We start from the raw sequence: 144,179 nt of genomic DNA, 5'->3' as shown, positions 1-144,179 counted from the left end.
ATAAACTCAGAATGTTTTTCAGGGGCCGAATAAAGAACATCATCCATGGTCATGTAGAAGTCAAGACGTGATACCACTCCCACACTGAGGGGGGAACCTTAGAGCACCAGCGAACTGGAAGCACTGCCCTAGAAGCATTGTTGATATGCCTAAGAAGCAATTTATTATATGTAGAAACAGGGATAGACGTATGAGAAAGCAACCAAAAATGCGTTACAGTTAGACAGGTGTAAAGCAGGTGTCCTAAGGTGAGCTCAGGGAGGACAGAAACCTCCCGTTGAGTAGAAGGGCAATCCCACCAAATATGTATCATTGTACCCATTTCCTTGAGACATCTCCTGCAGAGAGGGGGCACTGTGGGAAAGCATCTATGGAGGATGACAGGACAGCGGTACCAAGTAATCACTATAAATAATTTAATCCTTTGATGATTTGTTCAATAGCTTTTAGCTGACAATTATGCATAGCCTGTAATAAGTAGCTTCTCCTTCACAACTCCTACCCCTGTCCCTAACATACACCTTCACTCACACACTACATCAATATTACTGCTAAAGCTTATGTTTACCCTTTACAGTATAGCTTAAATACAGGGCCATTAAGACAGTCGCTGGGCCTGGGTACTGAAGCTAAATCCCAGAGGCGTGGTCATGCTCTCTCCAGAAAAAAATGATGGTATATATGAGTGGCATTGCACACTTTACATTTAACATTCTATTGGTGGTGTACATGAGTTTTCCTTTTTTATGGTCAGTTATACAGTTTCCTCAGACTGAGAAGTTTTTCCTTTACCTTGAAACATTTAAAATTATATTAGGAATTGGTTGCAGGACCTTTTGTAGAAGGCTCACTTAAGTTAGTACTTCTTTTTAGCACACAAATAGAGCCAACGCTCTTTTATTAGTGTTGCTCCCTAAGGCAAACAGAAGAAAATCCCTTTCTGATCTGTCCTCAAAATGATGTTCTGCTTTCTCTGACACTGGTACTGCAGTACTAGGCTTGTATTACTAAGCTTTGAGGTTGCATATGGAAATGTCCCAGAGGCAGGAGGTAGTTCTCAATATTATTAACTGCAGGCTCATCTCATGCCTGGTGATTTACAACAGTACAGTCCTTCCATAAAAGTTCCTTGTGACACTTGCTGGTTATATAGATTTATTTAAGCTGCATTGAGTGTGGAAACTGCAGTATGTTACTACAATATGAATAGCTGTGCTGTGATACCTTTTCAGCACTTGAGCCTCCAGCAATCCACACCTCTCCTGGCTGAGGTAATCAAGATGGGTAGCATTTGTATGTCAGAGCTCTTTTCCACCTCCCTCTGAATTTGTGAAAACATCAAACATAACATGCCTACCTTACTTACAAAAGTTATACATATTAATCTTATTTATAATTAATAAATACAGCAGTTCTCTATAAATATTTATACTACTTTGCCTTGTCTGCCTGATAACTTTTACACATCACCCTCAAGATGGTGTTACATTAATGGTAAATGTAAATAGAAGCCTTAGGCCCTCATTCAGAGCCGCTCGTTAGCGGCAGTACGCTCGTTCCGAGCGATGTTTGCACATCTGCGCATGCGTACGGTTTTTAGTACGCATGCGCGAACCAGTCAGTGCGGCCGAAAATCGTTGGTACGCAATATAGCGAGGGCCTGCTATTTTGAGTGACAGAATGAGGCGTATGTGAGTGGTAACAGGGGAAGGAGCTTGAAAATGGGGAGTGGAGATCCGAACGCAGGCGTGCTTAAAGGTCAAAACGGGCGTTTTATGGGTGTGTATATTTAAAACAGCAGCGTCATTGACCACGTCACTGGGTTATTTTATAGCCAGAACTGCTCGCAAATTTGTGGTAGCAAACACCAACCACAAGAATAGCGAGCAGTTCATACGCTGGGCGATGTACTCGATTAATCTAATAAATAGCGGACATGACGTATGGTGCGAGCGGCCAGGGGGCGTTTTTAACAAATAAACGAGCGTATGTTTTGCACGCTCGTTCAGACTTAGAGGTGTGAACAGACTGCAATGTGCGTACGGATCATTTGAATAGCCACCCCTTGTTTTTAAACGAACGACCACAAATAGCGAACGGCTCTGAATCAGGCCCTTAGTTCATACATGCACATAAGAGACATATGAAGGTCAAACTTAAATATCATCATATATTTGATGCCAAGTTATCCAGCAAAGGGTCTGTCACACATTTACACCTTTGCCTAATGTCAACTTTGGGGCCACAAATGTAGTAAAATCAAATTGTGGACAAATGAGAATAAACCAGATCCAACTTAACTCCAAACGCATGCACTACCTTAAAGCTATTGCCATAGTCACTCACACATGATAATTTTACTAAATATACAGTACTTAAGAGCCATTGAATGTGAATGAATAGGGTGAATGAAGTGTTAGGGATTGGGTTTAAGGGTAAGGATAGTGTTCTAATTGGGTTATGGGGAAATGTATCTAAGCAGAACTAACACAGATCAATTTTATTTGGGTATTTATAAAGAAAGGCATACTGTAGAAACTACTGTAGATTGAAGGGGAGTGAAGAGTTTTATGAAAGTATTGCTAATTCACCATCTTTATAATGGGAGTAGTTAACAGTGGTTAAATATTAATGTTTCAGAAATTACAAAGTGTTACTGTAGAGACAATTTATAATTACCAGTGCTACTCACTAATATATATATATATATATATATATATATAATTATTCTAATCTTACTACATCTGCCTTGAGAAAGCATAGTGAAACGCATGTCAGCATTTGAAAGCATAGCAAAACGCATGTCAGCATTTGCTAGATGTGTTGTTGAGAACCTAATAATACTTGTACTGTAATTAAGGAATGTCTATGTGTTTGTGCTAAATAGATGTAATAAAAAGACAGTAAGCAGACTCAACAAACACTATGGGGATTCAGTACATGTAGCGACTATTAAGACCTGCGGTATATAGATCTGCGGAGTTAATTACATTTCAGTTATTAGAAATGACAGCAATTTAAACTTATGATACAGCGCGGATCTAGTATATTTTCTTTGCATGTGGACACTGGACACTAAGCTTTGACCCACATTGTCTGATAGGATATATTATTCACCAGATTCCCATAACAACCAGGTGGTGGCGTATTGTAACAAATTGTATACTGGTTGCTAATAACAATTGAGCACCGGAGTTGGATAAATTAATTGCACATCAATTAATAACTGCCCGAGAAGATATGCTATTTGCCGGCTACCTGTAACAAGTGCCGGCATCTAATAAGCTAATAATAATCGAGCACCAGAGTTGGATAACTTAATGGCACATGAACAAATAACTGTATTCATATAATCTATAGAAATCAATTGTGTCATCCATTTATATATAAAAAAAAAAATACCAAACTACAGGCAATTGGCCAAACAACTGTGTACTGAGTGTGGAACATATTTTCATATTAACAACTGAAAACAAAAGTATATGCTAACAATGAGAAAATAACTATATGCTTATATTCATATATTAATCCAGCTATTAAAAGCTGGATTAATTAATAGCTGGATGAGAGTAGTTTTCAAATGTGGATGCAAAAGCTAATGGAATAGTGGAATAGCACCACAAGTAAGTAATAAAACTATTTGGAAGAAAAACTGTTTTGCTGCTAAATGTAACAAATATAAGGGATTCAGAAGAAATAGAGGCCCTGATTCAGAGCCGGACGCTCTGACCAGAGCGCTCGCTCTGAATCAGGGCCCACCTCCATTAATATGGAGCGTCCTCCTGGACGCTCGTATAGCTGTGGGTCACCACCCACAGCATATGCGAGCATGCAGGATGATGGTCTTGACCATCGCGACCATCGAAACTGCGAGCAAAAGCCTGCGGTTTGGTTTTTCAACCGCAAGGCCAGGAGTGATTTTGGCTCTATCAGAGCCAAAATCACTCCCACTGACATCACTAGTGATGTCAGTGGGGCCGGCTTCAGACGGTAGGCATTCCCTTGGGAACGCCTCCGTCTGGCAGGCATGCCCCTGGCACGCCCACCAAAGGGGGCGTGCTGTCAGTCACCATCGACAGCACGCCGCCTTTGATGAGACACTACGAGCGAAGGAAAGTCCTTCGCTTGTCGGGTCTCGTGCATGCGCACGACGGAGCTCCCTCCGTCCTGCGCATGCGCAGTGGGGACCATCGACCCACTAGCGAGCGGACAGCCGCTCGCGAGTGGGTCTGAATGAGGGCCAGAGTTCTAACCAGAATCAGTTACAGTATACTGTACTTATTAGAATATGTATTCCCTTGATAATTATCAGAAGTATTAATATGTTTAACTAAACAGATTTATGTGTTTTCTTTGTGGTTAGAGATCTGGTCTGGTCTACTTGCTACTGATTGCAATGTTGCAATATAGTGATACATAGATAACTTGCTGTCTTACAAATGTAACAACTTATAACTGGGATAATACATAGATAAGTCACCCATTTGTTTTATTATTCCCTTTTGTTAACTTAACTTAAACCTAAACCTAGAAATAAACACACTGACACATGTATATGGAATTCAAAGAGGTCACAGCCAGAATTTATTGATCAAATTGAAATTTTAGAATAGGTGGCAAGAAGAAAGCAATGCTCCAAGGCCACAGCCCGGTGGATATCAATACAAATAAAAAGGGGGCGGATCCCCGCCCTGCACAGACTGACCTGGGGCAGTACCATCCTTCCCTAATTGGCACAGCATTGGTCCCTCCCTTGGAACAATGACCATGTAACCCCTTTAGGCGGTGACAAACTGGCCGCTCTCAAAGGAAGAATGCTACTACAGGCACTCCTGCGCTAATAATAGGCCGCCGATGAGCACTGCTTCCCGCCAGGCTGCACCTCTACCTGTTGGAAGCAAACACAGACAAATGCACAATCCAACAACAGAAAAATGTACACAAACCATCTTACACGGGTGGGTGGGGTTGAAATAAACTGGAAAGAGGAAGATGGCTCCCCTCACCAGGCTATTTATATGGGACCTCTAAGCACTCCCATAAATCCTACCATAGGCTTATACTCCTCAAGTGACGAATACTAACCACATCCCCCTCCAGCTTTTAACCCTTAACTTACCTAACAAAATTACATATCAAACAGGGTGCTTATCTATCCTCAAACTTATTCAAGTATTCGGATGCATTAAGTCACCCATTTCTTTTATTATTCCCTTTTGTTAACTTAACTTAAACCTAAACCTAGAAATAAACACACTGACACATGTATATGGAATTCAAGGAGGTCACAACCAGAATTTATTGATCAAATTGAAATTTTAGAATAGGTGGCAAGAAGAAAGCAGTGCTCCAAGGCCACAGCCCGGTGGATATCAATACAAATAAAAAGGGGGCGGATCCCCACCCTGCACAGACTGACCTGGGGCAGTACCATCCTTCCCTAATTGGCACAGCATTGGTCCCTCCCTTGGAACAATGACCATGCCCCCCTTTAGGCGGTGACAAACTGGCCTCTCTCAAAGGAAGAATGCTACCACAGGCACTCCTGCGCTAATAATAGGCCGCCCATGAGCACTGCTTCCCGCCAAAGCCCAGTTCGCAGTACCAGGCCCGCCACCAAAACTGTGACCTTCTTAATGAAATTGAAAACTGCAGAGGTCATCGGTCAACCGCTCTAGCCGCGCGCTCGTGAGATGTACCCCGTCGGGCCTATGAAAGCTCTATGCCCCGTGACATAAACTTGGGTATTGTATGATGCGTCCACCAAACGTTAAATGACAAGCGTGCAATGGCCATATCTGTTCAATACCCACGAACGTGACCAAATCATTGCCTCCCAAGTCTGGCCCCAAACTTCTCCTCTGCTGCCCATGGGGCATCTAGCAGGCACTTACAGTGCATTTCTCGTAATCCTAAGCAATGCAACTTACGCACTCACAACCAAAATTGGGCAAATAACTCCAAAGGGTGCTGGCTAGCCCAGTAAATATAGGAATTTTCCCACACCTGACGGTTAGCACTCCCGGACAACCACGCATGGGCCCCCACCCGACTTCCGCTTTCAGATTCCTCTCAGAAACCACGGATATTCCTGTGTCAAAGATAAATGCAAACCCACGCCAAAAAACCCCAAAATTAATCAATGACGGTGCTTTTCTGAACACCTCTGCGCTGCTGCTTCAATATTCTCCTTGACCCTGTGTGGCAGACCAAGCCGCACACCTTGGCTGGATGAATGCTCCCGCAGAGCATGCAGATATGACTGTATCCACAGCCTGCCCCATATGACCCTGCGTGTTATTACATGCATAGCACTACCAGCTGCTGATGCCCACAGATCTGGGCAGGCCTGAAAGGGCTGCTTCCGACCAACCAAGGATTCCGCAGGCAAGCTAGGCAGTTGGTCGAGCAAGCCAAACCTCAACATCCTTGAAACCTAATTGAAAACACTGCCTGTCCTTCCTGTTGACGCCGCAAAAAACATAACATACCCGAAGGCCCCTGCCATTACTCCTGCTGACTGCTGAACTAAACCTACGTGCGTCAGCCGTAATCACAAACATATCCACAAATTTACTCTTCCCTAACCGCACCCTACTTTAAAACTTTAAACCTTTAAGGATAGCCGTATTCGCTCAGTGAACCGTAACCCGCGCTTCATCCGGTACCTCAATTGCTGACACTGTGTTAAATCTCTAAGGGCACCCCTGCTTCCCATTAAATTTGCACTAAGTAATGCATAAGCTTGCGCGGATTTACAAATGAACTGGAAGAATAAGTAGTGGAAGGGGAATGTGTGCTGCGCAAATGGGTTAACACCATGCTCACCTGATCCTGACGTGGAAGGCCCAGCCACTGGCTCCTTTGTGTTCGCCAACAGTCCCTCGCTGCACGGTGCGCCCACCATGACTTGATTCGACATCAGCACCATCTGTCCACAGGACTTCGACAATGGGCCTAGACGCTCAAAAAACTGTGACCTGGGGGCTCGAAAAAATATCCGGTGAAACCCACGCAACAAAGTCCCTCCGAAGAAGAAAGAGCAGGAGATGCTGTAGCCAGTGGGGGTATGGGATCAGGTTTTGGGGGGGAGGGGTGTGAGGGGGTGGTGGAAACATGTATGGGTTCAGGAAAACAGCTGTAGTGGCATGCGGCTGGATGGGCATAGCTATTGCGCCTTGTAGTGAGGCGCCAATCCCTGGGAAAAAAAGGGGGGGGCACGTTAGCAGTGGAGGGGGTGAACTGGAGGAGAGTGGGGGGCAGTGGCTGGCAGTACAGAAGCGGGGCAGATGATAAGGGGCTGAAAAATGCATTGGGCTTATGTGCAGCATCCCTTTGGCAGGGAAATAAGGGGGGGGCAGCCCGGCGGTGCGTCATTGTAGGCTTGAATGGGGCAGGATTATTGTGCTGTGCACCAGCCACCCCTAAATGCAAGGGGAAGCGGGGAAAGTTGGTGGGTGGCGCGCTAGGGGACACCGCACCAAGGGGGGTCTCTGGTGCTGGCAGAGGAGGGGGGGCTGTGCAGGGAGGTTCCCCCCTGTTCTTAAGTAGTGGGGGCATGGGGGGATCAGAAGGGTGCAGCAGAGTACCATGCGGCGCCTGGCTGCACAAGATGGCCGCCGCGACCCTGTGGGTGGAGCTAGCCACCGGTGCAGGGAGCGGGATGGCCGCGCTTAGCGTGAGGGGAGATGGGGAGTGGGGGCCATCTAGCTAACATTGCTGCCGCCTAAGAGCAGGCGGCCGTGGCGGAAGGGGCGGTCGATGTGGGGGGGACGGCAATCAAGAGCCGGCAGCGGGAGTGCAGGCAGGTGGAGCCTTGCGCCTTAGCGGACCGGTCCTCGCCTGGCTGGGGAAGCAGCCACGGAGGTGAGAGGCCTGGCAGCCGCCGGCAGGGGCGGGGGGGACACAGGGCCTGTGTATCTGTAAATGGCAGGGAGGGAGGGCACTGACAGGTAACAGGGACTATATGGAAACACAAGCAGGGGAAGGGGGAGGAAAAGTATGGAACATGTGCAGAAAGGAAAGGACAGGGGGGAAATTAGAAAAAGGAAAGTAGTAAAAGATAAAATTAACATGAGACAGAGAGGGTAGTAGACCAGGGGAAATAAATTGGGTGTGAAATGTGAAAGAAGAAGAGAAAGACAGACATATAAAATACAATACATATGCCACTTAGCCAGCCTGGTTGAAATAAACTGGAAAGAGGAAGATGGCTCCCCTCACCAGGCTATTTATATGGGACCTCTAAGCCCTCCCATAAATCCTACCATAGGCTTATACTCCTCAAGTGACGAATACTAACCACATCCCCCTCCAGCTTTTAACCCTTAACTTACCTAACAAAATTACATATCAAACAGGGTGCTTATCTATCCTCAAACTTATTCAAGTATACGGATGCATTAGTCTTTCGTAAAAAAAAAAAAGTCAATTGAAAAGGTATTGTCAAAACACATCTAGCCTTGTTTTTAATCATCTGTTTTTAATCACCTGCAGTATTTCCTATTTACAGAGACTTTCTGTATATTAACTTTTACATTTTACTACATGCCATTCTTTTAATATTTTGCTTATTGTTTTATCAAAATCTACATAGAAACAAAATCTGACAAATAAAAATGAATGTATATTATATGTGTTAGGCCTTTATATGTACGAGCTAGATTGTTTATTATTTCACATGGTGAAAAAAATCTATGTATATGTTAACATACATTTTTGTGGAGAGTTGGATTGAAACCTGTTTAACAATCTTTCTTCTCTTTAGTTTAGATAAGAACATGGAAATATAAGTCAACCCCAACTCATAGAGGAATCAGTATGATATAGCGCTGAAAGGCCGGCGGTTCAAATCCCGACAGCGGAAGCCCGGCAGTGAAGATCCAAACAGGTACGTATCTTTTCTATTTACTAACCCTAACCTCGCCCCCAAGTGCCTAACCCTAACCCCCCTCTAAGTGCCTAAATCTAACCCCCTTCCCCACAGCCTAACCCTGTTTCCCAGGGGGGTGCTTAACCCTAACCTTCCCCCTGGGATGCCAAACCCTAACCCCCCCTTGCCCTAGCCTAACCCTAACCTCCCGGGGGGTGCCTAACCCTATGCCCCCCTGGGAGCTCCTAACCTAACCCTCCCCCCCATGGCCGTCCGCGCCTGGCTTACCTTCGATCGGTAAGCCGGGTGTCGGGCTCCTGGTGTAGGTCTAATGACAGGCGTCAGGATTTCGATTCCGGTCATTACACACTTGCTGGGATTAGAAAATCGAGATGCCAATGGTCGGTTTTTAGAGAAAGACAGACATATAAAATACAATACTCCAGCAAGCCCCAGCCAACAGTGACATTCCTTTCCCTAACCTTACCATTTATAGTTTAGTCTGAAATCTTTGTATCATTAAGGATTAGCTTCAATACACTCACATTTCCATGTCACAACAGTTGACCCATCCTTTCTCCCTAAGTTCAGCCGTATTTCCTTTCTTCACTCTCATAAAACTGAATTGTTATTCTAGAGGTGAAAAGCATTTGCTCTTAATAGTTTCTGCAATAGCTACAAATAGTACTTTGAACTCTTGGAATTAGGAGGAACCCCCTATAATGGGCCTCTTTCTCTGCAAGTTTTCCTTTGTATTCCGTATGGACTGGGTGGAGGCCTCTCTACATATAGAATTTTGTACCAAGGATGTCTTTTGCAGTCTAGGAAAGTCATATAGACTACCTGCCCCTACACTTCACCAGCAAATCCACACTTGTTTCAGGAGCACCAATCCTCTCCACATCATCTCTATCCCTGTCTGAGTCGCGTCCACTTAACTCCTTCACTGTCCAATAAATCCACACCCAGGAACCCACCCACCCTATTTTTATTATATGTGTTTTTATGGAAACTATTTTGACTACTCTTTCCATTGTGATAGGATCACTGGTAAAGTGGTCTGTGGCAGGTACATTTGTCCCAGATTCCTGTCTTATGTGTTTTAAATCCCCAGGTGAAAGTCTGCAGTGTAGCAGGCTTGAGTCTCGGCTTTTTGAAAAGCCGGTTTGGGATCTGGGGGTTGTGGGTGAGAGGAGAGGGAGGGCTCCACCCATGGCCACTCCAGGTTTTGGTTCTCGCAGCCTGGTAACAGGCTTGTTAGGGTTTCCACCTGAGAGTGGCCAATATAAGCCTAGTTTGTTTAGGGCTGAGTGTCTAACCTGGGAGAGCAGGCAGGGAGTTTGCTCAGAGACACTTGGAAACCTAACTCTGAGTGTTGTGCTGTGCTTTTGTTGCTGGTGAAGGCATTAGGCCCTGCCAGGTTCTGGTAGTGAGGGAACCACCTGTGAAGTTAGTGCCCCGACAGGGCTAGGAGTTATGTTTTGTTTCCTTTATGTTATTTCTGACATTGCACAATAAAGACTTGTGCCAAACAGCTTGTACTCGAATCTAGTCTGGCGTACTGTTTCCCAGCTGCTGTGTGTGTAAGGAAGGAGTCCTCTACCCAGGAGAGGGACCCCCTAACCTGACTGTGTCACACCATGATACCAATTCCTCTCATGTCCTACCGTTGTAATTCCTACACCGTTCACCTGATTTGGATGTAATTACCCTCAAATTAAATCTGAAAGTCTGCAGTTAAAGCACATCTTGTGTGTTTCATTTCAAAGCCATTGTGGTGGTGAATAGAGGCCAAAATCTGAAAATTCTGTCAATGTCCCAATATTTATGGACCTGACTGTATATATATATATCAGTAAATCAGGCTTCCGTGGCTGCCCAGAAAAACAGGTACTTTGCGTGTGAATCGAATCTGCCCCAGAGCTGTGCAGTCATTGAAGACTGTCCTTTCCCCAGTAAAACTTCCCCCAAAAAATCGGGCGCCGGTCTCCCGGTGTCAGGGAAATGAGGGCGTCTACATCTAGAAGCACGGCATTTCACCCTTGCCGGGATATGAGAGTCGGGAAGCCTGCTGCCGGTATTTAGGCAGTCGGCTTCCCGAATGCTTCCCATCCTTAAAACCTGGATTGTTAGTGTGCCTTGAGGGCCGTGGCTGGGAGCCCCCGATCTATTGCCACCGTCTACATATAACAGTGTGCAGCTCAGCTACTATCTGCTGTTACCAGGGTGCACTCATAGCTTCATCTCCATCTGCAGAGTGCAAATATCCCTAGTGCAGTGATTCCCAACCTTGGTCCTTGGTCCTCATGGCACACTAACAGTCCTGGTTTTAGTGATATCCATGCTTGAGTGCAGATGGTTAGATCAAAATAACTGAGGTACTAATAAGTCACCTGTGGTCAAATATTGCTATTCTTAAAACCTGCACTATTAGTGTGCCTTGAGGACCGTGGATGGAATCCCCTGTCCTAGTGGGTACAATATTGATTTTTCTACACCTCCATGTCACTGACACATCACCTGTAGCAAGCACTACCTGTATTCCTGTGTATAAGGCTTCAGTTAGTGTTGCCATATTGTAGGGTAGCATACCAGCCCTTCAGCCTAGTATTTAGCTATGCTTATTCCAGTTCAGTTTATCCTGAAGGATTGTGAAAGAGTCTCATACACCCCTTACTTCACTTACTCCAGCACTATATATATATAGATATATATATATATATATATATAGATATATATGTGCCAAAAGTCATGTGATAGGTGCCTAATATCACATAGGACCCCCTGCAGTAACTCGAAACAGCATTCAGGCATGGAATGTTTCTGTTCTATAAACCAGATGTAACAATATGATCTCTGTTTATTTTATCTACTGGCTTGAGTGCTGGTACAGTATATTGGAAAGTCTGACAGAGCATAACCTCTAGTTGGCTCTTTTATCACTTAGAAAAGGTGATACAATATTTATTAGCTTCCATGACAGAAGTACTATATTAATTATCCTAATTTATATCTGGAGAGTTAAAATTGCCCTAGAGCATAACCATATTTTTATTTACTGCGCTTTCAATTTGTAACAATACTTATAATTTAGTATAACCCTTTATGCTAGGTGGCATATAACAAAACCCATACTTTACTAGTATCTTTACTATGTACTAATAGGGACTATTGTAGTTCTCATCTTTCTTTTGCTTGTTTCAGTTATTTCCAGCTATAGCACTGTAAAGGATTGTTCTATATGGATTTCAATGCCCTTATCTATGTTTGCCACATTTCATATTTTAGCAAATATAAGGAACAAAACAGACAATCTAAAGGTATAGTGTGCCATTCAAAATTGTGGGTGATTCATAAGCAATAATCAACAAATTACGTGTCTGAAACTTTTATGTTTGTATATTTTAAAGGATGTCACTATTATTACTATTTACATCCCTGAACTCAATATGAATTCAGCTTACAACACCGCATACAGTAGAAAATGTTTTAGTCAGTAGCAGAGGAAAATCAAAGACTGCTATAGACTTATATTATTGTGTATTAAAAGATATAGATAGTGCATTGATCTCCTAGTATAACTAAGTATTTTTTATTTTATTTTTCTTATTTTTAAACTTATAATACTTTACAAGTAATATCCAATGTGGAAATTAAAATGTCATGCTTACTTTGCTTAGAAAAGTAACTGAATTTTGTTTGGCTTCCTCAAAAGGCAAGCCTTAAGTATTTGTGTTAAAATGCAAATCTCTGACTGTTAGCGCAGATGGTTCTCATATATCTCCGGCTTTGAACTTTAATTGGCGCTAGATGAATAAGGCGCTTTTGTTTCCTCTCTTTTACTTCAAGATTTATGCTTAGCCGTTATAACTCATTTATCTTTATAAGCTTCAAGACAGTTTTGTTTATTTTATTTTTTTTAAGTCAGAATGGATTTCCATGCTTGTTGTAACTTCAGAAAAAGTTGTAGGATGGCTATTTGCATACATTTAGCAAGTGAGACTTGTTTCAGAGAACTGGAGAAAAACACTACTAATGTGGTATTTACGCTAAGCGGATTTTTCTTTGTGGACTTGGAAATTAGAAATAACATAGCACATTTATCAATATTATTATTACTAAAATAATTAATTTAGTATCACAGAAAGGTATGAAAGAGAAATTGGAGCAGTTTTCATAAAAACCTTCTCCAAGCCCTCAATATCAATTATTTTTTGTAGTAAGCAGATCACATTTCTCATACTTGTAATGGGAAATATGAGCTGTTCAAATTTGCTAAAGTAAAATGTAAAATAATACTGGGAGACAGCCCTGCAATAATAATGCTATCTGAAGATGGCTTTATGCAGGCTTCTCTGTTGTTTCACCTACTCTAGCTCAGCCAGGTAAAGCAGAGCCTTGAGACGGCTTCTGTGATCAGCCATGTGTGTCTGATAGACCACAGGTTGATCACAGGGAAAATAAATAGTTAAATTAGAAAATAAATTAAATAAAACTTACCTGCACCCAGGGATCGGTGATCAATATCTCCTTCTGTGTGATCTGGTCAGCTGATCTATTCGACCACAGCTGAGATGCCGGTCAGAACTTTCACAGCATCTCAGCTTGCTACTGCACAGATCAGCTGACTGGGTCACACACAAGAAGACACCGATCACCGATCCTACTGCAGGTAATTTTTATTTATTTTAAAATGGGAGCAGGTAGGGCGATCCAGGAGGAGAGGACAGGGAGGGGTGCGTGCGGCGGAGGAGTAGCCAGCGGCGCATGTGCAAGCACAGTCTCAGGGAATTTTGTGTGAAAAATACCCTGAGAAGTGCTTGGAGGGGATTTGCAAGGACAGAGCTTTCTTGCAAGCTCTGTACATGCATGTGATATTTGATACATTCTTGGTATGTATTTAAATATCATATTGCAAATTTGGACAAATTTATCACATTCCATCTGCATCTGAGATGCAGATTGTGATATATATGCCCCAAAATCTGCCAAACTAACTCAGGCAGTGCTTCAGGTGTCCTGCAGTAGATATTGTATAGTGACTTCATTGTTAAAGTCCTACTAACTAACTATGGGCCTGATTCAGACCCACTCGCGAGCGGCTGTACGCTCGCAAGTGGGTCGATGGTCTGCACTGAGCATGCGCACGACGGAGGGAGCTCCGTCGTGCGCATGCGCCAGACACGACGAGCGAAGGACTTTCCTTCGCTCGTTGTGTCCGATCAAAGGGGGCGTGCTGTCAATGTTGATTGACAGCACGCCCCCTTTGGTGGGCGTGCCTCCCTGACGGGGGCGTTCCCACGGGAACGCCTCCCGTCAGAAGCCGGCCCACTGACATCACTAGTGATGTCAGTGGGAGTGATTTTGGCTCTGATAGAGCCAAAATCACTCCGGAGCTTGCGGTTGAAAACCTCAACCGCAGGCTCCGGCTCGCAATTTCGATGGTCGCGATGGTCACGACCATCGCGGCCATCAAAATGCACGCTCGTATAGCCTGTGGGTGGTGACCCACAGCTATACGAGCGTCCAGGAGGACGCTCCATGAAAAAGGAGCCCGGCCCTCATGCAGAGCGTGCGCTCTGCTCAGAGCGTACGGCTCTGAATGAGGGCCTATGGCCATTAGCACCACATGGAAAAATGTTGGGTCAGTGTCCAACCCATATCAAGGTACATAATACAGTATTTGGGTGCTGATCCTTTTCTACATTTTGCTTATTTTTAAATTGATTGATTGAACAAAAAAAAAACATATTGGACTGGTTTGGGTGCAAAGTAAATTAATGGGGGAAATTTATATCTTGGCAAAACCATGTTGCACTGCAAATGTGTTGTCCTAGCTGAACTCTCATTTGAATTGTAAAAATAAAGCTGTCCAGCATTTATTGGCCACATACAAAAGCAGTCAGTATTTGTTCTGCGTGCAAAGAAATAAAATAAATGTATTTGCAGTGCAACATGGCTTATCCAGGTACAAGGTTGCTCCATTTTTTGCTGTGTTCCCAACTCAGAATTAAACTGATCACACTAGCAGATTGAATTTTGGATGAACATAAAGTGATGTTTTGTTGAAAAATAAGGATTTAAGGAAAGGGCTGTGTAATTATTTTCATTCTTGACATTTAGTTTTATTGTGAAATACACAAAACTGGGAGGTTCTGTGTGGCTGGTTTTATGACCTTTGATTGGTAGGCTTACTGAATACCCAGTAAGGTAATACTTCAGTTTTTTTCTCATCCGGAGAGTGGAAAATAGTTTTTAAGATCTACTATTACCTTGTAAATGTCTGGACACAGTATCCTATCTGTCTTTTTTATAATAAACTAATTTTTATAAATTTGAACTTTGGTGGACATCAACTTTACTCTTTTAAAACGGGGGATAGATACACTCATGAAAAGAAACCTTGATGTCAAAGTATTGTCTTCCTTATATGTGAGTATGGTATGCACATGTATAAAGATACCTTGATATATTTGATCACATCGATCGCAGAGTGAGTGGGGTACGCCCCCTATTACTTCCTTCTACAAACATCTCTACTTTACTCGCGGGGTTTAAAAGGCATGCACAGAGGAGAATTCTTCCTTGAAGGACCTATCATTCACACTCGGCTAACGAGTTCTGGACTTTTTTTCTGACCTACGATTCACTACCCACCATACATATATAAACATTGTCGTTTTTTTCTGTTTTGTCTTTTTCTCCTTTATGATTCTAATTATGGAGGGACTTTGAGGTGACATCCGAGGACTGGAGAACAAGAACTACAACCATTGCGGATGTTCCTAGTGGTAATTTTTCAGTATTAAACCTCTTGTTGAAGTGTTTTATTTATAGTACTTAGCACTCCTCTCTCGATCCCATTTTTGTGTATTTCATTCAGATAATTGAGTGTTGGGTGACACTCAGGGATCTGTTCAAGGAAGCTGCTGATCAGTTTGCGCAGTGGTGTTTTATGATTTTCTATGTACTGTGTTTACATTTAGTTTTATTGTGTCAGCACAATCTGCCAGTGCTTTATAATTGGTAACAGACACAGTAAAGAGGAAAGAGGGCACTGCTTGCAATCCTGCTTGCAGTAGTATTAAAGGAGAATACATGTACAATAAGCTTTTAGTGAATTTTGTAAAGGTATGATAATAATGTAGAATATTTTATGAAATTATGAAGGTGATATGAGAATTTTATAAGCTTGCTTAAGGAAGAAAGTTTTCAGGTGCAGTGTTGTTAATGGATTAATGTTAGTAAAAAAAAAGAAATTTTACCTTGGATAAAGTATAGACAACCAGGTTAAGGGTGAACAATATCTTTTTTCTATCAATTTCAAATTTCACAAATTTGGTACAAGACTGGTAAACTATTGACCAATTTTTTGTGAGGTACCCAATCATCAGTGCTAGTGCATCCACTGCATACTGGTGAGGGTTTACTGACTGGATCTAGCTGCCAAATCACTGACATAATGAAAGATTTCTATGCTACACTTTATTCAGAGGATCTTAGTACTAATTCTCCTAATGATATGTATTCTACCATGCATAACACACCTCCCCTCCCATGAATATTGGAAGATCTAGCTGAAATGCTCATTAAACCAATCACATTTGAGGAAGTTGTCAGGGTAGTGCAACAGCTAAAGCTGTCTAAGGCTCGCGGACATGATGGACTGTCTACCGAATTTTACAAGATACTCATATCGTATTAGTTAAACCTTAGTCTCATTTTACAATGATATTGTAACAACCAAGACGATGTCACTTCATTTCAACTCAACAATTAGTAAACTTATCCCTAAGCCGGGTAGAGTTCTGGAATATCTGGGATCTTATCGACCAATCTTGTTGTTTAATGTAGACTATAATATCTTAACAAAGATCTACACAGATAGACTGAAAGTCATCTTACCGCGAGTTAGACACACTAATTAAACTGGTTTTATCTTAGGACGGCATTTGGTAGTCAATGTTCAGAGGGTTCTGGCCACTATTCAACAGATGCATTAATTTAACTGCCCCATGCCTAGAATAATAGTTTCATTTGATGCTGAGAAGTATTTTGATCTTGTGAAATCGATCCACCTTTTCAGTACACTCCAAACTTCCATCTTCATTTATAGACATTTTAAAGACACTCTATACAAAGCCCCTTTCACAAATTTCTTGCAATGGATATATCTCATCACCCTTCTTAATATGCCAAGGGATGAGACAAGGATGCCCACTGTCCCCCCTACTGTTCGTTTTGGCAATAGAATCCTTGGCAGTTGCACTGCATGCCTCTCCACTGGTAGAGGAGATCTTGAAAATTGCTCTTTTTGCAGATGACATGCTGCTTTATATTATAACTCCCTTATCAATTCTACAACTCTTTCATATTACCAATATCTCCCTTAAATATCTTGGTATACACATAGCCTCAGACTTAACTCAACTCTATTCTGCCAACTGTTTTTCTTAAGATTTTTTATTCTATGCAAATGTTGTCTATTAGTCTAACCAGAAAAGACATTAAATACATTACTTACTGCTTATCCCATTACATCTGGCAAAGTAAAAGACAGCATGTAGCAATAGTCAAGATGAAGACCCCGTGATGTAAAGGAGGCTAAGGGCTCCCAGATTAATCTTCTTATTCTCTTTCGATTTTCTTCCATTATGTCAGTGACTGGTGCAGGTGATTAGTTTTTATATAGATTATAACTTAGATATGGGCTTGCTGGCCACATACTCTCCTAGTGCTTTATTACACACTAGTGCATGATTACGCACTAAACCTGACAATATCCATTTAGCTATATTAGATAACATTATTTTTAAAGATACCTATCATTCTTGGATTTCTGTAAATTGGAGGTTACATGGTAATCCTCTGTATTCCTCATCTAGGGCCTGATTCAGAGTTGGGAATAGAGAGAGATATCTCACTCAACTGATCATCTTGGTGAAACCATATTGCACTGCAGGTGGGGCCGATTTAAAATGTGCAGAGAGATTTAGATTTTGGAGGGATGTGTTCAAACTGACATCTAAATTGTAGAGTAATAATAAAGCTATGCAGTATTTGTGGGCTATATGTAAAAGCAGCCAGTATCTACCCTACATGCAAAAATGTATTTACACCCCTTGCATTGCAACATGGTTTGTCCAGGTACACAGTTAAGTGTTATCTCTCTCTCTATTCCCAACTCTGAATCAGGCCCATATTCCCCTGTGGGGAAACCTGGCCTTTCCATAGCAGCTATTTTCACCGGAAAGAGAAAGGTTTGTCGATTTCCTCTAAAGTATTTGACCCAGGTGAACAACTGTTGTCTTTTGACAGACCGCAACAGTTATATCAGTTACAGAGACAACATTTTTATATGTATCTCCAAACCAGACACTACATATCCTCCCTCCATACGTCTTCAAGTGAAAAGACAGCTTCTAACTCATTGCATTCACTCTTGAGATTGATTTCTACAATCCCTTATAGGATTAAAATGCTTTATATGCATCTAAAAGATAACCATTTAACTACTCTCTGGCTTCCTTACTTTATACATGGAAAACTGATATTTCTTCCTTAACCATACTACCTGATCTTTGCATCCATTTTGATTCCTCTCTTGAGTATTGGCAATCAGCTTACATACAACATGTGAATCAGTTTGTAAGATTCATAGGGCTTACATCTCTCCAGCTCAGAGAAGGCACATGGTTAGAATCTGGTGCTTTTCCAAAATCTCATATGGCCAATCCTACATTTTTTACATTGTATGTGGGGACGTAGAAAAGTGAAAAAATGTTGTTGTAAAATAGTTTAGTTTGTTAATACTATTTTTCCCATCATAGAACACCCAACCCATTAGCCTGTATTTGTGGTAATTATTACTTATTACTAGCTCAAAGAAAGTCATACTTATACATTGGACCAGTAAATCCTCTCCATCACTCTCTGAAGGCAAACAAAATATGTTACAACAACTTTACTATGATCGGCATTCAACCATGCCCGATATTAATAAAGGAGTGGAAAAAAAACCTTTATCAACACTTTGGAGACATCATCTCGGGAGCACATAGTTAAGCTTTTCAAGAATACTGATTGGTAGTTATGTATTTTGTCTTCTACATAATTGGCTAAAATGAATGTCTCTTTATGTTCCTCTGCGTGCCTGTTGCACCTTCATATTTATGCTAACCATATATCGTACCTTTTTACTGGCCTGGAATGAGCTAGTTATTTGTTGCTCTCTACGATCCCTTCCCTTTCCATACCTCTTGTGTCATTAACCTTGTGTTACCCCCTTCTGTTGTGTTTTTTTTCTTTTTCTTTGCTTTTTCTGGTTACTACCACTTTTTAATACTTAAAATACAATGTCTAACAGTTTTTTTCCTGTACATGTGTAGTACTACTATGCTTTAACAAGAGACAGAATGATGTTTTCTTTCACTGTCCTAGATCTTGCAATAAGAATATGTTCTCGAAGTAAAGGGACAACACAACTATGAACAATTTAGGCAGGATATATACAACTGGGAGTTATTTACACAGATGAGATACTGATATCCAAGGAGTTTATTAATTTTCTTACAGAAATTGTATAAATAAAGAAGAGTAGTGGGTCTTGGACCGAGCCTTATGGTACTTCAACTGAGAAAAGAAATGAACAGGAAGCATAAAGACAGTGATCCAGATAGAGATACACTGAACTATTGGTTATATATAAGATGAGAACCAGGGTAGAACAGTACCCCTGAGATCTAAGTAATGTAGCATTTGAATGAGAAGTAAGTGGTCAAAAGTATCAAATTCAGCATAGTGGCCCTCAAGAATTAGAAGCCATGTAGCAATGAAGAAGAAATTAACCACTACAGCCAGTGCAATGAAAGTCTAACTGAAGAGAGTCCATTAAGTTGTGAGAGGAAAGTAAATTAGTGTATGCTCACATCTCAAGAGGTTTGGAGAGGCATGGAGATTGAGAGACTGGATGGTAATCTAGGAGATTAAGTTTGTGTAAGAATGTGTTTTTTTTTTCAGAATAGGAGTAAATAAAGCATGCTTGAATAATGTAAAAAAATAGAACAGTGGAGATAAATAGAGATTAGAGATGTAGTTAAGACTTGGAAGAGCACAGGAGACTGTGATCATCTACATTTGGAGGAGATAGGGTCAAGTGGACAGTTAGTAGAGTGGGAATAGAAATGAGAATATATACTTAGGGGTATATTTACTAAAGTGTGGGCTGTAGAAGTAGAGATGTTGCTCATAGCAATCAATCAGATTCTCGTTATTATCTTCAAGAAGGTGCTGGATACATGTTAAGTAGAATCTGATTGGTTGCTATGGGTAACATCTCCACATCTATAAATGCGCACTTTAGTAAATATAACCCTAATTCTTAATTTGTGGGATAAAAGGCTGTTGCTTGGGAAGAGGACACCATATCACATTGGATCATGTACTTCGAGTTGAAAGGAAGGTCTTGGAAAATGATAAAAAAAACATACAGGTCATGCACTGCTTGGAATAAATATATCACTATTTAATAGATGGTATAGAGTAGAAAAATATATACGATACTAAAATAAAATATACATATAAATAAATGTAATATATACTCAAAGTTATCGATATCATCAAATATAGAATAACCCTTTTAAAACATGTAATAAATAAAGTGTCATGACATAATTGAAGTAGGTATATAAACCAAGAATTCAAGGTTTTAGATTGTAGCACTTAAACGATGTATCTCCTTAGATGGAATAAACAGTATCTTTTAATCAAGCCAGTCATATGTCTTCTGTGAGAGAAAACAAAAAGATCTATTTACATAAGGTAGGAGACTCAGGGCCTGATTCAGAGCTGAACGCTCTGACCAGAGCACTCGCTCTGAATCAGGGCCCTCCTCTTTGAAAATGGAGCATCCTCTTGGATGCTCTCATAGCTGTGGGTGACCACCCACAGCATATGCGAGTGTCCATGATGATGGTCGCGATGGTCTTGACCATCGGGCTTGCGACGGAGACCCTGCGGTAGGGTCTTGCTGCCGCAAGCCCTGGAGTGATTTTGGCTCTATCAGAGCCAAAATCACTCCCACTGACATCACTAGTGATGTCAGTGGGGCCGGCTCCAGACGGTAGGCATTCCCATGGGAACGCCTCCGTCTGGCAGGCACGCCCCCGGCACGCCCACCAAAAGGGGCGTGCTGTCAATCAACATCGACAGCACGCCCCCTTTGGTGCGAGACCCGGAGCGACAGCTTGGCTGTCGCAGTCCGGGTCTCGTGCATGCGCACGACGGAGCTCCCTCCGTCGTGCGCATGCACAGTGGGGGAACATCGACCCTTTTGCGAGCGTCCTTTGCTCACGAACGGGTCTGAATGACCCACTCAGTTAGTGCAATGAGTAATCCCGTTGTTGAATAGCACCTGCTTGTGTAAATCACTCACAGTTTTGTGGACAGGTCCTGGGGTCCCCGTATTTGTCGTTAATCACCTGCACTGGCTAGGGCCAGAGAAAATCCTCGCCAAACAGATGGCGTGTGCACACGATGAAAGTCCAAATAGGTATGCACAGGTGGATGTCTAGTCCGTCCGAGCATCCTCGGAATTGTGCGGGGACCGGGGTTCCACTTGCGGCTGTGTCAAAATGTATAATGTTTTAAAAGGGTTTTTCTATATTTGATGATATCGATATCTTTGAGTATATATTCAATTTATTTATAAGTATGTATATTTTCTTTTATTTTAGTATCATATATATAGTGTTATATTTATTCCAAGCAGCGCAAGACCTGCATGTTTTTTCTGGTTTATCTTGATATGGAACCCTCACAGTAGGTTCCTTTTGGGCTTGCAGCACTAGGAATATGTATTTTTGTGTATGCATATTTATTTATCTGGACTTTGTTGACAGTGCTCTGTTTTAAATAATTGTTGTTCTTGGAACATGATGGTGGACAAATTGGCTAGTGTGGTGGGGTTGAGAACATATTTAAAAGTACAAAAAAATGTATTTAGGTTTCAAAGTTGTTATAGTTGTTTGGTATTAACAAGCGCACTTCAGTAGGATTGGTAGGTATCAATATATATGAGGAAGTGAACAATTTCAACAAATTCAGTAAGGTTTAAAGGCCTTGCAAGTTGTTAAAATGTAATATAACAGAGACTTCTGCATGTATGTCATGACTTAGGGCCTGATTCAGACCCACTCACGATTGCACAGCACTCACAAGCGGGTCGATGTTCCCCCACTGCACATGCGTGAGCCCCAGCAAGCGACGGCAGCTCCGTTGCTCCAGGGCTCACTACAAGACGGGGCGGCTGTCGATGTTGATTGACAGCTCACCCCATTTTGTAGGTGGGGATGGGGGGTGGCTGCACAAACGCAGGTGTTCCCTTAGGAACGCCTGCCATTTGTGGGCAGCCCTACTGACATCACTCATGATGTCAATAGTTGACTTCCTGCTCTATTAGAGCAGGAAGTACACTCAGGCTTGCGGGAGCCAAGACCCTCATGCAGGGTCTCAACGCAAGCTCGATGGTCGCGATAATCGCGACCATTGCCAGGCTGCTTGCACTAGCTTTACGAGCGGCCTGGAGGCAGAAACAAAAAAAAAATGCCCTGATTCAGAGCGAGTTCTCGCAAAAAGCGAGCGCCTCTGAATCAGGCCCTTAGTCTAGTTAAAATGCTAAAAGATTAAATGGTAGAGCTGAAATTACAGGTGATCAGATAATGGTCTCAGAGAAGCAAAGGCATGAAAAACAAAATCAAGACTGTGGTCATCATAATGAGCAGGAGAGAGGGTTCACTGTTAGTCAATGTGAAGTCAGAGAATAAAAAATGAGGTAGCGATGCAGATAATCATTCAAGGAATTGTTGAAATGGTTTGAAAGGGCAACATGGAGATAATTTTTTTGTATGACATTTGGATTGTACGCACTCAGGAGTGCACTTAGTTGGGATTTTCAGTTGCAAGGACAGCCCCTCTTCCTTGGGATAGACGCAGTCAAGGATAGTTTCCTGGTGGCTGGAATAGCCACCTTACTATGTGTCATGTATCATCTTGATCCATTCATCATTTGTACTCTCTGTGCCCAGCCATGTCTCTCCCACGAACAGCATGTCACATGTGGGACAAACACAAGTGAGCTGGTGCATGCACTATGTATGACATGCTGTTAGAGAGGGAGAGATGGGTACAGAAGAATATGACAGTGCTGTATGTAAAAAGATAAGCATGGAGGTAAAGCTTAAATTGTTATTTGTCACTATTATTTTAATCAATTCTCTATTGATTTCTTTTAGATAAATTGTCCATACTATGCATGCATTTTATTAGGTACACTAATTTGACAGATGCACAGGTATATAAGCCCAAAATGTAATATTCCTCTAAAGAATTGGGCATTGCTATTTCATCTGCACAGAAGATGTATGAACATATCATCTATGTTTGCTACTACAGGAAAATGTTACATTTAGGTTCTGAAAGGGAACTGGGTATTAGAAGATTCCTTATATTTACTGGCTGTTTTTACGTCCGGGTCTAGGTATATTTCATTTAAACTAGAGATGTGCGCTGACCCCCATCTTTTGTTTTTGGATCTGGATCTCCCCTCATTTTGGTTCTGGATTGGTTTTGCCAAAACCTCACCTCCGTGTTTTTCTTTTTCGGTTTTGGTTTTGGATCTTGATTTTTTCTTTAAAAAATCGTAAAAAAACCCCAGCTAAAATCACATAAAATGAGCCCTTTTTGTTCCTACATTGTTATTAACCTCAAAAACATTTATTTCCACTAATTTCAAGTCAGTATTGACCACCTCACAGCTCACAATTTTGATTTTTTTTATCAAGTTAAGGGCCAAAAGGTTGCATCCAGCTAGCTGGCTCAAAACTGAGTGTTAAATAGAGTTGAGGACTGTGCAAAGATGATGGTTGGGGTACCCCTTGAGGTTTGAAGAGATGATAGTTGCTAGTTGGCGCAGCCACTGGTTGAAGCAAGGGGAGTTGATACTTGATAATTGGTACAGCCCCTGGCTGAAGAATTGATAATTGGTGCAGCCACTGGCTGAAGAATTGATAGTTGATAGTTAATTGTTGATGCAGCCTCTGGGCTGAGTAGTAGTGGAATACAGAGCTATGAATATGAAGGAACCAGTCCTGCAACAGCCTTGAAGCCTGGAACTCTTGGCAAGTTGTGGCCATTTCAGCCTTGAGGGCTGGCGGGGAGTGACGGCAGGTGGCCTTTAGGCCGTGAAGCAGGATGTGGCCTTTGGGCCATGTAGCAGCCTTAAGGGCTGAGAACCCTTGGCTGAATGTCACTGTTGTGCGTCTTGTGCTGTCTGTTTGACACAACAAGCAACAATTGGTTCAGAATTTTCTTTAAAAAAATGAAAGGGAGATGCAGGAGATGCTGTCTGTGGCCATTACAATTTCTGGACATTCATAAAACCATAACATTAAAAATGTCAGGTAGCAATGCCCCAAACAGCACATGATAATAAAAAAGAGGTGCAAGATGGAAAAGTCCTTGGGCCCTCCAACCCACCTTTATGTTGTATATATGAAACAGGACAGTCACAGTTTAACAAACCAATCACTTCAGCAACAGGGACTGCCACTTGCGGCTGAAATTATTGGTTTGTTTAAACCCCCCACAACATTGGTGGCAATGATCCCATACACAAACTGGCTATGCAACATAGGTAAGATAAGATGTCATCATCATCTCCATCAGTGTGTGCATCCTCCTCTTCTTCACACAATATTAATTTGTCCCTGCTGGAATCCACCATTACAGACGCTTCTGTATTTTTTTTTACTTAATTGCTGGTAAAGGTCTTCCTTGTGGAATTTGTAATTAATTTTGATGAACACCATCTTTTCCACATTTTGGGGAAGTAACCTCCTATGATGATCGCTGACAAGGTTCCTGGCTGTGCTGAATACTCTTTCAGAGTACACACTGGAGGGTGGGCAACTTAAGTACAGCAAATCCAGTTTGTGTAAGGGACTCCAAATTGCCTCTTTTTCCTGCCAGTAGTGAAATTGACTGTCTGACATGCCTATTAGGATGCTATCCCTAAAATAGTCATCCACCATTCTCTGAATGGTGAACGTATCAGATGAAGTAACGGTAGACATGTTACTCAATGTAGGCAGTCAACCAGATGTCATTAGATTTTGCTGACTGATCTGCATCACCATCAGCAGTGGGTCTCTTATGAAAATGTAGTTTTTACCTGACAGCTGTAGAAACTGAAGGAGGAGATGCTGCCGTGTCACGTTGCGCTTGAGCTGATAATTTTTTGACCACCAACTCTTTTCAGATTTATGTCCGTTGGAAAGAAGACACACGGTATGACTTAAACCTAGGATCAAGTATGGTCGCCAAAATATAGTGATCTAATTTCAAGAGATTGATGACCCTTGGATCCTGTGGAAGCGAATGAAGGGCTTCATCTACAAGTCCCACATACTTAGCGGATTCACTCCATTTCAGCTCTTCCTTCAGTTTCTCCAACTGCTTTTGCAAAAGTCTGATTAGGGGAATGACCTGACTCAAGCTGGCAGTGTCTGAACTAACTTCACATGTGGCAAATTCAAAGGGTTTGAGAACCTTGGACAACACGGAAATTATTCTCCACTGTGGTTGACTAAGGTGCATTGCCACTTCTTTCCCTATGTCATAGGCTGTAGTGTAGTCTTGGATGGCCTTTTTCTGCTCCTCCATCTGCTGAAGCATATAGAGTGTAGAATTCCACCTAGTTACAACCTCTTGCAAAAGCTGATGGCAGGGCAAATTCAACAGTTGGTGGTGCAATCTTTGACACGCAGTTGCTGAATGTCGAAAATGTCCAGAAATCTTTTTGGGCCACTGAGAGCATCTCCTGCATGCTCCTGTCATTTTTAAAAAAATGTTGCAACACCAAATTCATTGATTGAGCAAAACATGGGATGTGTTTGAATTTGCCCACATGTAATGCTCACACAATATTGCTGGCATTGTCAGAAATCACAAATCCCAAAGTAGAGTCCAAGTGGGGTAAGCCATTTTGCAATGATTTCCCTGAGTTTATCTAAGAGGTTCTCAGCGGTATGCCTCTTACTGAAACCAGTGATATACAGAGTAGCCTGACTCTGAATGAGCTGGCATGTGTTAGCTGCTGATGCTGCTGTTTGCACTGTTGGAGGCAATACACCTACCCAGTGGGCTGTCACAGTCATGTAATCTTTAGTTTACCCTGTCCCACTTGTCCACATATCTGTGGTTAAGTGGACAGTGGGCACAATGGCATTTCGGAGGACATTAATTAGGATTTTTTTTAATGTCCTTGTACACATTGGGAATTGCTATTCTAGAGAAGTGGAATCTAGAAGGGACATGGTAGCGGGAACACATGACCTCTATTATGTATTTAAAACCCACTGCCTTCATGGTGGATTCTGGATGCATATCTAATACCAGCATAGCTATTATGGTGTCAGTAATCCGCTGGGCAACTGGGTGTTTTGCCAAATCAAAGGATTGTGTGACAGTCAATTGTTTGGTTGAACTTCTTGAACTACTAAAAGTAGTCTTCTTCCTTGTCCCATTCTGGGATGAAGATCAACTCAAAGCAACAGCAGCAGCAGGCATTGCACTCAAGGATCCTTCTGAGGAATAATGGATATGAGAGGAGTCAGTCCTTATTATTTTGGATGCAGGACTACTACCGATCACGAATGAGGATGTTGATGATGACGCAGGTGTTGGTGGTGGATATTGCAAGCTCTTGGATTCAGATAGAAGGGAGCAGCTTGGTGACACTGGACTGATTGTTGTTTGTTTTTTTTGTTCCCAAAGTTTCAATACCCTTTCCAATTTGATGAATGCGCTGCAAGTGACGTAATAGGGAAGAGGTTCCAAGATGGTTAAGGTCCTTACCTCTACTCACTGTTACATAGCAACAGTTACAAATGGCTTGGAAAAGGTTGTCTAGATTTTGGTGGAAATGATTCCACACATGAGATGTGGATTTTATGGTCCTTTGCCCAGGCATGCCAATCATGGGATTTTTTACACCATGGGCAACAACTGTTGCCTGATTGTGATTTATAGTTTTTGCACAAACATCCTCGGCATCAACATCCTCATCATCATCCTTGTTGTTGTTATTGCCAACTACGTTAATATCCTCGTCATCCTCCTCATGCAATTCCACAGAAGCATCCTTGATTTCTACATCAGCAAATTGTCTTGTGCTGCTCATCCCCACATTTGCAGAGGGCACACAAATGGTGGAATTACGATCCTCTTCAAGTACAGTATTAGAAAGTTCAGGCTCACACATGGCAACTGCGGACACACTTGGACTCTCCTCAGGGATCTGTTACTTTTCGGAGACAATTTAAATTTTTTTTGTACATCTTCTACAAGCAGAAGAGCTTAAGTCATCACAACTAGAACCATCAGTCATAAATAAAGGCCAAGGCCTTATCCTTTCCTTGCCACTTTGTGTAGTGAATGGCATATTGCCAATTTTTTGTTTCTCTAAGGCTGACTTAGCTTTAGATTTTTTTTGCTTTAACAGGGTACAAGTTGATTTTTTTTAGCCTGACCTTTTGGCCGGACTTAAGCCCTGGTACATCGGCCTTCATAGATTACATTTATGGCCTTGCATCATCATCATCATGACTGCTGCCGGCAGCTACAAGACTTGTATGTGGATCCTGCTCTCCGGTCATGTGACTGTCCTCCATACTCACTGCAGTATTACAGCAGTGTCACCAAGCGATTATAGCGCAGATAAGTTGAGGCTAATGCACACAACCACACACAGAAAAAAGTGTTGTTGTTTTTTTCAAACTGGGGATAAAGAGCACTCCTGAAAGAGGCAGCAGCCCCTTGACAGACAGCAGCACAGCACCCCTGCGCACCTACATTGCTGACAAGTGTGGTTAACAGGTATAGAAATGTTTTATTTTCATTTTTTTCCCACTGGGGGTGAAGAGTACCCCTGAAAGAGGCAGCAGCTCCTTGACAGACAGCAGTACAGCACCCCTGCGCACCTAATTTGCTGATAAGTGGCTAACACACAGAATTTTTTTTTTCACACTGGTGGTGAAGAGCACCCCTTTGGACAGAGCACCCACTGAACAACACAGCAGAAAAGCCAGCCCCTATGAACAACAGCCAGCCCCTATAGACTACAGCCAGTCAGCCCCTATATATGGACAACAGACAGCCAGTCCCTATGGATGGACAGGACAACCTCAGTCACAACAACAGCCAGCCAGCCCCAATATGGACACCAGCCAGCCCTTAAGCAACATAACTGTAGTCTGCCCCTAAGCACAGCAGCACAGCTCTCAGCTCCTCCCTCTTCACTCTCCACAACCGGAATGAAAAATGGCGGTGATCGCGGGACCTTTATAGAAACCAAAATCCGTGAGAAGTGGGATGATGATGTTTTGCCTAGTTTTCAATCCAAGTCAGGCAGGAAAATCTGAGTTGACTCGGATCCCCTAAGTTTGGGTGGGTTCGGTTCTCAGGGAACTGAACCTGCTCATCCCTAATAATTATACAGTATGGTTTTAGATCCCTGGTAATTTGTCTTAGTACCTCTAGCTGTGTTTTGTATGTCACCACAACTGGTATACACACTGTTTCTGCCTGTAATCCAGTAGCTGGGTTATGAGTGTGCCAATGACTGTCAAACTGGTTCTGTATGATCTACGGTCTATAGCCTCAGCTTACAAAGTAATTCTTAATGTAGGTAAATTGGTGATCTTTTTTCTTTATATTTACATTGGTGATAAATTAATTTTATGAGGTATAACAATTTATTTTGTGATTATACTAAGGTAGGGGTGTGAACTATGAATTTATTTGAGCAGTGAGTGTGTTAGACTAATCATTTTATAGAGAGTGGGCACTGTAATTTTATTGGTGGTATGGTTGTGGGACATACTGTATAGTAGGGTCATAATGGGGCCTACTAATGTGGTGGGGTGATAGGACAATTAACTTAAAGCTGCAGTGGTTATTATTGTTGTACTCAGGGCCTGATTCAGAGCCGGATGCTCTGACAGAGTGCTCACTCTGAATCAGGGCCAGTCTTCTGTTTTTTTAGCCACCCACAGCTATAGCGAGCGGCCAGGAAGATGGTCGCGATGGTCAAGACCATCGCGACCATCGGGATTGTGATGAGACCCTTGTGGTAGGGTCACATTGCCGCAAGCCATAGAGTGCTTTTGGCTCTAACAGACCTGAAAGCACTCCCACTGACATCACTTGTGATGTCAGTGGGGCCGGCCCCAGACGGTAGGTGTTCCCATGGGAATGCCTCCATCTGGGCAGCCACGCCCCCAGCCCACCCACCAAAGGGGCGTGCTGTCACTCAACATCGACAGTACACCCCCTTTGGTACGAGACCCGGAGCAACTGTTTGCCCATCGCTATCCGGGTCTCACGCATGCGCACTGGGCAACCATCGACCCGCTTGCGAGCGCATAGGGCTCGTGAGTGGTCTGAATCAGGTCCTCAGTCAGGTCTTTGTTCCAACTGTAAGGACTGTCATGTCCTGCCACATACTGCTCTGCTTGTGAAGGAGAAACAGTAGGGAACACAATTGTATGTCTACAGTATTTGGAGGGGCTAGGAATTGTTTGTAGAGAAGTGTAAAATAAGACCCACTCACCTTGCATGCTAGTCATTTCAATTCTGGTGCTATTGTTAGGAAACAATCTTGGCATATTGCTCTTTCTTCTGGCCCTTCCTTAATCAGATCACAGAATAAACCATATTATTTTCTTGCATGAGATCTGTGTCCCTATATCTGTTAACCTGGTGGAAAACCTTGCCTCTCTGCCTGCACAGGATACAGGAACAAAGTATTTCCAGTAGAGAACCATAGTACATCAAGGTGCCTCCACTCTGTATGCATTACACCTACTCCACCCCACAAGCCACTGGGTATCACAGGTGCCTATAGCAACCAATCATCTTCTAGCTATCATTTATTAAGTATATTCTATAAAATTATAGGTAGAAGGTGATTGGTTGCTGTGGGCAACTTCTCCACCAGTCCTCATTAGAAGGATTTATGCATCTCCTCCTTAAGGCCCCCATACATCAGCAATTGATTGCAGCAATCGTGCAGTTTGCAATCAATTGTGTATAAAAATCTTTCCCTTTTTCAATCGATTGCAGAATTATCACAATCTGCAATCGATTGAAACAGGGAAAGATTTCATACACAATCGATTGCTAATTGCACGATTGCTGCAATCAATTGCTGATGTATGGGGGCCTTGAGTTTAATATAGAGTAGGAAACATACCAAACCTTCAAAAGAGAACAAATGGAGAAGCTTCCCTTCCCATAGAAAACAATCAGATTTTGGGAAGCATTTACAGTATATATTATATTCTTTAAAATGATAGCTAGAATCCAATTGGTTTAGAAGGTTTGGGCTAAATCAGAATGATGAGTATGGGAAATGTAGATAATCTGCTGGATTTTGTGAGATATCACCAGTTGCTGAAGCAGAAGGATTAGGTAGAAAAGAGGATTGTAAAATAGTTTTAATAAATAATGAGAGATAGAGGACTGTGTTTATTACATGTCTTGCTATAGGTTCTTTGTATTTTTTATTATTATTTATTATTTCCTGTATAATGCCTGTCTGGCAGATTTAAAAGGTGTCCTACTATATTAAAACGTATAGGTCTTGAATAATTTGTGTCTGCAGGGTGGAATTACAATTTCATCTGAATTTCCATTGATATGCTGCATAGGCTGTAAGCAATATATACTGCAGTTGCTGGCATTGTGTGTAAAATAATAATTTGAATAAGCAAACATTTATTTTCAATGTAAGTTATTTCAGGTTCAAATTTTGCAAAATGTTAACAGCTGTGAAATAAAATAATTGATGACTGATTTTCCTGCTGAAAATGGAAGCAGATATTACAGTACATTATTATGTTGTTTGTGAAATGTGTTAATCTATTTTAACATCTAATGTTTATTATGAACTATGAGAAAATTGAAACAACATTTATTGTTGTCACCTCCAAATGTGAGCAGTAATACTATATAATTTGTTAAACTGATATATTGTAATAATAAAAACATAAACAAAACAGATACAATGACAAATTTGCAGTTCCTGATTTTTAAACTAATCTATATTCAGCTGTTTAGAATAATAAACAGTTTATCCACTGCTCATTTTAATGAATAATTATCTTGTTAACCCTTTACTGGTTTACTGTACCACACGGGAATGTGGAGAATGTATGCTGCAAGGTATGGCATTTTTTTTTTTTTAGCTGTCACTATTAACACATGCTCACTCAGTGTAACAAACAGCATTGAAGCTAATGGTGACTTGCCTTGGTGTACAAACAGAGAAAATTCAATCTTCTAATCTAGTTTTTTATATGATATGCTACATGTCAGTGATGTGCGGTGAGGTAAATGGCTGGGGAGGCACTGGCTAGTATCAGAGCCAGTTTTACAGATACATATATGAACCCGATGGTACATGTGAGCATTATACAAAGGTGCAACAGTATATAGTGCTGGAAGTTAGGTGTGTTTGATCAGGAATGTGTGGAAAAGGTAGACAGGGGAGGCAGTGCCTCACCTGTCATACACTGTTTACTCCAGAGTTTTCACTATAAAAATGATTACAATAATACAAAGAATATATTTATAATATTTTCTTTACATTTTTATTATCATTTTTATAGTCAAAACTCTGGAGTATACCCAAGTATGACAGGAAAGGCTCTGCCTCAGCTGATTGCACATCACTGCTGCATGGGCTGCAAACATTCCAGTGTTTGGAATCTCTTTTATTTTAACCCATTCCCCTGATCAAGAAGAAGCTTGGAAGACTGTGAAATGTAATTGTGTCTCTTTACAAAACTGCTGATTCTGAATGGATAACCTAATTTGCTGCTTAGAAACTTGAATACATCTTTAATAATGTACGTCATCTCTACTGCATTTTGCTTTTATGGGCCCAAATAATATATTTTTAGAGATTCGCGCGGACCTCCGAGTTTTGGTTTTGTCAAAGCCACCCTCAAGCATTTTGGTTCGGATTCATGTTTGGTTGTGGATTGTTTTAAAATTGATAAAAACAGTTAAAATCGTGTCATTTGGACGTGTTCCATGCACTACAAAACCAAGATTCGGAACATACAGCAGACCCGAGACGGGAATCGGACCCCTAAAGTGATCAGAGCTTGGACTCAATTCAACTCGGGAACCCTGAAGTTACAGTGTGTTTGTTTTTTAGGAAAACTGAACCGCACAACTATAATTTTTATACATATTGAAGTATAGAATTCAGTAATAAAAAAAAAAATATGTATATTATATATATATATACAGTATATATATATAAATTGTGACAAGAATCACATAGACCAGGTAAAACCCATCAGTAGCTTTATTGCTCACAACAGGCAGGTACACAGGATAAGGCAGTTTCACACGCAAAATGTTCCACAGTCTTACAAACAGCAATATTTTCTTCAGTGGACTCGCAGGTCCAGGATCCGTAACTATAAGCTGGGCGACTATCTCCCCGTCAGGCTCAGTTTCCCCAATGTCTCTGCAGTTCTTAAAACCAGCCTCACACAGGTGTCTGTAATTAGCTGCCTTCCAGATTCTGATTGAGGCAACACCTGAACTGGACATTAGACATTCCTAAAGGCCCCCATACATCAGAGATTGATTGCAGCAATCGTGCAATTTGCAATCGATTGTGTATTAAAATCTTTCCCTTTTCAATCGATTGCAGATTGCAGAATTGCCACAATCGATTGAAAAAGGGAAAGATTTTTATACACAATCAATTGCAAATTTCACGATTGCTGCAATCAATCTCTGATGTATGGGGACCTTAATGCCTTTGCTCTGCAAAAATGGGAGATCTGAATATTCCACATGTACCTCATGTGGAATTATGCTGACCCTGTCACACTCCTCCCCTTTAGCTTCAAACACCCTGGTGAAGCGAAAAAACTTTCAGGCGAGCTATCTGCCTCGCCCACATCTATTTGTGCCATCCGTCCGGGTACACAGCTCTCTACCATTTTCCGTTTGCCACCCTCTCCCTCTTCCTCCTCCTCCTCTAGCTTCACCATATGGTTGCTTGAAGGATCGGGCCCAACAAACCTTCTGGAAAGAGCATCAGCATTGAGGTGCTCTTTCCCCGGATAATGCTGCACCTCAAACTTAAATGGCTGCACAGATAAAAACCAGCGGATTACATGAGCATTCACTTCTTTGAACGTGTGCATCCACTGTAAAGGGGCATGATCTGTAACCAACAAAAATTCCCGCCCTAATGAATATTATTTTAACGAGTCTACTGCCCACTTACATGCCAAGCACTCTTGCCCCACAGTTGAGCACTTGCACTCCCTGGGCAGCAATTTCTGGCTAAGGTAGAGGATAGGTTTAACTTCCCCTTCTACCACTTGGGAAAGGACTGCCCACAATCCCATACCTGAGGCATCTGTCTGCAATATAAACTGCTTTTTAAAGTTAGGAGCCTGCAGAACAGGTTCCGCACACAAAGGTGTGCCTTAAATGCTGCCATGCATCTTCTGCTGCTCTAGACAAAACTATCTTGTCTGGGGACTGGTTTTTAAGACACTCTGTTAATGGTGCTACCCTAGTGGCAAAATCACAACTGAATATACGGTAGTAACCCACTAGGCCAAAAAATGTTCTGAGCTGGGATTTACATTTGGGTTTAGGCCATGTGAAGACCGCCTCCACCTTACTGGGCTGAGGATTTACCTGCCCTCTGCCTACAATATATCCCAAATATTTTGCCTCCACCATTCCAATGGCACACTTCTCAGGATTAGCAGTAAACCCATGTGCCCGTGAAGATTGCAACACTGCTTCTACTCTTGGTAGGTGTGACTCCCAGTCGGGGCTAAAGATGACTATGTCATCTAGGTATGCAGCTGCATATACCTTGTGAGGCCGCAGCAACCTGTTCATAGACCTCTGGAAGGTTGCCGGAGTCCCATGCAGACCAAACGGCAGCATTTTATACTGAAACAAACCATCTGGGATACAGAAGGCTGTTTTGGCCTTAGCATGCTCAGTTAAAGGAATCTGCCAATACAGTTTGTCAAATCTAGGGTGGTGAGATACTGGCTGTTTTCTAAATTCTCCACCAGCTCATCCACCCAGGCCATTGGATAAGAATCAAACTGTGGGTTGCTGTGGACTTTACTATATCTCCGCTCATGTTCCAGCTAAACTTCTGATGCCAGTTACCAGCCGCACTACAGAGCTTAGCATAGCCATTGATTAGTATTACTTTCTGCTCCATTGCTGTGGTTTCACCTTTTACTGCACTACTTACTTTCCCTGTTGCCTCTCACTCCTGTGGACATCGAATCCATCTTCGTTACAGTTGTCAACTGCACCATTACAGTTATCATCACCGCATCACGGGGCTCAACCCCGTTCCAGATTCTAGTCACACCGCAGGGCTAAACCCTGTTCCGGAACCACACCACTCCACATGGCTCAACCTTCATTGCATCGCAGGGCTCAACCCCGCTCTGGATACTAGTTACACCGCAGGGCTCAACCCTGTTCTGGAACCACACCGCTCCACAGGGCTCAACCTTCATTGCATCACAGGGCGCAACCCCGCTCCGGATTCTAGTTACACCACAGGGCTCAACTCTGCTCTGACCTCACCACATCACAGGGCTCAAACCTGCTTCAACCTCACAGCATCACAGGGCTCAACCCTGCTCCATCTTTCACTGCATCACAGTGCTCACTCTGCTCCAGATCTCCATCACTACAGGGTTCCACCAAGGTGAAGCTCCTCTATACCATCCTGAGGTGTTAGCCTCATACTGGACTCGGGGTTCCCTACCATATTAACTTTTCTGTGTTTAAGACTATATATGGGGGTTTTTCTCCTATATTCATTATTGCTTATGTGAACCTTAGTATTGTTGAGACTTTATGTGAGACATTGCTATTATATTTCTCCTGTGAATAAATTCTATTTACTTTAATTCTGTACTACCAAGATTTCATGAAAAGGTCATACCTAAAGCCACCCCAGTTTATTGTGCCTAGTAGGCCTGCCTCCTCCAAGGAGTCTCAAGTGTCAGCAGCTGTGACAGCTAGATCATTTTGTTTTTTCCCAAAATGTCAGAGAACACATCTTGGTGCCGTTCTACTAAATTCACTGCCTCCTTTTTCTGTCGGGGATTAAGGGTCACTTCAATGGGTACCTGGCATTTCGCGGTTTTCTTGGCAACCAAAGAGGGCTTACCAGACCTCTCTTTTCAGGGTATTAACAGGTTTACATGGTAGATTTGCACATGTTTCCACCTTTCTATCAACAGATCTAAAATCCCTCTAGGTTGCCTCCCATAGTGGAGTTCAAAGGAACTAAAAAACATAGAGGATTGGGGTACCTCTTGCACTAGGTTGCCTCCCATAGTGGAGTTCAAAGAAACTAATAAACATAGAGGATTGGGGTACCTCTTGCACTGCAAACATTAAATAGGGTAGGAGTAAGCCCAATCTCACTTTTCCTTTGTTTAAGGGTCTGGTTAAAGCATTCAACAAGCCCATCTGTTTGCAGGTGGTAAACTGAGGTAGTAATCCTATCCACCTTTAACAGTCGGCACATGTCTTTCATTAATTTAGAGACAAAAGGGGTACCTTGGTCCATTAAGACCTCCTTTGGTATTCCGAAGCTGGTATATAGCACAACAATTCCCGGACAATAGTGGTAGATTTCATGTTACATAGTGGGATGGCCTCTGGTTACCTTGTGGCATAATCTACCACCACTAATATGTATTAATGCCCACGAGCAGATTTTTCCACCGCCCCTATCAGATCCATACCAATTATCTCAAAAGGTATGGAAATGACAGGGAGGGGAACCATGGGTTCCTGAAACCCTGGCCATGGAGCTGTCTTCTGACAGACTGGACATTCCTGACAATACTTTTTACTGCTGCATGAATACCGAGCCAGAAGAATCTTAACTAAATACGCTGGAGAGTTTTCTCCTGCCCCAAATGGCCACCCCAAAAGGTGTGTATAAGCCGCCCTTAACACCAACTGCTCGTGTTTCTGGGGAACCAACAGTTGGTCTACTCTCTTGCCCTGCAAATAGGTTACACAATAAAACAAATCATTTTTCAATGCAAAGTATGGTACACCTTCTGCTGGTAAAGCCGTGATTACTCTACCTTTTATCACATTTTCAAATGCATTTATCAAGTTCCCATCATTCTATTGATCCTGGCCAAAGTTTTCCAAGGACACTTCCTTGCCAATGGGAACCCACTGTGTCTCAGTCTCACTCCCCTCTGGTTGCTCACTGGCCAAGGAGGGCATTACAACCACCAAACTTTGGGATACAGCAGAGCTTGGCTCCTGAGACACCTCTGATGTGGACCTTCTGCTGTCATCATGCCACGTAACAACCTCTCATAACAACGGAAAGTCCTGACCTAGAATCTATGGGTAGAATGGCCTGGTGGCTACTGTGGCTAGCACCTTCAGGGATCGCCCTTTGATCCCTATTGGGAAGTGCACTCAGGGGCATTCCTCTACATCCCCATGTACACATATAATCTTTACCTGGGGTAGCACCTGATCAGCCCCAGGTGGAACCAGGTTGACTGAGATGATGGTCAGTTCACTGCCAGTATACACTAAGGCCCACACCTCCCAACATTCCACTTGCACCATCAAACAAAACAAGGTGGTTTGCACCAGGGAAGTGCTTCCAGCAGCCATGCTGACCACTGGTTGAGTTGTTTTTCCAGCACTACAGTCCATTGGCTTGCCCTGCTTTGGGCAGTGCCAGCGCAAATGACCGGGCTCATCACAGTAAAAACACACAGCTGGAGGAGGGTTGTTAGCTTTAAAATCTGGGACCTGGGTTCTAGGCTTGGAAACTGGCTGGAATCCCTGTTTGGCATTGTTTAACTTCCCAAGAGTGAGGTACCATTTAATCACCACCGCTAACTCTTCAAACATTTGAAGATCAGCCTGTAGAACCCACTGTTGCACCAAACAATCTAGTACCCACACAGCTTGGTCCAAAGCCACCATCTCTACTATACACTGAGCAGAGTTCTTATCCAGCTGCAACCATGCCTTACTCAGCCTGTCTAATTTGGCCAGTTGGACCCTTGGAGCTTCAGATGGGTTTTGCCACCATTTCTGAAACTCATGAGCTTTGCTAGGTCCAGTCACTCCAACTCTGCTTAATATGACCTTTTTCAAGTGCAGATATGAGTTTGCCTCAGTCACGTTTAAGTCAACATATGCTCTCTGAGGTTCCCCTGTGAGACAGGGCGCAAGTCTGGCAGCCCACTCCTCCTCATGCCATTTTAAACTTGAGGATGTATGCTCAAACGTGCACAGAAAAGCTTCAAAGTCATCAAATGGAGTAAGCTTCTATAACACCTCTCGCTCCTGCCCACGTTTCCTCACTTCAGTTAACTCTGCATGTAATAGCTGAATTTCAGTTTTGTTACCCAGTAGCCAAAGCTTGGGTAACAAATTGATGAAACTGTTTGCTGATTGCCCTACAGCCAATCAGCAAACAGTTTCATCAATTCCTCCATATTACACTGCTTTATCCCTTTATGTACAAATTTAGCAGGCTTTATAAATTCTCTTTTGCAAGCCAGATCCAGCAATCTATAACAGCAGCTTTAAAACTGCACTTCATTCCCTGGGTGCTCAACCACATACATAGGAATTAAGTAGTTTTTATATTGTGCACAATTTGCATATACACAGACAAATTATCACTGTGAACAACTGCTGTTTTATGGCTGGCCCACCACACTCACCCACCCAGAAGCTAGTAAAGCAACTCACTCACCAAGCCGCTGCGCAGTGGGCAGTGTCTTGCAATGCATCTCACTGCCGCTGTGGGTCAATCTGGTCACTGTATCCGGGCTCTTACTGCGTAGTTATTTTCAGCAAGTCCCTGTTCGGGCACCAAATGTGAAACAAGAATCACATAGGCCGGGTAAAATCCATCAGTCGCTTTATTGCTCACCACAGGCAGGTACACAGGATAAGGCAGTTTCACAGACAAGATGTTGCACAGTCTTCCAAACAGCAATATTTCCTGCAGTGGACTCGCAGGTCCAGGATCCGTAACACTAGTCACTCCCGGGCCCATGTGATGCAATGAAGGTTGAGCCCTGTGGAGCGGTGTGGTTCCGGACTGATTATTAAAAATATTGTATAAAATTACCTTCAGGCTGTGTGTATAAGGTGTATATAACACATAAATGCATTCTGTGTATATATTTGGGTCCTATTCCCAAGATATTTCATTATGGTATTCCATTATCCAAATACCCCTGGTCCCAAGGATTTGGGATATGGGAGACTCAACCTGTACCACATTTACAGCACAATATAAAAAAAGGAACAGAGCTCTTACAGTCAGATGGAAAATCTGGGAGAGAGTGTGTAACAACCACAAAAACACCTTAACGCATTTCGTCACCTACACCCACTTCACTTGGCAGGACTTCGTCATATATATATTTATAAAGAATTAGTGAAATGCACGGCAAAATTTCACCACTGTTGAATTTAATATCTGAACAGGCCTTTGTTATTACTGTCAAAGATTTGAAAGGCATCACAGTGCCCAGAAAATGGGATAGATGTGTGAGGTGTTCTGGTAGCATATGGACCAAGAAGATAAAAAAGCGGTCAACCATAGTTGGTATTGCTTAAGGCGTTAAATTGATAACAATAATGTGTGACACTTATCTGCATTATGAAAGAAATGCGCTTTGGAGATAAATAGGACCGATGTCCGCTGGTGACTTTTAATGTGATAAGAGCATCCTCAGACCTCCTACTTCATCATTGAGGTACTGTAACTGCTTAGAGGTAATTGCCTTGTTCCATTCCTCTTTTCTCACTGTTGTGTTGTATTTTATTAAGACCAAAAACACAGGACAGAGAAGACAACATAGTGCAAATGATGGAGCATAAGCAAATGGTGGTCAGGGAGCTTTGCGTAATACGCTCACCTGACCTACTGAGTCAACATCACTTTGAACATTTCAGTCATTATTTACTGATGTCTGTCAGTAATGCATAAATTATAGCTGATGATATTCCCGAGTGTTTGAAACAAATAATTTACAGTATACTGACAATGCAGTCATAATGCTTAAAATTGTGAACTCTTATTTTATAAATGCTCTCATACAAAGATATTGAATAAATATTAGTATAGCACTTGAAAAATAGAGATGACCTTAACCCTGGTGGAAGGTTACTTTTTTTTGTTGGAAGTTAACCAATCAGCTTCTAACTTACTTTATGCAGGCCATGTTTGAAAATGGACAGGAGCTGATTAGTTGGTACTTTATCTCTCTCAATTTTTCTCTCTCTCCAAGCTTTGATAAATACCCTTAGAGAACAGTGAATGTTATCTCCTGAGACAAATAACATAAGCTATTTCATCCCCATATCTACTTTTCGCTATCATCTTGTAGTGGATTGAGATATGTTGTCTCTTCTTTAAAACCCCATTCAAAGCGTGTTACTTTTCTTTCTACCTTAAGAGATTTGCAAAAATAAGTGTACCACTTTTGAATAATAATTAAAAGAAGTCACTTAGGTGATATAGAGCTATAAAAAAAGTTTAAAAGCGAATGATAACTTGATAAACATAGGGGAAAAAAGGGTTAAAAATGCAAGTGCTCCCTCCAACTCTGCAGTGCCAGAGAGTGGGGAGAGCAAAGTAATTGTACAGTTAAAAATGGAGATACAAGGTAGACACAACACATTTGTATATAAAAATAGGAGGAACGAATGTGGCTCATAATTGGGATTGCGACAGTGACATAAGGTTTTGTACCAGTGTAAGAATTATTGGTGAGAAATAGTAAGCTTTAATAAAGAAATTAAAAAATAAATATGTGAAGGCTGGGTGTTAGGACCTGAGGGGGTCATTCAGACCCGCACGCGAGCGCAGGATGCTCGGCAAGCAGGTCGATTTTACCCCACTGCGCATGCGCGAGACCCGGATAGCGACGGGCTCTCCGTCGCTCCAGGTCTCGCACCAAAGGGGGCGTGTTGTTGATGTTGATTGACAGCACGCCCCCTTTGGTGGGCGTGCCGGGGGCGTGGCTGCCAGATGGAGGCGTTCCCATGGGAATGCCTACCATCTGAAGCAGGCCCCACTGACATCACTAGTGATGTCAGTAGGAGTGATTTTGGCTCTGATAGAGCCAAAATCACTCCAGGGCTTGCAGCAGTGAGACCCTACCGCAGGGTCTCCGTCGCAAGCCCGATGGTCGCGATGGTCTTGACCATCGCGACCATCATCATGGATGCTCGCATAAGCTGTGGGTGGTAACCCACAGCTATGCGAGCGTCCATAAGGCCGCTCCATTTTCATGTAGGAGGGCCCTGATTCAGAGCGAGCACTCTGGTCAGAGCATCTGGCTCTGAATCAGGCCCTGAGTTTGTTGTGGACCCAGGGTAGTAACAGGAGCAGAAACCTGAACAGACTTAAACTGAAAAGTGTTTTTTTTTAATGGATGAGCTTGAATACATGTACATGGATAATATAAAGTCTTGAATATAGATGGGGAGGTGATGACTAGAAACTGAAAAGAAGTATGAATGGGTAATGTACAGGTAGTGACAGAAATAACAAAAAGTATTTGTAATCCAAATGGATACTGTGAGGCTGCAGACAGGATATTAGGTTACTAATTGATACAGGTGAGATGACATCCAAAGATTTATGGAGTAGTTAAATAGGAGGAGCAGTTGGTTAACTGATTAGTACTGAGATGGCTCAGTGTAGAAACTGGATTAGCTACAGAGAGCTAGGTAAGTGGAGGCAGTGTAGATACACGGTTAACCTCCCACTCAGGTCTTTTGGCAGGGAGAGGGTTAATAGAAGGTGCAGGGTGGTTCCAGCAGGAGACTGGGAGCAGGCAGAGCGATGCAGGCTGCTTGGAAACTGGGATACCGCAAGAGCACAGGCAAGCATGGAACTGACAGGTCTCACGAGCACAGGAACTCTCTCACAACATGCGCTGTGAAACACGTTGCACTGGCAACTATGGGGAGCTCTGAACTCCCTTAAGTACTCAGTGCAGGATTGTGATTGGTCAGAGAGAGCATTTGACATGCCAGGATTAGAGCAACTAAGTCACATGGCCAGAAGCAAGATGGTGGTGCCCATACCAGAACGGAATGGAAACACCACCAGGCTTACCCCAGCCAGAATGACACAGTGCCTCCAGAACACCTCGCACAGCCAATGCCTGCCGCCGGACACCAGCCCCTCCGCCAGAAGGACCATGACACAGCGCCCTCACAGGCAATATCCATTGTCCCCTATGCTGAGAAACCTGGTCATTTCACTGGGGAAGGGTGCATGAGAAGGTGTTCTTTAGATGGGCAGCAGGATGGAGTTGTTTTGTATGTGGGAGTGAGAGCTGGCCATAGGCACATTTAAGAGGGAATGAAGAAAAGTATTTTGAGAATGATTGAAATGTATACAAGGGTAAGTAATTTCAGTTGTATTCTGAACAATATGTGGAACTGTTGTAGGGAACTGTTGGAAGGAAGTGGTGCAACAGATCTGGACTTGAGAAAGAAAGATCCGTCATGTCACTGCATTTAGGACAGATTGAAATGGGGTTAGATGGATCAAACGAACAGAACATTTTTTCAACAATATTTTTTAGGTACATGAAACAGATATTGAGAAAAACTGAATGAAAGAAGAAAAGTAGAGGACTGAAGCAAGGTGAGAAGAGATAAACTAGTTGGAGTGAAAAGTGTCAGGAGATTATTTTTTTTAGGAATGGTGATATGCATGTATGTTTAAAAGAGGATGGACATATAGCAGTGGAGAGACAGGTTAAAGAGCTAGAAGCTGACTCAAGTGGGGAAAGGGTGTGGCCAAAGTAAAGGAGAAAGGATCATGGGGCATCTTGTGGACAGGAGGAGTCAGATGAGTGCAGAGCCTTTGGACGGGATGCCGCCGGTTTTAAATCCCGACGTCGCAAGCCCGACACAGGATTTAGGCATTGGTATTTCGATGCCTATCTTAATCCCAACACCGGAATCTAGACAGACATCATTCCAAATGAGGTAAGCTGGAGCGTCTTAACTGTTAGGTTTAGGCAGCATAATGGGGTTAGCTTTTTTGGGGGGAGGTCAGGGTTAGACACCACTGAGGGATGTTAGGGGGGGAGACTTAGGCCTAGGCACTAACAGGGAGGGTTAGGGTGTGGTGTGGGAAGGGCTAGGGTTAGACAACAAGTAGGGAGGGTTTGGGAGAGAGTTAGCATACTTACCTCACCCCTGTTTGGATACCGACCATCGGGATGCTGCTGTCGGTATTTTGACAGGAGGCATCCTGACTGCCGGTATGTCGTACCCATTCCTGCAGAGCAGCACTCTGAAGACTACGGAAAGGTAAGTATAAACTAAATATGGGTGCAAGGTGTGCGGTGTGGACTCCCCTGGACTCGGGGGCCCGCACACCTGTTCTCATTATCAATATGCCCCTGAATCCCTGGTGGTTGCATGGCATTAATTTATGTATTCTCTCTGTGTCCACCCCCCTCTCTTTCCCTCTCTCCTCCTGATACTTTCTCATCACATCTCCCCCACCCTCCCTTTCCCACCAAAACTTTCTCCCCAAATCTTCTTCTCTTTCCCAATATCTCTATGACTGCCCACTCACTCTGTGCATCTCTGACACTGGTGGGAGGGGTCAGAGTTCGTATAACCTGTCTTTACATTCCATCGTGATGGCATAATTTTTATCAGCAATCAATTTTATTATAAAAATAATGTAAATGTAACAGATGTGTTCGCATTCCTTCTGTCTTTGTTTAAGCTTTATTTCTTAGTATATAAACTATTTGTGTTGATGATTCTCCTTAGCTATGCTTAAATGGGTTTGAATAAATAAGACTTGTCCTGATTTTTGTCACTGTATGTAGACTGAAAATTTACTTTTGCCTAGTAGCATAAAATCCAGATCATCCATGATGAGTACAAGTGTGCCCATTATATTTGGTACCCGATGTTAGACAGCATTACTAGTGGCAAATTGTGTCACAACTACTTAGTTCTTAATTAATTAAACACCAGATTTGCACCTTAGTTAAGCCTCAAGATTGGCTACTCAATAAAAGTGAATTGGGGAAAATGGTAGGCAATGGATTACATTTAAATAATTATAAATAAGTTATAAAAACAATGTGAGATCATCTTTCACTAGTTTTATGCAAACTTCAAGTTAAATAAAAAGAGTATGTATGTTTGGCTTTTGCATTACTATAATTGTCAGTATGCCTAAGGATATTATCCTATGTTTAGTTAGTCCCTCTAGCACTAGAATTTTACTGCTAAAAGGAAATGCAATGATGTTTTTTATTGCTTTTAGTAAAATGTTTTTATGTTTCATTTTATATTTATTTTATTATTGCTAGAAGCATAGGTTACAATATTTTGACGTGTTTGCTTGCAAACATTCTCCCTTAACCATATTAAGCATAATTTAAAGCTCTCCTGCAGGATACTGTAGAGTGTGAGCTTCCTAGCAGCCTCACTCTAGTACAGATAGATCTATTTTATTTTAGTAGTGCAGAAAAGTCCTTTTGCTCCAAGGCACATCTCCTCGATTAAAACTCAGACAACAGATAGACAGCCAAGAATGGGGCACGAGGAAGAGAAACCAGCAAGGAAATATAAACTTATGTCAGCCTGCTGGAAATAACTAAAAGGCCCCCAATTAGAAATCATTTGCTGCCCGGAGCACAGTACACATGATATTCTCTAATGACACAAGCTGTGCCGAAAATGCGTTGCTTCCCATATCATAAGTAATAGAACAGTGGATTTTATGCAATTTTCAGTATTTGACAGCATTTTACAATTTAACAGCACATGAGGAAAGCTACCACCAATTGCAATATGTATTTAGATTAAATGTAGAGATTTATTCTATGTATAAAATGACATGCACGGTTGGGTTTGGCTAGTAAACCCATCACAGAAAATGACAGCAACACAATGTAAAAAGTATTGTAAAAGTTTTACCATTTGGTAAATTTGTTCCAAAGGCTGAATAGGATAAGGCTGGTATAGCAAGGCGGCTTACAGCATTATGATTATGATTTTTCCATTGAATAGTGATATATAAAACCCTAGAAAGTTGATAGTTGATTTACTTCTATTCATCAATTTCAGAAAAAAATAGTTTTCGATTCTCAATTCAATTCAACGGTCAGAATCATAAGTTTCCTCAACCCAATTTTAAAATGATAGTGTTTTGTGGGATGGTCATGTATGTGCTTCCTTCCTCAAAGCAAGGTATGACCTAAGGTTGCACACATTGGGCCTGAATAAGAGATGGACGGAATTGCAGAGCCGTACACAAGCAGCTTTGCAATTCCATCCTATTAAAGTAAATGCAGAAGGAGGTATCAGACTGATGGTCACAATGGTTGCTCCTTTGGTCAGGCTGCGAGAGCAGCAGCTTCCTGCAGCCTTACCAGGTGCTGGTCATTTCAGAGGCCAGGAATCTGCGTCCACAAACGCACGTGCCTCCCAGAAAATTGGGTGCGACTACCCCCATTTACAAGAACAGTGGCCCGTCACGCCCCCGCTCCACCCTCCCAAACACAGCAGTATGTCAATCATGCTGCGCCTTGTGGGGGCCTGTGAGCATAATTGTAGGACCTGTTCTGCACGTGTAAAATGGGTCTTGCTCAGGTGCAGACCCCTAACTATTGGAAATGTACGTTCATCATCAGAGGCCCATTATCCACAACTTTATCTCATTAAATTAAAACAAAATCCTGTGTTTGCTACTGTATGCCATCAAAGGGGATTTGTCCTCAACAGATTGTGGATCTTAAATAGCTTCCTAAGTATTCAAGTCAACATATCTTAAAAATATAACAAATATGCTAAATGCAGAACTTTTAATGCGCAGTTTAATTCCTGAGGATGGCATTGCTGTAATCACCGGCCCCATCCCCTGCTGCATGACATCACATGGAGAGTGTGTGACCTGCACCGTGCACCGGGAGTGCTAGTTACTGCGCTGAGTGCACTTAGAGCTCTTGTAGGTTTGACTCAGGAAAGTGATAAATTATGAGGTTACACTTTATTGATTTATTTCCACATTTTTTTGGTCAACTGACTTTGCTTTCAGTTACAAATTCATCATTAGCATGGAATAATCGCCAGACAATACATGGAAATTATATAGGTATAAAAACATTTAAATGGCAAATTTTGATCATTATGAAAACTGCACAAGCTTACTATATGTCATTGTTTTGCAATCAGTACTATAAAGCAATGCAGATATGCTTCTATCATTTTCTGTCCTTAGTTTCAGAACTGGATGGTTCATCATCCTCTTTTTCACACATAAAGTATCATTTGGATGATTTTATAGGTGGGATTGAGAGGTGATCATCAGAGAAGAGGTGAAGTACAGCTCATAGGCAGATCTAAGATGGCATTCAGCAGAATATTTTGAGACAAGGTTTGAAATGCACATAAAGTTGAAGACTATTTTGGATTTGCAGATTCATTGATGCCTATGGTGGTGAAAGAACAACTGTACTGTACCTGGTGGTGGGGAAATAATTTTTAACTACTGTATAGCAGAAGCTTCATGCATGACCAATATTATAAGCTGCTATTGGTAATTGGAATTTGTGTGTGGCTGCTGGCATTGTATTATTGTTAAAATTATGCAATGAAGATTAACTCGTCATTGTAGAGATCATAAGACATTCTGCTGTCCGCTATGATCAGTCAGAAGAGACAGTTAAACTGACTGGGGCCAGCAGCTGAAATTAGATGGTATTCCAATAATAATATTAATAACAAGCACTAAAAACATTATAAAGGAGATGTATGAAGCCTTGGAGAGAGAAAAAGTGGAGTAGTTTACGAAACCACCCAACTGCCATTTCAAAGCCTTTGCTAGATAAATGGCAGTTAGAAGCTAATTTGTGCAACTTCTCCAGTTTATCACTCTCTACTGCTGGATGCATCTTCCCCATTTGTTAATTCTGTGAATGTACACTGGCTACAATCACAATTATGTTTTAGTGTATTTCTGTTTTGTGCTAGTTACTATTTTAAACATATTACACAAGTTGAGTGCACAATACATTGCTACAATTACTAATGACAAGAACAAATATCAGTGTATTTTGTGGCAGTGTCACATGTCTATACTCATAGTCACAGATAGAATCTGAGTATAGACTTGTGCCATTTCTAAATGCTTACTCTCATTAGTCTGATTCTCCTGTGGGTGTTCTTTGTTCTTCAAATCTTGGGCAAACCAAAACCATTTTTTTTTAAATTAATGAACCACTGTCAAATTTCAGAAATGAGTCTTATTATTGAAAAATTGGCTAATTATAATCACTAATATATACTGTATAAAGGGACCTTGCTAAATGGCCCTCATTCAGAGATGGTCGCAAGAAACGACTGCTCGTTCTGAATGAGGGCGGACGCTTCTTTTTTTTAAGTGCGGCATCCTGGTCGCTAGCTAAGCTGTGGGTTACCACCCAGAGCTTAGCGACCGACCAGGGTGATGGTCGCTTTGGTCAAGACCATCGCGATCATTGGGACTTGCGACGAGACCCTAAGGTTGGGTCTCAGCAGTCGCAAGCCCCAGGGAGCTTCCTGCTCTGATCGAGCAGGAAACTCCCCACTGACATCACTGCTGATGTCAGTGTGGCCACCCACAAAACGGCAAGCGTTCCATCAGGAACACCTCTGTTTGTGTAGCCACCCCCCGCTCCACCTACTAAACGGGCCGAGCTGTCGATCAACATCGACAGCCGGTACTTTTGTAGTGAGCTCCAGAGCGAGAGAGTTTCTCTCTCGCTCCGGGGCTTGCACACGCGCAGTGCGGCTGCTGCGCGTGTGCAGATCCAGAACATTGAGCTGGTTGCGAGCGCTCAGGCTTGCAACCGACTCTGAATGAGGTCCAAAATGCAGCTTTTTGCCCATATGCTGTGTTATGCATCTATACAATCATTTTGACCCTACCAATACACTTTATTTACAGCGATCATCATCAGATTGCAATTCCATCAGCTATATCTCTGGCGCAGCTTAGCACACCCTACGATTCCAAGCACACACCAATAACATGCCCTCAGTAAACTAAAAAATATATGAAAATGCCGCATTGCCAGCGGGATGCAGGTGAAAATGTAAAATGGCACTCGCAGTGTGTGAAAAGCATGCCAGGCTCTACACCGACTATGGTAAGCTTACACCTGCAACACGCCGGGAAGGAGTGGCTTACAAAAGAAGCTGCTTGGTAGATATAACCAAAAGACTCCTCTAGCACAAACACCCGAATCATCCTAGGGAAATTAAGGCTTTGTAATAAAGCCCTGCATACAGCACAGAAATATGTAAAACTGAGGGACTTGATTAATGTTTAAAAATAAACAAACTAAAGACATTGGGGTAAATTTACTAAAGTGAGAGTTTTTAGAAGTGATATTGACCATAGCAACCAATCAGATTCTACTTAACATTTAAATACTGTAGTACCTTCTAGAAGATAACAGCTAGAATATGGGTGGTTGCTATGGACAATATCTCCACTTCTAAAAACTCTCACTTTAGTAAATATACCCCATTGAATAACTTTTTTAAAAGACAGATCAAGTCAACAACATACTGTACGTTTTAGAAAAATTGTAGAATCAGTTTTTCATATCAGACCTTCCTGCATATCTACAACAATTCTGGTCTTGTATACCTGATGTATCATCCTCAAATGGCAAGGCCCATAGACTCCCTGATAGAAAAAATACCAAAAGCAATGAGGCTAACTGTAACACCCACTAAGAGTGTACTGTTCTATGTGTGTTGTGTTGGGGTGTTCCCTTACCGAGTAACACTATTTCTGGATCGCCTTAGATAGTCTTGAACTCATCCGGATGGTAAGTACTAGATACAGACAATAGGGTACTCTGACAAGTAGTATTTATTCAATATTATATATGTGGAAAAAGGCAAATTTCCATCAAAGAGCAATTTGGTACAATAGATAAAGCATCAACAATATACATTAGAGTACATTGCATACATGAAAATACAATAATAACACTATGTTCCCAGCTGAATTTGATTAATCTTGAACTCTTCTTTCTTCAAACTGCAAAGAAGGGGTTTAGGGCAAATATGCAATACATTAAATATCACTCACAATGCTCAAATTATACATGAAATACTCTTTCCCAGAATTTACTGCATGTTAGTATTTGTCCCGAGGGCTATCAATTCCCACAAAATCTGGCCAGTAACCATTGCATTGATGCACGTTTGAAGAGCAGAAGGCCTTAAGGCTCTGTCCCTCTACTATTTGCAGATAATTGCAGAAGCTACACTGGCACTTTCGCTGACACTTGAATGCTGCAAGCCTAGGCCTGAGAGTACATAAATAAATCCACCACAGATGACCTAATACTCCTTTGCCTTTTCCTGACTCTGTAATACCCTTGCTGTAGTGTAAACTGGGTTTTAGCAGAACAATATTTTATTTTAGTGCAGGTGATAAGATGCGATTTCTTCCTAGCACCCTGGCAAAGTGGGACTTTCTCTCTTTTACGTTATATATGAAATCTATTAACTTATCAGTAAAGCTGAATTTTCTTTACAGTAACTGCAGGAGGTATTAATATCGTTTTGCAGACTGGCTATCTTCACTGTACTGTCCTTGTCTCATGGCTCCGCTAGTTATTTTTTAACTTCTTCTCTCTATTTCTCGTAAAAAAGAGATCTTAGGATAAAAGTCTGATCCTGTAATTTATGTTGACAGGTGAACTGCATTAATTTGCCTCAGAATCAAGATAAATCACTAAGACTAGTCTATTCTCTATATATCAGAAACTAGCTGAGACAGGTATGGTGGCTTATTAATATCTCAGTCTGCTTTGCCTGTCAAGTGCAGTGCAGAGGTGTAATTAATAGTACAGCTGAACAGACCTGATCTGTGTGCAGCACCCTGGACAGCAGACTCTCTGCCTCCTAAGATTCTGGGCGGTCCCGCCAATGACACTGCTTCCTCCCGGCAGTTTCTTCACAGCTTTCTGGCTGCTCTGCACCCAGCTCTCCTTCAGGAGGCAATCACCTAACCAGCGACTGCGGCTCTCCTCACAGCCCCCAAAGCGCTCTCTAGTAAGTTCAGCCACTCCATCCCCTCGGACAACTCTCCCCCTTGTCACACTGCAGGGCAGGCCAGCCTGAGGATAAGCTCCACCCACTCCTCACTCCCCCGATCTGCCTCCTGTCAGCACTGATTACAGGAAGGCTGCATTGGGGGAGACTTCCACTCTACCCTCTGCCATCCCAGGACACAGGGCTCTCTGTTGGGATGCTGCCATGGCTCAACTGCCTATGCGGGCTCTGAGGTGAGTGCATACCAAGCATAGGAGTCCCCTCTACGCTTGCTGCCTCAGGCACACTACACCTACGTCATTTGCTAGGCCCCTTTATAACCCTCTCCCTCAGCTTAAGCGCGAACCAGCTGTACTCCCACCGGACTCACTCGCTGACTGCAGTCCAGTAATGATGTCCAGTACAATTCCCCCCTTGCATGAAATGGGACAGTCTGTGTCTTGAGGGCTACCTACAGCTGGACATTTGGTGGGGGCTGCCTTAGAAAGATCCACTGCCTGCCGATAGGGAGAAAGAGACCCTCAGGACAAAGCAAAGGCAGGCTTTGGCTATAATTATGGTGCACATTAACAACTGAATGTGTACATATAGGAATTGGCCAATAAACACTTTAGGGGTATCACATATCTTTCAAAGCTTTCAAACAAATATTAATAATAGCTCAGAGGTACCAAACGCCCTCATGGGAAAATGAGGACATTCCGTATGAATCTGTTGGCATCATTTTATGGTCTTCATGAACAGTGGTTGTGATCTTTAGTGGGTTTTGGAGGCATATATTGCAGGGTTACAAAATAGTAGTTTCTCATATCAAGTTTGGGTTTTCACAGGTGCTTGTAGAGGAGCGGTTTACTCTGGACTACAAAAAAAAAGTTTCCCTCCAGCACTGCAAAAAAAAAACAGCAGAAAGGCTTGAATATTACATAATAATAGAAATCCAGAGGTCTTTGTTGCATATATTTGCAAATATATGGTTAATCACCGGGCCACATCAAGGCTACTCTGCTGTATACCATTATCTCTAATACTGCATAATAAAAGCACCCACTCTGGGTCATAATTGCATACTGTTGTGTCACATGATAACAGCACATACATATATATATTTAAGCTGAGAGCTAACTCACCTAGAATATACCACAGAAACCTCCAATTAGCACTACAGGAATCAGCACACCCTACCAATGCTGGTCCCATCCATGCCTATCAGGCTAGACTCTAGGCTAGAAAAAAAGAAAAAAATGTTCTCTCCAGCACACGGCAAAAAATAAAAAAACAGCATAAAGTCTTGAATATGATATCAGTCAGACTCTTCTCACTGACTGTGTGAACTATATCAACAGTTTCTTTCTACACAAACTCATAACTGCTGTCACTCTCAATGTTGTTGATGTCTTCCATATGTTTGAGGCACAACTCACATAAAGTGTCTTTGGGTATTTTAGATTTCCACTCACACCAGCTGCTGGCAAATCCAGTGACACATAATTGTTCTGATTTTTTAACTCTGGCTTTTCTTTAAGTGGTGCTGTTTCTTGGAATATAACATCTTATTTCTTGACAAGCTTCCTTGTATTTGGATTCCATAGTCTATAACCTTTATTTTCTTGGCAATATCTAAGCATAATGCACTTTATGGACTTTGAATCTAGCTTGCGTCTTCTTTCTTTTGGTATGTGTACATAAGCAGTACTTCCAAAAGCTTTGAGATGCCTAGTACTTGGTTTTCATCCATACCACAGTTTAATTGGTGTCTTGTCTTCTAGGGAAACTGTAAGAGCATTATTTTTTATATAGACTGCTGTGGACACTGCATCCACCCAAAATTGCGTGTTTAGGCCTGAATCAGCATACATCTGGCTATCTCCATTAATGTGTGATTTGCATGCTCATTTACACCATTATGCTCTGGTGTGTACGCGACGTTCAATTGATACTCAAATCAATGCTTCCCTGAGAAGATTATTACATCTTTACATATTCACCAACATTGACAGAACTCAAGACTTTTAGTCTTTTTGATTTTAGTCTGTTGATTTGGTTGAAGTCCAGTTTGATTTTCCACTATTCTCTTGTAATCTGCAATTTTCCTTATCATCCTTTCTGTGATGAAATAAATGTATATCAGTGTGTCATTCTTGTAAAATCATCGATGAATGTTATGAATATCTGTATCTACTTACCAACTTAACTTCCATCAGACCAAAACACATCTGTATGCACCAACTGTAGGAGTGCCTCAACTCTGCTTGCTTATTCTGGAAATGGACAATGACTTTATTTCCTGTTGTACAGCTTTCACACATGGGCTTTTCTGTATTAGTCATGAATATTCATGTAGCCATCCCATTCAATAGTTTTGACATTGTCATATCCACGGTGACCTAATCTTCTATGCCAGAGTTCCATAGACTGTGAATTTGAAGTCATCATTGCATAATACTGTTGTGTGTCAAGGACATATAAAAGATGGCACCAGGTACCTGTTACTATCACAGTCCCTCTCCTGTTCTGCACAATGCACTTTCTTTTTTGCAAAATGGACTTCTTTCCTCTAGGACACTGATGGCTATGAGATTGTTTTCTTATATCTGATACATAAATACACCTTGGATTTCTATGACTTTTGTTCTAGTGCCTATTTTTAATTAGGCAGTGACTGACCTAACCTTGGTAGCTGGAAGCACTTAATTTCTAATTCCTTTAATTGTTATATGATCACACATTTTTAATGTAGTGAACCACTCTTCATTGCAGCTAAAATGTCTAGTAGCACCTGAGTCAATGTACCACCAATCTTTACTGTGACTGTCTGTGACACTCAAAGCTGACTCATCTTTGCCATTACACTTCTTAGTCTGCATAACATTTCCATTTTTCAATTTACATTCAGATGTTTTATGACATGTACAACATCCAAGAGAAAAAGATATTGCCTTTTTCTCCAATGCTCAATTTGAGTCAATGGTCAGACCATTCCCCACATCCTTCTCATGACCTTCCAGTGTAGCCCAAGCTCAAGCTCCATGGAGATAAATTGCAAGAATATCTATTAACCTTTCTTCCCTGATGCAACAAATGACAGAAGTGAAACAAGAATACTTTCTTATCTGTGTACCTGTCACACGCCACCCTGGAGACCCCAGAATCAGACCCCATCACTTACCTTTGTGGGCACTGACCCGCACTGTCTTCTGGCTCCTGCGCTGCACGCTGCTTCCTCCTCTCTCAGTGCGGTCTCTGCTATTGTCCTCTGGCGGGTCCCGCTGCTGTGCTCTTTCCACGCTGGCTCCTGCTTATCGCTGGTCCCTGCTGACTGCTTCCACGAATCACTGTCCTCTGGTCCATGGGTGTGGCCATCTTGGATTGCCCATGTGACTCCACTACCACCAATGAGGAGTCTTCTCCTTCTCTCTCAGCCTGTCAGCTCCCAGCATCCACTATAAAAGGATCTGCTATGCTAACACAAGTTTCCAGTGCAAATAGTTTTCTTAGTTCACTAAGTGAGCCTTCCCACTGTGCTTCAAAGGTATTTACGGCTAACCAGCCACTCCACGTAGCTTCCCAGCTACCAACATCTCCACACAGCTATCCTGCCGCTCCACGTAGCTCTCCAGCTACCAACATCTCCACACGGCTACCCAGCCGCTCAATGCAGCTTCCTAGCTACCAATGTCTCCACACGGTTACTCAGCCACTCCACTTAGCTTCCTAGCTACCAACGTCTCCAGACGGCTACCCAGCCACTCCACGTAGCTTCCCAGCTACCAACATCTCCAGAGGGCTACCCAGCAACTCCATGTAGCTTCCCAGTTACCAACATCTCCACATGGCTACCCAGCCTCTCCACGTAGCTTCTCAGTTACCAAGTAACTTTCCCACTATCTGCATCCCTATACGGCTCCGTAGCCAGACCTAGTTCCTACCGCATTACTTCAATTCCCTAAAAGCCTTCTGCACCCTCTCATGCGGAGAAACTTCATCAAGCCTAGTCTCCTCCAGCGAGTCCCTGTGCCGACTAATACTGATCCAAGGCCCAGCCCAGGAACACAGTCTCAAAATCCCATGATTGTGACAGTTTGCACTGGAACGATGGACTCGGCAAGTGGTCAAGGATCTGGGGTAGATTCCTCTCAGGATGTGCTATCTCATCTGGAAAGACAGGAGACCTCTCAGGTCCAGTTGATCCAATTAATTCAAGATATGTCGTCACGTCTGGACAACATTCAGTCCTTACTGGCTCATCCTGCTCCCATTGGCTCCCAAGCCGCCTCTCCTCCTGTGGTGTCACCTGCTCCTCTGGTACTACCTCCTGCTCATCTTCAGCTCTCTCCTCCAAGCAAGTTCGATGGCAACCCCAAATTATGCAGAGGGTTCTTAAACCAATGCGAAATCCAGTTTGAGCTACAATCCGCCAACTTTCCGACAGCCAGAACCAGAGTGGCATATATTAACTCTCTACTCTCTGGCCAAGCACTCGACTGGGCCTCGCTGCTTTGGGAGAAGTCGGATCCTCTGCTCTCCAACTATTCCAAATTAATTTCCACATTTGCAGGATTTTTGAGGAACCTGGGAGAACCACTTCCGCATCAGCTGATATTCTACGCCTCCGTCAGGGCAGCAAAACTGTCGGGCAATATGTCATCCAGTTCCGGACCCTTGCTTCGGAGCTCAACTGGAACAAGGATGCCCTCATCGCTGCCTTTTGGAGTGGTCTTTCAGAAAGACTCAAAGACGATCTCACTTCCCATGACTTCCCAACCAGTCTGGACGATTTAATCTCACTCTGCAATAAGGTGGATCTACGGCACGGAGAGCGTGCCTTGGAGAGAGGCAGACTTGATCATGGAAGGCCACATCCAGTTTCTCGATAACCTTCTCCTCCCGTGGGCGAAGAACCCATGCAGGTCAATCGCTCCCGCTTATCTACTGAGGAATGGTAGAAAAGGCAGAGAAAGAATCTATGTATGTATTGTGGATCTTCTCAACATTTAGTTAAATCCTGTCCCATCCATCCGGGAAATGCCTCCTCCTAACTTATGACAGAGAGGTTAAGTTAGGAGTTGCTATCGAGTCACATAGGAAGTCTGATTCCACCATCCAGGCTCATTCAAAGCTTCCTAGAGTTTCCAAAGCAGTATTAGCTTTCTGGATTCTGGAGCGGTAGAGAACTTTGTCACCACAGACTTTGTCCAGAAATATCAAATTCCCATTGAAACATTGCCTCAAGTCATCACTCTAACCGCCATTGATGGTAGCTGAATTACCAGTGGAACCATCACCCATCGTACAACACCACTTAAACTTACCATTGGGGTGCTCCATTCCAAACTATCCTTCCTAGTGATTCCCAAAACCTCTCATTCTTTAGTCCTCGGATTACCCTGGCTACAGAGACATTCACCACAAATTGATTGGACTACCATGCAAATAACCTCCTGGGGTTCTAATTGTTTCAAAGGCTGCCGTCAGCGGGTAGTACCTGTTTGATCTTCTGTCGTACAGGACTCTACAGACCTGCTCGAAGCCTATGTTGGTTTCTTGGACATCTTTAGCAAACAGAGCGCGGATCTATTACCTCCCCATCGTGATTGGGACTGTCCCATAGATCTGATTCCCGGGAAGAATCCTCCCAGAGGCCGAACCTATCCTCTATCTCTCCCTGAAACTCAAGCTATGTCAGAGTACATTAAGGAAAACTTAAATAAAGGCTTCATTCGTCCTTCCTCGTCTCCAGCCAGGGCTGGATTTTTCTTCATAAAAATGAAAGATGGTGGGCTATGCCCATGAATTGACTACCTGGGCCTTAATGAAATAACTATTAAGAATCACTACCCTCTTCCTCTCATAACAGAGTTATTCAATAGAGTCAAGGGAGCCACAGTTTTTACCAAGCTCGACCTAAGAGGAGCCTATAATTGAATTCGTATCCACCCAGGAGATGAATGGAAAATGGCCTTCAACAAAAGGGATGGGCACTATGAATACCTCATTAGGCCTCTGTAATGCTCCGGCCGTCTTCCAGTTTTTCATTAACAAAATCTTCCTGGATCTTTTATACAAGTGTGTGGTCGTTTACTTGGACGACATTTTGATTTTTTATCAAGACCTCCAAACTCATCAGGATCAGGTGAAAGAAGACTTTCTAAGGTTGCGGTCCAATCAACTTTTTTGCAAATTAGAGAAGTGCCTGTTTGAAGTCTCAAGTGTACCATTCCTGGGCTACATCATCTCTGGAACAGGACTTCAAATGGATTTTTCAAAACTACAAGCCATTCTTGATTGGTCTCTCCCTTCCTCCTTGAAAACCATATAAAGGTTCCTAGGATTCACCAATTATTATCGCAAGTTTGTGAAGGGTTTCTTGACACTGGTAGCCCCTATTACAACCCTCACCCACAAGGGAGCAGATCCAACTAAATGGTCCGTCGAAGCTACCTCTGCATTCCAAATTCTTAAGCAAGCCTTCATCTCTGCTCCCCTCTTAAAGCAACCGGATTCCACCCGGCCATTTATCCTGGAGGTGGATGCATCCTCCGAAGGTGTCGGTGCAGTGCTCTCCCAGCGATTTGAAGATGAAAAACTTCATCCCTGTGGTTTCTTTTCTCGGAAGTTTTTGCCAGCAGAAAAGAACTGCACTATTGGAGATCAAGAGTTGCTTGCCATAAAACTGGCCCTCGAAGAATAGCGATATCTTCTAGAAGGAGCTCAATACCCCATTACAGACCACAAGAATCTGCTTTATCTTAAATCTGCAATTTGCTTGAACCCTCATGAGCCCGGTGGGTGATGTTTTTCTCCAGATTTAACTTTAAACTCTCCTACCGTCCTGACTCACAAAACCTCAAAGCCGACGCACTCTCTCATTCCATGACGAGCAATCCTGATCTACCCTTGGAACAACCTCATCCAATCCTGGATCCAGCTTTCTTCGCTTCTATCAAGTCAGGAAAACTTTCGTCGCTCCAGAGCTCCACAAGAGGTTATTACAGTGGGCCCATGCTTCTCACTTCTCTGGTGACTTGGGTATGGATAAAACTCTTCAATTCATCCTGCGGTCCTATTGGTGGCCTTTGATGAAAGAGGACATCAGGTCTTATGTGTCATCATGCATCAAGTGTGCTCAACACAAAATACCCTGGCAGGCTCCACTCAGACAACTCCAACCTCTAGCAATTCCATTAAAGCAATAGACTCACCTATCTATGGACTTCATCTCTGATCTTCCTCCATCTCGGGGCCATAACACAATTTGGGTTATCGTGGATCGTTTTTCCAAAATGGCTCATTTTGTACCTCTTACTGGGCTTCCGTCTGCATCTCTACTTGCCCAGAACTTTTTAAAAGAGATCTTCAGGCTCCACGGCCTTCCTCAAGAGATCATCTCCATCAGGGGAGTACAGTTCGTAGCGATGTTCTGGAGGTCACTCTGCTCAGCTCTTCAAGTAAAAATCAAATTCTCTACCGCATATCATCCCCAGACCAATGTTCAGACCAAAAGGGTCAATCAAGACCTGGAACAGTTCCTGCGCACTTTTATCTGCTCCTCCCAGGATGACTGGATTGAACTTCTCCCTTGGGCCGAATTTGCTCACAATAACCATTATCACACGTCCACCAACTCAACTGCTTTTCTTACAGTTTTTGGTCATCATCCTCGGGTGCCAGATTTCTCTCTTCTTCCAACATTAGATGTACCTGCAGCCAAGATGTCTCTTCAACAATTCTGCAACATCTGGGTAAAGGTTCGTTCCTCTCTGACTAAAACCTCAGCCCGGTACAAGAAATTTGCTGAACGTAAAAGATGAGCGGTTCCAAGTCTTCAACTTGGAGATATTGTCTGGCTCTCTACCCGAAACCTAAGACTCAGAGTACCCTCAATGAAAATTGCCCCACGTTACATTGGTCCATTTCCAATTGTCAAAGTCTTGAATCCTGTGGCTTACAAGCTAAAGCTTCCTCCATTTCTTCGCATTCCAAGTTCATTCCATATTTCTCTTCTAAACCACTGGTCTTAATCAGATTTCAGAAGGTCCTTCCTAAAGCTTCTAGTGTTCAAACACAGCAAGGAGAGGAGTTCGAAGTTGACAGAATCCTAGATTCCCATTGTCGAAACAACCATCTTCAATACCTCATCGACTGGAAAAATGATGGTCCGGAAGAACGAATCTGGATAAATGCCTTCCCAGCTACCAACGTCTCCACACGGCTACCCAGCCGTTCCACGTAGCTTCCCAGCTACCAACATCTCCTGACGGCTACCCAGCCACTCCACATAGCTTCTCAGTTACCAACGTCTCCACACGGCTACCCATCTTCTCCAAGTAGCTTCCCAGTTACCAACATCTCCACGTGGCTACCCAGCCACTCCACGTAGCTTCTCAGCTACCAACGTCTCCACGCGGCTACCCAGCCACTCCACCTAGCTTCCCAGCTACCAACATCTCCACACAGCTACCCAGCTGCTCCACATAGCTTCCCAGCTACCAACATCTCCACACGGCTACCCAGCCGCTCCACGTAGCTTCTCAGTTACCAACGTCTCCACACGGCTACCCATCTTCTCCAAGTAGCTTCCCAGCTGCCAACTCCTACCCACAGCTATCCAGTCACTCCACGTAGCTTTCACGCTACCAACTCCTCTACTCGGCTATCCAGCCACTCCAAGTAACTTTCCCACTATCTGCATCCCTATACGGCTCCTTAGCCGCACCTAGTTCCTACCACATTACTTCAATTCCCTAACAGCCTTCTGCACCCTCTCATGCGGAGAAACTTCAACAAGCCTAGTCTCCTCCAGCGAGTCCCTGTGCCGACTAATACTGATCCAAGGCCCAGCCCGGGAACATAGTCTCAAAATCCCATGATTGTGACAGTACCTGAGTTCCATCATGTTATAAAGTACATATAGAGCTTAGATGCGCATCTCTTAACATTTTGCACTTAGCTCTAAACTCAAAAACTTCAATACATTACACTCTAAATCAAATACTTCTTTTCAAATCTCTTCCAAAAAGAAAATTGAAAACAGTGCACTTAATGACTAGAGCTATTTGCAAATCAGCACTTTAAACTAAAGTTTTATATGAAAGGTGATAAAGATGACAGATTATTCAGCAATAAAGTACTGTATGGCAGCGTAGGTGTGATTTAGATCCCTTAGGGAACAACATTTTTGATCCTGAGGAAATATCACATTATTATGCTGAGTAGTATGAAAAAAATGTATAAACTCAAAAATGATGGCAACACTTCTCAACATACCCTAGGCCTCATAATAAACTTCCTATCTCCATTCAATTGGATCAGATAGAAAATCCCTGAATGTCCCATGATCAAGTAAGAGACAATTTGGGCCAGAGATAAACTTGAACTTGAAAAAGTACAATTCAAATAGACTATATTAAACTGTATTATTATATCATTTTTAATGAAACCACTAAAATTTGTCTGATGACCATACATGCAAATGGCACACTTGATATATAGTGCTATTATGTGCCAAGTGTGCAAATGGCACACTTGGAATATAGCGCTATTATTCATCTGATGAAGAGGTATAAACCTAGAGAAACACTGCCATGGCTGTATCAGTAATGAAGAGGCTTTGGGGTACATTTACTAAAGTGAGAGTTTTTAGAAGTGGAGATGTTGCCCATAGCAACCAGTCAGATTATACTTAACATTTAACTAGCACCTTCTAGAACAGTGTTGGCTAACCTTGACACTCCAGCTGTTATGGAACTACATAACCCAGCATGCACTTCTACAGTTTTGCTATTAGGGCATGCTAAAACTGTGGCAGGGCATGCTGGGATATATAGTTCCACAACAGCTGGAGTGTCAAGGTTAGCCAACACTGTTCTAGAAGATAATATCTAGACTCTAATTGGTTGCTATGGGCAACATTTCCACTTAAAAAACTCTCACTTTAGTAAATTTACCCCTTTGCTTTAAATATTGTATCTGAGATATGTATATATACTTGATTTGTCCCTTTCTCTAATTCCTATGTAAATGAGTGTGTTTGTGTAAATGCAGCCATTCATTGATCTAGGTGTTGATGCCATCAAATTATTTATGTAGCCATGCCAGAATTCCATACAAATGCATAATATATAAAGTTACTTTGTGCAGGATAATTAATGACCTACTGTAGGAAAGCACCATAAAAGCATATGATATTAAAACTATATGTCTGCATGTTTCTTGATATAAAAATGTCTTATGTTTTGAAAATATAATAGTAAATATAGTCTCTATGCATATACTGCGCATACCACCACATGTTTCCCCAGTACATATACAGTACTTTGCTATACAGTTTGCTACAGTATATCCTGTTGACTATTGAAAATTATTTGTTTCAGACCAGAATGCAAATAGGTAGGGAGGACTATTTCAGATTCATATTTCTTTTGAATTGTACCAAATGGTAGAATTTCAGGGCTAGATTTTATATTTTCCCCTTTTGTTGATATTTATGAAATTATATAGTAACAATACAATCCTAAAAAATATAAAGCAATACAATAAGATGTACAATAAAATAAAACAATACAATACGATGTACAAAATCATAATGAACCAATAAGGGAGTATAAAAGTAGTAGTGAGACAATCATTAATTTGTTATTTTAATAAAGTTATCTACTTTACCAGAACTTTTAATAATTAGGAATGTATAAATCATAAAAATAAATAAAAAAAGCACAGTAACACTGGGCAGCTCATATCATTCATTCTTTAATATAGCAGCACAGCACCTACAGAGTAAATAATACATAAGGGGCATTGTTTGTAACAAAAAAATTGCAAATTGAAATAGTATGAATTTTTACTAGGATTTTTGAAAGCAGGATAAAAATTAACATTTATTACAAATTTGGCTATTATATTGCCATCTAAATGGTCTAAAACTTAAATGTATTATCATTTGCCATGGAGACTTAAGCCAACAAAATGTTTTTCTTTCTTTCTCTGCTTTATACATACTGAGGGCCTGATTCAGACTTGGAAATAGAGTGAGATATTTCTCTCAACTGTGAACCTGAACATACCATATTGCAATGCAAGGGGTGTAAATACATACATTTTTTTACATGTGGGGTAAATACTGGCTGCTTTTGCATGTAGCCCACAAATACTGCACAGCTTTATTACTACTCTACAATTTAGATGTCAGTTTGGAAACACTCCTCCCAAATGTAAATCTCTCTGCACATTTTAAATCTGCCCCACCTGCAGTGCAGCATGGTTTCACCAAGATGATCAGTTGAAAGAGATATCTCTCTCTATTCCCAAGTCTGAATCAGGCCCTGAGTTCAGAGTGCTGAAGGCAAAAGAGAGAACAGATCAAATTAATTTACAATGAGGAGGGTGATCCAGGGTTGCACTCAAATCAATTTTCCTACTGATATTGCAGTTTTTAGTACTGCCCATGCATTGTAGCCAAATGTAGGCTTCACAGTTACTTGCAGCTGAAAGGGCATATAGGATGTTGGCATGTAGGCTTAATTGTGTAACAGTATTTCAAGAAAGTGTAGTAGGCTTATGGGCTATGCAAAGATTTCAGAAGCATCTCTTGCAACAAGTATTGAGGGTGATAATGATGAAGGCTACAGGGCCATAACTAGGGCCATCTCACAGGGTGCAGGGCTCTGGGGTGCCACTGTCACTGCCCAATGGCTCTGCATGTGGTTTGCAGAGAGCCTTGAACAGTTCCCTGATACATTAACACTACTACAGAACCGCCCAGAGCAACTAAGGGACACTCTGGACAGACACCTTGCAGCCTGAAGAGCTGCCCAGTGCGTCCATAGGATCCTCCAGGCAGTGCTCTACTTCTTAGTGTCAGTGGCCCCGCCCCCCAGGGGTGACATCATGATGTCATGGGTTTAGGGGAACGTGGGAAAACACACGGTTCACTGGCTATTTGGACAAGTTATGGATGTGGCAGTATGGTTGCATAGATGCATACAATGCAGCATATGGGCACTCAGCTTACTTGTATGTAGCTCCACATCAATCAGCCCCAAAGTGAGAATATTTCAAGTTTTTGAATTATAGATTTAGGAGAATTTATGAATTGGGGGAATAAAAGTATTGGGAATTTTTAAGTTACAGTATGGTGATATTTACTACAGTTTTTCTTTAATTTTAAATTTCATATTTCAACATTGTATCTATAACACCAATAGGAGCATCACACCAAGCAATGTCGACACTTCTCAATAATATGTAAAAATAAATTGAGTTTTAGGTTGTCCAAGTACATTACCTTATGATTAAGAGGCATTGCCTTTAAAAGAATACACAATGACTATATTAAACACTTAATCATTTCAAAGTGAAATAAGACTTTAATAAAGCACGAATGCCTAGGCATTCAATTACTGTTTTCCTATTATTGGATCATAAATTAATTTCCTTAAAAGATTACATAAATCTTGTACATTTGTACTGAGGCTGAAAATAATTAAAATGTTTAACTTTTATTTTAGATGCATACATATTTCACCATCTCACTCACTTTATGCTGGCTACAGCATCTAAAAATAAAATGTCTTTAGAAGACGAACACTACCAGATAAAGCTACGTGAGCAGAGATCAGAGTGATAAAGATTTCAGAGTTATCCCTAGCAAGAAAAATCAGGTTTGAGTGACATGGGAGAGAAAAAAAATAAAGTATTCTAAGTGTACTTCACTTTTTAGAAATGACACAAAATCTGTAGGAACTAAAATAATTTTCTTACTTTAAGTTAACCCCCTTGTTGTAGAAGTGTCCAGCCCCTGTGCTGAGCCTAATTTGTCAACTTTTGGGCTGGTCCCTTTCTAACATCTACTGTATATCAATAATTTATATATGCATAACTCACACACAGTGGGCCTGATTCAGCAGATCGGGTTTGCAATCAAGCACATAGTCCGGCAAAAGACTGTTGGGGGTGAGTGAAGAGGCCAGGATATCCATCGGCTGACAGAGAATTTCTGGCTTCTCTTACTCGTCTGTGGCGGCGATAGTCACTTAGCTGGATGATGGTCGTGCAGATAATCCAATTCTGCATTTGAGGACATGCACGCAGGAGGCATGATGCCTCCTGCTGCATTATCATATTAGTGCTATTGCAGCTGATACCATGTTAGCAGCTGTGATAGTTTCTGTGTCCAGAGCTGAATCACCCCCAGTATGACTTGTTTTTTTTCACAAGACTTTGACTTTTCAGAAAATAGCATTAGCTTGCTTATTCCCTCAGTAAATTAAATATAATCATTAATAAAAATTGCTAATTTGGACAGCAAAACATTTTCTAATCACAGCTTGTCAGACTCAGTAGGATGTAACAACTGTGTCACCTAAACTAGATAGACATTAAGAAAAAATATAATAATTATATAAAATAAAAATATGTATTCATGAATATGATTCAGGGCCGTATTCAATTAGAAGCGAAAAGTCAGTTGCCGGACTTTTCACCGTCATCGGTGGTTTTGGGTGTGAAAAAGTATCACGCTCGTCACCGCTTATCCCCGTATTCAATTTCAAATCGGCGAAAACGGGACCTGGCGAAACTGAAATCAGCGAAAAGTTCTGTCAGTTTTGGGGAAATCAGCCTGACACCTCTCAAAAGATGCACTGACATGAGTGATAACTATGGGTACCCCTGAATAGTCCTGCTAAAGGTTTTTGGGGTTTTTAAATGGTCTCAATAGGCTCTTTTTAGCACCTTTGAGCAAGTGGTGAAGAATAGCATTTTGCTACCTTTTTTTGGGGGGGGGAGAAGTAGTTCCAGCAAATTTGGAATGAAAATGGGTGCCAGCATATTTTAAAGTTGCTAAAGTCAAGTATTAAAAATTGCCCAAAAACGTACCTTCAGCAAGCACCTGCAATAAAAAAACCTCCCCCATACTTCCAGATCCCCCCAAAGGCTATTTCGCTAGTTTTTGATTTTGTACCCCCACTTTGATTTTTTTTGCCTATTTTTTCAAAGTGCTTTTTCAGGTTGTCTTTTGTGTGCTTTTTGCTTTTTTAATGTAGTTAGCATCCAGGGGGGTGTAAAAAGGGTTTAGGGGGTTTGCCACAATTTTGCGCCCCAAAACCCCGATCCTGCACTTTTTTCCGCCGGGTATCCATTGGTGAAACTTTTCCACTGGTTACAAGGCGCAAACATTTCGCACCGGCGAAAAGTCGGACAAATTGAATACGGGGATAAATGATATCGGCGAAAAATGGCATCATCGGCAAAAAAGTATAGCGGAAACGGACTTTTCGCTTCTAATTGAATATGATCCTTAGTTGTAAAAAGGTTGGTGCAGGCACACAAAACCAGCATTTTATGTGCGTTTGTAGCACAAAGCATTCTCCTCTGTTTTTGTAATTTAAAAAGTTGATACAATAATAATTTAATAATAATGAAAGTACATGACCATCCACTAAAATCAATCACCTCTAAGAAATATATATATATGGTACAAAAAATGAAGTAGTTTTATTATAATTTTATGCATGAATAAGTGTCGGTTATTCAAAAGAAATTGGAGACAGAGGCGCTTTCGATAGGGAGCAGACATACGGCACCAGCCAAAACAGCCATGTTTAATTGGCTAGTCACTGGGAAATGGGGATCTTTACTCACAGACAAACTTTTTATATTGAACATTTATTGGAAACAATTTTGGTATAAGGATAAGGATAATTGATATGAGAGATAAGAAGGTCAAACATTTTGGATATCACAATATGTATGATTATTAGAGATTAGTGGGTTCGGATTTCAAAGATCCGAGCCCACCCGAATTTAACAGATCCGAGTCGGATCCAAGCCGGTTCGGATGTTCCCGCCTTACTCGGATGTAGTATATAAGGGACCACACGACGGATGCCATTTCACTCTGGCTGTGGAGACTGAACAAGGAGGTTGGGTAGTGTAGGGCTGGGAGAGGTGCTGGTTCTGTCTGCTGTGTCCTGGGCTGGTGACTGCTGGTGACTGCTGATCCATTCTGGGCAGGTGCTGTCACTGTGCTGTCTGCTGTGTCCATCTGGGCTGTTGCTGATCCATCTGGGCTGTCTGTACTGTCTGCTGTGTTCTGGGCTGGTGCTGCTAATCCATTCTGGGATGGTGCTTTGCTGTCTGCTGTGTCTATCTGGGCTGGTGCAGAACTGCAGATACATCTGGGCTGGTGCTGTGTCCATCTGGGCCCAATTCTGGGCTCAGAAAAAAAATTATATATAGTCAAAAAAAATCAATCAAAGTGTCTTTTATATTTTTCTGTGTGTGTGTTAGGGGTGTGCACCGGCCACTTTTCGTGTTTTGTGTTTTGGTTTTAGATCTGGATCTTTCTTCGTGTTTTGGATCTGGATTGGTTTTGCCAAAACCACCCTTCCGTGTTTTGGGTTCTGGGTTTTGTGTTTTGGATCTGTATTTTTTTTTAAAAAAGCATAAAAACAGCTAAAATCACAGAATTTGTAGGTTTTTCTGCTCCTATGCTATTATTAACCTCAATAACCTTAATTTAAACTCATTTCCAGTCTATTCTGAACACCTCACACCTCACAATAGTGTTTTTATGTCCAAAAGGTTGCACCGAGGTAGCTGGATGACTATGCTAAGCGACACGAGTGGGCGGCACAAACACGTGACCAATCTAGGCGTGAAACTGCAGTGGCAGACAGGATGGCAGTTTGAAAAACTAGGCCCCAAACTGTACATAATGCAATGAAAAAAAGAGGTGCAAGATGGAATTGTCCTTGGGCCCTCCCACCCACCCTTATGTTGTATAAACAGGACATGCACACTTTAACAAACCAATCATTTCAGCGCCAGGGTCTGCCACACAACTGTGGCTGAAATGATTGGTTCGTTTGGGCCCCCACAAAACAAGCTGGCAATTAATGTGTCCCTGCACAAACTGGCTCTACGGAGGCAAGATGTCAACCTCATCCTCCTCATCCACCGATTCCTCACCCTCTTCAGTGTGTACATCCTCATCCTCACAAAGTATTAACTCGTCCCCACTTGAATCCACCACCACAGGTCCCTCTGTACCTTCTGGAGGCTGGTCTCCCTGGAAGAGCTGATAATTCATTTTGATGAACATCATCTTCTCCACATTCTGTGGAAGCAACCTCCTACGCCTTTCGCTGACAAGGTTCCCGGCTGCACTAAACACTCTTTCGGAGTACACACTGGAGGGGGGGCAACTCAGGTGAAATAGAGCCAGTTTGTACAGGGGCCTCCAAATTGCCTCTTTTTCCTGCCAGTACAGGTATGGACTGTCTGACATGCCTACTTGGATGCTGTCACCGATGTAATCCTCCACCATTCTGTCAATGGTGACAGTATCATATGCAGTGACAGTAGACATGTCAGAAATTGTAGCCAGGTCCTTCAGTCCGGACCAGATGTCCAAATTTGTCCTGCCTGCCCTGCATCACCGCCAGCGGGTTGCTTAGGATACCTAAGTTTTCTCCTGGCAGCCCCAGTTGCGGGAGAAAATGAAGAAGGAGCCGTTGACGTGTCATGTTCCGCTTCAGCTGACAGTGTGTTCACCAGCAGGTCTTTGCACCTCTGCAGGCTTGTGTCGGCCGGAAAGAGAGACACCAAATAGGCTTTAAACCTAGGATCGAGCACGGTGGCCAAAATGTAGTGGTCTGATTTCAACAGATTGACCACCCTGGAATCCTGGCAAAGCGAATGAAGGGCTTCATCCACAAGTCCCACATGCCGAGCAGAATCGCTCCATCTTAGCTCCTCCTTCACTTTCTCCAGCTGCTTCTGCAAAAGCCTGATGAGGGGAATGACCTGACTCAAGCTGGCAGTGTCTGAACTGACTTCACGTGTGGCAAGTTCGAAGGGCTGGAGAACCTTGCACAACACGGAAATCATTCTCCACTGCACTTGAGTCAGGTGCATACCCCCTCCTTTGCCTATGTCATAGGTGGATGTATAGGCTTGTTTGGCCTTTTGCTGCTCCTCCATCCTCTGAAGCATATAGAGGGTTGAGTTCCACCGCGTCACAACCTCTTGCTTCAGGTGATGGCGGGGCAGGTTCAAGAGTGATTGCTGGCGCTCCAGTCTTCGGCATGCAGTCGCTGAATGGCGAAAGTGGCCAGAAATTTTTCGGGCCACCCAAAGCGTCTCCTGCACGCCCCTGTCGCTTTTCAGAAAATTCTGCACCACCAAGTTTATTGAGTGAGCAAAACATGGGACATGCTGGAATTTGCCCAGATGTAATGCCCGCACAATATTGGTGGCGTTGTCAGATATCACAAATCCCCAGGAGAGTCTAAGTGGGGTAAGCCACTGGGCGATGATTTCCCTCAGTTTCTCTAAGAGGTTGTCGGCGGTGTGCTTCTTACTGAAACCGGTGATACACAGCGTAGCCTGCCTAGTAACGAGCTGGAATTTCTGAGATGCTGCTACTGGTGATTCTGCTGCTGTTGCTGCGTAAGGTGATACATCTACCCAGTGGGCTGTCACAGTCATATAGTCCTTAGTCTGCCCTGTTCCACTTGTCCACATGTCCGTGGTTAAGTGGACATTGTGTACAACGGCATTTTTCAGGACACTGAGGACACTTTTTCTGACATTTCTGTACAGTCTCGGTATCGCCTGCCTAGTGAAGTGGAATCTAGACGGGATTTGGAACCGGGGACACACTACCTCCATCAATTGTCTAAATCCCACTGCACTAATGGCGGATACCGGACGCACGTCTAACACCAACATAGCAGTCAAGGCCTCAGTTATACATTTTGCTTCAGGATGACTGCTGTCGTACTTCATCCTCCTCGCTAAGGACTGTTGGAGCGTCAATTGTTTAGTAAAAGTAGTGGTGTTACTACTTCCTCTCTGGGATGATGAACGACTCCCAGCAGCAGCAACAGCAGCAGCGGCAGCAGTAGGCGTAGCAAAGCAGGATCCTCCAGAGGAATCCCGGATAGGAGAGTCAGTCATGCCAGTGACATGGCCTGCAGGACTACTTCCGATCCTGACTAAGGAGGAAATTGACGAGGAGGGAGTTGACGGTGTGGTTTGCAGGCGCTTGGATACAACAGGACAACGGGATTTAGGTGTCCCTGGACTGCTTACGGTCTTAGCCAAAGTTTCTGAACTTGACAGTAACTTTTTATGAATGCGCTGCAGGTGCCGTATAAGGGAGGATGTTCCTAGGTGGTTGACGTCCCTACCCCTACTTATTTCACCTTTACATATGGTACATATGGCAAGACAGTTGTTGTCCGGATTTGGATAGAAATATTGCCAGACCAAAGAGGTGGAATGTTTGGTCTTCTGCCCAGGCATGACCGTGATGGGCTTTTTTATCCCACGGACAACAACTGTCTCCCCCGGAGCCTGATTTTAACAAACCACATCACCATCAGAATCCTCCTCGCCAACTTCCTCCTCAGCGCCAGCTACACCAGTATCCTCATCCTGTTGTACTTCAACAGTGACATCTTCAATTTGCATATCAGCAAGTGGACTGTGGGTGCTCCTTTCAGCACTTGCAGGGGGCGTGCAAATGGTGGAAAGAGCCACCTCTTCCCGTCCAGTGCTGGGAAGGTCAGGCATCGCAACCACCACCACACTTGGACTTTCCTTGGGGATTTGTGATATCTTCTTAGAAAGCACAGTTCTTCATTGTGCTTTTGCCAGCTTAACTCTTTTGATTTTTTTAGTGGGAGGAGGGCTTCCATCGTCATGTGAAGCTGAACCACTAGTCATGAACATACTAGGGATCGACCTTAGCCGTTCCTTGCCACTCTGTGTCGTAAATGGCATATTGGCAAGTTTACATTTCTCTTCAGATGATTTAAATGTTTTTTTCAAGGTCATTTTCCTGAACTTTGTCATTTGGGATTGTATGTGCCCTCTACTATGACATTGGGCATCGGCCTTGGCAGACGACGTTGATGGCATGTTATCGTCTATGTCATGACTAGTGGCAGCAGCTTCAGCACTAGGAGGAAGTGGTTCTTGATCTTTCTCTATTTTATTTTTATCGGAGAAAGTTTGGTCCTCCATTTATGTTATATCGATTTGATATATACGTGCGGCTAAACACAGAAAATATTTTTTTATTTTTGCTGGAGAGTAGTGCACATTGTGGGTTACACCAGCCTTTAAGAAATGTGCCAGCCGGCTCATTACTTATGGGACACAGGTGCACGCTTGGCGCTGCTCCTTTGTTGATGCACGTGCGGCTACTGCGCACACAATTCACAAACACAGAAAATTTATTTTTTTTTGGTTTGGAGTGTACTTTGGGGGTTACAGCACCCTTTAACGGTCAAGCCAGCTGGCCCTTTACTTATGACACAGGCGCACGCTTGGCACTACTTTGTTGATGCACGTGCGGCTACTGCGCACACAATTCACAAACACAGAAAATAATTTTTTTTTGGTTTGGACTGGAGTGTACTTTGGGGGTTACAGCACCCTTTAACGGTCAAGCCAGCCGGACCTTTACTTATGACACAGGCGCACGCTTGGCACTACTTTGTTGATGCACGTGCGGCTACTGCGCACACAATTCACAAACACAGAAAATAATTTTTTTTTGGGTTTGGACTGGAGTGAACTTTTGGGGGTTACAGCACCCTTTAACGGTCAAGCCAGCCGGCCCTTTACTTATGACACAGGCGCACGCTTGGCACTACTTTGTTGATGCACGTGCGGCTACTGCGCACACAATTCACAAACACAGAAAATTATTTTTTTTTTGGTTTGGACTGGAGTGTACTTTCGGGGGTTACAGCACCCTTTAACGGTCAAGTCAGCCGGCCCTTTACTTATGACACAGGCGCTAGCTTGGCACTACTTTGTTGATGCACGTGCGGCTACTGCGCACACAATTCACAAACACAGAAAATAATTTTTTTTTTGGTTTGGACTGGAGTGTACTTTGGGGGTTACAGCACCCTTTAATGGTCAAGCCAGCCGGCCCTTTACTTATGACACAGGCGCACGCTTGGCACTACTTTGTTGATGCACGTGCGGCTACTGCGCACACAATTCACAAACACAGAAAATAATTTTTTTGGGGGTTTGGACTGGAGTGTACTTTCGGGGGTTACAGCACCCTTTAATGGTCAAGCCAGCCGGCCCTTTACTTATGACACAGGCACACGCTTGGCACTACTTTGTTGATGCACGTGCGGCTACTGCGCACACCATTCACAAACACAGAAAATAATTTTTTTTGGGTTTGGACTGGAGTGTACTTTGGGGGTTACAGCACCCTTTAACAGTCAAGCCAGCTGGCCATTTACTTATGACACAGGCGCACGCTTGGCACTACTTTGTTGATGCACGTGCGGCTACTGCACACACAATTCACAAACACAGAAAATAATTTTTTTTTGGTTTGGACTGGAGTGTACTTTGGGGGTTACAGCACCCTTTAATGGTCAAGCCAGCTGGCCCTTTACTTATGACACAGGCGCACGCTTGGCACTACTTTGTTGATGCACGTGCGGCTACTGCGCACACAATTCACAAACACAGAAAATAATTTTTTTTGGGGTTTGGACTGGAGTGTACTTTCGGGGGTTACAGCACCCTTTAACGGTCAAGCCAGCTGGCCCTTTACTTATGACACAGGCTCACGCTTGGCACTACTTTGTTGATGCACGTGCGGCTACTGCGCACACAATTCACAAACACAGAAAATATATTATTTTTTTAGCACTTGGGGGGAGCACCCCTGATGGACAGAGCACCCCCTGGACAACACTACAGCACCCCTTTAGGACTGGGACACTGCACAGGACTTTGGAGTTGACACAGCCCCTATGGAGAACTGACTGCACAACACAGTCCAGCCAGCCCCTATGGACTTTGAAGTAGTGGACACAGCCCCTATTAACAACAGCAGCACAGCACAACACAGCCAGCCCCTATGGACTTTGAAGTAGTGGACAACAGCAGCACTACACTACACTACACTACACAGCCCTAACTCCCACCCTCCCTCTTCACTGTCCACAGCCGAGTGAGAAAATGGCGCCGACGCGGGTACCTTATATAGGATCTAAAACCCGCGAGACTCGGAAGGCAGGATGATGACGTTTTGCCTCGGTTTCAGATCCGAGTCAGGCCGGAAAAGTCGAGCCTGACTCGGATCGGACTCGGATCGGGGGGGTTCGGATTTCAGAAATCCGAACCCGCTCACCCCTATTGTGTGTGCTTGTGTGTTAGGCTTAACCACCATACCGTACAAGATCCAGCCAGCAACGCAAGTTGCAACCTAGTGCTGCCCGACTCCAGACGTGATCAATCTGTGCCCAAGTTATGGAGCTGAAAAAAAATTAAAATCAATTGTTTTTTTTTCTAATAATTGTCTGTTTGTCTGTGCGTGTTAAACTTTGCTGCACAAGATCTAGCAAGTCAGCAACGCAACCAAATGCTGCCTGACTCCAGTCATCACCAATCCGTGACTTTTGTATATTTTTTTTCTTTGTGCGCGCGACTGCACGTGTGTGAATTTTGTAACCTCACCTTGGCTACACTATTGGTGCTTGATACTTTGCTTCAAGACCACAGAAAATATGGAGGGCTGTCACATGACAGGAGAGCAAGGCCAAGAACCACATATTGTAGCTGCAGCCAGCAGTCATCATGATAATGCAAGGCCATCAACTTCCTTGTCTTCTATGAAGGCCCATGCCTTCAATCCTCAAGGGTATCCCAACCATCATCTTCGCACAGTCCTCAACTCTATTAATAATTATATCAATCAGTTTTGAACCAGCAAGGTGGATGCAACCTTTTGGCCCTTTAACTAGATGAAAAAATTCAAAATTGACTGGAAATGAGTGGAAATAAATGTTATTGAGGTTGTTAACACTGTAGGAACAAAAAAGGCACATTTTATGTGATTTTTTTAAAGAAAAAAATCCAGATCCAAAACCAAAACACGAAAAATAAATCCAAAACTAGGGGAGATCCATATCCAAAACCAAAACCAAAACACGAGGGTTGGCGCACATCTCTAATGATTATAAGTTATAATATAGAATTTGCCAAGAGCATATGAGATGTTTGTAGATTTCTTTTTTTTTTCTTTTGTTTAATTAACAAAATAATATTCTGTTCATTTTAACTGTATTGTGTGCTATATTGAAATTTTTCTCATCATGTATCATTGATTAAGGGAAATATTTTCCTGAATAAGGATGAGATTTTTTCATCATAAAATAACCATTCCTAATATTAAAATGATAAGCAGAATTGAATTTGAAAAATTAATTGCGATAGTGTCTCATGTTTTGTATAACCTTTTCAAATAAGGGATATTAAATAAAATAGCTTGTCATTTTTACAATTATGGAATTTTGCTATTTTTTTGTCACACTTCTTTGTGATCTTCTGGTGTTTGTTTCCCATCATTTTTTGGCATCATAATATTGCTTTGCCTAGGTCAGGATACTTATCCACTTCACTCTCATCCATCCTCATATATTTATCTTCTCTCTGCTCAAGTTTCCCCACTAGCCTCCATTCTCTTTGCTCTCCTGATGAGTACTCACTTCCTGCACCTGCCTTTTTCAGTCCTCTGTGTGGGACAGTCCCACTCCAGGCTTTAGTACATTCAGGAGGCAGACAGAGGATTATGTGTCCCAGAGCATTCAAGCACTGGTAACAGATAAATATGGTGGTGAGTATGGTGCAGTATCAATTTAATGTACAGTAGTTGAAGTAGATTAATGTAATGTGATGGCTTTTAATATAAAGTGGGGACTATTAATGTAACATGGGGTAATACTGTAATGCAGAATGAGTACAGTAGACTGCATTATGTCAAGCATATGTTTTTGTGTAATGTAGCAGCAGACTCCTTTTATTAAATGTAGGGATATTAATATAATGTAGTGGCTAAAAGATGCAATGTGGGGATTACTATGATGATTCAATGTACTAAAGTTGGGACTAATAATTTAACAACAGGTCTAGTTTGGGTGACTATTTATTAAATGTTAATGCTATTCATTTAATTTAGGGGCTCTTGAGGAAGGGAACCTATTATAAAACAGTAATCCTATTGATTTAAAGTTAGGACTAGTTGGGGTGGAAGTAGACCTAGTGTTCATTCATTCCTCAGTCTTTCAGGAGGTGAATAGCACATATACATTTTCCAAACATATCATCAACATTCTAAGATCAGGCCTGCAACAACAGATATTACAACACCAGCAGCAGGTTGTCTAAGCTGTGAGAACATGTAGGAGAAAACAGCACAGTCTGCAAAGTATGCAGATTATGGCAGGAGTGATACTGTGTGGGCATATGTGGCAAGAAAAAAGTGAACCAAAGGAATACTTATCACCCAGTACCAGGAGAGAGGTGCAGGTAGCAGGCCAAGTGAGTCTGCACTAAATGTCAAATAGAAATAATATTATTATTGTTAAGAGTCATGTGTTAGATTGAGGCCCAGAATATGAATTTCCCACTGAATTTGGGTTGTAATTGTTTAAATCAGAGTAACTGTACATTTTAAAGTCTCTATTTGAATAATGTTCAGAAATATGCTAAGCTAAAGGCCCCCATACACTATCCCACAGATTGCCAGTTACTGCGATGGGATCGGAAACGCCATCGATGTTCTGTGATTTGTTGGAGGATCATTGAAATTCTCCATGTTGAATTTCATCGATTTGCAAATCACAATCATATTTTGAACATGATCGGCAAATCAGTGAAATCCAACATGTTGGATTTCATCGATCCTGCAACCCGGCATCTCAGGATCGCAGGAATGCGGCAATTCGTCGCTAGTGTAAAACATCCCATTTGGATTTAAGGAATAGGGATATTTGCCTTTGATAAACTTCATATTAATATACAAAATACAAAAACAAATGTGTATGGGATATCATTATATTTGTCAGATGTGTGCCTAACAATATAGTATTTGATGTTTTGACAAAGCCACTGCAAAGACCTAGATTTAAAGAAATCAGATCAAAGAAAAGTTAGTTGTAATAAAATGATCATTAGTCTTCAAGTGGGGGTGTTAGATTAATTTTTATTTATACACTTTTTGCAGCAACTACTGTACTGAACCTGTTTTGCAGTATATAACCACCAATAAACTTATACAAATAAAAGGGTACATAACACAGGAAACCAGAAATTGACACCTTATTAATGTGCAATATATCTGGACAATGTTCTAAATAATTAGCTGCTTATCTTAGAAGTAAGCCGTACAGTTAATGGTGAAACGCATTAAGAAATTAAGCCAGTGTCATCTTTTACCAGCCAGCTCCATTCTGTAGATCACATCGGGATTATCACTTTTCAGAGCCACCGGTAACTTAATACCTAATGTTATTGCAACAATTAAGATGAGCTTTGCTTGCACTTTTACTAGGAACAGCCTACTCAATACTGTTCACTCTGGGACATTTTCCAGATAGTATCCCTAATTGTGGTGAGAATTTCAGTCCAATACTAACTCTTGCAATATTCTTGTTGGAATTCCCATATGTGACATGATAATGAACATTTGGGAATTCCAACAAGAATTTGGAGGGTTATAAAGATCCATAATTAGACTGAACATTTATTTAATCTGTTACTGGTGATTTATAACTAGTAACTGTTGCCTCAGCTTTAAACTTAGTGCTGTTGTTTGATAGTGCATTGCTATTAGATGATTCTGTGTATTATGTGATATAAATTCTGCAATTCAAGTTTCATAAATCTACTACTGTAGATTAATTTTTTTGTTATTATAATTTCTAACTCCTTGGCATTGCTTTGATTGTTAATATGAATAATATGGGTGATAACGATATCATTCAGCAATATATTGTTCATATCGTTCAGTGAGTATGCAGTGAACGACCAACGATGCACACTCCCGTGGGTCGTTAACACTGTCTTTTTTTGTTCGTACATACAGGCTAATCTGATGATATTGTCAAGAATTGCCTATTCAGAGATGTGGCAGGATGACTTCACTGAAATATGTATTTAAAGATATCTATCAGTGTGTACACCCAATATCGATTGTCCTGCACTACAGAAAATTCAAGGGAAATCTTTCACCAATATCATTTATACAGCACATCGTCTAGTGTGTATAAAGTATAAACCTTTATGGTATGTTTTTGGCACTTTTATTGAACTAGGTTTGGTAAAGATAACAATGTCATACATGCACCTAGGGACAAAGGAGGCTTATGAGAGACAAGAAGTAGCATAGGTAAGACTAAAAGTAACTACATGGCAGAGGGTAAAGGAAAAATTAGGGAGAGAAAGAAGGCAGACATTAGTCAAGGAGTTATTGGAGACTTGGGAGTCTATTTAAGGAGCAGTGAAAAGCGCATTATCAGTGATAACAGGGCTTCTTACTGCTACCTCCTATTCATAGAAGGGGTTACCATGGAGAATCACAGATTTTTCCAGTGGTTCCCCAGACCAGTCTAGATATCGCTTCCCCATGCAGTAGAATGGGGAGAGCAATAAGCTCAGCTTTCCGTTTCGCTTCTAAGAAAAAATTTGCCGCCTCAGAATTGCATAAAGAGCTTTCTAATGGATGAAGAGCAGAGAAGACTCCTGTCTCACTCTCTTCTCCCTGTTCTCCCCGCCCCCTTTATCTACCCAATCACAGGGGCAGAGGGAGAAAGTGGGAGAGAGAGAAAAACTTCTCCTGCTCACTTTGTAACTGGGACACTCTAATGAGAGGTGTCCGGAGAGCATATATTAGTGATGTGGCATGGCATATGCCAGGTCACATCAGACTGCTAACCTCCCAGTGCACTTGCTGCCTCCATGGCTGGCCACTCCGCTCCCACTGCCGCTCTGTCATCACCCCCGCCACCCCGTTCCCCCCCTCAGCCGCCACTCTGCATCGAGCATCGAGCTGATGCGATATACAGAGAAAAGCAGCAATTCAGTTTTCACCATCACGAATAAACCCCTTGATAACTGTAAACAGACTGATTATATAAGGTTACTCAGTCCACTTAAAATGAAGAGTGTCACACTGCAGTTCTCAAGGCATCAATTGCTTTAATCATTTAACTGAGATGGATCACTGGTCCTGATGTTTCTCCCTCACAAATCACTCTATAAATCATAGACTAAGCCATGAACTGCAGGCTATTCACACTATGGTCTCTTCCACAGTTTGTTCAGAAGATTTGATACATGATGACCACCCTGCTTGATAATAAATTCCCAATCTGACTTTGTATTTTTAACATCTAATGTATAAGAACAAGATAAACAGATAGAAATCACTGTAGGTATGAAATATTTTACCAAGCAGCAGATAGTATCAATGGGTCAAATGTAATAGGGTGAGAGTTTAGAAAATGTGAGAGTTAGCAGTACGCTCTCACAATTTTTAAACTCGGCCAATGTAGTAGAGTCCGAGAACAGGCAAACTCCCATGTTTTTAGACTAAAAAAACTTTCACGATTTAAACTCTCATTAAACTCTCATTGAGATGTTTTCCCATTTTGAAGATTAAACTCAACCAATGTGAGACTTTACTGCTAAACTCTCATATTTTCTAAACGCTCACACTATTATATTTGGCTGAATGTCTGTGAGATATCCATAATGGTGAGAATCTGTTGTGTAGGATATTATTTAAGTTAGTGTCACCTTCTTTCGTGTTTCATTATTTAATGTTTTCAGGAGTGTGAAGTTGTTGGCAAATTTTCAAAGAAAATCTAATTTGAATTGTGTCCAGATACATTGTTGCTGCATTTGCAGTAAATCACGCCATCTGTCCACAAGCAGATACGTGTACTGCGATTGCACCCGTGCCTACACATGATTGCATGGTGCAAATGCAGTGCGCACCATAGCATACCGTAGCGTATCGCATGGCGAGATGCGTGCGCACTTTTGTAGCATGATCGGCAATCATGTAGTTGGACACATCTGTATAATAAAACACATTCCGTTCACCAAACATAACCTCCAGAGGTTTTAGTTTATTCATTATGTGAATAAAAAAAAAAAAACTGAAAAACAACTATTGCAACTTAGATGAATACTTAAATTTCATTATGTATCCTTGATTGCTTAAGATATAAATCCTTTGCATTAAAACCTTGTTATTGTAGACTTGCAAAGCTAAGCTACCATATAAATGAAAGTATGCTGTCACGCTGCTGAAAATTAAAATTGTAGGCAATCTGAAACCAAAATGAGGCAATCTTTTACCATAAAACATAAACTGGTACATTAGGTTTAATTTACAGCAGACAATAATTTGCACAATAGATTTCTTAATGGTATAATAAACACATTTTACTAATCACAAAATTCACAAAGTTCAATCTAACAACTAGCCATCAGAAAGACAACATCTGTTTAAATATTTTATAATCATTTTCCCCTAATAGAGAACTGAATTGTTTTCAAAAATATTCATTATATTAAAAATACAATGTTAATAATACTGTAAATACATATTACAAAAATACAAGTGAATACAAAATCAGTCAGTCATCAGTTTAATAATAATATCTTCTATAAAGCTAACAAGAGAGGAACACAGATATATGAGTGAACAAGTAGGATCAAGTCCAGTAACTTTTATCAGTTTAATATTAAAAACATAAAATGTAAAGATTATTACAGTATGACCCACTGAGCCATATACCTAGTTTAGACCACTGACATCAAACAGATGATGCAGCATCAAACAGGACTGCATACAAATGTGTCCGCTCACTCCTATCCTCAAATCGCACCAACTAGCCCCGATTAGCACACCACGGATTTAACCACACAAAGCGTTCTGCCAGAGACTTTTTCACAAAATATGCATCTTTTTCATATCACTAATGCGACAAGAGTGAAATGTATGGGTACCCTGAATACTGACACTGAAATTTAATGTAGCTTCTGTGTGCAACTCAGTTACTTATCTAGATAAAAAGGTAAAAGACAGACCTCTGATACGAGTGACCTAGGCCATGCTTTGGTCATTATTATGCTTAATCTGCAACTTTATACCATTTTCTCAGTGATAAAAAAACTAATCCAAAGTGCCTATGATACTATAAGTTAATTTGTATGCAGCTATGATGCAAAATAGATGCAATTTTTTTTAAAAAGTGGGAAAGTATGGGACATGCTACCCGTGGTAGAGTGTCTATATCTTGACAGGTATCTCGCACCATGTGGAACAAAACGGAGAGATGTTTGAGGGATATATCTGTACATCTGTCCTCCCAACGATGGGAAAAGGTAAATTAAAGATACACTATAATTGTATGTAAATAGGTTATATAAAGTGCTTCATAATAAATTTAAGCTGTACTTTGTGTAACAATAAGGCTAATAGTAATAACAACAATAATTTGTACCATAAAGTGCATATTACTGTACCATTTTTGTGCTACTTTGCTCAAAAAAAACAATTTTGCCCACTTTTCAGTTTTTCCTGGGCACTTAAAACAATTTATGAATGTACAATAATATTTGCAGCTTACCATTTAAAAATTAATGGAAAAATCAGTAATTCATTCAGTATAAAAAACAAATAATTATTACTAACAATTCATATACCATACTAATATTGTACATTTCTTAATAATATTGGCTTTTTAGACTGTGATACTATGGTAGTTGGAGAGAGCAGCCATATTGCATGTCTAAAAAATTATACATGTTCAATTTTAAGTGTAATATGTATTTACTGTTGAAATAAAGGGAAACTAGTATTGCATTAAACCTAAATGCACAAATTATCCTTGCAGCTTTAGAACTAGCCTTAACAATGCTAACTGCCTAGTAAATTAGTTACCTACAATAAAAGCAATTATCTTTAGACTGATTTTGTTTAATTAAATCACTCCTAAAATGATGGCCTTTAGGAATAATGAAAAGTTTAACCTGGGAACATGAAATATTTACTTTAATTTCCTTTATATTACAATGTAAAAGAATGCTGGAAAATGCTTGGAACTCAATACAATTGCAAACTCTTTAAAACATGACTAGGTACCTTAAAGATAATTAAAAAAAAAATATATATATATATATATATATATTTTTTTTTTTTTTCCAGATGTTGTGGTTACTATAATGTCAACCAAATGAGCTCTGTTGTCTGTTTGCCTGTTAGATAGTAAATCTAATGTACCTGCTTGTATAATTCAAGGTGTGCTAGCCATCAGTTGAATCCACTTTTATTCACCAGCATTTTGACCTCCAAACCACTGGATTTACTATTCAGCTGCCTGGAGGGTGATTATAAAACCGCCCTCGCTGTGTGTCATTTTAAAATGGCCACACCACCAGCGGTTTGGACCAAACCACTAAGAACTAAAAAAAAAACAGCAGATGAGAAGGCTCAATACATTTACTATGAATGCTATGTAATGAATAAAAACATTAATAATTATTTTATGATGGCATTATTATTTAGTATAAGTATTTTAGTTTCCCAAATAATGTTTATTTATTTTACGAGAGCAATATTATGTATAATTTAATATATTTTGGAAATATAGTTGATTGCTAATGGAATGTTTGATCTAGATTATGGGCTATACATTTTTGAAGTTGTGGATATAGCTACCCCGTCTTTCAATCAAATAGAGATGACCTGGCATCCGTTAATACTGTATGTTCTCTGGTGGTACATGTACAAATCTGCAGTGTACATTACAGATCAGGTTATTTTAATAAGAAACAAGTGTAGTCATGAGCAGTGGCTGATTTTATCTAGGGGCTGCAGCCCCCCCAGTAAAATCCGCTAGTTCAGTGAGCCAGTTGCAGTTTGTGACTGAGCTGGCTTCACTGTGACTGGAGGGCCACCTGCCAGTCATGCAAAGGACAGGCAGCCACAGGGGGAGGTGTCTTCTCCCTCTTGGACTGCCAGTCCGAGCTGCGATTAGCAGAGAGCGACTTCCACTGCTCTGCCTTTCGGGCACCCCTACAGGCTTCTTGGGGCTGCAAACAATGCAGTTCCCAGAAGCTTATGTGCATGCGCTTCATAAACCACCACTCATGTGCTTACGCAGATGCCAGGATCCGGCTGGCCATGGCCAGACTAGTAGTAGCGGCAGCCCCCCTCATGCAAGAGGGCAGGAGCCACTGCCTGTCATGAGTATGTCCTAACAAAACTCTGTTGAATTAAATAAAAAGAGCAGGCCTGACAACTCTGGCCTATTGACCCTTACTTACGTACCCTGCTTCAGTGGTTGATATTATTTCTAACTGTCTGTTTATGTCCCCCTAATACTTGCAATTTCTACATTCCCTTCTCATAGTGCTTGGCCTCTGCCCCCACAACCCCTAAGTGCACAGGATGCACTGCACCATCCTCTTGGGAGACATAGGGCCTGATTCAGAGATGGACGCTAATTAAATTTTTATGCAGATTGAGCAATTGTTTGCCATTGCGCATGCGTATAAGCCACACTGTGCATGTGCTGTGATTGTCTTGCACTTCTGCACACACCGAGGATCCATTCACAAACTGAGTGATAGGTAGTCAGCTTTTGGGAGAGGTAATGGGGGGTGGACAGTAAAAAGCAGGCATGTTGGACCGTTTAAATGCTGTTACATGGGCATGCATAAAGTAGCTATTGTGATTTCCTGTGCAGCATGAGAGCCCTCTATGTGTCAGGAGAGCTGCCGAGTCTGCGGCTGGTCAGACTTGCTGGAAGGGCAAGATGGCCACTCAATGTGCATCGATGTTACCAATATATATACGCAGATAAGTAACATATGCTCGGGTAATCTTTGGAACTATTAGCATATTTTTGCAGCTGTGATTTTGCATGTAAAGCATTAGCGTCCATCTCTGAACGGACCTAAGCCGCTCGTCTGTGGTACAGACTTGTCTTTCTTCCCTCTACTCCATCTCTTCCTTTTTCCAGTACTAACGTTACCCTCCAATATTGTGCTTTTCTTTCCTTCTGTTGAGATTCCTGATTTTGCCCTCCTTCCCCCTATATTTTAGGACCCTGAAAATGTTAACAGCCTTAGCTCCCCACACAACCACACTATTGCTCTCCAATATTTGAAGTGTCAGCACACTCGTATTGCATTATTACAGGAAACACATCTCCTAAAATCATTAATTTTATACGACTCCTGGAGTGTCCTGTACCCGAACTCTCAGGCCTTTACTAATTGTTCTGCCCCTCATAATGTATTTTCCAGTATTGATATGTTTTTTATTGCCCACACCACAACCCCTGCTCTTTTGTATTCTGAAGTCTGTGTCCTGGTCCTCGTGGAGCTGCAGTTGTCTATCCTCTTTACCCATAGATCATGCTAGCATTTAGATGACTTCCTCCTTATTAATAAATATGTTCAGAAAAGACTTACTCAAGTGATCCTGAATTTTTGAGACCACAATGATCCCACTTCCACTTCGCATGATGTTAATTAGGAGACTCTTAAGGCTACTATACAAGGTGAACTTTTCTGTATTTCATCTGTAGTGAAGAGGATGAAAAAGCAACAAATTCTAGATCTTGAATCTCACATTTTAGAGTATTCTCAGTAAACATCATCAGTTCTTCCGTAAACGCTAAACCTATATCAAACTATTGGACCTCAAGTACCAGCTGGAACCAGCTGCTACCCAGCAAAGCATCTAAAACCCTGGCTGGTACTATGATAGGTGATAAGGCAGACACCAAACCGGCTCATAAATTAGAAATAGGTACACTAGGAATCGTAAACACCATATTCAAAGCTCCACTGGCTATCGTCTATATGACCCTAAGCAGATAGTTCATCAATTACATGTTTTTTACTCTTACTTATATGACATGTATGCCCAATCCACCCTTCCCTCAGATTTGCTGGCCTGTATGGACTTTTGTAATCTTCCAAGGATTACAACTAGTATTTTGTAGCAAGGCAATTACAGCAAAAGAGCTCTCTGACACTATTACATCCATCAAGGCTATGTCTGCCCCAGGTCCTGATAGTTTTTCTGCCCCCTTTTATAAAAAAATTCTCCCAGGGTTCTTCCCCCCTGTCACTGGACCTCTGTAATGCTGTTCCTCTGCAATAAAAAAACAGAAAGGGGGGTGTCCCCCAGATGTCTCCCATCACACTAAAGAGTACCTGCAACAGTACAAAACTATATGGTAATAGAAATTCAGAGATATTTGTTACATGGAAATACATGGTAAGCCACCAGGCCAACTCCACGGCTTCTCTAATAACTGGTGGTCGCTACACTGCATGATAACAGTACCCACTCTGGGTCATGTAATTGTCTATTGTAAGGCCTCATGATAAAGGAACATACAGAAATACATCCAAATTGAGAGCCAGCTTACCTGGGCGTCACCCCTGGGACCTCCAATTAGCAGTACAAGACCCAGCATGCCCTCCAAATACTGGTTCCATTTATCCTTTCAAAACAGCAAACATAACAAAGTGGAAGCTGCACAAATCAATTTGGCAATACTTTTCAGGTGCATGAAAGGGAGGGGTCATACTAAACAAAAATAACAGAAAGGTGGGTGTCCCTGCAACAATACAGGAAAACCACAGTATATGGTAATAGAAAATCAGAGATATTTGTTGCATGCATTTGCAAATACATGTTAAGCCACAAAGACAAATTCACAGCTTGTATAAAAACTTGTGGTCCCTACACTGCATGATAACAATACTCACTCTGTGACATATAATTGTCTTTTGTCTAGAAGCCGTGAAGTTGGCCTGGTGGCTTACCATGTACTGTACAGCCAGCGTGATATGTCTGTGAACGACATCGTTCATAGACATATTGCTGGTACACACTGTACAACGGGCACCCGATATATTGGCTGATCAATTAATTAACCAGCCCCTGTATAGATGTGTCCCTCTGTATCTAGGAGGTAAATATGACTGATGGTTAAGTATATACCAGATCTCCAACAACACACACCCACCTTGAAGAAGGCCATCATTGCCTGAAATGCGTTGTGACCCTGCACACCCGCCATCATGGCACAGAGCATCAAAACCTTAGACGGATATTGGATGATGTTCCCTAGCAACAACACCCCAGCTGCTACATTACACGGCCTACCCGGAAGTACGGCTCAGTCAGAGGAGAGGCCCCAGAAGACAGAAGACATCAGGGACTGGTGTGGAGTGCTATGGAGGAATTGGTAAGTGGATTGGAATTGACCCTCCGTAAGGGACTAGGCACTCGGCGACAGACTCCTTCAGAGTCCTAATCGAGCTTACCGTTCCTTAGATCATGGTCCGCTGTCCCCAGAGAGACACTCCGAGGGCTTCCTCGATGGGTGTGCTATCGGATCCTTGCACTGCTGACAGTGTGGCATGATCCGGAGCAGTCCACACTCACCACTGTTCATACTCTGTTCCCTACACCACACTGAAGAGGACACATCTACACCAATACCACATGTGCACCGACCCCTCATTAACTTTGTATATGCATGCAAAGTAGCGGGATGCCGCACTTTGCCATCTCCTGAGACTCAGAACTCTCCCCACACCTGGATTGTTATTAACATTTATTCACCGTGGGACATGCATCCACTATACCAGTTAGGCAACGATTGCTATCAATAACACTTGTAATATACAATGTGTACATGATTCTCACTTCTACTTGTTATTTTTTAAGTAAATTACTTCATTATCATTATCCATTTTCTGTTATTATTTATTAATTGCACCACTATTGTGTTTAATTGCTACATACTAATATACACCCACCATACATCATATTCTAGTTGCTGACTGATGTTTAAAAATATCAGTCGGTTACCACAGTGTGCAGCATAAATATCTTACGTTGTTCATTATTCATTATTAATACTGATAAATATCTACAGATACAACATAACCATCTTTAGGTGAGCGCTAAGTGCATACTTTCTGTTTAGACATATATGTTTTTGGAGACAGGGCATCTCCAGCACTAAGCCATTCCCCCCTCTTGGGATACCCTGAGTTGAGTGCTGATCACAAAATCCTTGTATCAATTAATTGACCAATATATCTTCCAGTGTCTACCCAGTTTTAGGCCCTTTGTTTTACAATTGTTTAATTATGTTGGAGCACAGATAAACTAACTCAGAATTAAATACAATTTACCGATGTTTACAGGTCATCCCACACTGGGTTTTACAGTTTTACATCCTAAAGACATTTTTTCAGTCTGTGCATGTGTCCAAATCGCACTGCGCATGTATGCCATTGGTTACCGCCAGGAGAGGCAGAATGAAGTTGGACGCAGAGAGAAGCAATTCTGGTGGGCATTCCTAGGAGGTAACAGGCTGGTGGCTAGCGACACATGGGCATATCCTGGATAGCAACTGCTTCTTATGGCGCAGTTGAACTAACACAGATGACCATGTTCAGTCTGTGCCTCCATCGGGCTCAGGGCCGGATTAAGGCTTGTGGGGGCCCTGGGGCAACTAAGTTGTGGAGGCCCTATCAATAAAATTATCATGGCCGAATGCAGCAACTACTATGCCCCTTACCTTGTCTCCAGACTCTCCACTGACTGGCAAGGTGGTAGAATACTACAACATGTCTGTGACACTGCTGGGAACCGACTCCTCACAGCATAGCGGTCATGATCTAGTATACTGCCCGGGGCAAATGCAGAATTTTGAGTGGGGCGTTAGAGAGAGAGAAAAGGGGGGTAGTGAGAGAGAGATAGAGAGAGAGAGAGAGAGAGAGAGAGAGAGAGAGAGAGAGAGAGGGGAAAAAGGGAGAGGGTGGGAGTGAGACAGAGAGGGAGAGAAAAATAGAGGGAGAGATAGAGAAACAGAGAGAGTGAGGGGATGGGGAGAGAGGCAGGGATGGAGGGAGTGGTGAGAAATGGAGAGAGAGAGAGAGAGAGAGAGAGAGAAAGAGAGGGAAGGGGAGAGAGATAAAGCATAAAGTTACTTAGTACACAGGAGAAGTGTGGATATAGTTCAGGCAATGGAAGTAAATATCAGTGTCCCACATTGCAGAGATGTTATGGCAGAATATAATTATAGAACTGTGCACCGTCAGGTGTGCTCAGTGCCCATCAATAGCTCACAGTCCCCCAGAACATAACATTTCCTCTGCATTGGGCTTTATACATATCATTTCCTCAGGGGTATGATACTAAGATTCTGTGGATCCAAAAACTATTGAGTCATTGACTAGCACCGACTGGTCCCCCCTCCTTTTCCCTGCTCTCTATTTCTCATTTCTTTCTTTTATCTTTTCTCACTTCTACCAGTTGTTTTACTCTTCTCTACTTTCCTATACTACTATTTTAATAAGGGAAAATATGCCCAGTTAATTACCTTTGTCATGTTGAATTTTGTATTATAAAGCTTTGTATTGATTTTTCTGTAACTACTATATGACATTTTCTTTAAATTTCAATAAAAAAAGAAAAAAATAAATAAAATGATAGTGTCCATCTCAGAGAGAGAAAGGGAGGGAGATAGAGAGATAGAAGTCATGAGGGAGATATAGAGAAAGAGAGAGAGGGAGGGAATAGAGAAAGGGACAGAGAGGTAGAGGGTGGGAGAGAGATGGAGCTTGGGACAGAGAGCGCACACTGACACACACACTACCTGTTGAAGACTGCTGCAGCATGATTCGGCTTCTGAAAGGGATGGGCAATTCACGGCAATAGGCTCCGCCCCCTGATACACCCGCAAATCGCGGCTTTATGTCAGTGAGGGGGCGGGGCTTCATCGTCAGCCACGGACCAGCCCATCAGTGACTGCTCAGAGTGTGCTGTCTGTCACTACTGTCGGGAACTGGCAGAGAAGGTATAAGTGGCAGGTAAAGTTTGTGGCAATGTGGGGGCCCCTAATGTGTGGGGCCCCTGGACGACCGTCCCGTCCGCCCCACCTATAATCCGGCCCTGATCGGGCTGGTGCAATATTCTGTGATGTGACCAATGGTGTGAGCGATGCATCAAATGGTGCATCTTAATGATCACAGCGGCATATTAGTGCCACAAGTGGTGGGCATCTCTGAACAAAGACCATCGGCTGGGGCATTAGCATAAAGAGGCAGTCACATGCGGCAAAAAATCCCAGCTACAATAGAGCAGAGCTCTGAATCAGGCCCACAGTTCTTTAATGTAGAGAAAAAGAGAAATTACTTTCTTTGTTGTTTCACTATGGTGTCTCATAATACTTAGACCATTTAAATGTTTGCTTTACAAGGATGCACCTGTTTTACTATGCACTGTAGAGTTATGCAAATTTAGTACATAGCATGCATCTGTTTTAAAGTTATGAGAATGGGGTAAAGTGCTTGGAACACGCAGTAACACATGTGGTACACTCACTTGCACCTGCTGTCTTGTGATTAACTAAAACTAGAAAAAGGTATTGCTGAAAACCTTGTTCTTGAGCAAATCACTTAGACTAACACCATGTATTTCAATAAAACATTTATATGACTTCTTAATTTAGCTTTTGGTGTAGCAAAAACTGAATTAATGTTTGCAAAGAAAATCCAGCGAGGATTAACAAAGACAGTTGTTTTGCTAATTTCAGCTTAGTATAATTGAATTCAGGGAAAAAAGAATTATTGAAAAAACAAACACATTCACAATTAAATAAGTTTGATAACTTGGTTAAGCAATTTTTGTTCCATATTAGTGGGTATGTTCCCTAGTGGCAAATTCAGATAGGATGAACAAAAGATGCTGACTAATTACTATTTGCAGGCTGTGCTTTACAAAGATTCATCTTGTTATCTTCCATCTAATTAATAATTGTTGAATTAGAAGACTAAATAATTGTAATTTCTTTCAGTGCAGCACATTCTAAGATCTAAGATGTCATACTATTAATTGTATATGAAAAAGTAGTCCTGCTAAACACAAATATCAAAAAATTAGATTTAGATTTAGCCTGACCATTTTTTGTTAAATATACAAAATACAGATGTGTCCTCATACACTGTGGCTTCAGTCACACCAAACATCCCTTCTCGATGCGCCAGGTCCCGTGCAACTCAGCAGCACAGAGAGTCTTTCTAGCTCAAATTGTGCATCTTATTTGCATAAATAAAACAAATGGGTTCTAAAAAAACTACATTGCTATCTAGCACTGATCAATTTGATGTGTGACATTTGTAAATCTGTGTGCAACTGATCTGAATCTATAGAAACCTTCAACCGGATGATGTGCGTCGTGTGCAAATCACTTAACAACAAATATAACCATAACAATAATAACAATAATAATAAATGACACAGAGACATAAATTTGGCAGAAAAACTGTTAGCTATTTATTTAATTAATTATATATTTAAAGTATTGTGGCAAAGAAAGGACAGCCAGAATTAGCATGATCCACAATGCACAATAACCACCAAAAACATGCCTTTTAAACTGCCCAAGGTGCACAAGTCAACTTTAGCACAGCTATAAAGGGTATCAACTCAACCTCATAACTTGACCACTCACCTGTTTGGGTGTAGACACTGCCCCCCCCATTAGGGTGGTACAGCCAACTACCAGTCAATGAAGGTAGCACACCCAAAATTAAATGACTGCTCATGGACTAGTGAGCTGCCTTTCTTTCCCACCACAGTTAGGTTCTGCCAACCATTGCACTGCCACTATGTTAAGCAAAATAAACAAAGCAATTACCTAATAGATCTTCAATAAACAAGAAAAGCCCTTCCTTGGTCAACTGAACCCCATATGACCTTTACAAATACTGAAAATTAAATGTAATACCTAATTGCGGAATAACTCCACCATCATTGGCCAGGAAAAATTTAGCCACAATAACCTTCTGCCTGGCTTTGTCATCTTTCTGCCTGGCAACCAAATCCTTTACAGCACATAAAACATGCCTGGACACAATAAAGCACCATAAATCCAGTGCTGTCCGCTTCCCCAGATCATTGCTGCCCAAATGGTTAAGCAAAACCTGTTGAACATCAAGACACCTAGCAAACTCCAGCAGTAATACTCCAAAGCCAATCCAGGGCACTTTGTCAGACTTTAGAAACACTGGAGCTCCATAAACGTAGAAGCCAAAAATGTAGAAGTGGCCAACAAACCAAATATTAACATGATCAAATTATACACCTAAAGAGGAAAAAAGCAAGGTCCAAATATAATGAAGTAATTAAGAGTGACAATTATAAAATATATGTAACTGAGGATTTGCCAAAGGAAATTGAAAATTTCAAATCGGATCACTATTTGGTTTCAAATGTCAGAAACAAACAAAAGACACATAAAGGCAAAACATAGGGATGGGGGTAAGGTGAAAATTAAAAAATAACTGCTGAGGGACTGAAATCTTATAATGTAAAGTCAATTAGTCAAATTAACCAAATTACAGTAAGTCCATCAGTTAAGACAAATATTTTTAAAATCCCTCAAAATTCCCTGTGCTAACAGTGGTAGTATAGACAAGGTGGAAACAAACCAAGTAGTATAGACAAGGGGCAAACTAGGGGTGTGCACCGGCCACTTTTCGTGTTTTGTGTTTTGGTTTTGGATCTGGATTTTTCTTCGTGTTTTGGATCTGGATTGGTTTTGCTAAAACCACCCTTCCATGTTTTGGGTTCTGGGTTTTGTGTTTTGGATCTGTATTTTTTTTAAAAGAAGAATAAAAACAGCTAAAATCACATAATGTGTTGGTTTTTCTGCTCCTATGCTATTATTAACCTCAATAACCTTAATTTCCACTCATTTCCAGTCTATTCTGAACACCTCACAATAATGTTTTTATGTCCAAAAGGCTATGCCAAGCGACACGAGTGGGCGGCACAAACACATGACCCATCTAGGAGTGGCACTGCAGTGGCAGACAGGATGGCAGTTTGAAAAACTAGGCCCCAAACAGTACATAATGCAAAGAAAAAAAAGAGGTGCAAGATGGAAATGTCCTTGGGCCCTCCCACCCACCCTTATGTTGTATGAACAGGACATGCACACTTTAACAAACCAATCATTTCAGCGCCATGGTCTGCCACACAACTGTGGCTAAAATTATTGGTTTGTTTGGGCCCCCACAAAACAAGCTGGCAATTAATCTGTCCCTGCACAAACTGGCTCTACGGAGGCAAGATGTCGTCCTCATCGTCCTCATCCACCTACTTCTCAACCTCTTCAGTGTTGTGTACATCCTCATCCTCATCCTATTAACTCGTCCCCGCTGGAATCCACCACCACAGGTCCCTCTGTACGTTCTGGAGGCTGGTCTCCCTGGAAGAGTTGATAATTCATTTTTATGAACATCATCTTCTCCCCATTTTCTGGAAGCAACCTACTACGCCTTTTGCTGACAAGGTTCCCAGCTGCACTAAACACTCTTTCGGAGTACACACTGGAGGGGGGGCAACTCAGGTAAAATAGAGCCAGTTTGTACAGGGGCCTAAAAATTGCCTCTTTTTCCTGCCAGTACATGTACGGACTGTCTGACATGCCTACTTGGATACTGTCATCGATGTAATCCTTTAACAGACAGATGCATGCTTGTCGCTGCTGCTTTGAGGATGCAGGTGCGGCTACAGCCCACACAATTCACAAAGACAGAAAAAAAATAATTTTTTATTTTTTGTGGAGCGCACTTTGAGGGTTACACCACCCTTTAACAGACAGATGCACGCTTGTCGCTGCTGCTTTGAGGATGCAGGTGCGGCTGCTGCGCATACATTTCACACACAAACACAGAAAAAAAGAAGATTATTTTATTTTGGTTGGAGCGCACTTTGGGGGTTACACCACCCTTTAACAGACAGACGCATGCTTGTCACTGCTGCTCTGAGGATGCAGGTGCGGCTACAGCCCACACATTTCACAATGACAGAAAAAAAAGTCGAATTTTTTATTTTTTGTGGAGCACACTTTGGGGGTTACACCACTCTTTGACAGACAGACGCACGCTTGTCGCTGCTGCTTTGAGGATGCAGGTGCGGCTACAGCCCACACAATTCACAAAGACAGAAAAGAAAAGAATTTTTTTATTGTTTGTGGAGCGCACTTTGGGGGTTACACCACCCTTTAACAGACAAACGCACACTTGTAGCTGCTGCTTTGAGGATGCAGGTGCGGCAACAGCCCACACAATTCACAAAGACAGGAAAAAAAAGAATAATTTTTTTATTGTTTGTGGAGCGCACTTTGAGGGTTACACCACCCTTTAACAGACAGACGCACGCTTGGCGCTGCTGCTTTGAGGATGCAGGTGCGGCTACTGTGCATACATTTCACACACAAACAGAAAAAAAGAAGATTATTTTATTTTGTTGGAGTGCACTTTGGGGGTTACACCACCCTTTAACAGACAGACGCACGCTTGTCGCTGCTGCTTTGAGGACAGTATCATATGCAGTGACAGTAGACATGTCAGAAATTGTTGGCACATCCTTCAGTCCGGACCAGATGTCCAAACCGGCCCTTGACTTATGACACAGGCGCACGCTTGGCACTCCTACTGTGTTGATGCACGTGAGGCTACATCGCACACAAGTCACAAACACATAAAAAAAATGTTTTTTATTTTTTGGAGCACTTTGAGGGTTACACCACCCTTTAACAGACAGACGCACACTTGTCGCTGCTGCTTTGAGGATGCTTGTGGAATCTAGATGGGATTTGGAACAGGGGACACATTACCTCCATCAATTGTCTAAATCCCACTACACTAATGGCGGATACTGGACGCACGTCTAACACCAACATAGCAGTCAAGGCCTCAGTTATACGTTTTGCTTCAGGATGACTGCTGTCGTACTTCATCCTCCTCGCTAGGGACTGTTGGAGGATCAATTGTTTAGTAAAAGTAGTGGTGTTCCTACTTCCTCTCTGGGATGATGAACAACTCCCAGCAGCAGCAACAGCACTATGAGGAAGTGGTTCTTGATCTTTCCCTATTTTATTTATAGCGGAGAAAGTTTGGTCCTCCATTTATGTTATATTGATGTATACGTGTGGATAAGGCGTACACAAACACAGAAAATAATGTTTTATTTTTGTTGGACACTAGTGCACTTTGTGGGTTACATCGCCCTTTAAGAAATGAGCCAGCTGGCCCTTTACTTATGGGACACAGGTGCACGCTTGGCGCTGCTCCTGTGTTGATGCACATGCAGCCACAGAGCACACAATTCACAAACACAGAAAATATTTTTTATTTTGTTTGGAGTGCCCTTTGGGGGTTACAGCACCCTTTAACGGACAAGCCAGCCGGCCCTTTACTTATGGGACACAGGTGCACGCTTGGCGCTGCTCCTTTGTTGATGCACGTGCAGCCACAGTGCACACAATTCAAAAACACAGAAAATATTTTTTTATTTTGTTTGGAGTGCACTTTGGGGGTTACAGCACCCTTTACCGGTCAAGTCAGCTGGCCCTTTACTTATGACACAGGCTCACGCTTGGCACTGCTTTGTTGATGCACGTGTTGCTACTGCGTACACAATTCACAAACACAAAAAAATATATTTTTTTATTTTTTTGGAGTGCACTTTGGGGGTTACAGCACCCTTTAATGGTCAAGCAAGCCGGCCCTTTACCTATGACACAGGCGCACGCTTGGTGCTATTTTGTTGATGTACGTGTGGCTACTGTGCACACAATTCACAAACACAAAAAAATATATTTTTTTATTTTGTTTGGAGTGCCCTTTGGGGGTTGCAGCACCCTTTAACGGACAAGCCAGCCGGCCCTTTACTTATGGGACACAGGCGCACGCTTGGCACTACTTTGTTGATGCACGTGCCGCTACTGCACACACAATTCACAAACAGAAAAAATATTTATTTTTTTGCACTTGGGGGGAGCACCCCTGATGGACAGAGCACCCCCTGGACAACACTACAGCACTCCTTTAGGACTGGGACACTGCACAGGACTTTGGAGTGGACACAGCCCCTATGGACAACTGACTGCACAACACAGTCCAGCCAGCCCCTATGGACTTTGGAGGAGTGGACACAGCCCCTATGGACAACAGCAACACAGCACAACACAGCCAGCCCCTATGGACTTTGGAGAAGTGGACACAGCCCTATGGACAACAGCAGCACAGTACAACACAGCCAGCCCCTATGGACTTTGGAGGAGTGGACACAGCCCCTATGGACAACAGCAGCACAGCACAACACAGCCAGCCCCTTTGGACTTTGGAGGAGTGGACACAGCCCCTATGGACAACAGCAGCACAGCACAACACAGCCAGCCCCTATGGACTTTGGAGGAGTGGACACAGCCCCTATGGACAACAGCAGCACAGCACAACACTACACTACACTACACAGCCTATCCAGCCCTAACTCCCACCCTCCCTCTTCACTGTCCACAGCCGAGTGAGAAAATGGCGCCGACGCGGGTAACTTATATAGGATCCAAAACCTGCGAGACCCGGAAGGTGAGATGATGATGTTTTGCCTCGATTTCAGATCCGAGTCAGATGGGAAAAGTCGAGCCTGACTCGGATAGGCCTCGGATCGGGGGGGCTCGGGGGGGTTCGGTTTTCAGAAATCCGAACCCGCTCACCCCTAGGGCAAACAAAACCAAACAAACACAAAACAAAACAAAAACACATGAAACAACAAACCAGCTCAATCTCCTACTGTCCCCTGAAAACAACACAGGAACAATAGCAGCAGAAGCTCTCTGCAATGAATCATGTGAAGTGGTTGGAAACCCCATGTGTAGGACTATGCAGGGGAAAAAAACAAAAGCCTGCAAGGATGATACTGCAGAACTGCTCTGCAGTGGAAGCAATTTGCAGCTCATGGAAACCTGGCAATGTGTTGGTGCCAGGGAGTATTGTGCCATGCCTGGAAGAAACACTTATATGACAGTAGCCATATACACCATCATGGACATAATCATATTAGGGGTAATCGTTGCTGCAACCAGGGATGCCACAGCAGCACTTGCCAATGGAATATACGTAGAGGAAGCAGTGACTTGGTCCATGCCCTGGAGTGGGTAATGTGTTATGAGAGAATAAAGGACCTGCATGGGCACCTAGTACATTGGACTCTGAGATTGTTATGTTATATAATATATACCTCACAATATATGGAAGAAGAATATGATATAAAATAGTTTATTATGGACCATAGTAAAAAGCATACTTATTAATATGTTCTGGTAATTGAACAATATGTATCCGTATGCTTAACGAGAAGATTTCTGAACATCTGCATAATATTTAAACAGGATTGACATCAGACACTGTCTCAGCACATTTTAAAGATGTACAACATTGTTATCACCTGGCATTGTATTATATTATCCAAATAGCACATAGCAAGTAAAGGAATAATACTAATAGAGATATGTCCATTTTGTTAGTTTTGGTTTTGGATCTGTACAGTATATTCTTTATGTTTTGGATCTGGATTTGGTTTTGCAAAACTGCACTGGCATGTTTTGGTTTTGGATCAGTATTTTTTGAAAAACTATGTAAAAACAGCTAAAATCACATAATTTAGGGCTGTTTTTGTTCCTACAGTATTATTAACCTTAATAACAATTAGTTTTAGGCATTTCCTGTCAATTTTAACCACTCTACAGCTCACAATATTGTTTCCACTACTTTTCACTAAGGATGTGCGCCGACCCCCGTGTTTTGGTTTTGGATCTGTATCTCCTTGTGTTTAGGATCTGGATTTGGTTTTGCCAAATAGCCCCTTGCGTGTTTTGGTTTTGGATCTGTATTTTTTTTAATTTTTTTATAAAACAGCTAAAATCACATCATTTGTTTTTGTTTTGTTCCTAAAGTATTATTAACCTCAATAACATTAATTTCCACTTGTTTCCATTCAATTTTGGCCACCTCACAGCTCACAATATTGTTTTCATCCGGTTTGGGCCCAAAATTTGCACCAAGCTAGCTGGCTGACTAAGATAAGTAGAAAAACAACAAAGAAAAAATTAACCAAGCGCTAATATGTCAAAAAGGTCAAATAAAAGTGCAGCAGTAAAGATAAAAGGTGATTGTCAACCTCATCAGAGAACAAAAAATGTATAAATTTCACTGCGCTATAATATTTATGCTGGGACACAGGCAATACTATGTATTATATAAATACGTGTTTTTTTCACCTTAAACATACATATAAAAATTAGTCATTGTTCACCCATGCTCTCCCCTCCTCCCTCATAAATTTGCTTCAGAATAAAAAAATAATAATAATTTACTACCAATCAACCCTTCCTGTCCTTGCCTTCAACTACATGCATACTCCAACTCCCTCAGACATCTTCATTAATGACAACATATGTTTCTATATGTGCCATGTTGGAAGTTGAACTGCCATGTGTTTGTGCCAGCCACTGCTGCCACTTATCTTAGTCATTTATAAATTTCACTGCGCTCTAATATGTATGCTGGGACACAGGCAATAGTATGTATTATATAAATAAGTGTTTTATTTCACCTTAAACATACATATAAAATTTAGTCATATATTGTAGCAAAAATAGAAATAAATCATAAATAAATTGTAAATAGATTAAGGAGTTGATCAGGCTCCTGATCTAAAAGAGCTGAATATTTAGATACAAATTGCAATGACACTCTTGAAACTAGATACACTTCAATGCAAAGAATGATAGTGGACAATATTGCATAAAGGAATAAGCACAATTTGCCTACATGCAAGGAGAAAGCAAAAAAATCAAAAAATATATATAAGGACATCATTCACATTTATGAATGAGAATGGGGGTCCAGTACTGTCCCTACATGTAATTCCAGTCCTGTAGATGAAAAATAAGTGGGCAAAGTACCGTTACATGGATTCAGGGGAACCGGAAAATGTTGAACTCACAATGAGATGTTGCAAATAAACCGGACTTCTGTCTCCGTTCTAGCCATTGAATGTATAGCAGCGGTCAAGCTTGTCAGACCGCAAATGAGGCGGATCCACGTGTGGGCTGAACTTCGTATTGGTGTGTCAGCGAAGTAGCTGGAAAACTCACCGACAAGTGCCTCCCGTCTCCGGCTTGTTGAGACCTGGATCGGGATGCAGTCAGGACGGTTAGCCAGTGGAGTGAGGAAATCCCCGTGTGCTGGCTCTACAGCAGAGCACGTCTCTGTCACCACAGCAGCCTCTTCAAGTGGAATCTCACGCCAAGAACAATTGCGGTCAACCGGTGCATATGTAGGCAATTATGAAGATGGTAAAGGATGGTAAAAAATGTCCAGAAATTGATCCAAGAGAACAGCAATGCGTTTCGGCTACACTGTAGCCTTTTTCAAGCTAAAATGTTCTCCCATTATAAATTTGCTGTATAAATAGCAGTAGGTTTTTAATCATTGGATAATTGCTTAATTAGTTTTAGCCAGTTTTTTAACTCCTTATGAACTGATCCCATATATAGCAAAGGGATCATATGGTAATTATAAATGCAATCGTACCATAAAAACAAAAAGAGCAAAACATCAAATGACACTAATAGCTAAATATTAATACTCATTAATGCAACATTAGTATATGGGAATTACTTAATATATACACATAAACATAGCCTTATGTCCCAGCAAAAAAAACATGACAAATATATCGGATAAAGGTTAAAATTAAATTTAATAAAAATATAATTACTATATAAATTAATAATAATATCAATACCAATAATAATAATAATAATAATAATAATCGTGAATAAAAATAATCAATATAGAAATTTTAATAAATCCATATAAAATTAAATTATTAATCAAATAACGATAACTAAATCTTAGACCTTTATAAGTCCATATATGGTTCATTAAATATAAGTAAATTAGATATAGTATATTAATCTAACACATAAAGAGCCCGAATGAGCCATGATCAGTCTATCAACGCATAAACATGCAAACACATACACATATATATATGAATGCATATATACACACAGATATACATACACATATACACATACATATACACATACACATACATATATACATATATATATATATATATATATATATATATATATATATACACACATATAAAAGTATAATAAATCAGATAAAAAAGATAAAAAGATAAAAAAAAGGGGGGGAGGGGGGGATGCAAGGTGGGACATGGCTGCTCCATCGACCAGACAGTACGTATGGAATCAGCGACAGCCCACCCAGCAACCCAAAATAAACATCTACTCATAAAACATACTCATAAACAACCTTTAGATTTTTGTAATAACCAACTATTAGTTGCCTCTGTTTTTATTGAATTATTCCTAAAAGTACTTGGGGCTAGAAAGCTCTTTAGATTTCTGTTCTTTTTAAATACTATAGTTGGTTTTAATGCAATGTTTTCTGAAAGAATCGGAACACAATGTAAGATTTTATAGTTCTTATTAAGAATAGTACTTATCCGTCTAGATTTATTATTAAATTGAGAAATAAATAATAGAGATGTATCTATATTCTTTGTTTTTCTTTTCAGTTCATTATCTGATTTAGAAATATTGGTCTTTTTATCGGACTCACTATTCTGTCCTGGTTTTAAATTAGCCGGAGACGGGAGGCACTCGTCGGTGAGTTTTCCAGCTACTTCGCTGACACACCAATACGAAGTTCAGCCCACACGTGGATCCGCCTCATTTGCGGTCTGACAAGCTTGACCGCTGCTACATATTCAACAGCTAGAACGGAGACAGAAGTCCCGTTTATTTGCAACATCTCATTGTGAGTTCAACATTCTCCTGTACCCCTGAATCCATGTAACGGTACTTTGCCCACTTATTTTTTTTATCTACAGGACTGGAATTACATGCAGGGACAGTATTGGACCCCCATTCTCATTCATAAATGTGAATTATGTCCTTATATATATTTTTTGATTTTTTTGCTTTCTCCTTGCATGTAGGCAAATTGTGCTTATTCCTTTATGCAATATTGTCCACTATCCTTCTTTGCATTGAAGTGTATCTAGTTTCAAGAGTGTCATTGCAATTTGTATCTAAATATTCAGCTCTTTTAGATCAGGAGCCTGATCAACTCCTTAATCTATTTACAATTTATTTATGATTTATTTCTATTTTTGCTACAATATATGACTAATTTTTATATGTATGTTTAAGGTGAAATAAAACACTTATTTATATAATACATACTATTGCCTGTGTCCCAGCATACATATTAGAGCGCAGTGAAATTTATAAATGACTAAGATAAGTGGCAGCAGTGGCTGGCACAAACACATGGCAGTTCAACTTCCAACATGGCACATATAGAAACATATGTTGTCATTAATGAAGATGTCTGAGGGAGTTGGAGTATGCATGTAGTTGAAGGCAAGGACAGGGAGGGTTGATTGGTAGTAAATTATTATTATTTTTTTATTCTGAAGCAAATTTATGAGGGAGGAGGGGAGAGCATGGGTGAACAATTGTTGATTTTGTTTTGTCCACAAAATCAACTTGGTGGTTCAGAATTTAAAAAAAAAAAAATTACAGGGGCAAGCAGGAGATGCTGTCTGTGCCTATAAACATTTCTGGACATTTTTGACATTCAGCAACTGCATGTTAAAGATTGCAGCAGCAGTGGCAGTTCAACTTCCAACATGGCACATCAGGAAACAAATATTTTTAGTATTCAAGCGACCTGAGGAAGTTGGAGTATGTTTGTAGTTGAAGGTAGGGAAAGAAAGATTTGATTTTATATTTTGATTCCGAAGCAAATTTATGAGGTAGGAGGGGAGGGGAGGCATTTACAAAAAATATTTTACTCATTCACATCAGGCCTTGCCCCAGAATAATCCATGAGTGCTATTCCTACTGCTGCTGCTGGGAGTGGATTTTCATCCCAGAAGGGGACCGGGAAGACTACTAGTAGTGCTTTAAAAAATTATTGACTGTTAAACAATCCTTTGCAAAGATTCCACTTCACTAGAAAAGCAATTGCCAACCTGTACAGGGACATTAAAAAAAACTTAATTAGTGGCCTCCAAAATGCCATTGTACCCACTGTCCACTTAACCACAGATATGTGGACAAGCTAAACAGAGCAAATGCAAGATTTAAGGTTTAAGTCTTACATTGTGTCTTTCTTGAAAATCCTTGAGTGCAATGCTTGCTGCTGCTGGGAGTGGATTTTCATACCAGAGGGAATGAAGATGTTGTGTCTTTATTCCCAACAGACATGGATCTGAAGAGATGCAAAGAGCTGTTAGCAAGCAAATTGTCAGCTCAAGTGGCACATGATGCAGCGATGGCTTCTAATTCAGTTTCTCCAGCAAGTGCATCTGCCAAGAAAAAAATAAACTTTCCCCCAAAAAAACACTGGTGATACAGATGAGTCAACACAACCAAGTTTTTTTGTCTTGTGGCCAGGCATGACAATGGGCTTTTCCTTGTCATGTGCAACAACTGTTTCATCCACTGGTGCCTAATTTACACAAACAACATCCTCATCAACAACATCGTTATCATCAACATCCTCATCCTCAATATCCTTATTAGCATCAGCTACACAAATATCTTGCTCATCCTGGTGCACTTCCACAGAAACATCCTCAATTTCTATGTCAGCATGTTCACCTGTGCTTACATCATCATAAAAGGCAGAACCACCAGTCATAAATAAAGGCCAAGGCCTTAGCCTTTCCTTGCCACTTCATGTGGTGAAACTGGATATTTGCCAATTTTGTCTTTCTGCAGCTAACTTTCCCTTTTATATTTTCTTCTTTACAAATGAAAAAGATTGGTTCTTGATTTTAGATGCCCTGACTTAAGCCCTGTATGCCCTTGGGTATCAGCTTTAGTACATGATGTAGATGGACTAGTATCGTCATCACTGATGGCACTGGCAGCTGCTCCAGCACTAGTATGTGGTTCCTGTTTTCATCTCAAGTCTCAACTGATCATTCTCCATATCAACCAACATGAATGAAGTGGGGTAGAGCACACGTGTCAGTTTGTACCAATTTTTTATATTACACTGGGTTTTAAATGACCTACAGTGTCAGAAGATTTTTTATGAATAATAAAAGAATAAATACACTGCACTGCCACTTACAGTGTCACAAGATTATTTATGAATAAGAATAACACACTACACTACCACTTACAGTGTCACAATATGAATTATTAATGAATAAGAATATCACACTGCACTACCACTTTCAGTGTCACAAGATTAATTATTTATGAATAAGAATAACACACTGCACTGCCACTTACAGTGATCTCATTATGTTTTATATATAATGCATGTTATTTAGCACTTTGTTGTGGTCTTGTAGTTGGCGTGTAGACTAATCATTTATTCACAATTGAGAAAAGAAGTGAAAAGTTAAATATTAGACTGCGCTACCACTTATAGTGTCACAAGATTAATTATTTATGAATAAGAATAACACACTGCGCTACCACTTCGTGTCACAAGATTTTTTATGAATAAGAATGACACACTGTGCTACAACTTATAGTGTCACAATACATGGACGATAAACTGCAACCTGACCGGCAGTGTCACCAAACAATAATAGCGCATCTAAGTTACTAATGCCTACACACATAATAAAAGCACTTTTATTTTTTTACACTGGGAGAGAGCACCCCTGAATGAGGCAGCAGCCACTTCATGAAAACTATAGATAGCACACTTTTTTATGGACAACAAAGCACCCCTGCAGAGTCACAAATACATGGACAATAAACTGCAACAGTGTCACCAAACAATAATGGCACAGCTAAGTTGTTAATGCACACACGCACACACAAAAAAGTACTTATTATTTTTTACATTGGGGAAGAGCACCTCTAATTAACAGAGCACCCCCCTGGTCAACACTGCACCCCTTTATGGACTGCAAACCTAGACTGATGAACAGGACAACAACAAAGCAGCAGCAGCCACAGTTAATTGACAGGACAAGTGACACAGCAGCTGCAGCACCCAATGAAGGAAGCTCCCCTTTATATACTGCAGCCTAAGCCCCTTTATAGACAACACAGCAGCAGCCTTCAGGACAAGACCCTGACTGGACACACACACTGTGTGACTGACAGTGACTGACTACATCTGCTAGCCTCTCTCTCTACAGCTGGAGTGAAAATGGTGCCAATCACGGGGACCTTTATATAATCCAAAACCCGCAAGAATCCAACAGCAGGAGGATGATGCATTTTGCCTCGTTTTTGGATCCGAGTCAGGTGGGAAAACCCGATCCTAGCTCGGTTCTCACCTCGGATCTTGAAGTTCAGGTGGGTCCAGTTCTCAGAGAACTTGACCCGCTCATCTCTACTTTTCACCAATATAGGCCAAAGGTTGCAGGAAGCTGGCTAACTAAAGTAAGCAGCAGAGCAGTCGCACAACCACACAGCAGTTTAAAAAAATATAGGATATCTATGAAGCTTTACCATACAGCAGTGGCAGACACGATGGCAGTTTAATAAACTATAAAAAAAGTCAGTCACCAATGCCCCAAACAGCACATAATGCAAACAAAAGAGGTTCAAGATGGAATTGTCCTTGGGCCCTCCCACCCACTCTTATGTTGGATATTAAAAAGGACATGCACAGTTTAGCAAACCAAGCACTTTAGCGACAAGGACTGACACTTTTGTAGCTAAAGTGATTGGTTTGTTTAGGCCCCCACAAAACAAATTTTGGAAGGACTGCATTACTATGGAGTAAGTTGATGATGAGGGTGTTGGTGGTGGAGATTGCATGTGCTGGTCCAAACTGTAAGTAGCTGATACTGGACTGCTTGTTATTAATTTACAAATAATTATAATTTTGTTAAATAAATTGCATGAACTCGCTGCAAATGACATATCAGGGAAGAGGTGCCTAGATGGTGAACGTCCCTACCTCTACTAACTTTGGCTTCATTAATGGTACAGATGCCTTCACAACTGTTGTCAGGATTTGAGTTAAAATAACTCCACACCAAAGAAGTGGCTTTTCTAGTCTTATGCCCAGGCATAACAATGGCTTTCTTTTCATCACGAGCAAGAACTGCTGCCACTGGTGGCTGATTTGCACAAACAACATCCTCATCAGCAATATCCTCAACATCAGTTAGGACACAAATATCCCCTTCATCTCCTTTTGCACTGCTGTCATGGTGTCAGTGATCTGCTGTGCAACTGGGTGACAGCTGTCATACTTGTTTCTTTTTAAACTACTACTAGTAATAGTCTTCTTGGTCCCTTTCTGGGATGAAGATCCACCACCACCAGCAGTAGGCCTAGCGCTTAATGATTCTTCTGAGGAATCCTGGATGAGGGAGTAGTCACCTACTCTTATCCTCCATGCAGAACTACCTTCAAACATTAGTGAGGATGATGAAGGTGTTGGCGGTGAAGATTGCAGGTGCTGGGATCTAGCTGAGGGAAGGGAGCTAACTGATGCTGTACTGTCTGTTGTTATTTTTATTTTGAAAGCTCACAGAAAAGAACATAGAAAAACACAAATTTAATAAACAGTACAAATGAGCCATTTTTTTAATAGCGATTAGTATATAAGGGTGGGGGGTCAGTAAAAGATGTGGAAGGGTATTGGAGGGGAGGGAACAGGACTACCAAAGGAAGCAGGAGATCATAGAGAGTACCAAATCCTAGACAAGAAGCATTATAAGGAAGAAAAATGTGTCATTTGGGGAACAGGAGAGTAGAGTATGCAGTTAGTTAATTAGGGGGGTTTGTCACTGAGGAGTCAGATTGGAAGGAGCAGACTCGGCCATCGCGCATGAGTCACATATGGGCAGTGAGCATAGGGAGCAGAGGTGGTGAAGTGCTATCACAGGAGAGCCACGGGGCCCAAACCTGAGAAAACATATGGCTTCTATCATGAAGATAGTTGTTTTTTTTTAGCACCAGTTTCTGATTTTCCCGAAAACATTCCATGAACTCACTGAAAATGATGTAACAGGAAGGAGGTTCCTAGATGGTTAAGGTCCCTACCTCTACTTACTCTAGCTTTACAAACACTACAGATGGCTTGATAATTGTTGACCAGATTTGGGTAGAAATAAGTCAACACATAAGAAGTGGATTTTTTAATTTTATGCCCAGGCATGACAATGTGCTTTTTCTTATCATGCTCAACAACTGTTTCCACTGGTACCTGATTTACACATACAACATACTCATCAACAACATCCTCATCATCAACATCCTTATTAGCATCAGTTACACAAATATCCTCCTCATCTTGATACACTTCAACAGCAGCATCCTTGATTTCTATGTCAGCATGTTGACTTGTGCTGTTCATCCCCAAATTTGCAAAGGGGTGCACAAATGGTGGAAGGAGGCTCCTCTTTGAGTACAGTATTGGAAAGGTCAGGCTCACACATGGCACCCCCAGACACACTTAGATTCTCATCAAGGATTTGTTACGTTTCTGAGCACATAGTTGGTTCCTGTACCTTAGCAATTTTTTTTTATTTCTACAGGGAGAAGGGCTTACATCATCATAAGAGGCAAAAATGCCAGTTATAGATAAAGGGCCTTAGTCTTTCCTTGCCACTTCATGCGGTGAATGGTATATTGCCAATTTTGTCTTTCTGCAGCTAACTTTCCCTTTGATATTTTTTTCTTTACCACTTTAAAATATTGGTTCTTTAATACTAGATGCACTGACTTAAGTCCTCTATGCCCTTGGGCATCAGATTTAGTAGATGATGTTGACAGACTAGTATCGTCATGACTGGTGGCAGCAGCTCCAGCACTAGTAGGTGGTTCCTGCTCTCCTCTCAACTGATTGTTCTCTATATCAACAAACACGAACAAAGTGGGGTACAGCACACACCACAATTTGTACAATTCTTTATTTTTTTACTCTATTTTAAACTTTGTTTGCAATGACACTGTGGAGTCACACAGCTTATCTTAATGCACTGGGGTAGAACCTACAGCATCACAATATGTGTTTGAATTTTATGCTGTGGTATGGCTGGCAGTGTCACAATACTTGTATGATATTACACTGCTGTATGACCTATAGCATCACAATTCCTGTATGAATATTACACTGCGGCATGACCTACAGTGTCACAATACTTGTATGAATATTATACTGCGGTATGACCTACAGTGTCAATACTTGTATGAATATTGCACTGCTGTATTACCTACAGCATCACAATACTTGTATGAATTTTACACCGTGGTACGACCGTCAGCGTCACAATACTTTTATAAATATTACAATGCGGTATTACTGACCGACAGCGTCACAATACTTGGATGAATATTATACTGTGGCATTACTAACTCTTTTATTTTACAACCAGTAGATGGACAGCACACCACCCTGGGCAGAGCACAGCACACCCCTGTTTAAATAGCCCCCTAGACAAAGCACAGTAACAGCACACCCCTGTTATGGACAACAGCACTGCCAGAGCACAGTGACAGCACACCCCTGAATTGAACAACAGCCCCCTTATCACACAGCCCCCCTTGGATGGAGCACAGCCTGACAGCCTGGGACTCAGCAAGGAAATGGTGCTGATCACCCCAGGGAGGGACTTCTATACAATCCAAAACCTGCGAGAATCTAACAGTGGGAGGATGATGTTTTGCCTTGTTTTGGATTCCAAGTAGTCAGGAAAACCTGAGCCTGACTTGGATCCTGCCCAGATCGCCTATGCTAGGGTGGGTTTGGTTCTCAGAGAACTGGACTTGCTCATCCCTAAATCCTATTGATGAGGAACTACTGAGGTTAGAAATGCAAATTATATTTATTTAGGTACACTTATCCCTAAGGGTTATAACATACAACTTGAAACAAAATGTAAGGTTATAAGTAATGAATACATGAATTGTCTGTATTAATGAAAGCAATTTTTTCTGTATCATTTTTTTCTGAAAGTAATTTTTTAAGTGTAGCATTATTTATGCATATTATGTTTGTAATATATTGTTCAGTATGCATGTATTGGCTTGTAACCTGCCATACATGTTTGTTTTGTTATGTTATAGAAACCATATAAGGTAATGCGGTTTTCTTTCTGATTTTATTTGCATTATTTTCAGTGACCCTATTGAACGATCTACATACTGTAAGTTCCAGCTTTCATTCATTTCTATCAACTGCCGGGTTACCAGCTTGTGATGCATTGTGTTCCGCAACTGGATTTCTCGGCCTATGGATTACTGAAAATATATTTTAATTAATAAGCAATATCCTTTTTTTATATTGATACATGGGAAAGACACCATGCTACCAACTATATATGTATGATAAGTAATGCACGAATGCTGTGCATAGGAGCAGTCATGTGACTGGGTATATACGGTATATTAGATAGTTTGGATTTTCTTAACCCACCCATCTTGAAAAAAAGTAATAGTTCAATATTGGTTGGTGGACTAAGGAGAATGCATTCTTTGCTGTGCACACTGCCTGGACATCATTGGCAACAGCAACCGGACCCTTTCCCCATCTGAGACTCATAAGAAGTTCTATGTTTATTCGCATTTATACTACATGTGTCTGGTAGGCAGCTGAGCCGCTCTTAGTGGGAATTTTACATACAGTAATTATACATAATTTGCTATGTGAGTGTTACAAACCTTGGGATATAATAGAGTATAATATACTAAATAGCAACCTCCTTGTTTACATGTTTTATCCATGGAGCTACACTCCATGATATTTCATAAGGTTCATTATGCCCCACACAGGAAAGTGCATAACAAAAAAAATAAAAAAATAAAAATATATATATATATATTTTTTTTTTTATTTTTTTTTTTATTAAATTCATCAAATGGCACAGTATCATACATTATCCCCTTTTATTTTATTGATGTGGAACTAAACTTTGCTTCATCTGCAGTCATAATACCGAAAATAGGCAGCAGGGCTGCAGAACCCAAGGCTTTGGTGCCCTAGTAGGCAGTTGGGAGGAGTAAAATGATGGTATAAAAAGCACCTCAGGGAAGGGGGGCCTGCTCATGATAGCTAAAGTCCTTTTTCCTTTATGTTGGCAAGTGATCTTTAACTGGAATCAGATTCACAATATCTTTTGCCTTGTATATGCATGCTTAAACCACAGAGAACCAATATGTGGATACATACTGAAACTAATAATCAGTATATAGAAATATCAACCATGTGTGTTTTTTATATATACAGTATATATTTATTAATTGTTGACATCAACACATCTGCTACATAAAGTAGTGTGTCATTTTCTTTATTTTGGATTGTGTCATTTATGTTGGATTGTGTAATTATAATTATGTGGATATTGTATAAAAATCAGGGGGAGAAACACCTCCAGATCCCACCTGGAGGGTTTCTGAGGATTCCCCATGAAGCCATCTAAGACAAGATAACGCCTAAGCTCTGCCTCTGAACATGGTGTCCACCATGCAGGGATGCACATACCTCCCAACCTTCATGTTTCTGGGTGCATTTTTGAGATATGTACAGTGAGTTCGGAAAGTCCATCCGCAGTGACTATGTGCCGGACTGTGGCGGCTTCAGAGGTGGGGAGTCACACCAAATGCCACCAAAAATGCTGCCAAACATCGCCGGCTAGGACTCACTGGCAGTTGGTGTGGCTCTATTATTTGAATTTTGGACGGTCACACACTTAGTACACAATCATTGAGGAGGGACTTGCCGAACTCCTTGAATTATCCTGAACTCTAGAAAAATGTAATAATTTCTGCAAACTTATTTTACTTGTTAGTTTTCTGTTGGAAAATCATAAACTAATTATTTTTTTAAAGAACATTGTAAATCAAAAACTATATTTTAATTTTTTTAGATTAATGTAGACATTCCATTTCTTGTTTCACTGAGCTGTCAGGTGGAATACTGACTGTCAGTAACACCTCAATGATTTTTGATTACTGAAAAATCTTAAGCGCTACATTGACTTAACTAGTAAAATGTAAATCAGCTGGATAAATAGTACTGACTCCCTATGGTTTTTTTATTCTGTGATATTGTATTATCACAGCAAGGTTCATCCAGCAATCCCAGGACACATAACACAAGTCCAGCTATATCTATATTTCATTGTATGCTGCATTGCTATTCTCATTGTTATTTTTTTTCTTTGTGAAAGGAAAAGGTTTTTATAATCAAATATGCATTGCATATTAATGTTCTCTATTTTAATATTGCATGTTGTATTGAAGCTCAAAGTATCATTTATCCTTCCAAGATGACTACAACCAATACAGATGGCTATTTGTCATGGACAATTAGAAATGGCTTCACTTGATTACCATTCCAATAAAGATTACATGATTACCCAGCAGGTGCAAAAACTACAGGGTTACTATTTTTTTAACATAGGCCACATCAGAGACTTTATGGATGTATTTATACACAAGTATTTAAATTTTTCTATACTGTAACTATCCTATAAAGGGATCAGTTCAGTTGAAATAACCTAATCTGAGATACAATTTGCATTGGATAATGGAGATGGTATTAATATCATTCAGAATGTATACACAAACACATATAATTATATATTGTAACAGTTAAGTTTAAAAGGAAGTATATTCGTGTTTAAAACAGCAGCTTAATAGTGTGAGTTTCAAAATGATATAGGTATATAAGCGCTAATGTTTTTATAGAATGTGATACTTACATAAAACAACATGAGTGGCACCTAAATGAAAAAAACATGTTATTTAAAATATTGAAAATAAATGTTTAAAGCTCTTTTGAGTAAAGATAAGTGGGGTCCGGTGATCAGATAGTCCATGATGTAAATAGTGGTGGTCTATATCCCTATCTGCTCCTACCTTGTCAGAGCAGGTCTCCAATATGATTAGACAGCTTCCCGCTTTGTCCTCTGTGTAACATTAGCTGCCCACATCCGGTCTGTGGCTGACCATGATGGACCAAAGATGATGATGTCACAAGTCCACGAGGTATCGGGCTTTTGGTCTTTTCAGTATGGCTTCCACTAGCCTCCAATGTGTTTTGTGCAGTGCTTGCACTTTTTCAAGGATGGCTGTAGGCTGAGATGAGCTTCTTATTTGTACTTTATTAAATTGATAAAACAGGAAGTTCCTTCCGGAAGTTGAGATTAAAAACAACGGTAACCGTATGGTAAAAAAGGCCATCTTTAAATTACCAGTCAAATAGATCTGGTATAAAACTCATGTTAAAATATACATAAGGTAAAAACATTTGTTTATATATATAAGGTGCCACTATAAGTGAATTATAAATATATAATTATATATATATATATATACTGTATATATGTGATAAATATATAAAATATGTGCAAAAATTGGTATCTTAAAAAAGGGATTTAACTATAGAAAGTCATTTAATTTGATATTGATGTTCATTCCATTTGGTTGCATGGTTTTCATTTCGAATATCCACTTTGTTTAATTTCTGTTTAAACTGCAACATGTATCTCCTCCTCTCCAGTTTTGATGGACTTTTTGAATAATTGTAAACTTGAGACCAGATGGGTCTTTATTATGGGCTATAAGGAAATGATTGGGCACACTATGTGTGTTAAGTCCTCTTTTAATGCCATATATATGTTCTGCCTATTTTTGTTTTAGCTTTCCTTTTGGTTTGTCCAATATATTGCAGTCCACATGGACACTCTAATAAATATATTTCTTCTTCTATATCACAAGTGACATGTTGATGAATTCATAGTTTTTCCCAGTTTATTGGATTTAAAAGTCTTTATTGGTTTTGTAGTTTGTATTTTTGTGTTTTTTTTACATACTTTACAATTAAGACATCAATAGGATCCTTTACCTCCAATTTGTTGTGATTATTTTTCTAATGGCAAATAGCTTCTTACAACCTGTTTAATATTTTTAGTCTTTTTTGTAGACAATTTGTGGATTTTTTGGAATGATGGTTTTTAGATCACAGTTTTAAGCTGTGCCAGGGTTTTCTAATCATATTTTCAACTGTCTGACAATTACTATTATATTGTGAAATAAAGAGTAAACTAATGTTTTCTTCTTTTTTGTTTGCTTATAATTGATTAATTTAATTCTAATCATGTTTTCTACCTTCTCTAGGTGTCTGTCCAGGTTATCTTTCTGATATCCTTTTTGTGTGAAGTTGTTTTGCATATCTTCCCACTGTATTCTCAATATATTTTCTTCTGTGCAATTTCATTTGATTCTCTTGAATTGTCCCAATGGTATGTTGTTCTTCCAATTATGATGCTGATTACTTGAAATCAGTAATACATTGTTGCCGTTTACTTCTTTAATGTGGGTTTTTTCTGTACCCAGTTGTTTTTAATGTACATCTCCAGATCTAAGAAGATTACTCTATCTTTGCTGGTAATGGTCATGAACTCTAGATTTATGTTATTGTTATTTATATACTGTACAAACCTTTGTCATTTCTCTTTTGGACTGTCCCACACGAAGAAAACATTGTCGATATATAATTTCTAACAGATTAGGTTTTCTTCAAATTCATTCGCTTGCCAAATATGGTCATCTTCCCATTTCACCACAAATAGTTTGCATAACTAGGTGTGAATGAAGTTCCCATGGCTGTACCACACCTTTAGAGGTAGAATTTCCCATCATACCAAAAATAATTGTGCTCCAATATATAATCTATGGAATCCATAATGAAATTAATTTGTGAATTATGATTGTTTGCCAGAGTGGATATGTAAAATTGTGTATGTTCACACCCTATTCCATGTGAAATACATGTATACAGGGATTTTATGTCACTGGCTACCAATATATAACTTTCTTTCTATGGGAATTGATGCAAGGTCTGCAAAATACTGATTGTGTCCTACAGGTAACTTTTCTGTTGTATTACACATGGCTGTAAAAAATAATCTATATACTTCGACAAATTTGTGGTAATTGAGTTCAGATATAATTGGGTGACCAGGGTGATTGATGGCATCTTTATGAAGTTTCGGCAGAAAATAAAAAGTTGGAATTTTTAAATTTTTTTCTCTGATGAATTCATATTCTTTCTTGGTGATAATTCCACTTTCATAGCTTTCATTTATAATCATGTCCAGTTGTCTGGTGAATTCTTCAGTAGGGTCTTTACCTAATAGTTGATATGTGCTAGTGTCTGATAGTAAGCAATTTGTTTCAGCTTTATATTTTTCAATTACCATTATTACTATACTACCGCCTTTGTTGGCCGGTTTAATTACAATTGAAGAAACCTCCTTTAATTCTTTTAGACCTTCACTTTCTTCTTTTGATATGTTATATTTTATTTTTGGTTTCTCTGGTAGTTGTGAAATTTCTTCCTCTAATAGTTTCTGGAACGTTTAAATATGGGCTCCTTTGCAATGAGTTGGGTTAAACATTGAAGATGGGTTAAACTTTGTATGAATGTAATTGTGATTCTGTAGTGAGGGTTCCTTTGTTACTGGATGCTTTACAAAAAGATTTTTGATGCACAATTTCCTGACAAAAATATGGGCGTCAATATATAAATTAAATGTATTTATATTTGACTTAGGGGGAAATTTTAATCCTTTTTGAAGCACAGAAATTTGAGCATTTGTCAGAGTCTTCTTACTTAGATTAAATATTGTGGTTTTGAATTCTGCTGGAATAGTCTTTTTTCTGATCTTGGATCCTCCTCTTGTTCCCCTCTTCTTTGTCCACAATTTTTTTTCTGTTTCTTGTTTTCTTGTGATTGTCTGTGGTCTGGTGGTTTTTCTATTCCATGAGTAATTTCTTAAAAAATTGTATCTTCGTCACTTTCTATTTCTGTCTCTTCACAGTGGTTCCTTTTTCTTGAATGTTTTCTGCCAGCTGGCTTTTTTTTGAGACAACTTGCAATAATGAATTGTACTCTTCTTGTTCTTATCTTTTGGCAGTTTACTTCCCTGGTTTAAATGATTCTTTAATCATTAAATACACTTTCTGCATACGTGACTTTCATTGGGTACATAAACATGCTATTTTAGCCACAGAAGCCTATAAAACACCGCCACACGACCATTATCTTTGATAGTGTTCTGGGGAGATACAGTAGCTAATGGGAGAGGAATGTACAGTATGTTTGCGAGTTGTTTGGCACTGGTTTTGAACTAAGTACATTAGAGTTGTCTTGTTATTTCTTGTAGTGCTGTTCTTTATTTTTCTGACATTTTCATTTAAGGCTTGTCTATTTTTATGTGTAAGTGCTTTATGTGTTGTCTAGTATTTTGTGTGGTTTTTTTCTGTGTAATATTTTTGGGTGGTGCAGAGGGTGTGGTGGTTAAGGAAGAGGAAACAAGGTGACAGTGAAGTGAAGGAGTTAAGATCCCGAGGGCAGGAAGAGGAGCATGAGATTGAGGATGAGCCTGATGAGGTACATATAAAGTAGGGTACCAGGTTGTCAAACCAAAAAATGTGTGAAATGTACTCTTATTACTTGATGAATATTGTATGCCAGTGAGGAGTGTTGATAAGTAGAGTGCTATGATGAGATACTGAAATCCTAGTCTACTAAGACTCTAGCTAGTAGAAAGAAACAGTGTGACCAGTAGCATCACTAGGGGGTGCCAGATGCACCAGGTGACACCATCTATTGAGGTGACACCAAAATAGCAAAGCTTCTCTGCTGTTTTGGTGCCACCCCCTCCCTGAGCACTGGGCAAGCCCCCAACATGACGAGAACGGGTGCCAAAATGGCACAACGAAGAATGTATGGTTTCACAGCCATTCAGTCACATACCCTTTTGCGTGTGTGCGAAGTCTACATACTGTTCTGGCATGCCAGGTGTCACCACATAATTTGAGACCACTGAGTGTATCAGAGGCAAAAGGTCCTGAGATTTTAAAATACACATGAAAAAGAAAATAGGGCAAAAGAGAAAGCCAACTTCAGTTATAGGTGGTGCCCCTCTACTCTTTATGGAGTACGGCAGCTTTGAGGATGAGGTCAGACATAACCTGTCTCCTGGAATCATACATAGGAACAATGAGTCAGAAAGGCATCCAGCACAGTACAGATAGGATTTTAAAAATTGAAAACATTTTATTATCTGTTAAATGCATGTTGTGGAATATTTCATACAATGATATAGTGCTTTATGCTTCCATCAACAGCTTCTTCATAAAAGTAATCCCTAATACCTCCAACACAGCACATGACACCAATCCAGAGGAACACATAGATGAGGAGGTAACAGGTGAGTCCACCTAATGGAAAAATAAAGTTCAATGGTTATTGTACTAGCCTTTTTTCTACACATTCTAAACATGGTTTATCTCTAAAGTACTTAGGGCCATATTCAATTGGAGGTGAAAAGTCAGTTTCCGCGTGTTTTTGGCGGAAACTTTTCACTATGTAATAGGCGGAAAAGTTTCGCCTATGAATGGGAGGTGGAAAAAAGTGCAGAATTGGGGTTTGGCGAACTTGACTCTGGGGGTGTCCCCAAGTATGCCCCAAGTGTTTTTATGATTGCAGGTGTTTGCGACAGGTGGATTTTTCGCGATTTTTTCAAATTCACTTTAGCAACTTTTAAATATGCTGACCCCCATTTTCAAGTACCCCAAATTTGCTGGGATAACTAATTTTCTTGCAAAAAAACTCCTAAATACTATTCTGCATCACGTATAGAAGAATGCTATTTAGCAGCTATTGAGCCCGTTTAAAAACACCAAATACCTTCAGCAAGCCAAATCGGGGGGTACCATAGCGAACCCCCATGTCAGAGCATCTTTTGTCAAAACTGACAGTACTTTCCGCCTGTTTCAGTTTCGCCGGGTCCCGTTTACGCGTACTTCCATATTGAATACGGGGTAATGCATGGATGGCCGCGATACTTTTCCGCCTGCAAAATAGGCAAAGTAGGCGGAAAGTCCGGGCCACGAAAAAGTATAGCGGCTTGGCTCATATTGAATATGGCTATTAGAGTACATATATCTTCTGATTTATACGACCATTCAATTAAATAATAAATGATTGCAGCAGCAATATTATGAATAAAGTGTGAATGAGAAGATACTATCACATCACATTTGATGATTTTGCAGTCTGACCATGAGGAAAGGGCAGAGGTATTACATAGGGATGGAGAACACTGCTCAACTAGAACGCAATGGCCAGAATTGATTCAACCTTTAAAATAACTCTCTTTCAATGTATTGATAGAGGCTGTGTTGATAATGGACCCCAATGGGATTATTACTGCATTATAATCACACCCAAATTTGTTGGCTAATTTATTTATTAGTATTACCAGCTATTTATGTATATATATATTCTGCATCGCTTTCCTGGGAATATTTGGTCATTCACATCTGTCCCTGCCCCAGTGTAGTTTACAATATATATTCACTATGGCACATACACACACACTAGGGTTCATTTTTTTAATCAGAATTGAATTACCCTACTTGTGGAAGGAAACCAGAAAAGCCTTAGGAAACCTATTCAAATTTGGGAAGAAAATGCAAACTCTACACCTATAAAGATTTAGTGGGCATAGAACCCAGGACCTCACAGCAGTGACACAGTAATGCTAACCAATGTACCAACCATGCTGCCCAGGAGAACTTACCAATTGCATCTACAATGACCAGTGTACCCATGGCACAATCCACTTCTAGTTATACTACTAAATGAAAGGCATGTGCAGTAAATGTGCCAGGGAAAGCAGAGGAAAAGGCCACCAAAGTGACAGAATAAGAAGCCAAGTTTTAAAAAGTAAAAAAGAAATAAGTCCAGGGTTTGATAAATATGGTCCTTGAGACAGCCTAAGTTTGGAAGGATGTCAGTGCTTGAGCACAGCTGACTTAATTGGTAACCATCTATGCTCAAACATAGATATTCTGAAAACCTGTACTGTAAAGGTGCCTTGAGAACCAAGTTTGGGAAACTTGATTAGGTTATTATGCTATTTATTTTGTTATGTCTTTGAATACTCTACTTTATTATGGATAAGATATTTTAGAGTATACCACATAACACTTTATTGTCTTCCATTTTGCGTTAATGTTTTACGTGTGCAACACATTCCATGATGGTTGTGTAGAAATGACAATAATATTAGTTTCACACGTATTTAAAAAGGCAATTTAAATAGATTTGCATGAACAGAGACTGCATCTGTGTAGCAGGCTAACTACTGTATATAGGTTTGGAGGCAGATTTGGACTGAATCAGGCAGATGTACTCCTGCGTTGCCTGTGTGGGAAAAATGCATATATTTGCCCATATGCTGAGTTGTACACAATAAGCAGGGATGTCCACCCCAAATTTGGACACTTGTTTTGTTACTAGTCATCATTATCATCATCATCACTCAAGTAACATCAATGATACAATGTAGCGCTTCCCACCATAGACTTCAATGGAGATTTATCTCTATTGAAGTCTATGGGGGACACAGTCTGACCGCACACAGCCAATCAGCGAGCTGCTCTGATGGAGATGCCTGCTGATTGGCTAGCGGCTCCTTCAATGATGGGGCACACATGTGCCCCGGTGATTCACGTGGAGTAAATGTATGTGGAAACTCATATCTTTACTCAGTCCGGCTTTGATTCTGGAGCACCCATTTTCTTGGTTTAACCCCATGGATGCCTACTTGGAGAAGAGGACGTGAACTACACATAGGTGAGGTGAGTATGGATTTTTTTATAGGTACCCCTATGGATTACTAGGTGAGTATGTGTGAGTGTGTGTGGGTGTATGTTATAATAAGATTTTACTTTCACAGTGTATGTCGTGTGTCTTTTCGTATTGCTTTGGTTGAGGAACTACAAGTACCAGCGGGCTTGTCAGGGGCAGATTGGGCTACCGGGACAGCGGGATAGTTCCCGCTGGGCTGGTTCCATACACCCCTCTGCCGGGCCGGGTGACACTGCCTGCTGGGCTGGCTGACATCGGCTGCTGGACCAGGCCAATTTCTATGTGTTGGGCCGGCTGCCGTACTTCCTAGATTTGCGTTCCTAGAGAATACAAATAGGAAACTGTCACCTGCTCCGGCTAGCAAGCATGCCATAGTGCCATTAGCCAGGAGCAGCGCTGCACCATTGCGGCAGTGCAGCAGAGTGTATGGATCTGTTGCTCCAGCCAGGGAACAGTCAGTGTGGCTGTGTTAGAAGAGGTGGTCCATTTGTGCACAAGACCGCCCCACAGAAGTGCGGGCAGTGGGACAAGCCAGTTTGGACTCAGGAGTTGGATTGCCGGGGGCAGGGCGGTTCCTCGTCCTCCTCAGCTTCCATTCCTAGCGGTACTCCAGTACGGTCTGAACCCTGCAGCCAGCGCACTACTGTCACAGCATGACCTGGTGCTCCAGGTAAGAAGCCCAGGTGTCCTATATGCAAATAGATCACTTCCTGCCTGTCCAGCTGTGAGGAGACTACAAGCCCCAGCACACTATGTCAACTGGATGTGCTGGGACTTGTAGTGCCATCACAGCTAGACAGGCCCTAAAAAATAAAAAAAAACAAGTGATTATATATATATAAAACAAGCAGGTAGCTGGCAGTCCTCCACTGTCAGTAAGTGCCTGGGTGCCCTCAGGATAAGTGTAGACAGACAGTAGAAAGCTGCGGCACTCACAGGTCTTGGTAGCTCACATCAAAAATGCTGGTGATGCTAACAGCAGTAATCCTTCTTTGTCAAAGTGGTGTAGTGTCACCTGCATTTTTTTGTGAGTTACCAAGACCTGTGAGTGCCGCAGCTTTCTACTGTCTATATATATATATATATATATATATATCTATATATATATAGTCAATGGATACGGCACTCCTCTAAACAAAAGCTTTGGCCCGGTGCCTCCACAAAATGCTGAATGCATAAGTAGTAGACCACAGGTGTGGCTATCACGGCGCTTCAAATAAAATACAGCCCACACAGCAAGGAGTTTCAATGTTTCAATAAAAAGATTTTCGTCAAGAAGTACGAAAATCTTTTGATGGAAACGTTGAAGCTTCAAGCTGTGTGGGCTGTATTTTCTTTGAAGCGCCATGAGTGCCACTACTATATATATATATATATATATATATATATAATTCAATTCCTCTTACTTTGAATTTGTACACCTTGCTTTTATCTGCTTTAGTCACACATATATATATATATATATATATATATGTATATATATATCATGCCAGTACTCTACACAATAATGGTACCTGTCCAAATGCCCTCCCTCCTCCTAGATGCTCTCTCTTTCTCTATACATACATACTACCCCTCAGTGTCCATGCCCTCACCCTCCATGTAACTCCCCCTCAGTGACTCTGCCCTCCCTGTGTGTCCTTACCCTGCTCGTCACCTTACTCTCAATATTCTAACCACTCATACTCACTGTCACTTACTCTGACCGTCATTGTCCTGTCACTCAGTCACATTCACCTATGTATCACTCACACTGACCCTCAATGTCCCTACACTCATCAATTACAGTCCTGCCAGTCACACTATCACTCAAGCTAAGTACAGTAGCACACAGACAACCACAATGTTACCGTCACCCACTCAATTAAACTCATTAAACTGTGCAGTGGCTATTGTGCCTACACTGAACTATATGTCATACAGGGCGGACACACTCGGGCACCCTACCTCATGGGCGGGCGGGCACCCTCCCTCATCCACGAACATGCTCAATCTGACGCTATCGTTAGTTTGACCGTCATGTTCGGGCGATGAGTGATGCCAACAACGACCAGCGGGAGCGCGCTTGGCTGGTCATTTCCGGCATATCCACTGCATGATTAATGAACAACTGAATGATAACAAAGTCGTTTACATTCAATCGTCCATTTATATCGGTAAGTGGATACGCGGCTTAACACTCACGCTACGTGACACACAATCACCATCGATGTTCTCCATTACAAAAAATTAGCAGGAAAGAATGTCAGAATGGAAACAGACAAAGACAGAGGGGAGGAGAGCGAGAGGGGGAAAGTGGAAGATGGGAGGAAAGAGAAAGAAAAAGTAATGGGATGAGGGAGAATATTAGAGCAAAAAGGGAATTGTGGAGGGAGAAAAGAGATATGGGAAAAAGACAGAGCGGAAAGTGACAGATGAAATAAGAAGGAGGAAGAGGGGAGGAAAAATGGGGCAGGAGAGAGAGTAGGAAAAAAATAAATTCCGTCAGCACTGGGGAAGCAATAGTTAAAAAAAAAAAATAAAGAAAGCTAGGCAACGCTGGGCAAGACATTTAGATTGTGTGTGTGTATGTATATATGAATGTTTTTAAATGTAAATTTTTGTGTGGATGTTTTTTTGCTTTAATGTGTTCTTTGGGAAGAGTGTATTAGCCGTATCCACACAAAATTTTCACACACACATGCAATATTCACACTGGGTTCTATGTAAAAAGCAAGGTGGAAGTGTCATAAAAACATATTTTTTGCATCCAACTCAGAATCAGGCCTAGTGAGGAGGGATCCCGCCCCCCTCAACAGTCCCAGCCCCCATTAGGGCTGCTTCCATAAATTTCCCGGGCTGGTTTTCCATCCCAAACCGCCCCTGGGGCCCATAATGCCCCGCATGCTGGTTTTTGTGGTTCTCCAAATGCCGGCATGTAGGGGAGGCATGCTGGTATGTGTAGTTCCACAACTAAAGACAATATTTAACCATTTATTTTACACTACAAACTAACACTATCAACTCGGCACCCACCACCCTAGGGTGCTGGGGATAGCCCCTGGGCTATCAGCCTAGGCCAGGGGTGCCCTGGAGAGGGGTACCCCTTTATTGGGGGGTCCCCAACTCCCCAGGGATCCCTGGCCTGGGCTGACTAGTGGTCAGGGCTGATGCTGCGGCTGGGGGGCCTGGTGAAAGGGCACACCTGGCTGTGGCATCAATCCTCCCGCTAGAAAGGGTCTGGAGATGGTTTTAAATATAAGGGTAACCTTACGCCAATTTTTTTCTCCCTATATTTAAAACCAGCTCTGGTCCTGCTGCCTGGTGCTGGTTCTTAAATTACTGTGGAACCCTACACATTTTTTTACCTGTAATTTTAAGAACCAGAACTGGCTGGCAAGTCTGGGGCAGGTTAAGCTTTTTTTTTAAAACTCTTAACCTATTCTTTCCTATTTACAGGCAGAAACATACATGGATCAAAGTGCTCTGTGTATGTTTCTGCCAAACTCCCAGATCCCAGGCAGGAGTATTTATTTTACGAATTTTTACAGGAGAGTTTTCTCATCTCATAAATTCCCGAATCCTATTTTCACTAGTGAAAAGGTTCTCGAGTTTTGCTGATGGTGAATTGAAGAGAGTTTGCTAACTCTCCAGTATTTTCCTGTAGCAAAGAAGATCTCTCTCCTGAGTTTGCCATTAGTAAATTTGAGAGTGGGAAAAAATGCCCAAACTCTACAGAGTCTGCAAACTCTCCCTTTAGTAAATTTACCCCCAAGTATGTGTTGTAGATATTCACATACAGTTGATATGACCTGTGTGAAGGACATATGATTGTGTATTGCACTTGTTCTATCACACTTACAGCATTCATTTTTATATGATATATGGGAGTAGTACTACGGTAAGTCAGTATGTAACATTATCAGCCTACTGATCTTAGATTACTAAATGCATCATTAAATTTATGCTGCCTTCCAGTTCTCAAGGGAATTTTGGAGAAAAGTTCTTCAGTAAAATCCATTACAGTATCATTAAACTGTTTGCAAAAATTATGACTAAAACATTGACTAAAATTAAAAATCTTGACTAAAACAAAGCAAAAAAGATAAATTAAAATGTAACTTTAAACTTACTACAAATTTAAAAAAGTGAATAAGACTAAATTTTAAATGTTTGTCAAAATTAACACAGCTGTCCATTTGCAGCTACTTTATATTGGATGCAAAATATATTCTTAGAAACAAGCTAACGTCCAACTCTGCATAGACAGTTCTATAGACATGCTCTCCCTGGAATTTGTCTATGTGAGAGTTTCCCATTACAGCCAAGTTATACTACTTCAATTGTAAGTGTAGATGCAATTAAAATGAGAAAAATTAGAGATTCAACTGGGCAGTAAAATGAGAAAGTGAAACAGAGGATAAAGAGGAGGGAGGATAAAATCCAACCAAAAATCTATGCACAGACTAGGTAATAATGGCATCTATAATTTGTCTTCAATAATTTTGAGTACTGCGGAAGTGAATCTTCTAGGTAAGGGTATGAACTTTGCCCCTGCATGAAAACCCAACATGTTTAACCTATTTGTAGATTTAAACAAATATGTACTGTACATACATTAAGCAGAAAGAGATATTTTTCACTAAAGGAAATGAAAAAATGGAATATTGAAGGTTTCTCCTGTTGTACTTGAAACAGATGATGAGGAAGCATTAACTATATTAGAATTGCTGAATATGGACTCACCTAGTTTTAATATAAGGTTTGTTGAAGATATTTGATATACATATAAATTTGATCAATTAAATAAATATATTCCAAAAATATTTAAACAAAAATTTTATTTTTATCCTCTGCAATATAGGGGTCCATATTTTAAATGTTTTTTATAAGTATAACTGAGAGGGTCTTAGATCCCTGTGTGAAAAGGTAGAAAATGAACAACTGAGAGATACTTTGTCCATAGGGGAACATAGAGCATTAAAGGAGTTGAGGTCTGACTCTACATTTGTTATCAATCTGGCTGATAATGGTGGTGGTATTGTTTTACAGGATCGCAATGATTATATTAAAAAGGCCAATAGACAACTTAATGATGCCCAATTCTATACCGTGTTATCCAACAATCCCACAACCCTGTTCCAAAAATACTTAGTGTTATTGGAAAAAGCTCTTGATTACAGTGCTATTACCAAATATATTTTTTATGTTTTTTCTTTGTGTCACATCCAATTGTTCCCATGTATTATCATTTACCCAATAGTCACAAAACACTTAGTTCACCACTGGGGAGACCAATAATTTCAGGTGTTGGGTCACTTACAAATAATCTTTCCCACTTCTTGATAATCTTTTACAACCTCACATTATAACAGATAACAGATAACAGGATTCCAGTGGTCAAAAAAAACAGCCTATGGCATCCCGACCGTCAGAATCCTGACAGATTTTTGTAAGTATTATAACCTTTACCCAAACCTTCCTCCTAACCCTAACTAACCCCTCCCACAGCCTAAGCCTAACCCTCCCAATTCCACAGCCTAACCCTCCTGTCTTGCAGCCAAACCATAAGCCTCCCCTCCCGTTGCCTAATCTTTACCCTCCACCTAATGCCTAACCCTATCCCTAATACTTACCTGAGCAATCTGTATATATTCTGACAGTGGGATGCTGCTATTAGCATTGTGTCCACCAGCATCCTGACTATTGGAACCTGACTAAATCCCTATTTAGGGTACAACTCACTTTTTAAATTTGATTAAAAATATTAAATTGAATACAAGTTATATTTTGTAACCTGCTATATGGAATCAATGTATTTAAATATCCCTCATAGGGGAGGCTTGCAGATAGTGAAATATTATTTGGAATGAGATTAAATATATTTGTAGATTTGCATGATATTATATCGTCTTCTATAGGATTTATATTATAACACAATTGTTTAATGTTTGATACACAATATCATTTACAGACACTGGGTACTGCAATGTGAACTAAGGGCCTGATTCACACCCGCTCGCGAGCACAGGATGCTCGCAAACGGGTCGATGGTGCCCTACTGCGCATGCGCACAACGGAGGGAGCTCTGTCGTGTGCATGCACAAGACCCGGCTAGCAACAGGGTAGTGATGTCAGTGGGAGTAATTTTGGCTCTGATAGAGCCAAAATCACTCCAGGGCTTGCGGCAGCGAGACCCTACCGCAGGGTCTCCGTTGCAAGCCCGATGGTCGTGATGGTCTTGACCATCGTGACCATCATCATGGACGCTCGCTATAGCTGTGGGTGGTCACCCACAGCTATGCGAGCATCCAAGAGGCTGCTCCATTTTCATGTAGGAGGGCCCTGATTCAGAGCGAGCGCTCAGGTCAGAGCGTCCGGCACTGAATCAGGCCCTAGGTTTGCCCTGAGTTTTATGAACCTGGTTCTATACAGAAGATTTATTGATCATTTATTTATTATTTTGGAAGGGGATGTAAGTTCACTCACTTTGTTTTTGGAAAGTTTGAATCACAATTCTTTCGGATTATGATTCACAAGAACATATCCACTTTTATCAATTATTTGGACATAGCATTTTTAGTTGATGTAGATAAATTGATCCTTCAAAGCTTTATAAGAGGTAGATCAAAATAGATATCTTAGCTTCAAGAACAACCATTTAAAAGTATGGAAGAAAAATATTCCTAAAGGACAATTTCTTAGGATTAAAAGGAATTGTTTTGAACCCAAATTATATGAAAGACAGGTATTCTCTTTGTACAAATTATTTTTTGAACAAGGATGTCCAGAACATGTCCTCGAAAAAGGCTATAGAGAGGTAGCAAAAATAGATAAAACCTCCCTATTAGATGAAGAGAGTAGGATCGGGGTACATCAATCTGGATCAATAGGTAAAGATAGGACTTAGCTTAGTGTAATTCATATGCACATGACATTAGGAAATGTGTCAAGAAGAACAAGTCCATACTTATACTAGACAATGTAACAGGACTCATTCGAATCAAAGCATTTAAGCATTCTGAAAATTTGAAACTGAGATTAGCACCCAATTACTGCAAAGGAGAAACAGCTCCTGTAGATCATTCTATATAATGGCTACTGCCAAAACCACAAGGGTTTTATACATGTGGGACAAAATAGCTGTACTATGTGTGAATATACTGAAAGAAGGACTGTAGACCTCAGGAGGGAGGTCTACTACCAAAGAATTCCTTAATTGTAGATCATCTTATGTTATATGCATAGTAGAATGTGGGTGCGGCCTTTAATTTGTGGGCCGCACAATTAGACCTCTACATGTAGGGTTTGTGGAGCACAGATGCAATATCTTAAATAAATTAAAGTCACATACATTGTCTAAACAAGTCTCAGAGTGCCAAGATGATCATACATTTTATGATAAAACAATAGATCATGATAAACCTATGAAAGGAGATAAGGACAGGTTCAACATTTTATGTAGAAGGGAGGCTTATTGGATATTCCATTTAGGACACTTATTCCAAAAAGTCTCAATGACACCATCAAGTTATATAATGTCTGACAGAATGAATAAATAATGCACAATAATTTGATATACTATACATGTACTTCTGTATATAACCATATTGTTACTAGTATAAATATATTGTATTGTATTGGTGATGACATTGTATGGTCTAGATAAGTTATCTGGTTTATTGTTTTATTTGAATATGAATGTTATCATATGGTATATGGGTTATGTATTTTATTATGTAATTTTATTTCATATACCAGTAATAATTTTTGTGTATATATTGTATGTGCAATTGCACCTTAAAGTAGGACAATATACATAGGAAATTGTATAAGTATTATTTTGAGCTGAAATGAGCTGAATACATCATGCTGCAGCTATGAATATGAGGTGTGGACCACATATTTAGTGCGAATGCACACAACCAGCGGTAAAGCAGTACTGTGATCGAGGTTTAGAACGCATATCATGTGCGCATGCACCCGAACAATGGAGAAGCCAGAGCAGCTAATAGGATACTCAGGCTGTATTCAGATTTATGCTTGGATAGCTCTTGGTGTGTGCATGCTCCCATGTTGCTGCATATGCTTTTAACATTAATGAAGACTCTGGAACAGCTGAGCACTATGTAGGGGCAACATATAAATAATGTACAGTGAGCCTGCTTGTTACACTATGTATTTCCGAAAGAAATCACCAGTAGGCTGTTAAGGTGGCGAAATGCATTGGGGAGTGCCCTTTTGCCTCTGTACTGGGTTACCATATGAGGTAAAAATAGACTTTGATATAAAACTTGGCTAAAACAGTTTCTGCATAGCTACTGTATGGTGAAATATACCACTGGCCAGCATTGTCCTGCCTTGTGATCTGAGTATATTCTAAAGGAATTGAATATTTTATTTTGTAAAGGATTGAATATGGGAATAAACTATTGGATGTATATGCTGTGGAGCATTGTCCCAGACAGATAAGTGTGTCTACTCCTCTGCCGGCTTCTGCCACTTCCACAAAGTAAAAAGGATCATAAAGATTATCAAAGTCATAATATATCAGCCCAAAAGGTGCCTCAACACCTAGTCAGTCAGTCCCAAATGTAGCACACAGAGGCATGTGTAAGGCTGCATTATATACTCATAGTGTTGTGGCTGTGCAGTCTGTAGCTACAGAATAGGTGTCTGCCCAATTGGAGGACAGCCACTGAGCTTCCATCTTGGGTTGCATCAGTCAACATGCAGTGAGTGAGTGGATCTGGTAAGTCTGATTAGTCTTGTGAGGAACAAAGGGACACCCATTTGGTGATAACATATATTAGAACATCCTGTTTCATTGTATTACTTGAGATAGCTCTTATAATACTTTTCATGGTATGCAGAACCAATGTCCCAGTTGTCATAAGTAGCATTGTAGCTCTTTTAGGAAATTGGTTAGTGAATCCGGTGGTGCGCCATGAATTCACCTGGTGATTCAGACCCACACTCAGTCCATGATTGGTCACAAATGACCAATGCTTTGGGGACTGCACATGTGCCAGAGCCACAGTGCCCTGGATGCCACAGTGCCCTGGTGAGAGGGCATGTCCTGCTTTCGCCACCTGAACTAAGACTAAGCAGAATGATGCTAGTATAGTGGGTTATTTATTCTAGCAAGCACTACATAACAAGACACGGCAAGGAAAATGGTGTATTCATAATTAATTGTCTACCAAAGTGTTTTAGGTCTGCTGAGAAAAATACTATGGAACTTTATGGAATATTGTCAGACTATGTAAGAGGGTGAACAATCCTCACAGGGGAAATGCACATCCCCAGTGGCACAGCAGCAGTAACAGATGGATGTGGTATGGCAGGTATGCATGCCGACCACCCCTTCCTTCACCACTTTCTACTAAGGGTAATTTTATCACTTCTATGGGACCCTGCACATGTCTATATATTGTTTGCTATATCCCTTGCTCTTAAATTAAATTAAATTGAATTGAATGTGCATCAGCTATCGGTGTATGTATGTATTTGTACCTTGCCTGTATCAACACAGAGATATTAATTATTCTGTACAATTGGTCACACAGGTTCCCTCTACTTAAACAAAGGCAATTTTTATATTGTAGCACTTGTTTAATATACTGGCAAAATCTACACCCTAAACAAAAAACTATATGCTGTTATACTAGTAAATGCACTAGCAAGACCAATATAGGGGTGTGATACATTGTCACACTGCTGTTCTCAATTGAGCAAGGCAATCTTTATGTTGTGAAAATGGTCAGAACATGACCACATAACAAGTGAAATACTCCCATACTTTATAGGGGCTATAACAGGTATTTTTTTTAATCCTTGTATCGTGATTTTGAACTAATGTCTAACACGTTTGTAGGAGCTGTTGGTGGTTAAGAGACCGCATATATGCCGAAGAGTCCTATATACGCAAATACAAATCAGCACTAAATATTTGTCACACATGTTGTTATGGTTATATATTCTGACTCAATCTCAGAACAAGTTATACCTATATATGTTACATTCTGAACCAGCACTAACCTTTTTGTTACACATATGGCCGGGGTTATCCACTTGGACGTAATCACTAATGAGTGATAAATATATATGTCTGTGATTCCAGACTATAACCCACGTGCCAACAACCGGCAATTATTTTATATATTTTTGTAACATCTGATGACTGCCCATACATATACCCTGTAGACCAACGCATATATATGATTGAACCTCTACTCCGGCAAGACTTATGTAGTCTAGGATATTTGTATGTAAAGGTCTGTGAAGGGAACCCTGCATGAGAACTAGGGGTAAATTTACTAAAGTGAGAGTTTTTAGAAGTGAGTTTTAGAAGAGATATTGCCCTTAGCAACCAATCAGATTCTAGCTATTATCTTCTAGAAGGTGCTAGTTAAATGTTAAGTAGAATCTGATTGGTTGCTAAGGGCAACATCACTTCTAAAACTCACTTCTAAAAATTCTCACTTTAGTAAATTTACCCCCTACTGTTATCTATTTTTCACGAAATAACATTTCCACCGATGCTTTTTTTGTGTGTGTTTTGTGTGTTTGTTAATTATATATGTCCGTCTATATAGAAATCCCAGTATCTGTGGACCTAATTTCTGTGATACCTCCTAGAGCTATACTTATTTTAAAATTATGCTATTAAAAATTATGTTTTAATTTGAATAACTTTACATAAGATTGCCCCAGCAAAAGAGCCTTCTTTTCTCCTTCTGTTTATATGTAAGAGACAAATACAGACTGCTGGAATATGTATTGTAATATAGTAATGACACAGTACAGTGGATGCAATGCAACCGGAAACCAGTCTGTCATCCCATGATATTTATGATCCATTCCAGTCAGGATTCATGTGTCGACTAAGTACTGCTTAATGATCTGATGGTAAGAGGCAAAGGTGATTGTTCATTTTTCATTCTTCTGGATTTCTCTACAGCACTTACATTGTGGACCATGGGATTCAAATTAGGCACCTGAAATATTTCTGTGGACTGGATGGCACAGTTTTTATCTGATGCAAATAATTTCTTAACAGCATGTAACATAGCAGGGGAGCTGTGTCAAACCATTGAGAAAGATAAAGTAAAGCAGTTGCCTATACCAACCAATCAGCTTCTATCTATTATTTATCTACAGTAGCATGGTCGATAAAATGACAGTAGCTGATTGGTTGCTATAGGCAACTTCTCTACTTTTTATCTCTTGAAGGTTTGATACATTGATACATCTCCCGCAGAGTGTCTCCAGGAGTATATTCATCATCACCAGTGCCAAAGCCATACAGTGTTCTATCCTACTGTATCTCCAATACTATTTGCACTACTACTGGGTGAAATAATTTGATGTGATGGCATTGCCTACCACTTTTATACAGATTATAGACAACTGTACCTGTCCTTTACCCTGGGTACTAAGAACCCAAGATCAATCTGACTATAAATGGCTGACTAGCTGAGCTCCAGGAGTGGATGAGTGCCAGTTGGTAGAGACTCATACCCTGTAAAACAGGATCTTATGGCAGGAGCTCAACCATCAGAAGACAGGACTACAGCTTAGCCAACTATTTGACATTATGCTTAGAATTTCACAGCTGCAAAACATTGAACATGTTCAGAATCTTGGTGTTGTTCTGGATTGTGCCTGACACTTAAACAGCAGGTGTCAGCCATATTGAAATCATCATTGTTTTGTTTAAGGAACATAGCCAAAATAAAGCACTTAATTCCCTCAAGAGATCTACCTACACTCATTCATGCATTTGAATCATGTCACAAACAAACTATTGAGATATATTTTTTAATATTGACCCTATCATGTTACATGCAATCATATACATGCATTGCTGAATGGAAATACTAGAAAAAGCATGCTTGTAAAAAGGGGTTCTATTTTAGCAGCTGGGAAGTGTGAAAGACCTTCATAGATAGAAAAGCACAGTAGCAAAATGTTGCTGAAAAGACTAGAAACTGCTATGTATGGGTGTTAAATGATATTGTCACAAAACACAGACAACATGCAAGGGGATGGTTGTTAAAGTGAACGCTCAGAATATGGGATCTGAAAGGTGATAGAATATTAATATCCCAAAAACAATCCATAGGTCTGGGTTTTGCAACTATAGATCCTCTAGTACTGTACAGTGGTTCCCAAACTTTTTTGAATCAGGGCGCCCTAGTGCATCAGCATTCTTTTCATGGAACCCTTAAGCCAAAAGATTGTTATTGAGATAGTCAGAAAAAAATGTAGTGAAGTAGTACAGTAAAGTAAATTGTGTTTACCTGTCATCCTTAGGTTTGGTTATATAGTGGTGGACAGGTTTGTGCTTCAGCTTGTGCACATATTTACATTACTTTGACCATAAAAAAGTTCATTTGATGCTGGACCACCAGCCTGAGGCACCTCTGCAAGTGTCCCGAGGCACCCCAGGGTGCCGCAGCGCACAGTTTGGGAACCACTGCTCTAGTACATTTCCAAATTAAACATGTCACAAACTAATTCACTGCTAAACATTGTGCAATTAAATTGTAAAGTGCTTTACTAATACCCCTTTCAGATATACAGAGAACCCGGGAATTTGGCAGGGCACGGCAAAATGACCCGGGTCAGGAGCATGTCCGAGATGACAGTCCTGGGTCCACAACCCTGATATCGACAAGGGTCATGCAAGCCAGGTGGATGACCCGTCTTATGTCTGAATGGTGTGACCTGGGTTTTTAGAATGAGATGATTGGTCGTTCGAGGCAGCCTGAGGTGGATTCTGATGACCTAATCAGTGGTAGAAGGGAGAGGATGCCTGAGGCACACTGAGGCATATTGGATTGTGGCTGTCAGAGGCATGCTGAGGAAGATTGGATTGTGGCTACCAGAGGCAGATTTCACATGTGCAACCCATTGGCCATGATTACAGCAATGCATTATTGGACCCCCACCCAGTCCTTTTATAGTCAGCCCCCACCTTTGCATGACCTCATTATTGTGAGCCAGAAAAGCATCCCCTTTATATAACAAAACACTGACAAACCAGAGCAGACCTGGCTTATGTCTGAAAGTGGTCGACCTGGAAATGTCCTTGGTCTGAGGTATAGTGTGAAAGGGTGTCTGTGAGCAAATATTTGAATTGCATCCGGGTTGAAAATCCTGGGTCAAAGCTGTGTATTTGTCAGGGTGTATGTCTAAAAGGGATATAAGAGAGAACATTGATGAGTTTCAATGGGGTTGGTGCAGCCTAGCCTTAACCCTCCCCTAAGTGCCTAACCCTACACCCTAAACCTAACCCTCCGCCTAACCCTATCACTTACCATTGGAATGCTGGCAGGCGGGATTCTGTTGCTGGGATTTCGACTACTGTCAGGATTCTGGTGCCAGTATTCTGAGCGTCGGCATCTGACAGCTGGGATCATAATTAAATCCCACTCACTGTGCCAATCTGTTACATATGTGTGATGAAATGAGGGAAAAAGGGAAGACAAAAGACGCCATTTCCAAGAAGATGGTGCTTAGTAACCTTGAGGAGGTTGGGAGGGTTACCTGATGGATTTGTCAATGTTTCAATGGATTTGTGATATTTGAGTGGTGCTATCCCAGTCAAAGAAGGAAATTGCATGAGTAGATATTATGGATTTCTAGGCACGCATTATTGTTTTGTGTTATTAGCATTAAAGCTATTTTACTACTCCAGGTCTATTGTTGTCATGGTATAAGATGAAAATTTAAATTAAAGAGAAAGATGCCTCTTTAAGAGGATCTCAGATGTCAAGGTGCTTTAGTTCTTTGGCACGATGGAAACAGTGGCAACATTTGTAACTTGTTTTATAGGATAATTTCAGAACTCTTGGGGTGATACCATATTATAGATCAAATGGCTAGTACCATAACATGTGCTTTTCTCCAGCAGAATAGGCATAACACTTAATTAATTAATGACATGTACAGCAAGTATTTACTGTAGAAACATGAATGTTGTCTAGCAGGTACATATTGTGGTAACAATTCATGAGGGAGTAAAAAGCAAAATAAAATCTTGGTGTTGACTTTGGAATTAGTTGATTGAGGACATATATTACAATGATGTATGAGATATATTAAACTGCTCTAAAAACTATATATAATGAATATACTGTATGGTGTAAAGAGATGTTGGAAGTATTTAAAAACCTATTAATTTTGAAAAACATGATTTTATATATATATATATATATATATATATTTGTATATATATATATATATATATATATCCTTCCATATGCAGCGGCACTCGTCGGTCACTTTTAGAATCAAGCTCAAAGACTGTTCATAGCTGTTCAACGTTTTGAGTTTATTTCAACTCTTCATCAGGAACAACAAGAATAAATAAAAACCTAACCTTAAATACCCCCACTGTGAGAACAGATGCCAAGACCCACACTGGCTCCGTCAGCGGCACCCACATGACTTCCGGGGAACATCCAGTGACACACGTTTCCGGCACCACCTCCATTGCCCTGGTAACTCTGAAGCATCCTGCATCAATAGCAACATTCACATAAACAACCTACCCATGATAAGTGCAACATATTACATAGAAGAGCCTCGCAAATATACAAACATATATGGCATCACATCCTAACTAAATTGCGAGCCCACATGTAATAAGTTCTAAACCCACATACTTCATAATCTTAATAGCAAAGACATAAAAATTAGCAGCATATATACACCAAATCCAAATCACCAAAAATATGGAAGTATCACATTCATAAAAATCTAAAGAAATGCAATAATGGTAGATATATTACATTACATGACCTTGTCTGTATCCAAAAGCATCACAGTTAGATAAACTAAAGACATTAAATTGTATATGATCATTTAGACCTCTCGGTCTAACAGTATATGCTCATTTAGACCTCTCGGTCTAACAGTATATGATCAATTAGACCTCTCGGTCTAACAGTATCCAAATAGAAGATCCATTTAGCCTCAACCTGCACCACGGTATTTAACTGTGATTTAAGGGAGTACCGATCTTTCTGGCTGTATATATATATATATATATATATATATACCTCCACGATCCGGCACTCCTAGGGAAAAAAGTTCAAATACTGTGCCAGGTGCCCTCCGCAGCCAACCTCTAAACGAGATTGCTGAAACATACAGTCACACAGGCGGCACTCAGGACTAATGAACAAAGTGACAATCAATCCGGCATATAGTGCAATGTTTCAACGCCTATAATAATGTTTTTATCAAGCCAATAGTACGTATATACTGTATATATATATATATATATATATATATATATATATATATATTTAGGTAGGTGTGGAAAAAAACTGCAAAGTAAGAATGCTTTAAATTATAGAAGTGTTAATAGTTTATTTTCATCAGTTAACAAAATGCAAAGTGAATGAACAGAAGAGAAATCTAAATCAAATCAATATTGTGACCACCCTTTTTCTTCAAAACAGCATCAATGCTTCTAGGTAGACTTGCACAAAGTCAGGGATTTTGTAGGATTATATCGGGTGTATGATTAACCTAATATACCAACCGTTAATAATTATCTTCTTTAGGGCTGTATATATATCTAATTTTCAAGTTTTCCATACTTTCTCTAGTTTATTATGTACATATTGATGAGCATTAAAAATAGGAGAGGTAAATTTAACTAAAGTTATCCTAATACAATGAGAATTAAACACCCTGTATTAAATCTGATCTTTACAAAGGAACTTCCCCTATAGCCAATTACATATATCTACATCTACTATAAATATATGTTGCATTACAAAACACAAAGATCAAGCACAGGAGCTTCATAACCTTCTTCAAGACAGCTCTTCTGTCATGTTAAGGTTATAAAGATGTTCTGTAGATTACACAGATTTACAAGCAAATAAATTATGTATTTATGCAGACCATGCACCACTAAACCTTTCTGAACTGTAGATGTTTATTTGTTTTAGTGATAAAATCATGAATTGTTTATCATGACAGACGAAAGAAAAGTAAAAATGTGTTGGAAGGTCAATGTTTGCATCATAAATGAGACAGACAAATATAGAAATGATAGCACTTCAGCTCTATTTTTATGGGTAAATTGTAATCACTGAGTACAATTGTACAGTATTGTGGAAATAATGCAGAAATCCAGCATACAACCAAATAATAAAATAATACAATTTATCAGACAGTAAGTGTTTGGACTTTACCATCTCTGTTCATGATATACAGATTACAATATACAGTAGTTCCGGTTGATATGTGTGTGCTATTTGGAGGTGGTATGTATAGATAAATAGCACCAGTGGAATTGCAGATTCACCAAACATTCTAGGTGCTTAACCAGGGTGTCAGGTTTATTGAAGTGTAGTAGTAGTTACTGGTACAGCTATTACACATTTGTTAATCTGGATGGAGCGGAGCTTGAGTGGAACATACAGAGCACAAAAATTTCTAATATTGGTAAATTTATTTTGTATTGATTCAGTTTGAATTTAATACAATTTTTTTATTTTTTGTTTTATTTAATTTCTCCATCACAGCATTTTTGAGCAAGAAATCATATATCTCACCTGGGAGAGCAGGCAGGGAGTTTGCTCAGTGAAACTTGGAAACCTAACTGAAGAAGTCAACGGATGAAACGCGTTGGGACCTTATTATTTGCCCTTGAGACTTACATCCAGACCCTCTCAAATCCATTTTTTCAGATAAGCTAAACTCTTCTTTTACCTCTGAAATTGATTTTATTTGTTATCACTTATTTATTGCCTTTGGTGGTCACTCCTGATTAGGAACCACAGTGTCTATTTTTATTGTGTACATTTTATTTTTGTCAAATTCTATTAAATATATTTTTTTATGCTATTAGCCTTCTCTTATCACTGTATTTGTTTATGCTGCTAAAATCAATTATATTGCACTAAGCACTTCATATGTTTAGGCTGCTTGAAGCACAAAGCACTTTATGATTTTAATTACCGGTATTTGCCCAGGTTGATTTTTAAGCACGTTTGCACTTAGCACTTTGTATATATTTATTTATATCACTATGCATTACTAGCAGGTTGGTCGCCCACAGTCAATAACTCCTTTCTTAACATATATATATATATATATATATATATATATATATACAGTGTATTTATCATATATATATATATATATATATATATAAAATTTATGTATATATATATATATATATATATATATTTATATATATATATATATATATATATATAATACAGTGTATTTATCATATATATATATATATGTATATATATATTTTATGTATATATATATATATATATATATATATATATATTATACAGTGTATTTATCATATATATATATATATATATATATATATATATATATAGACATGTGGAAAGGCAATATAGGTAAATCAGAAAGCCGGGTTGCCTTCCTAATGGAACTTTTACCAAGCAGAATCTTCCATAGAAAGAAGCAGGCGGCACTCCTCCGGTCTTATATTAATGATGTTAGTGCATCTTTAATGAGGCCGACGATTCAAAGCCGGAGAGGCTTTGTCATCAGGGAGTGCATACAAAACACAAAACACAAAACATACAAAACACAAAACACAAAGTGCATCAGTGCTTACCTTAAATAATTTACATACTGGGGTGAGGAGGATCTCCATTCATGTCTGCGTTTGCCAGGTGCCACTTTCGGATGACATCATCAAACTGAATCTTGACGCAGTTCCTTCTGGGGCAGTAACCATGGATGCTGATGGTCCCGTCAAGGCTTCAGAGGGGGATATATATAACTATCTATTGAAGCTAAGGAAAAAATAAATTAACTACCTACTTCATGGAAATACCCTGTCAGATTACTTTAGAACAAAGATGATCCCACGAGGATTCAGGGTCAACAACTGCCCAACAATAGGGAGAAATAACGCAGATTGCTGCAGATGCTGGATTGCAATCCTAAATAAATGCAGTCTAGGCCTGATGTTCCTGGTCATTGAACAAGCTGGGAAAGAATTGCATGTGGTGAAATCCAAAATTGAGGCATATACAACAACACACCAGGTTATGTTGCATGACACATCATACCAACAATTCAGGAATAAGTTGACAATCCAGTGTGATAACTATAAAAAAGATCTTCTTAAATATAAGTGTATAGATGGTTGAGTGGACAAGAAGGCAACAAACTACAACTTCCAAGATTTCAGCGTCAATCATGGCGCATCAGAAAATTTCGACAGCAAAAAGAAGGATCCTTTTCCAATAGTGATAGTGACTTTCAGGTCCAAGACTCAGATGACTCTTCAAGCTCTAGGAAGGTTCTTTAGGGGTAGCAACACGGGCCAGAGTAGATATACCACCTGCAAACCCACTCGACGTGGTGGTCAAAACAAGAGGAACAACAACAAAAACAAACAGAAAGAAAACTTAGTTTTCAACTTGTCTTCGACTACATTAACCGAACCAGAGATAGCCATCCTCAATAAAGGACTTTCATTCAATCCTACAAACCAACACAGAGATTTTGAGTGGAAGGTGAAAAACTAGATTTGCTCGCAATCTAAGACTCAAAGAATTTTTTCAACACAAAATTACAGCAACAGATGAACCAGCACATTTACCTGTGTCTATTGGAGCAACATTTACATTTGACCCCCCTCAACTAATTCATCTATCAAGACATTTTCGAGACTTATGAATGATTCTGTTCTGAAATATAATAAATCACAAAAAAAAAAGTTTATCACAATCTTACCCCAAAAGAACAGAAGGCCTTAAAAAATTGATCTAAAAGCATGGATATAATTATCCGCCCCGCCGATAAAGGCGGGGGAGTAGTGGTATTGAATACAATCGACTATGAGGAGGAATTGAAAGGACAACTGGCAGACATCATGACATATGAGAAATTAGGGGGAGATCCCACTAAAAAATATAAAAAGGAATTAGATGACATATTGAACATAATGGAACATGATAAGAAATTGGATACCAAAATTGCTCAAGCTTTAAAAACCGAGCATCCAAGGGTACCATTAATTTATACTGTCCCAAAAATACACAAAGACCAAATAAAACCCCCAGGGTGGCCGCTAATCTCGGCCCGGGGGTCCCTATTCCATGGTGTATCTAAGTTCCTTGATTGCTTAATCCAACCATACGTGATGCAGAAAAACACATTTCTGAAAGATACCACATCCTTTTTAATTAAATTAAATAATCTTACCACTCTACCTCAAAATGCACTACACTGTACTTTAGACGTAAAAAGCTTATACACGGTTATACCACAGCAGGAGGGTCTTATGACAGTGGAACGCGTTTTAAATACAAAATAATTCAATAGTTGTGACAAGGGGGTCTTTATAAAATTATTAGAACTTACTTTGACCCAAAATTACTTTTACTGTGATGGAAATTTTTTCAGAAAATGAACTGGCTGCACCATGGGCTCCAACATAGCTCCGAGCTTTGCAAACATATATTTGTTTGAACAAGAGCAGAATTTCTTCTTTAAGGATCATAACATCAGCAAGCACATCCTTATGTATACCAGGTTTATAGATGACCTTTTTCTCATCTGGACGGGGGAGGAATCACTATTAGTGTCCACCATAGATAACAATCGGTTGAATTTCTGTATCAAACTGACCCACAAATACAGTCCAGACGAAATACACTTTTTAGATGTTAAGGTCATGGTTAAAGACGGCAAAATCAATACTTCAATATTCTCCAAACCAACAGATCGCAATACATTATCAGTTGCCAATAGCTTTCATACGCTGGCTCTAAAAAGGAGCCTGGCTAAATCTCAAATGATGAGAGCAGCCAGAATCACCAATAGACCTGAAGATGTGGACAAAGAATTAGATAACATAATGGAGAAGTTCATACAAAGGGGATACAATAAACGAGTGCTTTTTCAACAGAAGCAGGAAGAGCTTCAGTTTTCTAGAGATCATCTTTAAACTCCTAAACCCAAAGTTGACACCAATAAGTGTATCCCTTTTGTAACGGAGTATACATTGGCTAGCCCAGTGGTATCCAAAGCAGCAAAGGCACTTTTGGCCTATAGTACAGATTGATAAGGACTTGCCAATCTTTCAGGATAAATCACCGTTAATAAGTTACAAACGGGGTACAAATTTAAAAAACATCCTAATGAAGACCGATGTCACCCGGTTCACCACTCAACCCACAGTAATTTCCTATAAAAAACCAGGATGTTATAGACACGCCTCCTGTGTCACTTGTGGATACCTTGATCCAGGCACTCGCTTCAGCCATCTTCAAATGAGAAAACAGTACACTATAAACACGTTTTAAGTTTAACTTCAAAATATATAGTTTATCTTTTGACATGCTTTGAGCTATTTGGGGCAAACCACACTAATGTTCAAAGGGCGAATGGCGACGCATCACTCTTCCATCAGGTTTGCACTACAGGGAAGAGAGTCGGACCAGCCTGTGGCATGCCACTTCAAGGCAACTAATCATCAGCTGTCTAGTCTAAGATACAAGATAATAGATCATGTACCTCCATTAACATTAGGAGAGCATGCTAATAGACTACTCTGACTCGAATCTAAGTGGATTGTAATGTTGGACATCATACACCCAAAGGGTTTAAATTACAAAATAATATAGTCTGCGTTCTTGTAAATGACAGCAGGTTATGGTACTTGGCCATGGAGGGTCAATAGATGTAATCTCTCAGACTGTCTTTATTAGCATGTATTCAGTTAATATACATTTGCTATTTAGGAGTATAAAGGTTATTAAGCTATTCTCTGCTGTGCTGACCTTGATACCCTCATTATTTTACATATATGTACTGATTGCACCTTTTATGTAAGATTTTAACATGTGCTATAAAGTGTTTCTTTTACTGTGATCACAAATTTTTTTTACACATTTGCTTTGTCCATTCTAGTGCCTGATTGCCGTGGTGCCGCAGTCCTAGACGGGACCATCAGCGTCCATGGTTACCGCCCCAGAAGGCCCTGCATCAAGGCTTAGTTTGATGATGTCATCAGAAAGCGGTGCCCAGCGAACGCAGACACAAATGGCCATCCTCCTCACCCCAGTTTGTAAGTTATTTAAGGTAAGCACTGAGGCACTTTGTGTTTTGTATGCATGCCCTGTTGACAAAGCCTCTCCGGCTTTGAAACGTCAGCCTCATTAAAGATGCACTAAAATCATTTATATAAGACCGGAGGAGTGCCGCCTTTCTATTGAAGATTATGTTTGATATAAGTCCTCACCGACTGAAACGTCGAAATGTATACACCGTTTGTGTACCTGAGTCTTATTTACCAAGTCCTGTGAGTGCCGCTGCCTTCTACATATCCATACATCAGGTTTTTTCACCTCAGATGGCACCCAGGCAAGTATAATTTGGTAATGTGGAGTGCCGGCTCCAGTGACTTTATATATATATATATATATATACATACAGTATATCCAGCAGCGGCTCCTGTCCTCCCATACCTGAGGGAGGCTGCTACTGCTGCTGGTCTGGCCGTGGCCGGCTGGGTCCCAGGACCTGTGCAATAGATCTTGCAGGTCCCAGGACCGGCGCATACATATGAGTGGTGGTGGCGCCGTGACTGGTACCTGAGCAGCGGTAGCGCCACGTATGCAAATGACACCGGCTTCTGGGGGCTGCAATCACTGCAACCCCAAGAAACCATGTAAGGCTGCCTGAAAAGGCAGAGCAGCGGCTTCTAGTGAAAGTCTTTGCTAATCACAGACTGGACTGGCAGTTCCAATGGGAAGAGACACCTCCTCCCTTGGGGCTGCCTGTCCTTTGCGTTACTGTCAGGTGGCACTTACAATGGGAAGCCACCTCCAGTCACAGTGTAGCCAGTGATGGACTGCACTGGCTTACGGAAGTAGAGGATTTTATTGGGGAGGCTGCAGCCCCTAGGTAAAATCTGCCACTGTATATATCTACTAGCATAAGATCTGCACTCTCATTAAAAATTCACATCTGCTGGGGTGCAATTACGCATAAATTCCCTATGTCATGGAGAGTTATAAAAATGTTCAATAGATAGAAAATGAGTGTACTCACCAGGGCTACACGAATAATAAATAATTTTGATCCAGCATGTCTCAGAACAAATCGATGTTTCGGTCTCACCACATTCACCTGAACAAAGCACACCTGTAACACCACCGGAAGTGACATCACCATTAGTCCCCACAAACAACCGATGATATAAATCTATTGTTACATAGCTAAACAGTATATAATACTGTATATAAGCCACTATAGGGCTGTATATAGTGCACCACCTTTACCTCAAACCCATATACAGGAATGATAGAGCATCTTCTGCCCACCAAAGTCACAGATCCATCAGAGGAAGTGCATCACACTACACTTCTTGTGAACAGACCTTGTTGTACGTGTCAAGGCACTTCCACTTTGCCTTCAAAGCGTTGCCTAGCAACCTCAATGCCTATTGCAGGAAATACAAACAACAGCTCTGTACAGCGGGTGCAGGGAGAATCTTATTTAATAGAAGTATATGCTTTGGATCTTCCCGCTTGTGTCCTAAAATATTACACAGCAAAGTTGATACAATGGTTTATCACATATAGGTACAGTATCTAGCTAGTAAGATTATAAATCTGTGTCAATTTATGGGTCAGACTATTTAGCTATTTTACAGGTAAGTGGCAGGTATCAAATTTTATTACATAAGTGAAATGATACACCACCACCAACAACATAATAAATCTGAAAAAAAAAAGTAGACAACTGAACAAATAGTTGAGTGGGCATCAGGCAACACATTTAACATTGTCCAATGGGGTGTTATGTATGAGCAGGGCATAATCATGTTTGAACAGACCAATTGAACCTATTGCAGTAAAAAAAATAAACTCTTCAAGCCAAAAATGAACTTAATGAGTTGTACTCATTCAGACCTCTAGGAGCCACAGTGTCTTATAGGTGTTTCCACCTTGCTTCCCTCTGTAAATATAGTTGATCACGATTGCCACCCCTTCTAAGTGTGGGTACCCAATCTACAATCATACTGTATTTCTCAGAGTCATAATTTGCGGTTTCTCTTTGAGAAAATAAACCAAAGCTGGCTTATCCTTGTAACTGTATTGTAGGCAAGATGAATAGAAGAATGGTGCTGATTTATGCGTTCTCTAAGTGTCCTGAGCGTCTTGAGTGAGCATTTTCAGATTTAATACAGTAATCTTAAATTTGAGTGCATACAATCTTAGAGTAGATTATATCACCATGTTTTATTGTGTTTTATTGATGTAAGTAATTTTATTATATTATTCATTTTACTGGACTTGTCATTCTCTGTGTTCATCCTCTGTTAATTTCTATACCTCACCTGGTTTTTAGTTGTAAAATTATAACTACTCCCCATCATCCCCTTAAATATGACAATCTCCTTGACCATTCATTCACTGGGTGATTCATAATATATGCCTAACCTTAACCTCCCCCCGTAAGTGCCTAAACCTAATCCCCCCTCCCCACACCCTAATCCTAGCAATCCTGGGGGAGTGCCTAACCCTAACCTCCCCATGGGGGTGCCTAACCCTAACCCCCCTTCCCCTACCCTGACTTTAACTCTCCTGGGAGGGGTGCCTAACCCTAAGTCCCCCCCGGGAGCCCCTAACCTAACCCTCCTCTCACGGCTGTCTGCACCCACCTTCCGGCTTACCTTCGTTCGGTATGCCAGGCGTCGGGATTTCGGCAGGTGGATAATGATAGGCATCAGGATTTTAACGCCTATCATTATTTCCATGCCAGGATTTGACAGTTGAGAAGCCGGCGGTCGGCATTTCGATTGCTGGCTTCCTGACTACATACCCATACCAGACAATAACCATATGTAAGCATTAACATACATATTATTATCGTACAATAGAAAGAGGTGAACACTCTTACGTGTGAAGGGCCTGAACCAACCTAAGCAAATACCATCGTCTGCTCACATCTACATCTATTAGCCCACAAATGAAGTAAACGTGAATTCTTCATTCAGTCCATGTGGAACCATGGTCCCAAGCCTATAAATCCACTGAAAGCAGCATCTTATGTCTATCACCTCCTCTTCGAGGGGGAGGCACGTGATCTATAGGCATATAGCTAAAGTCATTAATTGAATGTCCAGCCAGAACAAAGTGCTTACGGCATATATATACGGAAGCACACTTCAGCGCAAGTATTCCTAACAACGTCCAGAAAGTTTCCCAGATTTGTTGCAGCTCAAACCTCAAATTCCTCTTGCCAGGATATAATATATATACAGAGAGGACTGGACATTTCAGCTAATGTTCACCCCAATACTGTCAGTAATCACACTGTTATGGCCTTTGCCTAAAGTCAGATGCGATAAAAAATGTAAAAATATGGGAAAAAAATAGCAAAGCTAAGGAGTATTGCATTAGACTTTGTAAAGAATACAAATAGTTAGCATCCCTAAATAGGGAAAACTGGATACTTAAGATAAAAAAATATATAGTTATTTTAAAATGTACAAAATAAAGCCCTTGGGAAAAAAAACAATATTTTATTAGATTGACTAATAAAAACATAAAAAATGTTCAGAATGAAAACTGACTATCTCAAAAACATGAAAATGTGACTGGTCATGAAGGTGTGAAAACTTTCTGGTGATTAAATTGTTAACATGAGAATAAGGAATTACTGTAAGGGGGAGATTTATCAGAGCTTGGAGAGAAATAAAGTGAAGAGAGACAAAGTATCAACCAATCAGCTTCTAGCTGTCATTTTTCAAAGAGTTAGCAAATGATTGGCTGGTACATTCTCTCTCTCTTCCTCTCTCTCTCTCTCTCTCCCCATTTCTCTCTCTCTCCATTATCTATCACCAAGCTTTGATACATCTCTCCTTATGTTAAATAATTTAGATTAAATGATGATTTAACCTTTCTTTGGATGCTATTTTTTTCTAGATCTGGCAGGGTTTTGATTGCTATCATTTTATTTTTTATCTTAATTTTTTAATCACTTACATATTCACCCTAATATTTTACTTATGTGTGGAGTTATGCTTTAGTAATTTACACTAATATTCAAGAGCTTTGTTCAAAATAAAGAAAACAATCTAACTTTATAGGATAAATAAAAAAAGACATTCAGCTTCTCCAGCATTCAAACCACACAACACTGATTTATACAGGTTCATTTTTATCTGGCCCCGCTAGTTTATATCCATCTGTCCTAATTGAAACAATTACAATATGGCCACTCACTAATTATTCTTGATTGAAGAGATAAATGTGTTAAATATTTGACAACACTCAGGATGTGTCTAATATAATAGATTATTGTACTAATAGTAATGGAATTAATCAGAGGCAAATACAGGAAAATGTGACAAATAGAATGTAATGTTTAATTATATTTCGTGGTGATGCTGTTTAAACGTTTACTTTTATTCATTAAAGGCTAATACTATAAAGACAACATTGCATACATATTTAATGTACGATAACATTTTGTTTGCAATTTTGTATGAAACTCAATGTCTAAAACTTTAAAAAAAAAAATAAAGGGTAAATTTTTTATGTAAAAAAACATGTTTTATGCTGAAATCTATAAAAATAAAAATGTTATTGAATATTTACTATTGGGTGGGGGACATTTACTAATTTGTGATTTAGTGAAACCAGCTGTTTTTCTGCAATTTATCTGGTGATATTCAAACCATCAGATTTACAAAATTTATCAAACTGCAAAAAAATATGGTAGCTGCTCAAATCAGCTTAATTGCATAACACAGGCGCTTGTAAAGGGCGGGCTTTACACTGAACACAGAAAAAAATAGATTTGCCCCCCAGCACACTGCAGCAAAAACAATACTTAAATCCTACATGATAATAGCAATTCAGAGGTATTAGTTACATACATTTGCAAATATATGAATAAGCGCCAGGCCAATCGTCAAGGCTCCTCTATACTAGCGTCCCTAACATTAAGGGGTTCACGTCCGAGAAGCAAGGCACCCCAAAAAAATTCCAGCCAAGGCCCATCCCCAGGGCATCACACGAAAAAGGGAAAAAGGTGATAGTGAAGTGTAAAGAAAAGATGTGCAAGTATAAATCAATGTGTTAATGAAATGAGAAAGAATTAAAATGACATAAATAATATACAAACAATTAGAAAAGAGATAAAAGTATTGTATGTGAATTAAGTGGTGATGCCATGAGAAAGGTCCAGTCAGAACCCCCCCGGGGGTCCCACTCCCAAACGCTGACCCCAAAATAATTATTGCTACATAATGGTAGCACCCACTCTGGGTCATATAATTACAATTGGTGTACTGCATGATAACAGTACATATATAAGCTGAGAGCTAACTTACCTTGGAGGTACCCCAAAAAACCTCCACATGGCACTACAAGGATCAGCACATCCTCCTAATGCTGACTCCCTTCATGCCTTGCTTCTCAGACGTGAACCCCTTAATGTTAGGGATGCCAGTATTGAGGAGCCTTGATGATTGGCCTGGCGCTTATTCATATATTTGCAAATGTATGTAACTAATACCTCTGAATCGCTATTATCATGTAGGATTTAAGTATTGTTTTTGCTGCAGTGTGCTGGGGGGCAAATCTCTTTTTTTCTGTGTAAAATTTATCAAACTGAAGGAAAACTGTCTTGAAATCCCACTGGAAAAGGAATTGGTTGTGAGAGGTAAAATATATTTTGCTTGTCAGCATTTTAAAAAAACAAATAAAAACCTCCATTCCCTTCTGTAACAGCCCCATGTTACTCAGCATTGGCCCAGACCTCTAGGATGTGCAGCTAATTAGGACAGAGACACGACAGTTCCTGATTGACAGACTATCTGTTAAACAGGTAGGTTTACCAGATTTTAACTGATACCCTTTTTACATCAAAGTCCTGGGTCCGAACCAGGATTTTAAACATTGGCCAGTCCCGTATAAGACCCAGGTCAGACCCCAGTTACACTGCATCTTCGACCTGGAATATTCCCAGGTCTGTCCTGTTCACACTTAACCCAGGTCTTCCCTGCTAAACTTTTGAGGTCATTAAAAGTGGGTGGTGACTGCTCTACAGCCACCAATCAGCTAATTTTAATCATGACCTGGGTTGGATAACACGGGTCAGACCATTCACAGTGCCCCTTGACTCTGGTCATTCCCGTGTCCAAGCCTGCTCACTACCCGAGTTATTTTTCAGGGACCCTTTCACACTGAGTTGCGACCGGGTCGACCCGGCAAAATCCCGGGTTATTTCGGCAGTGTGAAAGGATTATGTGATTTTGCACCTGGAGCCCCTTGGGAGTAGCCTGGTTATCTCTGAGAGTTTTTCCCCTATATGGATTACTCCAGAAAAAGCATTAGTTTGCTGGTAAGTACTTATGCCAACTGTACTACAGAGAGATTTTGGGGGACATTTTCACCAATGGCACTATTATTTAGCGGTGCACTAAGAATTGTTATTTGATCATCCAGATCATTAAGAATCATTTATTTGATTAGCTGAGGCACTAAGAACTTATTTTTTCAATGAGGACAACGTGTATTTTCTCAGCATGAGCACTATGGTTTTTTCATTTATTCAAATTAATATTTAAAGAGTATTTAACATTTCCATGGTACATACCACTCAGGAGTAGCAGGAGGGACCTAATGTTACTTAGAAATAACTAGGGGTGTGCACCAGTCACTTTTCGTGTTTTGTGTTTTGGTTTTGGATCTGGATCTTTCTTCCTGTTTTGGATCTGGATTGGTTTTGCCAAAACCACCCTTCCGTGTTTTGGGTTCTGGGTTTTGTGTTTTGGATCTGTATTTTTTAAAAAAAAAGTATAAAAACAGCTAAAATCACAGAATTTGTGGGTTTTTCTGCTCCTATGCTATTATTAACCTCAATAACCTTAATTTCCACTCATTTCCAGTCTATTCTGAACACCTCACACCTCACAATAGTGTTTTTATGTCCAAAAGGTTGCACCGAGGTAGCTGGATGACTATGCTAAGAGATCTGAGTGGGCGGCACAAACACGTGGCCCATCTAGGAGTGACACTGCAGTGGCAGACAGGATGGCAGGTTGCAAAACTAGGCCCCAAACAGTACATAATGCAAAGAAAAAAAAGAGGTGCAAGATGGAATTGTCCTTGGGCCCTCCCACCCACCCTTATGTTGTATAAACAGGACATGCACACTTTAACAAACCAATCATTTCAGCGCCAGGGTCTGCCACACAACTGTGGCTGAAATGATTGGTTCGTTTGGGCCCCCACAAAACAAGCTGGCAATTAATCTGTCCCTGCACAAACTGGCACTACAGAGGCAAGATGTCGTCCTCATCCTCCTCATCCACCGATTCCTCACCCTCTTCAGTGTTGTGTACATCCTCATCCTCACAGAGTATTATCTCGTCCCCGCTGGAATCCACCACTACAGGTCCCTCTGTACGTTCTGGAGGCTGGTCTCCCTGGAAGAGTTGATAATTCATTTTTATGAACATCATCTTCTCCACATTTTGTGGAAGCAACCTCCTACGCCTTTCGCTGACAAGGTTTCCGGCTGCACTAAACACTCTTTCGGAGTACACACTGGAGGGGGGGCAACTCAGGTAAAATAGAGCCAGTTTGTACAGGGCCCTCCAAATTGCCTCTTTTTCCTGCCAGTACAGGTACGGACTGTCTGACATGCCTACTTGGATGCTGTCACCGATGTAATCCTCCACCATTCTGTCAATGGTGGCAGTATCATATGCAGTGACAGTAGACATGTCAGAAATTGTTGCAAGGTCCTTCTGTCCAGACCAGATGTCCAAACTTGGTCCTGCCTGCCCAGCATCACCGCCAGCGGGTTGCTTAGGATACCTAAGTTATTTCCTGGCAGCCCCAGTTGCGGGAGAAAATGAAGAAGGAGCTGTTGACGTGTCACGTTCCGCTTCAGATGACAGTGTTTTCACCAGCAGGTCTTTGCACCTCTGCAGGCTTGTGTCGGCCGGAAAGAGAGACACCAAATAGGCTTTAAACCTAGGATTGAACACGGTGGCCAAAATGTAGTGGTCTGATTTCAACAGATTGACCACTCTGGAATCCTGGCAAAGCGAATGAAGGGCTTCATCCACAAGTCCCACATGCCAAGCGGAATCGCTCCATCTTAGCTCCTCCTTCACTTTCTCCAGCTGCTTCTGCAAAAGCCTGATGAGGGGAATGGCCTGACTCAAACTGGCAGTGTCTGAACTGACTTCACGTGTGGCAAGTTCGAAGGGCTGGAGAACCTTGCACAACACGGAAATCATTCTCCACTGCGCTTGAGTCAGGTGCATACCCCCTCCTTTGCCTATGTCATAGGTGGATGTATAGGCTTGAATGGCCTTTTGCTGCTACTCCATCCTCTGAAGCATATAGAGGGTTGAGTTCCACCGCGTCACAACCTCTTGCTTCAGGTGATGGTGGGGCAGGTTCAAGAGTGTTTGCTGGTGCTCCACTCTTCGGCACGCAGTCGCTGAATGGCGAAAGTCGCCAGAAATTTTTCAGGCCACCCAAAGCGTCTCCTGCACATCCCTGTCGCTTTTCTGAAAATTCTGCACCACCAAGTTTATTGTGTGAGCAAAACATGGGACATACTGGAATTTGCCCAGATGTAATGTCCGCACAATATTGGTGGCATTGTCAGATATCACAAATGCCCAGGAGAGTCTAAGTGGGCTAAGCCACTGGGCGATGATTTCCCTCAGTTTCTCTAAGAGGTTGTCGGCGGTGCCTCTTACTGAAACCGGTGATACACAGCGTAGCCTGCCTTGGAATGAGCTGGCATTTCTGAGATGCTGCTACTGGTGACGCTGCTGTTGTTGCTGCGTAAGGTGATACATCTACCCAGTGGGCTGTCACAGTCATATAGTCCTTAGTCTGCCCTGTTCCACTTGTCCACATGTCCGTGGTTAAGTGGACATTGGGTACAACCGCATTTTTCAGGACACTGATGACACTTTTTCTGATGTTTCTGTACAGTCTCTGTATTGCCTGCCTAGTGAAGTGGAATCTAGATGGGATTTGGAACCAGGGACACACTAACTCCATCAATTGTCTAAATCCCACTGCACTAATATCGGATACCGGACGCATGTCTAACACCAACATAGCAATCAAGGCCTCAGTTATACGTTTTGCTTCAGGATGACTGCTGTCGTACTTCATCCTCCTCGCTAAGGATTGTTGGAGGATCAATTGTTTAGTAAAAGTAGTGGTGTTCCTACTTCCTCTCTGGGATGATGAACGACTCCCAGCAGCAACAGAAGCAGCGGCAGCAGTAGGCGTAGCAATGCAGGATCCTCCAGAGGAATCCCGGATAGGAGAGTCAGTAATGCCAGTGACATGGCCTGCAGGACTACTTCCAATCCTGACTACAGAGGAAATTGACAAGGATGGAGTTGACGGTGTGGTTTTCAGGTGCTTGGATACAACAGGACAAAGGGATTTAGGTGTCCCTGGACTGCATATGGTCTTAGCCAAAGTTTCTGAACTTGACAGTAACTTTTTATGAACGCGCTGCAGGTGACGTATAAGGGAGGATGTTCCTAGGTGGTTAACGTCCCTACCCCTACTTATTTCACCTTTACATATGGTACATATGGCAAGACAGTTGTTGTCCGGATTTGGATAGAAATATTGCCAGACCAAAGAGGTGGAATGTTTGGTCTTTTGCCCAGGCATGACCGTGATGGGCTTTTTCATCCCACGGACAACAACTGTCTCCCCCAGAGCCTGATTTAAACAAACCACATCACCATCAGAATCCTCCTCGCCAACTTCCTCCTCAGCGCCAGCTACACCAGTATCCTCATCCTGTTGTACTTCAACAGTGACATCTCCAATTTGCATATCAGCAAGTGGACTGTGGGTGCTCCTTTCAGCACTTGCAGGGGGCGTGCAAATGGTGGAAAGAGCCACCTCTTCCTGTCCAGTGCTGGGAAGGTCAGGCATTGCAACCTCCACCACACTTGGACTCTCCTTGGGGATTTGTGATATCTTCTTAGAACGCACAGTTCTTCACTGTGCTTTTGCCAACTTAACTCGTTTGATTTTAATAGCGGGATGAGGGCTTCCATCGTCATGTGAAGCTGAACCACTAGTCATGAACATAGGGATAGACATTAGCCGTTCCTTGCAACTCCGTGTCATAAATGGCATATTGGAAAGTTTATGTTTCTCCTCAGATGATTTAAATGTTTTTTTAAGGTTATTTTCCTGAACTTTGTCATTTGGGATTGTATGTGCCCTCTACTATGTCATTGGGCATTGGCCTTGGCAGACGATGTTGAGATCATATTATGTCATGACTAGTGGCAGCAGCTTCAGCACTAGGAGGAAGTGATTCTTGATCTTTCCCTTTTTTATTTTTATCGGAGAAAGTTTGGTCCTCCATTTATGTTATATTGATATATACGTGCGGCTAAGGCGCACACAAACACAAAAAATATTTTTTTATTTTTGTTGGAGACTAGAGCACTTTGTGGGTTACACCACCCTTTAATAAATGAGCCAGCTGGCCCTTTACTTATGGGACGCAGGCGCACGCTTGGCGCTGCTCCTTTGTTGATGCCGTGCAG

Source organism: Taudactylus pleione, unplaced genomic scaffold (genome assembly GCF_031769625.1).
Source record: "Taudactylus pleione unplaced genomic scaffold, aTauple2 ptg000342l, whole genome shotgun sequence".
Taxonomy (NCBI): Eukaryota; Metazoa; Chordata; class Amphibia; order Anura; family Myobatrachidae; genus Taudactylus; species Taudactylus pleione.
This window is presented reverse-complemented; position numbering follows the sequence as displayed.